This window comes from Malaclemys terrapin, chromosome 14 (genome assembly GCF_027887155.1).
Source record: "Malaclemys terrapin pileata isolate rMalTer1 chromosome 14, rMalTer1.hap1, whole genome shotgun sequence".
In the NCBI taxonomy this organism is placed as follows: domain Eukaryota; kingdom Metazoa; phylum Chordata; order Testudines; family Emydidae; genus Malaclemys; species Malaclemys terrapin.
Window position 1 is genome coordinate 33,005,241 of NC_071518.1, and position 144,179 is coordinate 33,149,419.

Genomic DNA, 144,179 nt, shown 5'->3' on the forward strand with positions numbered 1-144,179 from the left:
TTTTGCTACTAGCCACATTTCACCTGCCTGGATTAACTTTGAAAAGTCTAAATCTCTTATGTACTCATTATGTGCCTTTATCAGACTGTACTACAAGTTACACATCTAGATAATGAATTGTTTTACAAAATCCATGTATGCTTGATTCCAAGACTGCAAAATCTGAATTTGTTTTACAAAATATACATACACACAGTGTATTTAGAAAAATAATTTGTTGATGGCCTACACAACTTGAGTTAATGACATTTATTAAGAGGTAGATGCTAAACGTCTCACAACTGCATCAGAAGCTTCCTGCAACTCCAGTTACGGCAGTTATATGTTAGATATTTACAGTACAATTGCAATGAACTACTAATGAATGAGATACTGTCAAGCCACCTTTTTGCTTTGGGTTCTCTTTCAAAACACCATCTGAACACATGAAGGCTGAGATACAGCTGCACTGAGAGATACAACTCTCTGCATTGTTTATTTTACAGAAGACTGGGCCTGACTGTTTTGTATTACTTCTGAGCTAACTACTTGGATGAGTACTAGCCATGTTCTATGGCTTAGTTTAGAGATCCCAATTGTGCACTATGATTAGCTATTGTAGAATAAATAAACAAACAAGCTTACCTTTTATACACATGACTATTTCAGTATTCTCCATCAGCAAGATATCCTAAGCAACAGTCACACCACCAACACTTTAGTGGGGTCTACTTCACCTTGATGTGTTTGGATGAAGGAACAGAGGCACTTAAAAAGCCAACACACATTGTAAGCATCTCTTTTATTTGTTGTAATATAAAGAAGCATACATCATTCATTCTTTTCAGTACAACTCAAATTGTACACCAATAAAAAAAGATCAGTGTACACAGACATCCATGAGCCTGTAACAACAGGACTCACGACATTTTGCTCTGCTGGTATTGCACTTTGAATAGGCTTGAATTAAGGCACAGTAAAAACAAAATCATTTAGTGCTTCTACAGCAGATGTCTTCTTAAACACATGCTACATGACAAACTAGTTTTTTCTAGCTTATGTATATACACACAAAGAAAGGAAAAATGCATGCACTAGAAGGCTTAGATTTCAACAATTTTGTTGCTTCATAATATACAAATAAAGTAGTTTAAAGATGTAAACAAATTGCATGCACATAAACTAGAGCAAAATCTTTAATACAGTATCTGAAAGCTATTATGCTTAAATAAAAAATATAACTTACTAGTACTCAATGTTTATGTGCCATTTTTGTCCTGTAGAAATTAAAAATTTGGGGTTCTTTTTGCTTCACACATTGGCAGCATGTATGTTGATAGGAAAGACTGATATGGCTTTTGCATTACACAACACAATGACAAGAAGAAGCTTCTCCTATTCCATTTGGATGTGGCATCCTGGGTATTTTCCAGTTAAGGAAAGCAACAACAAAAAATCCAATAGGATTTATGCTACAATTTGGGAAAGCTGCAAGTTTCAGCAGCCCTTTCTGAAAACATTTTGCTGAGAGTAAATTCTTAAAACCTAAAACAAAAGATTCTGAACAAACCAAGTTTCACTTTCCACTTCAAACACTACAGAACAAAAATTAAGTCTCCCTCTCTCCCCCCCATGGCTGTGATAGCTGAAGTGCTCTTGGATTGCCTCACAGGTTAACTGGGTGGCAGCATTTCAACAAGTACCCTGAAATCAATCTTCCTTCTCTTTCTTAAGGAAATTAGTTATATCGTTTTTATTTCTCTTTTTGGTGTAGGGCAGGAGATTTTTCAAATTAAATACAGGAACAAGTATCACTCCCGCAACCTACCACATCAGGCTGAGAAGGCACATTTACTGCTGTGTGGCTAGCAAGGGAAGACTTTTTGTTTTATTAAAAGGCACAGTGTTTAGTATTACTTCCCTTCCCTCTCTTCTCCCTCCCCCCTCCCCCCAAGAGTCTTTTGGTTAGACCAGATAGAGTTCTATATAGCGACTTCCCAGGAGCCGTCCATTTTTCTCAGCCACTGCTTTCTTAGCCAGGTCCAGGCTTGGAAAAGTCACCAACGCTTCTCCACTGGGCTGGCCACTAAAGTTGTAAAGCACGAGAATGGAATCTGTGTGGAGCTGCGGGAATAAGAACACAAGGGAGGGGGGAGAGAAACTTAAAACCTAAGATCACAGATGTAGGCTCTGTCCCTAACACTAGGTACTCTTGCTGGTTTCTTTAATTGCTTTAGAAAAACAGAAAGGCAGTTCAGAGTTTTATACATTAAAAACACTTCAGCTGCCAAGCTTCAGATCATCGTGGCTACAAACAGCCAAGTCGGAGGAGAATAAAGGACGGAAGACTGAACTGAGAGCTGGTTTTTAGTTCACAGCAGAAGGAACTTGAATTCTGCTGATGTACGAATCAGAAAGATCCAGGAGGAGAGTCCAGTACAGAAGTACTGCAAATTACTTAGATTTAAGGTTAGCAAGGCTATGTGTCTACATTATGGGCACTACAGTGGCATAGCGACTGCGCTGTACCACATGGTATAGATGCAGACAGCAGTGACGGAAGGGGTTTTTCCATCGCTGTAGGAACTCCACCTCCTCAAGTGATGGTAGCTAGGTTGTCGGAAGCATTCTTCCATTGATCTAGTTGCATCTACACCGCGGGCTAGGTTGGCATAGCTACAGCACTCAGGGGTATGAATTTGTCATACCTCTGAGCGTTGTAGCTATGTTGACCTAAGTTTGAAGTGTAGACTAGCCCAAGACAGAAGAGGTATAAAATTTAGTAAATGATAGGCAAAGCAAGGAAGGAAACCTCAGCCTGCAGTGAAGTATGCTTGTGCTACCTGGCTTATTGGGTTTTAAAACAGACCCAACGTTTCTGCACCTACATCTGTGATTGCTAACCGCTGGCAGATTAAGTCACAGCTGCAGTATATTGGGGTCAGTCATGAGAGAGTTTTATTCTCCAGACCCAAAACCCAAAAGAAAATAAGGCAGACAGTGACACCAGAAAGGGAAGTATGGATAGAGCAGCATGAGAAGAGAAGATGCATGAGAATTAACAGAACTGAATTAGCCCCCAAAACCAGAGAAGTAAAAGTTGTAGTACTTCAATTGAATCAGAGGAACCTTTGTTAATATGGAGAGAAGAGGGCGGAAAGAGTGGTGAGAAATGAGACTGTTCTCTCAATGTAGTTAATATACTTGGGGTGACACATGGGCCCTGGTATGTTCAAGGATTTAACCTCAAAATATCGAGTATAAAATCCACTCAGCAGATGTGCCCCAGCTTGTCTGTGCCCCCATACCAGACATCCTGGAAGCCCTTGCAGGGTAAATTTGGAAATCTCATTTGTATATTTGATTTAATAAATCTGAACCAAGTTAAGAAATCAAAAGTTGAAGCAGCAAAAACTCTGAATACAAGAGATTCATTTGCTGGAAACTTAAGAGGGGGTCAACTCATTGCCAGAAAGAACACAAAACACTTGCTAAGTTAGAACACCACACAGTTTAAAAAAAAAAAAGAGATCAAGCTTAATACTTGCTTTGTGGAGTCTACATCCTTCAGATTTAAAGAGGAAAAACATTCACAGTCCCCCCCCCCCCCAAATGATGCTACCATATATGCTTGTTACAGTAAAAGAAATGGCAAAACGCTCACTTTTTGGTTACCTCCCATACTAGTTTCTGAGCAACTTTATATTCTGACATGTAGAAGTAAAGCCAGCACATACCAGAACTTCACTCACCCAAATGCTTGGTAGGCAATAAAAGCAGGCTTAAGTTATAAGCAACAAATCATGTTAGGAACTAGAGGTACTTAACGGGGCAGTGAGCACAGACATTATTAGATCCATATACTGATACATTTCTCCCTCCAGAAACAAGGTGAATTAGGAAAGCAGCATGCCGAAAAACATTCAGGAACCTTAAACAAAAATTCCTGTCAGAAGCCCAAATTAGGTTTAGAAATCTAGATTTTTTCATAGATTTCAGATCACTAATGCACTTAAAGAGGAAGCACTTCATTTGGGTAGAACCACTGACAAAATTATATTGGGTCTGTTTTAAAACAGATCCAACGTTTCTGCACCTACATCTGTGATTGCTAACCGCTGGCAGATTAAGTCACAGCTACAGTATATTGGGGTCAGTCATGAGTGAGTTTTATTCTCCAGACCCAAATGCAATGACAGCATACGGGAAGTATGGTTACACCACTGAGCACAGGCGACAGCAAAAAGCAGTTTCTGTAGCAGCTTTGGTTTTTAAATCAATGTATTAGATAGGATGTCCATAAGAAAAATAGTGTAGTTATGATAGTAGGACGTGTGCTCCCCCCCCTTTTTTTTTTTTAATTATTAAAGCAACAAGCAATATCAGTAGCAGGAAACTCGTTTAAAAAACTGTCTGGAAGGCTAACAGAACAGGCTGCAGGTACTGCAAGAGGCAGAGTTGCCTATGTTTGATTAACTCTTTTCAGAGCTCATTTGTGTTCACTTTAAGACACTAACCTATGGTTTTAATGTAGATGCCTTAAGTAAATGTATTCATTTGGGGAATTACAGCTGAAGATTCATTCAGAGGAGGAGAATGACACTCTCACACATCGTGGCAAATATTTATTCTCTCTGGATGGTTTGCACCAGAGATGTTCCTACCATGGTACCTGAGGCTGCATAAAAGTTTCACCACCGCTCATTTTGTAGTCTGTTAGTCTGAGAGAACTCAGCTCCCATCTGGCTGTAGCAAGGCCCAGTTACTAACCCCATTTTCCAGATGATATGAGTGAAACACGAGAGCGGGTGAATAACTTGGCCAGGACCACAGAGAGTGAGTGTCTATGTATCTGCTCAGAATGAACCAGAGATTCTCCTGTCCCCACTCATTTAAACACTACACCACACAGTCTTCAGATGACTTGCTCCCTAGCAGGTCTGATATTTTATAGTGAAATCACACACACACACACACACACACACACACGAATGCCTTGATACAAATGGCTTTACAGAAAAGCCACTCTTACCTAATGACCTATTAACTCAACTCTTTGTAAGTCATCTGTTTCCAAATGATATTATACCTATGGGGGGACCAGCTGGACTAATCAGTAGGATTTTTAAAAGGAAGAGACTTGATATTATTGAAGTCATTAATACTTTCTAGGTCATATTAGAATTATGCATTACAACCACACAAATGCCAAAATTCATTATTGTGAATACAATTAATATCAAGGCAGAGGCAAAGTTTTGTCACTTGTTACAGCGCTAAAAAACTTGGACATTAGCGGAATATTTAAATGCATAATTTAAAATACACCTCTACCCCGATATAACACGACCCAACATAACACGAATTCAGATATAACGCGGTAAAGCAGTGCTCCGGGGGGGCGGGGCTGCGCACTCCGGTGGATCAAAGCAAGTTCGATATAATGCGGTTTTCACCTACAACATGGTAAGATTTTTTGGCTCCCGAGGACAGCGTTATATCGAGGTAGAGGTGTAGTACCATTTGAGCTCTCAAATGAATGCTTTGGTTTCTCTTTCAAAAAGTATTAGAATAATTATTTTTAAAAATAAATCTAAGCATCTTTAGAAAAAAAAAGTTGGTTAACTTAGTATTTAAGATTCAGGAGCAAACTTTTTACATGGGAATGGAGCAATACATAACTTAGTGCTCTAGCATTCAACAGAGAACCTGTACAAAGCTTATGGACCTGAGGGCTTAAGAGGTACACATCTTGGGGTTGGCCCTGGGCAAGTGTGAATTTCATCCTGAAGTAGTAACCAAAGTTTCCAGGCTCCAGGGATAAACTGCCTCCCCTCTCCTACTTTGTTTTCTTTTAATTTCTGAAGTAGTTCCACTCATACTGTTAAATCAGAAGAATACTTTGAACCTACAGTATAATAATAAAGGTATCTTATCTTAATATTGTTTTGTGCCCTCAAATTGCACATTTTTTCCTATAACTATATGCTCTTTTTTTTTTAAATAGCTTAATTGAAGGATTTAGTAGTTTAATCTATATCCATTACACTTTTCAAATGTCTGTTACCTTTAGGCCTTGGCTACACTCGGGACTTCACAGCGCTGTGAAGTCCCGAGTGTAGTCGCGCTGCCAGCGCTGCGAGAAAGCTCTTGCAACACTGTATGTACTCCACCTCTCTGAGGGGAGTAGCTTGCAGCGCTGTGAGTGAGCGTGCAGCGCTGCAGGTGCTGATTACACTGGTGCTTTACAGCGCTGCACTCGCTGCGCTCAGGGGTGTGTTTTTTCACACCCCTGAGTGCAGCAAGTTGCAGCGTTGTACAGCGCCAGTGTAGCCAATTCTTACTATATGTGAATGATTCGTAAGAAGTCCCAGCTCAGAGGCCAAAGTGTAAGCATGTATTGGGGAAGCCGGTATCAGACTGTAATAGAGAACTGGGATAGTTCACCATTAGCAAGTTTATTCACACATATAAAGAAAACAAACACCTTTATTGACAGAGCAACATTCCAGACCCATTCCAAGGAACAGGGAACTCATTGGTGCAAAGTGAGCAGGAGATATCAGAGAAGCATTCATTTCTAGACAACTTTACAGTGTAAGGAAGATGGAGAAAGGCGGGAAGAGGGTTTAAAAAAAAAAAAAAAAAAAAAAAAAAAAAGGAGTGTCTTCCTATTTTTTTTTTTTTTTTTTTTTTAAAGTCAAGGTTAGAAGAAGTTTTCTTGCTATGTTCAAACAAACAAGAATAAAAGCCCTGGGCTAAAAGCCTCAGATGGAGCACTCAGCAAATGATAATAAACCACTGTGAAAGTTTAACAGAAATTTCTTTGCACAAAGCCAAGCTGTCACATAACCTCCACCATTTCCCACTGCTGTCCCATCAGCCACAGATCACAGGAGTAGCCTCAGTTTCACCAGATTAGTTGATTTTATTTATTTATTGTAAATAGTCAGGAGTAGGGAAGGTTAGAGCAAGGTTCCCAAACACAAGCTAGGAAGGAAAAACAATCTCCACATCACCAAGCCCTTCATTTCCCTTCCCATTCACCATTGGAGACCCAGCTTCTGCCAGTCGCATCTTACCTTCTTTGGAAGTTACAAACAGTTACAAACAGACCCACTCTTTCGGTGCTTGTAACACACTCCTTGCTTGATCGTTCAGCTGAATAAGGCCATTGTAGTCATCAGGTGCATACTACAGTACAAGTGTGATACACGATAATCAGCAATAGAAGGAACAGTTCTTGTACAGCAAGCCACACAGACTACATTTGCAACCTTAATTAAGAGCATCAGCTACAGTAACTGGCAGGAGACAAAGAATTTGACACACACAGCTTATATGCAATCAGTAAAATACGTTACTTGAAGAGTTGGTTGGAGGTAGGTTTATGCAAGAAATATGGGGGAGATTATATACTGCATATAGTAGCTTTTTGTAATGCAAGTCTTCCTTAATAAGGAAATTTAAAAAACCAAATACCCTTTTTTCCTTAATATTCATAGAACAGCAACAAGTAGATATTGAGAATTATGTGCCAGGTAACAAATGACAAAGTCTAAGTATCAGAGAGAGCTATACTATGTTACAGCAGAGAATCTCATGGGGACTGGAGCGCATGCTTTCTAGACTGCACAAATTGACATGAGAGGGGAAGGATTAGGAGAGACCAAGATCCGAATTCTGATCTTACTTACAGGAGTGTAAATAAGAAGTTAACTCCACTGAAGTAGAGTAAGTTACACTGGTGAAAAGCCAGCGTGAGGCATTGTCCACACACAAAAACCAAAGTTGTACCTCTGTGCCTAACACCAGCATAGCTAAAGCCATACAACTCCCAAGTGTGGATGCATTTATACGGGTATAAAAGTGCTTGTATAGGTGAAGCTTACCCCTATATAGGAAGGAGAATAAGCAATACCAGTATAAAGCACTTTTATTACTGATATAACTGAGTCCACATTGGGGTTGTGCCAGTATAACCATTTTGGTAAAAAGAAAAATCACATCACTAACCAATAAAGTTATACCAGTACAAAATAGGGTTGCCAACCCTCTGGGATTGTCCTGGAGTCTCCAGAAAATGAAAGATCATGTCAAATGATGAAATCTCCAGGAACACGTCAAACCAAAATTGGCAACCCTAGTACAAAAGCTGTGTATAGACTAGGCCTAAGAGAGAAGAATCAGGTCAAAGATCTTAACCATGCATGAGAAGGGCGTGTTGTTATAGGGGATGGTGCAAGTCTGTGTCTAAAGTCAGAAAACAGATCTTGGTTGATGAGCCCAAATGCTGGTTTATACAGAATCTCTCCAGAAGCGCACATACTGGAAAGAAACGAATCCCAGAGAACACCTGACTAGGTTGTGGAGACTACTGGAATGCTACTTTGCAGCAAAGAGATACACAATACCCAGTTTATATTATGTCCTTTCTGCAGTAAGAAGCAGAATTTTCTGTTTTGAAATGGCTTCCTTTACATGCATTGGTAGATTACGGTATCCCCAAACACACAAGGTTCTATTGCTATGCTGCCCTTTGTTTCTTTTGATACAGAAAGTGTCTCCTGCCAGTTTATAGGGAAGAATAAATATATTTATAAAAGAAAATAAAAGAGACACTTTATAGCCACCTATAGTGAAATTTAAAGAACAAGTAATACACCTACCACACAGAGCAACATCCAAGAGCCCAAACACCATCAGAGAAAGAACCCCCACAATCTTCACTACAGATTTCTAGCCACCTTCACATCTAGACCCACTCCATTAAGTACAAACAAACGTAAGAAGTTTTTTCTAGATAGTCTCTACCAGGGCAACCAGGCTGTGCAAATATTAATTATCAGCTACCAGACCTGCCCTTGAAACCAATCTACAAAAAGTAAGTTTGTTCTTTGGAAGGAATGTCTCAATATAGTACATACTTTAGATACTAGATTATCAGCAGATTTACAATAGGTAAAGCCATGTAGCCTCTAGTGAGAGTATTTTTTTTAAAAAAAGGTACTTGATATGCATAAGCAACAAGAAAAATGAGGAATGGAAAAATTACAGTGTATCAGAAATGGCAAGAAGAGAGATTGGTATAAAGCAGGAGCTCAAGTGTGCAGGAAACTTGAATAAAAAAAAAAAAAAAACCACCACAATAGTTAAAGAGTTTTTTATTTAGAGGACAGACATGTAAAAGGAGAGATTGTATTAAGTTACGGTAATTAAACAGAGGTTATGGAGTAGTAAGTGCTTCTTAACAGCTCCAGCTCAAAAAAAAAAAATTACAAAAAGGCATTATTGTAAATCAAGTTAGGGAAATAATGCAATAGGATGAGGTCATACAAGAAACTATGTCTCTAGTGAGAAAATGACAGCTACTCCAAAATACTTGAGATAGAGCATTAAATGAGCATTTCAGATGTTGCCTATATTTCAGAAGCCTCCTAAACCAGCAAGGCCAAGGTACACTACTATTGGACTGGATGACCAAAAGTGGAAGAACCTGAGGTGGAATATCAGTGTTGCTAGCTTTGAATGCAGGGACATGTAATTAGCATTAAGCCTCTTAATTTAGGCTCATTACTTCTTCTTTACCAGTCCCTACCAATCTGAGATTGTGAAATAATTATACAATAATGTAAAAATACACTATTATGGATTTGCCAGAAGTCATCCAATGCTACGTATGGTACAGATGACAAAAAGCAACATTGCATAGGTCAAACTCAGAAGCAGATAGCTTAAAAACTGCTGTCGTGTACAATAGCATGTTCTTTGCCTTTGTTCATTCATATAGGCAAAAGGTGAAATTTTCAAATAATTGAAAAATTCTGCTTCCATTGCAATCAATGGCAGATAAGCCAGTCTGAAAATCCCAGATAAGATAATCAGCTGTGAACTCATAGAACTGGAAGTCATTTCGAAAAGCTTTATAAATCCAGTGACATATCAAATTTGGCCTCAACACATCTAACCTGAATATAGATATTGCACTTTCAAAGACATTCTCTTCAGTGGGCATTTTTAACTCACTCCGAAAACTGGAAGTTTCTGAGGAGAACTTATTCTCAACTGCCTGGCAGTAGCAGCTGACCCCTGTTATCCAATTATTCATCAACAAACCAAGCATCTATTGAAAATGTTTTTCCATCAACCAGTGTCTCTTTTTCCTCTATTTGACAGAACAGTCTTGTTTATTGATACAGATGAAGCGGAGGGAGCGGCTTCTTAGATAGATTGATTTTTCCTTTACATTTTCCTTTGGTCAGTGACAAAATGATTCCTTTTTCACCCTGAGGTGGCTATCAAGTCCAACTGCAGTTAGTGGGGAGAGGCACATGAAAAGAGCCAAGAAGAGGCTGCACACACATCACCACCGTGGGGTTTCTTTAAAGGATTCCTCATTTGACCCTGATCTCAAGGGCAGCAGGAAATGGTACTCAGTGTGCCCACCTGTACTATGGGTCTTCCAGTGGGTAGGTAGGATTGGAGCCAGGTATGGAGTAAAGTTCGCACCAAGAGGGTAGCTTGGAAGCAGAAAGTAATGCAAAGTAATAGCAAGTGGTGGATCTTTACAGGCTAGAAAAAAAATGGCAAGATACACTGCAGAGTGGCCACAAACAAAAGACTGAGAACAGGTGAAAAATGCATCTGGTAGGAATAGAGTACTGGTACCAAAGGGAGTGGATGCTCGGAGCAAAGCCGGTTTGAATAGGGGGAACAAGTCGATCCTTTTAGCAAGCAAAAGTAAGGCTGAATCATTTTATAAGGGACAGGATCAATCTCTTATTGACTAATGAGACTGATAGTAGGATTTTCACATTGAGAAATCGCCATCAGAAATCTAGATTTATGAAGGCTGAGGGAGGAGGTAGAAGCAACCCTATTTATCAAATCAAGAGGATTTCCAGACTCAGTAGGTCTTTTCTGGTGTCCTAATATGAATTGGCAAAAATGTAAATGTAAAAGAGAGAAAAAAAGTTAATCCATCCCTTGGTTGTCAAAGGTTGTTATGTTCTGTATCTCAGGTGCATACTGTTAAATAAGTAGAGTTCTACAATTACTTGATCCTGCACTCTACATTTAAAGACATTCTTGTATCATTGTTTCCTTCTTTCTACTCCATGTTTGTCTTCTTTTCTTGCAGTTCCTCAGTACGAGGATTCTATGGCTTTTGAGTGGCAAGTTACAGCACTGTAAGTAGTACTTCGTGTTCCAAGGGAAAGTTGAACCAAGAGTTGCAAACCCATGTGCCATCTAGGTGGACTCACCTCTCCCTCACTAGAAGTAACCAAGGGGCTATTACATTTCCTGCTTTACCTCAGTCCATCCCAAGAGTCACATTCTCTGGCTGAAAAATACTCCCTCTACTGTTTCGAAGGTTAGTTTGATACACGTGATATATAAGCAATACTACAAGCATCCTTCACGCAGCTCTTCCAACATTTACTAATTTCTGACCCACAATACTTCTGCTATGCTAGCCTATCATCTTATGCAGAGATCACCTGTTCTGCTTCATGAGGAGATCATGCTGCTTTTCCACTCCTTTCCTAAAAAATTAATTTGAACCTAAATCTTTAGAAGCAAAAAAGTTAATGCTCTACTCTCACTGCATTACTAGCCCTACTGAATTCCATTTTCCCCTCACCCTATGTTAGTGCCTCTGCAAGTATCTGCCACCTAAACAGGAATAAGGGCTTGGCTACACACCATTTGTGCACTGATTTAACTAAATGGTTTAGAAACGGATTTTAGATAAGACCTAAGGAAATAGGGAAATGAAGGTGAAACATAATAGGAGCTAAGAATAGTTTCCAGCTAGAAAGGAGGTGCAACTTGCAGTCGTTAGAGGCAAAATGGCCACTTCAGAGATGCAGCTGTAGCAATTCTATTCTGGATTTACAGGGCGAGTCACCAGAAGAGTTTGCTAGGAAAGTCTCCTCTGAAAAGGTGACCCCACACCAGAGAATAGGTCCTAGGGAGGGGAGGAATCCCTAAATGTCTGAGACTCTGATTCAGTCTAGATATATTTGGTATTGAAGCAAAGTGCCATAATACAGCAGCAGAGACCAGCTTAAATGTTTGGTGGAAGAGGTAGTAAAGGAGAGACCTGTACCATTCCAATTACCCACCACAATAGTGGTGCCATTAACTGTATTGCTTAAAGTGTGACAAGCAGCTAGTTGACAGCAATGGTAAACAGCAAAATTTACTATCCCAATTTTTAGAGAGGCTCTCTACTTGCAGGCAGTGCTTCCAACTGAAAGATCAATCTAAATTCAGAACCAAAGCAGTATATGTCTGTGAGCTACAGCTGTGTTCCATTTTAGATGGGGAAAGCCAAACAATATTGTCTACTGCTTGCTAGCTTGCCTGCAAAGCTATGCTAAGCTAAGCAAGACTATTCCCCCACCACCACTACTCCCTCCCACCCGCACCCCAAAGGTGTTGTGACTAGAATTGGCAGCTAGAGGATGCAACAGACATGGATGAAGAAGCTATCCCCCTAGGACTGTGAAAGGCATCAGATTTCAAAAAGGACCCATAGGAAACAGAGAATACTTTCTTTGTTCAAAAACATACATGTCAGGCAAACCTTAATCCAGGGGAAGTCAGCAACAGTGAAGTCTGCTGTCCTGATATTAGAGATAGATGAGTTGGAATTTTGTCATTCATCCATTTCTCCCACCTCCTCATTGACGCTTTTTTTTTTAAAAAAAAGCAATTAGCCTTGAATTCTGTGTCTATGAAGAGTCAGAGGATTAATACGTTGCAAAACCCTCTATAGCTTCAGATGAGGAATGGTATACATAAACCCAGTATAGGTTTAAAGGATATTCATTTTATTTTAAGCCTATCCTATATAAAAAAAACAGGCACCAGGTTTCCAACCTGGCCCTGTTTCAGCAAGTAGGGACTAAAACTCTCACAAGCTTTAAGCAAGTCTCAGATGTTAACTATGATCCCTCAAAGTCAGTCTTCCCAGCTCATATCATTTCTGACTCTAGTTCTGAATGAAACACAATGCTCTAGTGAACAGGACTACACTGACATCCAGCCTAACTGGGTTGATAAATCTACTTTCAATTCCAGAGTATCACAATTCTATTAAAGGCACATACACTCCTATGAAAGCAGCAAGCATCAGAAGCTTAGATTATTCTTGGAGTCTAGAAGATTCCCCTTAATCTCAGTGGTTCAGTTAGTAAGCATGGGAAGACTAATTAACCAATAAGCAAATGTAAGGCTAAAGTGTACAATACACAGCAGATTTAGCAAATATATGTTACATAAATAACTAAAGATAGAGGCAAAAATTACCTTTGCTTACTTGGTATGTATTTACCCTTGCATAAAAACATCACTGTGTTTCTACAAGTGCTAATGGCTGTTCTCCAATCATTCACTTACCATTTACTTAATTCCTCTCAACTTTAATGACAGCTGTTTAGAGTGTTGTGCTGCAGTGACCTAACTGTACAGTTTACTAGTGCTGAATATCATCAACCACCCAGGTTTCCCCCATTCCTTCTCCCTGAGGCCTTGGCTACACTCGGGACTTCCGAGCGCTGCTGCGGCAGCGCTGTGAAGTGCGAGTGTAGTTGTGCCGCTAGCGCTGCGAGAGAGCACTATATGTACTCCATATAGCACTGTATGTACTCCACCTCTCCGAGGGGAATAGCTTGCAGTGCTGCGAGCGAGCGTGCAGCGCTGCAGGCTCTGATTACACTGGTGCTTTACAGCGCTGCACTCGCTGCGCTCGGGGGGGGGGGGGGCGTTTTCACACCCCTGAGCGCAGCAAGTTGCAGCGCTGTACAACGCCAGTGTAGCCAAGGCCTTATAGACACACAGTTTCAGGAGCTGAAGAGTGGATTTTTATTTTTTAAAATAAATTCCAGAAATCCAGTTCTCCTTGAAGTAGAAGATTTTCAAGTTATGATAGGAGCTCGCAGTAAATATCCAGACTGACTCATAGTCCTCCTCCAAATCCCTCCAAAAATTTTAACAAATGATTAGGGAGCTGACGTGCTGAGACCACTGCCAATCATGCTGACCAGTATGGTCTCATTATTTACTTGTGTTTCCCCATCTGTCTATCTAGATCCTCCGATTGTCTCTTGTCTTATACTTAGGCTATGTCTAAACTACAGACCTTGCAGCGGCGTCGCTGTAAGGTCTCCTGTGTAGTGCTCTTTGCAGACAGGAAAAAGCTCTCTCACTGGCATAATCAAACCACCCCCAATTGGCAGTGGCAGCCACATTGGGAGAGCCTCTCCCGCCAACGTAGCGCTGTCCACACCAGCGCATGTGTCGGTGAAACTTATGTTGGTCAGAGGGGTTTTTTTTTTTTTTTTTTTTTTACACCTCTCACCAACGAAAGTTTTGCCAACTAAAGTGCTAGAGTAGACATAGTCTTAGACTGTAGCTATCTGTGGCAAAGACCATCTTTTTGTTAACTGTACAATGCTCAGCACAGTGGCATCGTGGGCCATGATGGGATCTCCCAGGATTCACTGCAATACAATAATAATTATAAGCTACATCGTGAATTATTGGATGGTAACATGCTAGCATTAAATGTTTAAATTCAGAAGCGTATTGCACATTGCAATACAATAGAGAGGGTTTTTTCAATCATCTCCAAAAACAATTATATTAACTGCTCTGTAGATTTTTGTGAGGTTAACTGGAAGCATCATGTATGTTTAACTGTGATGGAGGAATTTTTAACTTAATTTAAAAAATCATAGGAGTATCTGATGGTGCTATAAGGATGAAACCAATTTACTGGGCTAATAAAAGACGCCAATAACTGATGAAAATATTGAATTATAATTTTAACACTATCTACTATTGGAAGCATGTACTGATGTTGAGACCAGCTTGTTCAAGCACATGGTAAGCCACGAATATCTCCGTTACGAGGCAGGTCTGGTGTGAAAGCTGCTTTCAGTTAAGTAGCAACGTGTGCATACATGCAGTACATGAAGCCCTTGAAGACCAAAAGAGATTCAGACAAGGAAACAGCAGAAAAATAAATAAAACTTAACTCATCCCTTTCAGACAGGAATACACAAAAGATAAAAATCACCCTTTGTTCTCAGCATCTCAGATCCAATTTCCGTGTCCACTGAAAATCAACTTCAATTATTTTCACAAAGGGATTAAGATCATACCCATGCCAATGGTGGTTAACAGGGGCTCACTTTATAAAGGACCAGAAGCATCGTTCAATACATCCTCTGGGTAGCAGTAGAAAGAGAAGAAATGGGGGAGTGGGAGAGGGAGGGAGGAGAGAATGTTAGATTTTCTTACCAGAGACAAAACACTGTCCCAACACAATAAATTATCAGACCTTTTACTTACAAAAGTACTTTTCCAGATTACTGCAGGAGTGAGTGTGTGCATGGGTGTGTGTAAATAAAAAAACCTGGACAAGCACATGTATCATGTAGTGATTTCTCAGCTCCTTCACAAGATTCTGATCCCTGATCTACTCAGGGCAGCATTTTCTAAAGACTTAATTCAATCAGTCACTCTCTTTGATCAGCAGTAGGGGACAATAGTAAAATGTGTAAACTTTTAAATATCTTGCTGTGTTCCTCACCTCATAAACTCTAGAAAGATAATTCAACTGGACAAGTGATGAAAGACACACCCAAACCCAGCTTCTTAAATGTCATAATGAATAAGCTTCACTTTTAAAATTATTTTTGGGTGGAGTAGGGTAGGGATTTATTTCTTGTGACTAGGGAACAGGTTAAAGTAGGAGTATACATCTAGTTCTGATTTATAAACACATTCCTATACATTTAAAATTTTTAAATATACTACACACACACTTTAAGCTACCTTCCATTTAAGGAGATGGAAGGGACAAATTAAGCAACAGAACTAAAACCTGTAATCTATAAATATCAGATTTAGTTAACACCCAGCTATCAGAAATGGAAAGTTCACTGATCCACAAACAATTGCCTGATCAGTCCCATCCACGGATGGAGGCAGATCTAATTTCACATATTTTCTTATTAGTTACTTTTCCACCTGAGGTTTTGATGCAGGACATAATTCTACATTCTCAAAATAAAATCTCATGTTAAAAGCTAGCAGGGAACAAATGAAAATAAAAATAAACGTAGTTTTAAAAAGTTAATTAAAATCAATATAAATGAATACGTAGTAGCTGAAGAGTCACTGTCATATCTGAAAAAACAGGTACACATTACTTTGGTTTGAACTTCTTCTTAGAAGAAAATTTCTGAGACAAAACGAAAAACACAGCTGATTAGAAAAACAGTAAGATGAATTTCTTAGCAGAATTCAAGAGGTTGTGCTTGATTTACACAAGAGCTTTGTGGTTTTGAAGCCATTAATTCCCAAAACTGTGTAAAATCTGCAAAATTCTTTCTGAATTAGCAAGACCAGAGCAATATGATTTCAATAATACCAAAAAGAGACCATCTCCACTGTTTAAGCAACACTAATTCTGGAGAAGACTTGGTTTTCTTCCCACCCTAATTATCAGAGAGTTAGCTCCTAAGATATATAGATAAGTGTTTTCTCTGGCCCAAACAAGATCACATGGCTGATACCATGAATTACAAAAAACAGTCTACTATAGACTTAGAAGAATCTTGGAGAAATTAACGTACAATGATTGTCTCCTTATTCTGAGTGTTTTCCTTGCCTGAAGTTTTCCACTACCCAACAAGAAAAAACAACAACCACCCATCTGCATTGCAGTCTCTAAAGGAGAGTAAAAGTCAGAAACAGGGCTGGTAGGGCTGGACAGTGTATTTATAAGCACACAGATGGTATTTTGAGACCTAATGTAACCTACATCTAATTTTTCATTTTTCCAGTGTTTCAGTACAATTTAATCCCTACTATCAAAGGTTTGGAATCTGTTCCATTTATTGCTATTCACAGACATTAAATTATCTCCTGAATAATTTTATTTTTGCCTTTGCAAGTGTTCAGTTACAGAAGAGAGATTTAGATAGCAGATTTAGATAGTCATCTGACATGTGCAGGAAGATGTAGGGAATACTAATCTACACATTCAAATCTGTGGATATCCCATGGATGCAGCTCAGATTTTTCATCTTTAAAAAAAAATATGGTAGATTGATGCTCACTTGCCCATTAACTGGAATTCAGTTCACCTAATAATTATTTATTTAACTACTGATGGTGCATAGAGCATTTACTCAAGGCAAATCATGGTTTGGAGGATATATTTCGCTGTTGACTGGAATTAGTTAGGCCTTGTAAAATGCCTCTGAAGTAGGTAGATAGATTGGTATCACCCTCATTTTACAGATACATCTCAATTCCTCCCCACCCAGGTCATAGAAGGAGCCTTTCAATGCTGAAATTATCATTCACACCTGTGCTCCGACCACCAGGTCATGCGTCGGACATTTGAAGAGAAAAAAATCAGAATTGCTATAATTAACAAAAATGAAATGTCCATGAATATATTGTGGGACGTGCTGATTGTAAAACTTGCCTTACTCACGATACAACACACCACCATTGGCTGACCATGGGTACGTCTACTCTGCACACTCCTTACAGCGGTGTGTAAGTACATACCCTGCACGCCCCCCCAGCCTGGGGATAAACAGCAGTGTAGATGGTGAGGCACTGCTTAGGCAAGTAAAGACACACCTAAAGCCTCTGCGTAAGTACACTACATGGCTCTCTATGCACCCAAGCAGTGCCTCCCCACCATCTACACTGCTATTTTTTAGTAGTGTCGTGTGCTGCTATTTCTCTACTGCAGGGAAAGACTACGGTGGTGGGTAAAGGCTCTGGCAGGGGGGGAGGCAGTGGGGAAAGTTTCCAGCAGCTCCTGGTTGCCTCCCCCCTGCCAGAGCCTTTTATTGACACAAGTAACTAATTACACACCGCAGTGTGGACTCAGCAGGCTTTTCACTGCAGCGTGTAACTACATGCACCCTCCCCCCGTCACCAGTGGTGTGCAGTGCAGACGAGGCCCATATGACAACGAATGCATAGCCAGCAGGTCCCTTCCTCTTTTTCCCCAAAGCCAAGATTTACTAAGATTGACACAGAACAATAGCTATCACAAGTCCAAGTCACAGAAAGGTAGATGTTGATGAGAGGGACTGGATACTAACCTGGTATCCCTGGAAGAAACTGAGAATTTCCTTCATTCCTGTGTTATAAGGCAAGCCCTGCATACGAACTAAAGCTCCAGGCTGGGGCAGCATTGGAGTGTGTGTGGCTGAGGCAGCAGCTGCTACAGCGGCAGGAGGAGCTGCAATGTACCCCACCGTGGTAGGCGATACCGGAGGACTGAAAAGGAAAGAGTGAAGCAGGATGGTTATCAGTGACCAATGGGTGGCTTTAGGGCTTGGGGTAGGAGAAAGGTTTGAGATGGGTCAATTTCACTGAAGTTTCAATATAAGGTTTGGGGAGAAGAGCTCCTGAATGCTCTTCATTCCCAACCCTACCGCAAACGAAGTGCTACATCAGAGTAAATACAAAAATCAATAGTTCTAAACCACCAGGCAAGCGGATAATGGCTCTTCCCAGTACAATCAGCTGGCTATTTAAAAAACTGGCAACAGGTAGGTCTACACTGCAACTGGAGATGGGATTGCAGCTTGCGCAGGCATACCCCTAGCAGACACGGCTAAAAATAGCCACGAAGGTGAATGTCATGGACACCGGCAGGGGCTATGAATGCGAGTATGTACCCATGGTTCTGGATAGGCTTGTATAGCCCATGCTGAAGGCTCTGCCAGCATATGTTCAATGCTATTTTTAGCCACGCTAGATGAAAGCTAGCGCCGGTATGACTACTGAGTTGCAATCACATCTCACATAGAATTGTAGACGTACCTAGTGTCTAAAACATCTTTGCTTGCCTGAAGGAGGCTTGATCCCCTCCGGCAAAGGCTAAACCCCACTAAGAGGCCTAGATGAAGCCACCTAGGCAGTCACTGCCCTTGTTGGTAAACATCAGCCACTCTCAGGACTGTCAAGATCAGAACTACAAATTAAAGGTATGCACAGGTGACCCAATAGTTTCCTTCCTATAAAGAAATGGATCCCGAGATCAAGTAGCAGAAGGGAACCAAGTCCCACCGTACCTGGGATAGTAAGCGGTGTAGTTCATATAAAGCTGAGCTGCCTGAGCCGGGTAGTAGGTAACAGTTGGAGGGGCAGCAGCAGAAGCCTGGGGAGTCCTGGTTGTTGACAACAGGGCTTGTGGCTGGTAAAGTGCTGCTTCTGCTGGGATCACTGCTGCGGCTGTTTGGAAAGCAGCATACGCTGGTGGAGAAAGACCTAAACAAACAAACCAGAAAAACAGACCAATCAAAAGAGGAATCGGCCTGGGGTGGGAACAAGATGGGAGAAGAATTATTTATTCCGTGATTACGATCCATGCTAAGAGCATCTGACCCCAATGAACTAAAGCTCCCACAACGTCTGCTCTAAACCCTCTCTCAATGGAAACACCTATCATGTCAACACAAATGACAGGATTTCTGGGATACTTGGAATAAACAATACCTACCAAGTGCATGAAGATGAGTAGCCTCAGCCATATTAAAATGGATACTAGGAAGCTGCACAGTTAGTCAAAGAAAGTATGAAGCCTCGTGAATAGATAATGCAGGGCATTGGACGCACATGTGCGCACACTTATATTCTGTTCCTTCTAGCAGAAGTTGCTCTCTGTGGGACAGATTTTCAAAGAAGCTAGGTACACAAGTGTACCTTCAATTCTCAACCGACAGCCTGCATGCAACTACTGCAGCCTGACAAGCATATCAGGATATTGTAAATACAAATGGCTAATTAAATTCATTTGCATGCACAGATACCTGTTTTTCATATAAAGATTAAGCATGTGACTGCAGATCTCATTTTTTTTGAAAAATTTGGCCATCTATAGATTAATGTTTTGAAAATATCCGCATTGTGATTGGGTAATCAAACAAGTTGGAATGGAAGTCATCAGCCCCAAATGTTAAATTATAATCATTGTAGTATTTGTATATTCTTAAGAAACAGACAAATTATTGTTATACGCTGGAAGTGTTCAGTACATAGTAGGGATAGTAATACTGTTCACAGATGACAGCCAGTAAAATCCATCCAATTTCACCACCCCCACTCCATTAGAAATATATCCCAATGGATGTTTCCTTCAAAAACAAGCTATCCCCAAGAGTAGCACCTTCTCAATGCTCAGAGGCAGAATAGCAAGAACATTCACTGGCAGCTATAGTAAAGAATTTCTTCCAATTTGAAAACAAAATAATCCAATTCCAAACAGGTTTTGCTACAGGCAAGTCTACTGCAGAGCTCAGAAGAACAGTACACCCGTAAAAGCAAAAGTGCGCAACATATTCACTGGCAAGGCATCTCTGACATCTATTCACCACCGAAAACATAATAAAAATGCTTCAATCACTCCCATTATTTGCCCAAGGGAACAACTTCCAATCTCAGCTATATACAGATGGATGATTATTGATCACGGCAAAACCCAAGTCAAAAAGGTGAAAGGCCACAGAGCTTGAGCACCTACCACATATCAGCCTTTAGCAGCAGAGAGCAGAAGAATTGGAGACTTACATGGTAACTTACATGGCGGTGGGGATAAGCCACTACGATTTAAAGTGCCACCCATTAAAACAAAGTTCATCTCCTCTCCTGAACACTGGAACACTTCTACGTAGCGGTCCTTCATCATTTTCTTGTGACACTTCTGGGCCACCAAAAAGGCTCTATCAGAAGATTTCATTTGGATAAAAGCATCACCTGATGGTCGTCCCTGTGGAATCGGGAACAGATCATGCTAAGAGTCACTCGACTTTCCAGAGCTTAAGTAGGGTTGCCCTGCCCCATCCTGGTGAAAGTGAGTGAGGGTGGAGAAAAGCGAGCGATGGAGGGAGGGGAGATGGAGATGGAGCCCCAGGGAAGGGGTGGGGCAGACAGTTGGCAACCCTAAGCATAAGGTATGCCTGAATTTCAGACAAATGTTAAGACCAAGTGTTTATTGAAATCCTGCAGCATAATAATTTCAAGGGGTGAATGGCCAAACTTACTTCATTAAACCGTTGGTTGTATTTAGTAATGGAGGCAAAACACCATACTACCAATTTCTTTGCCAATAAAAATACAGTTAAAGCCTTACTTCAGTAAACTATAAAGCCATGTTACAAATTGATTCCCAGGTTTGTGGTGCTCTGGAGCACAGAACACCATGGCTGTTCTCAGAGACAGGAAAAAAAACCCAGATGAAAAATGGCTTTTCAAACAAACGATCATTTGTTTTGATTAAAAAAAAAAGTGTTTTAAACAAAATAAAAGTTTGTTCAATTTTGATTTTTAGGGGGTGTATGTCTCTCTCTCACTCCCCTTTAGTAGAAAAGAAGGGGGGGAGGAAGTAAGACACCCATTTAAAAAATATTCTCCCAGTTTTCTGCTCGTACAAAAAAAATGGAAGAAGCTGGAGGGGAAGAAAAACGTAAACCTCTAAAATGAACTCCAAAAACAAACAAAACTTTTAAATTAGAAATGAACACTTCCATTTTGAATTTTTCATCAAAACCCTCCAAAATCTTGAGACTTTTCAAACCAAACTACAAAATGTTCTCTTTCTTCCAAAATGTTTCACAAAAGCTAAGATTTAATCTTCAAACCAGTCCCAATTTAGCTGCTCTACAAAAGCGAGGGCTTCCTGTGGACCACACCCAAAAGTAGGGATATTATAATAACTCCCTGGAACAGGGAAAAGCTGCTTGCAGTTCCATCTTGTGCTGCTGCTGCTCAGGCAGCCAGACCAGGCTCAATGTTCCCATTGCAGTTCAGTGAACCCAGTAGCTAAGCAGGGATGCTATTTAAAGAGACTCATTCCTACCCTCTATGTTTCCCACAGCATTGGACCTACTTGTGGGAGAAGATTTAAAGATAGCCACCAGTGCAGAGTAGAGATGACTGATCACAGTTCCATCCCCTACCAATCCTGGAAGGGGTAGAGCTCAGAATCATTGATTGAATTTAACCCTCTCCCCTGCCATCCTTATGTCTGACTCCATGCAGCAGGAATCAGTGGTCACTATTAAAAGCATCATAGAATATCAGGGTTGGAAGGGACCTTAGGAGATCATCTAGTCCAAGCCCCTGCTCAAAGCAGGAGCAATCCCCAACTAATTTTTTTGCCTCAGATCCCTAAATGGCCCCCTCAAGGATTGAACTCACAACCCTGAGTTTAGCAGACTAATGCTCAAACCACTGAACCATTCCTCCGCACTACCCCTGTTTTATTAAAGAGAAGAAGCTACTTTTGCAAGGTCACATAAGATCTGAGGCAGAGCAGGAAGAGAGATCAGGTTTGACTCCCAGGCCTGGTCTTTAATCAGAAGGCTAGCCATCCTCCCTGCAAAGTTCTGTTACCTGTTGATTAAGGACCATGTGGACTCCATGTGGTTTGATATCTGCTGTCGCGTCTCCCATGAATTCCAGGATGTCATCAATGCCAGCTGTGTAAGGAAGGCCTCGGAGCCGGACACAGTCACGGATGCTGCCAGCAGCAATGGTGTAAGGCGGGGGGATGACCGGAATGATGGGAGTTGGAAGAGTGGGGATGAGAGGTGTTGACAAGTATCTGTTAAGCACCTAATGGCAAAAAACATAAGTGGATGGATAAGAGTTAAAATCCCATGTGGGGTGCAAATAGGTCTTCAGCGTACACTGAAACATAACCAACTGTTTTAGAACAGACAAAAAAAAAAAAAATGTTGTATATATAAAATAGTCCCAGCTTTTTTGGAGGAGGGAGGGCGGGGGGGGGGGGGGGGCGCTGTTTTGGCACTTTTCAGTTTCAAATAGGGGGAAGATTTAAATAGAGCCATTGACAAATTGAATTTAGAAGGGTCCATTTAGGTTTCTACCACTCTCATTAAATAAAAGACTAAAGTAGATTATAGTTACTTATTTTACAGGATCCCAAAATGCAGGATTTGAAAACATTAGGCTCACTGATAAACCCAAATTGGTACAATTACCAGTTACAGATACTTCATTAAATTAAGGTAGTTCACATACAGCTATGGATCTTTAAAAAAAAAAAAAAAAAGTTTTTTTAAATAAAGAAAAGTTCTACTCTCCTGCTTTCCATAGTAAAGCACTTTGTAAGAGCTAAATATTACTACTACTTAGTCAACGCTCCCATAGCTACCATGTAGAGTTCTTGAATAAAGAACAGTAAAAGCAGTGGATGACCCCTCTTTCTCAGTCCCCCATTGTTAACATTTTATTTGCTCTCTGATCTCTCCCAAAGGACAAATATAGAGAGGGAGAGAAAGAGATAATTGGAAACACGTGGCTCTGCCAGAAGATGCTGTTGGGACTTATTGTTCAAAAGCTAATTACAGCGTATGAGTAATAAAATAAGTTAGGACAGACAAACAAGTTACACTGGTAGGTGCAGCAAATAAGAGGCAAACTTCAGTAGCAGGCTTTAATTTTGTCAGCAGTGATTCAACTTGGACTGTTGTGCTTCATTAGAAACAGTAGGAGCAATCTAATGCTCTAAATAGACATTACTAAAGGGAAGATTTCTCAACTATCAGACGGTTATTGTTTTGACTACTGCAATTTTGTCTATTTTAACACTAGCCAGTGAGCTGGTTCTATGGTTAGGGCTCCCCGTTGCCATGTGAACAACCGGGCTCCAATTCCCAGTACTGGACTATTGCTGCTTGGATCAGCATGATGTATGAGTGCCTCACTTCAGAGACCCCCTCTGGTAAAGCAAGCAGCAGCATATTCATCTAGTATGAATGCAGCCCTATGAAGTTCTCCTTAGTCAAGGAGACTGTAGTAGTAGGACTTGAGTTTTTAGGCACTCAATGGAATTATCCTCCCTCAAGGACACAACATCCAGAAGTAAACAATCAACACCACAAGCCAATGCCATTTCATTTACAAAATGAGTTTTACTATCGCTGTGTCAGATTTAATAGACTATTCTATGTCTATGGGCACAGTGGTGTTGATAAACACCTGCAACTAACATGTAGCACAGATATTCTTCCAATTGCCTCACTGCTTACTTGGACAAGAGTATACGATATGATATAGCGCAAACAGGAAAAAAATGCAGAAATTACTGGATGAAATTCTATGCCCTGTGTTATGCAGGAGGCCAGACTAGATGATCACAATGGTCTCTTTTGGCCTTAAAGTCTATGAATACAGTATCCCAAAACAGGTAGTCTGCCAAATCTAGAAGTGCTGTCTCCTTAAATGTGGTAATTTCAAAGGCTCAGCTTGCTGGTGACAAGATATGTTGTTACTTTCTGAAGTGATGTTTAATTGAAGTGGGCCAGGGTTAATTTTTTACAAATATTACTGGATATCTATGAATACAGTCAGAGAGAAAAAGTAAGTGGAGTAGGGAAGGGATGGAAAGTCAGGTTGGGGGGGGTTGGGGGGGGTTATTCCTTGGGAAATTGAGAATTTAATTTTTATTCTTCAAAAATCTATTAGGCACTTTTCAAAAACTCTAGGTGTCCCTAAAATGACCGAATTTTAACCAGATCCTTGACTGTACCTGAGTTTTAATCACACACCATGTTACAGTTCTATTATAGCTCTTTAAAAACCAGGCGTGGGCAAACTTTTTGGCCCGAGGGCCACATCTAGGTATGGAAATTGTATGACAGGCCATACATGCTCACGAAATTGGGGGTTAGGGTGCAGGAGGGGATGAGGGCTCCAGCTGGGGGTGCGGGCTGTGGGATGGGGCCAGAAATGAGGTGTTCAGGGTTCAGGAGGGGGCTCCAGGCTGGGGCAGGGGTGCAGGTGGGGGAGGTAAGTGCTCCTACGCGGAGGTGGAGCCAGGCGACTCTGCTCCCTGCCCCGTCTGCAGGCGCCGCCTCTGCAGCTCTCATCAGCCGCGGTTCCTGGAAAATGGGAGCTGCGGGAGTGGCACTTGGGGCAGGGACAGTGTGCAGAGCACCCTGGCTGCCCCTGCGTGTAGGAGCTGGAGGGGGGACATGCTGCTGCTTCCGGGAGCCACTTGAAGCAGGGCAAGCCCTGGAGCCCGCTCCCTGGCAGGAGCTTGAGGGCAGGATTAAAACAGCTGAAGGGCCGGATGCGGCTCCCAGGCCGTAGTTGCCCACCCTGTTATAAACCATTTACAAATGGAGGTTACAAACATGTTACAGATATGAGCAGTATGTATTATATATGGGTTATAAGTAGAGGGAGTTATAAATGGTTATAAACAACTTGTTGGATTCTAATGATTGATTAACCATGTAGTAAAACATCAATAATTTATCAACCCTTATAATCTATTTATAAAAGTAAACATAATAGAACGTGTTTGGAAGAATTCTGTGGTTAGGCACATGAATTTTTGAAAAATGCTGCAGATTTTCAAGCACCCCAACCCCTGTTGAATATAAAAATACAAATTAAAAAATTAAGTCAGTCTCAAACTTGCTAGGCAAGTGGAGGAAAAGAAATGTATCTGATGATCTCTATTTAATGATATGGGCAGTGTTAAAGAAAGAAAAAAAATCAATGAAACAAAAGTGTGGAAAACTATGTAATCAATAATCAAAATGACTTCTTTGATATTTGATTTATGTAATAGAAAAGCTGCTCCCACTATACTGTTTTTGCAAGACCTAAAGTGAAGGTCAGCATTTACAAGTACAGGATAACATTAGAAGATGCCTGGAAAAGGTAAGTTTTCTGGATTTCATAGCCAGTAGTTACAACCTGCTGGACTTCTGCTGCTGTGCTCCTGAAGAGTTCAATGTAACGTTTTCCAAGGATCTCCTTGTGCTTTTTAAGTGCATTCTGTGCATATTCTTCACAGGAAAACAACACAAATGCATCTCCCGTGGGTCTGCCATCTGGGTACTTGACAAAGAGAAGTCCCTCTTTCCCTCCTGTGACTGGACACTCAGGCCCCAAGAACCCCAAGACATCCTCCAGAGTGGCTGTGAAAGGAAGGCCCCTCATCCGGATGATGACTTGATTCTCCTTGGACAAGAATTGGGCTACTTCATTGGAGGTGCCTGGCAGGACAGGAAATAAAAGTGTGTCCATTTAGTTCGGAAACAGTGAGGAACCAGCACAAATAGACTTAGCAACACAAGGTGCGTGGAAACATCTCCTGATAAACTACCAGTTCTGTACAGCCCACGGTACCAGAGACTTGCTCAGTAACCACATCTTGATGTGAAGCTACCCCTAAGTACATTGACTGGCTGCTTAGAGCTGGGGAACAACATAAAGCCATTCAAGAACGAGACAGGAGGATTAGTAGCTGGCACTAAGCAACAAAACAACTGACAAGCATGGAGACTTCTCTCCCCTCCCCCCTTCATGCTCCTGGGTATACAACTTTAAAAGTGCCCCATTTTAAAACAAAAGGTGTATGAGAGTATTTCACATAAATCTATTGGCATTAGCGAGACCCAAGAGCTTATACAAGATACAGGGAATCTCCCACAGCAGAAACAACCTAGGCTTCTCTTCTCCCTCTAAGGGTGTGTATACAGCACTGGGAGTGAGAGAGACACACTAGCTCTGCTAAAGCGAGCGCACTAAAAATAGCAGAGTAACTACGTCAGCTGAGGCTAGCCACCCAACTACAAACTCCAGAGGTTGGGTGGGTTTGTACTTGTGTGACTGGCCTGAGCAGCCACCTGAGCGTCTATGGCCATGCTGCTACGTTTAGTGCACCAGCTCAAGCAGAGCTATAGCATGTCTGTCTACTTGTGCTGGGAAGCACCTGGTATTTGACCCTATGAACTTCTGAAGTGCAAACGGAAAAAGTCCCTTATTAGTCCTTTATGTTCTCACCCACCTGAAGAGTAGAAGTAAACATTACACTTTAGTAAATAGGTTTATCTTAAAATTACCCACCTCCAGCAATCTTTAAAAATTCTTCTCCCGTTGCTTTGTAAACCTAAAACCAAGAAAATGGTTATATTTAAACAAACAGAAAAATGTTCAATTGTCAGTACTAAATTGAAAAGTAACATTTCCCAGAGCTCTGTAAAACTTCAGAATGTCTCATTTTTTAAACCACCACAAAAAGTAACTTTTAAAACTCAAATGAAGGATAGGATTTCCAGAAACAGCTAGTGAGGGCAGAGGTTCAGTTCCCAGTGACTGTCAATGGGAGTTGGGTGCCTAACTCCCTTAGTCTCCTTTGAATGGACAAATTGGAGAAATGGTCTGAGTTAAACAGGATGAAGTTTAACAAAGACAAATGCAAAGTGCTCCACTTAGGAAGGAAAAATCAATTTCACACATACAGAATGGGAAAAGACTGTCTAGGAAGAAGTACGGCAGAAAGGGATCTAGGGGTTATAGTGGACCACAAGCTAAATATGAGTCAACAGTGTGATGCTGTTGCAAAAAAAAGCAAACATGATTCTGGGATGCATTAACAGGTGTGTTGTGAGCAAGACACGAGAAGTCATTCTTCCGCTCTACTCTGCTCTGGTTAGGCCTCAGCTGGAGTATTGTGTCCAGTTCTGGGCGCCGCATTTTAAAAAAGATGTGGAGAAACTGGAAAGGGTCCAAAGAAGAGCAACAAGAATGATTAAAGGTCTTGAGAACATGACCTATGAAGGAAGGCTGAAAGAATTGGGTTTGTTTAGTTTGGAAAAGAGAAGACTGAGAGGGGACATGATAGCAGTTTTCAGGTATATAAAAGGGTGTCATAAGGAGGAGGGAGAGAACTTGTTCATCTTAGCCTCTAAGGATAGAACCAGAAACAATGGGTTTAAACTGCAGCAAGGGAGGTCGAGATTGGACATTAGGAAAAAGTTCCTAACTGTCAGGGTGGTTAAACACTGGAACAAATTGCCTAGGGAGGTTGTGGAATCTCCGTCTCTGGAGATATTTAAGAGTAGGTTAGATAAATGTCTATTAGGGATGGTCTAGGCAGTATTTGGTCCTGCCATGCGGGCAGGGGACTGGACTCGATGACCTCTCGAGGTCCCTTCCAGTCCTAGAATCTATGAATCTATGAATCTATGAATATCCCACCCAAAGTTAATGAAAGATAATTCCCCCCTAGTTATGTAATAAGTCTGTAGAGCACAGTATTGCACTGGGGAATAACCATCTGCACTAGTTTAAAACTGGCTGCATTCCCAGCATAGTAGTGCTGATATGTTGTCATGCTGTAGTTCTTTACCTCAATGTATCTGCTACCCATGTGATGCTTATGTCTTTCCAATGCCAAATCTCTCTGTTCCGGGTTGACAAATCGCACTAGGGCTTCCCCATTTCGCCTTCCTTGAGCATTCAGGCAAAGGGCAACACCGCCTCTGAAAAAGCAAGAACCAAAGTAAAAGGTAAGCTTGAATCATCAATGCCTTACAATACATCATTGACATAATTCCGCACTCTTTTATTCAGCAGGAAAATACAGAGGCCAGGCTTTAAGAAAGAGCCTGTACTTTCAAAGTTTTTCCACCAACAACATTTATTGACCCAAAAATCATTTAAACAAACAAACAAAATGGCTTTGCTATATAATCCACTTCTTTGGTAGATTAGTGATGTAAGTGTTTTACCACACCATACCATCAATACTTTACAATTGTTCCCACAGGGAACAATGCTTGATGTACAGTTAAGAAGTGAAGTAAATTCAAAAAGAACTGAATAGGTGGATTTAGAATTGTAAATTCATATTGGTAACTTAGGAAAAATCTTTGAAAGAATATGAAAGTTAAAAAGCCCCAAAATTTCAAGTTAAACAAATAAACTTGCAAAATTTAGAGAATAATATATAAATATAGAGATACGGTACACCCAAACAACTTCAATTCGGATCCCGGTAGCGATAGCCCAGGAACAACCAATCAGAACATTATCAATCAACTTGACTTGGCCCCCTTCATGTGTTTTAAAAACAAAAACCAAACCAAAAAACCCACAACGTATTTGGGCAATTACTCTGTACTGTTCCCCAAAGGCATGTTCTTCTCAATTGAGAAATATCGTTAAATACACAGCTGTGTTATCTATGTATAAGCCTCCTAACAGAAATCTCACGTACAGTACTGTAGGGCATTCTAATGACTGCCACAGTGCATTAAATTACACATTCAATCTCTATTAAACCTATGTATCAAACTAATACTGTACGTTTACTATCTTTCATATTCAAGCTGTAGAAATAGAATAGGTTTCCCAAATGTAAAAAGATTTCAGAATCTTTAGGAAAACTTATTCAGAGCTTTGTTAACTTATTAATGGAAAAAAATCACATCTTACAAACTAGGTAAGAGTATACCAACTGGAAGATGAAAGTAAGGAGGTGCTGCAGAACCAAAGGAAAGGTTATTCTGGGTACCTGGCTCTGCATTTGTAGACTTTTCCAATTTTCCCCCTTCTTAAATTATGTTTTAATTTATCACTTCCTGGCTTTCTAGTCTTTATCATCATTAATAAAAAGGTTCAAAAATTTTTTGCCTTCTAATTGATATATATTTACAACTAACTCCCTCCTCCTGTGTTGTGTCTGGGAATTTCCCTCACTTTTTCAAATGGAAATATTTGGTACCCCTGCATAATGAAGTATATATATATTCATCTCTAAATATGTAAATTAGATATCAGTTGTAAGCTATGCTAAAATTATACAAACATTTCTTCCAAACAATACTTGTGGGCTTCTGAGCCCATTCTTCTTAAGAGCTAGACTAGAATCCTGAAACATTAGCCCCAAATGAATTCCTCCCCAATTAGCTCATATTAATCTTTGACTGAATCCTGACTACTGCACTCAGAACTTGTACCTGTAGTGATAGCAACAAGTGAATTTATGGTGCATGTTTTAATGAAAGAAGTCTCCCCTCTTCATTTACTTGTTCAAGAAATGCTTCGTTTGCTTCACAGTCCTGTGAGGAGGGTGAAGATGGGTATTTTGGTTAAAGGCTAAACCCTAAGAATGGGAGACAGGAAACCTAGATCGGTTCCTCACTCTACCACAAGTCCTGTGTGAGGAATAATCTATTTCATCGATGACAAAACCGGACACAGAGGGATTGTGTCTTGCCTAATGTGATGGCTGGTAATAGCTCCAAGTTTGTACTCATTAGTGCACACTAGAAAGAACAAATTAGTAAAGGTGGGGAAAAATCTTTTGTTGGAACCTTTCCTGAATTTTGTGAACTGCATGGATGGGGAAGACCACACAACGCTAGGACTTCCTTTACAAGATAAAGGCTGATGATAAAAACAAAGTAACACAGCATTAGACCAGATGTAGCACTCTTACTTGGCAATATTGAGTCCTTTGAAAAAACGGGCAATATCTTGATCTGAAGACTGCCAGGGCAAACCTCTAGCACGTATTACTGTTTCACTGTCTACTGCTTCAGATTTACTACTGCAGAAAAAGAGAATAGTAAAATTCAAGGTACTTAATCCAAATTTTCTTTTACACTATTACTACCAAATTTCATTGTAAGTACCAATTCAGCACATGGATCACAGAGAATGTCTTAATATGCTGGGATATTTGCTGTTGGGATTTTTCTAATCATTCCCTTTCTTGACTGAAATGAGAAGCAAACTACTATGAATAATACCTATATACTACCCTGAAATATGCTCTGAGGCCATCCCATCACTCAAAAAGGTGTTTTGTTTTTGTTTTCAATAGTCAGAATGCACAGTAACAAGTCTGCAGGGAGTTGAATTTGATTCATGGGATTATTAGAGATGATTTAGTGTCAACAATCCATTGGAAGATGGTTTGCACACCATCACTAACGATAAGTTTGACAAACAGGTTTTAGACAGCAGAACTCCTGGTTACTGCAATTTCTTTCAAAAGCAAACACACATTTTAGATCTCCACCTTTTCTCCCCCCAAGCCACAATTTAGAATAGCACAGAGACAAAAGCCAATATAACTTGAGACATTTCATAGTACAGTTACAAAGGGCAAGCTCATCTTAATTGCCACTTTTGATTGGAAGGGGGTAGATTTTCCTTACCCCTATCCCTTCCAGTCTCTTCCTTTCTATAACTTGACTGGAAAATTCCAGCAGAGAGAGAGAGAGAGAGAAAAAAATAATTCCCTGGTCACCTGTGAATTATCCACACCAGATGCTGAATACCCATTCATTAATATACACAGTACACCACACAATAGGGCGTTATATGAACCTAAATGCACAATACTAGGGATACCAGCAACTAAAGGGAGAAAGAGCCACGGTGCAATTTATGTCAGCACTAATCAACAACTTTTGTTTAAAAGTTTGAGTGAAAGCAGCAATCCACAGAGGTCAGAGAATCTGTAGGAGACGTCTCAATAGGCTCTGACTGGACAGCAAATAATGAGCATTTACATATCACGCAGCTCTCTCACTCTTTTGGCCGTAAGAGTGCAAAGGCTCCCTTCTACTAAGGTCCCAGAATCCCTCAAACTATCTTCTGTTCCTTACATTAGCTTCTACTGCAGTTTGTAAGACAGTTTGCAAGGCAGTGTACAGTACAATTGCTCCCTTTGACCATCCCTCTGTACTGAAAGAAAGAAAATGGTATACAGCATGAGAGAGTACACTGGTTTAGTGTGTACAAGATACTATCCCTGTCTATGCTAGAGAAAGTTTCTAAATATTTATCTTCTACTGACTAAATGGTTTCAGCTCCACTGATGTTAGTCTAGTCCATCACTAGTGTATGTGGACCACCAGCCTTTTATTCACTATAACAATTGCACATACTCAGAGCAGGGCTAGATGACAGTGCTTCAGATACCAGTGGCACCCTGTTTACACTGTGGCTTCCCAACATTACTACCACCAGTGGGGCTGAACTGGTTAGCTAAGAACTGTCGCAACAAAGGCACTTACCAGGGACCTGTTTCATACTTGTATTTCACAGTTTCAGGGTCAGTAAATCTGCAATCTGTAACTAATAAGAGATTAAGTTAAAATATAGTCCTGAACAACAGCTATTTCAGCAGCAGTGAAAATGCCCTTGATAATTTATTAAGATATTTTGCCTCTTCCCAAGAGCATCCCATACAAATATCCCACTTACTGCAGGTTTCAGAAAGCATGCTGAAAATAATAGCCACCATCGTTTTCACTTGCCATACACCAAAGTCCTCCTCTGTTTCATCTGTCTCTAAGCCTATATCTATACAGCGAGTCAAGGAAAATAAAAAGGATTTCACAATCATTTATCAACAAGTTATAAGGCTTTGCTATTGTCAACACAAAACTGACAATCCAATTGGATCAACTTTAACAGCGACATGTGACCGCTGCATGTGTGTCACTCTGCTCTTAAACTGGTTAATATTCACTTTACTGGTCAACATTCTGAAAACTACTGATAGCTGACATCATCTCAGCCTAAGAGTTTACAAAAGCGGGAGTCGTTCCTACTATCCCTGGTGTAAACACCTGATCTTTTGCTGTATTCATCTGGACCACAAAATTCCTCCCTCGGAGTAAAGATTTTTTTTTTTTTACATTAGCCTCCCTCTGGGTCAGACACTCAGAACTATTACCAACTGCAAGTACTAATGCACTTGGATGCGTAGCTTCAGGTGCTCAATTCTAGAGGAGATCATTTTACTCAAGTGCTAGATAAGCATTTTCTTATAAGGCGAAGAATTTAAAAACCCTATAAGTGTACTGAACCCATTCTAAATCTCATTATGAGACAGAAGACTAAATGTGAAAAAATATGTTAACAGCTGAAGATTACAACAGTATCTTCAGGGTTATGTTAAAAACTCCTTCAGCTCTATGTAGAGATGAATTTTTAAAACCAGCTTCTGATTAATTTAGTGGGATGAAAACTATAAACAATTGCACAGAAAATTATGGTTTAGAAGTGACATCAAAAGGATACACTCTGCCATGGATTTGATAGTTTGATCTTTCACGGGGGCTGAATTGGGGTAGCACGTGTGAAACTCCTTGCGTAGATCATAAAACGAATAAAAGCAGTCTGACAGCAGGAAGTTCTACAAGGAAGGAAGGGAGAAAATAAATTAACATTATGAATGCCACATCCCAGCAAAGGACAATTAGGTTTTTTTGGGGGATTGAACAAGGATCTTACCTGGCCAGAGTTATATATTTATATCATAAATTTTTATTTTATACCATATCTACTCTTTCCCTTTCTGATTACAGAGCTGCATGTCACTCATTTGACCAAGACCAGCCAATTTAATTCTCTTATCACCAACTTCAATAGTTGGTGTCACTGACTGCAAGGATATACGCTCCTACAGTAGCAAATCAGGAAAGCTTCCCAGATGTAAATCCATGCAAAACAGTTACTAGTTTTAAAAACTGAGTGGCTGTGTTATATTAAGGTTCCCATTTAGGATATTGTATCTTTTTTTTCTGTGCTCTTGCCAAAAGCAAGAGGACTCCAAAAGGTAAGCACCACAGGTTGAAATATTTAAAAATAAAATTATTTAAAAAAAGAAAAAGGAAAATTGTAATAGTATAGAAAATACTTTCCAATCACTTTGTCCAATATAGGATAAAACAGATTTCTGGAAATAAGTGCTGCATTAAATATTATTCCTCCCTTCCTACAAATAAACAAGCTAAGTGGACAGGTGGTAATCCAGATCTATTTCAGCAGTCTCTCTCTCTCTCTGCTAGTGCTTTATGAAGTTTGATTTTAATCCAAGCAAAATAGCACTCACCTTTGTTAGGATTGAATCATTAAGAAAAGTCATGAGAACCCTACTGGGAAGTTACAAAAGCCAGGGTCTGAGGATTGTAAAGAGCTTTTAATAATGTTTGAAGATGATGCAAAAATATGTTGGGGAGCAGGGGGGGGAAGAAACCTCACAACTGAGTGAGACCCATCCCTCAATCTGGTAGAAACAGTTGTTCTGTCTCCAGTATTTTTTGGGGGGGAAGGAGACAGAAATAGGTAGAAGGGATGAAGAGTCCTTTTAATCTACTGCCTTTCCATATTTTTTCTGCTTTGCACTCCAACTCTTTGGTGCCCCATTATTATAGCCACCATCCCCCCAGCCAAGAAGCAGACTTTTCCTAGAGTCAGTCAACGCCACTATTTTATTAGCTGCAGGGGCCACCAATAAATATTACTGAAACATCTTACTTCCCGGAGTAGGATTATGTGTCTCAGGTGTATGAGTAACATGCAGGATATTTTCTTGTTGATTTGAAATAAAGGACTACCTTTCTTCCACACCAATCTCATACCTTTTTGGATGCTTCTGGGTGGAGGACCTGCCGAATGAGCAACTGGCCATCTGTGCAGAGTGTGTAAGAGCTTCTTCCCAATAACTTCAAATCACTGGCGACCAGCTGGCTAAACTAAAAATAAAGTGGTAAAGTTCATTTTTATTGATGGTTCAGCTTGTCAGTCCATCTTACTGCTTTACAATTTTATTTACCAAATGCATTTCCAAAAGATAAAAAGGAAATTAAACACAATGATAATCTCTGAAAGACCACAACTGATAGAAGAGAATGGGGCTCCCGTTATCTGAAGGGCAGACAGACAGCTATTAGGCAATTACAGGACAGATTTATACCACAAGGACAAATCCCCCCCCAAAACCAGCAAGCGGGCATTTCAGCAGAGTTAAAATTGTTGGAAGCTGTAATTGTAACAGTAAGGTTCAAACATTTGGACTCCTTACTATCAGTTTTCTATTGAAAGCAAGAGACTATTAGACCGAGCAGAACACTGATTTTGCAACACCACTTCTAGAACTAAATTGGACCCAAGTTTTATTTTCTTTTTTAAGCTTAATCGAAAAAAACATGAAGAGCTAGGATGCTACTCTTTAGGGTTTATTGGCATTTTAACAACAGCATGCTAATCAAAACCAAACAAATTGAGTTCTGATGTCTTGAGTAATGAATTTGTAAGAGTCTGTGCAAAGGCAAAAGAATGTTAGTCAGAGATATGGTACAATAAACATTAACACAAAGCTATCCCATCTTTTCAGGCTTCTAACAGCGTTGAGCCTCACTAGGAAAAGGATTGTTTGCCCCTAATTTCTGGATTGTTAAATGTTATTTTCCATCCTTGTACATAAATTTCTGTCCTTTTGATCAATCTATATCAGTGCTAGAGGCCCTGATATAGGTATTACCATAACTAACAAGCTATTTACTGATTTGATAAGCAAAGATAATTTTCAAGGGGACAAACATAATTAGTTTAAATTTCCCCCTGATGCATACATTCTTGCAGGGAGGGGGTTGCATTGTACCATAAACAAAGCAATAATTAATAGCGTGAGTCATCATCCACACGTTTCTTTCAGTAATGGCTTTTCCTTGCAGTTTGCTTTGTAGAATAGTGGTCATCTTTGCACTATGGCTTCACCTATTCATTTAGGCAAGCATACATGGCATTATACAGATCCACAATTCGTCTCTGCTCTTCAGACATTACAGTTTAAAGGCTTGATTCTGCAGCTATCACACAAGCAATTAGTCATATAAGATCAACTTTGTGAGCAAATGTTGCAGTATCAGGCTGTAAGACGTAACAAGGAGAGACAAGGCCAGAGGATATGAGTGGTTAAGGCAGAGTACTTTTTGTAGCACCCTCATTAGGTCTAATTTTTGGTAATAAACTTTTTTTTTTTTTTAAATGTTGATTAATTTGAGTCAGGTGAGCTTTGCAGACAATGTTGAAAGTGAACTTGGAGGAGGAGGCAGGTTGTCAATATAAAGGGTGTTACAGATTAACATGAGGGCTACTTCTGTGCACAGATTAGAGGTTCAGGTTTGAATGGGTGCAACTTCCATCAATTTCAACGAGCGTTTCATCAGCTTATGTCAGGCCTGAATTTTGCTCTATTCACCTCTACCCCGATATAACGTGACCCAATATAACACAAATTCGGATATAACACGGAAAAGCGGCGCTCCGAAGGGACGGCTGCGCGCTCCGGCAGATCAAAGCAAGTTCGATATAACGTGGTTTCACCTATAACACGGTAAGAGTTTTTGGCTCCCAAGGACAGCGTTATATCGGGGTAGAGGTGCATGTTGGAATGTGTTCTGCCTAGAGACTATCTGAAAAGAGAGAGACAGGCACTTCTCCTCCAAGTGCCCAGCACAGGGCAAAGTCAGAGCCACTGAGCCTTGTCGAAGGAAGGGGTAATAGGGTTACCATATTTCAGGTTCCTGAAAAGAGGACACTGTGGGGAATGGGGAGCTAGAGGGGAGGTAAGGCTGGGGGAGGTAAAGGGGGTACCTGCAGTGGGGTTACTCACTGGAGGTGGGGGGCAATATCACTCACTGTCACAGTGGTAGGGCAGCTGGCGTAAGCCCAGGACACAGCGACAGCTGTCAATCAGTGCTTCCCTGCGGGACCCCCTCCCCAGGGCTGGGAGCCTGCAGCTGTAGCTGCAGGTGAATGGACCAATCCAGCTGCCGATGCAGGGGAGGGAACGATCGGGAAGCTGAGCAATTGGGGCTATTTCTGGAGCTGCAGCCTTTGCTCTGCAAAAACCCTGGACATTTCCTGGTATTTGAAAAATCCGCCCAGAGAGAGGATGGAGGTTCAAGAGTGAGGCAATATCCTGGAAAACCCAGATGAATGGTAACCTTAACTGGTATAAGTCAGCCATAGGAAAAGCTTTTCATCCCCTACGCTGGCTTTCATAGACTTCCTCTTCCCCAGAGCTGCGCACTTCACCAACAAGTCACACTTGGCTTTTTTTCCCCGGAGGCTGCTGCTGCTGCAGAGCACCTCTCCTAATCCACACCTCTCCTCTGGAGAAGGAATAGGAGGGACACAGGAAGATAGGGTTACCATATGTCCTCTTTTTCCCCGGACATGTCCAGCTTTTCGGCAGTCAAACCCCCGTCCGGGGGGAATTGCCAAAAAGCCGAACACGTCCAGGAAAATGGCGGCTCTGCTTCTCCCCTGACTCTTCGGCTCTGTTTAAGAGCCAGGCTGCCCGAAGCCGGCAGTGCTCGGGCAGCCCGGCTCTTAAACAGAGCCGAAGAGTCGGGGAGGAGCAGAGCCGCCACGGCTGGAGGCTCTGCTCCTCTTGGGCAGCCCGGCTCTTAAACAGAGCCGAAGAGGAGCAGAGCCTCCAGCCGTGGCGGCTCTGCTCCTCCCCGACTCTTCGGCTCTGTTTAAGAGCCGGGCTGCCCAAGCGCTACCGGCTTCGGGCAGCCCCCATGCCTCCGGACCCTGCGCCGCCGGAGCCCAGGAGGGGAAGTGCCCGGCTGGGGGCGCAGGGTCCGGAGGCATAGGGGCTGCCCAAAGCCCGAGCGCTACCGGCTTCACGGTTTGCCGGGCAGCCTCCAGACCCTGCGCCCCCAGCTGGGCGCTTCCCCTCCCGGGCGCCAGCTGCGCTGGGGAAGCGCCGGCCGGGGGCGCAAGGTCTGGGGACTGCCCGGCAAACAGTGAAGCTGGTAGCGCTGGGGCAGCCCTTTCCCCGTGGCTGGGAGTGGGAGGGAGGAGGGGGCGGAGTTAGGGTGGAGAAGGGGCGGGGCTAGGGGTGGGGAAATGGGCAGGGCCAGGACCCGTGGAGGGTCCTCTTTTTTTATTTATTAGATATGGTAACCCTAAGGAAGAGGAGTTTGTGGAAGCCTCTAGTAATAACTAAAGTGTGCTGCATCCTTGGAGGAAGGAAGGAGACAAGTCTGCAAACATTCCTTTCTCTTATTTCCTTCACCCTACAGAAGCTATAGGCAGGCAAGCCTGCACCCTTCCCAGTCTCCTCTCAGTTCCCCCTACTCTCCAGCAGACTCAAGATTCCAGTATTCTACCCTGTCCAAGACTCTCTTGTACAGATGGATCATTAGAGGCAAAGGAAGAAGATTAAGTACTTCCACATGCCCACAAACTGTACAATGGCAGGTTCCTAGCAAAGCAGCCAGGTCACTAATGATGCTTTTCTCCCTCCTAGCACTCCGCTCATCCAGGATGCATTTGTGCTCATTTCTATAGTATCTAGGCACCATGTGGAGATGGAAGCTGGGAAACTCAAAATTGACTTACAACAACGACAACAACAACAAAATCACACCAATCCAACTGGGGGTTTGAGTCTGATGGGGATTTGGTACTCATGCCAAAAAAAAGTACAAGTTTCCATCTCTGACATGCTACTTTGACCTAAAATTGCTACTTCAGCAAGATAGCTGCCACAGTAGTAGCCTCAAATTACTTACCTTTCATGCACGCATACTACTGAAACGAGCAAAATGATAAACTTCCTCCCCTTTAACAAACAAATATGACTGGAGATGCTGTACTCGTCTACCGTTTGTTTTATAGGTGTGTAGCGTGGCACAACGAACATTTGATTCATTCTGTGACCAAAGAAAGAGATCCAGGGACAAGAGTTCATTGGGGCAAAAGCTACTGTAGAGCTAGAATAGCACAGAAGGCACGTACACACAATACAGTCTCGAGAAGACAAATTTCAAGACTAATACGAGTCCCCTCCCAAAATCTGAACTGATCTGCTTAGGAAGATTCTGTGTAGCAAACTGCACAGAATCTCTCAGCCTGTGAAACCTACTCAAGTCAACAAACATAATTGTTTCATGAACTGTTACAACTGTTTTGAGACATGTATCTTGGTGCCACTCTATACAAAGGCTATTCAGCATCAATACTCAGGTTTTCATTCCCACACAGCACATATCTATCTTAAGCATTTACTAATCCCTGGCAACTACTGGAAACTGCAGCTTAAAAGTTTTAGGGCCAGAGTTTCAGACATTTTACATGTGCAAGTGCATCTCTTAGTACCACAATTTTACACACAAACCAAGTACTTTGGTTTTTGAATTGTAATGCCCAAAGGCCCAATTAAAGATCAGGGTCCCATTTTGTTAGCTGTTGCTCACACACACATACACACACAGGAAGACATGGTCCTGTGAAAATGCATGTACTGAGCTCATTTTGCTTGCCACGATGGTAACTGCACAAGCAAATTGTGTGCAAAATTTGCACACATTTTGTACAAGGAATTGCATGCCTGAAGCTTCTAAAAACTCTGCTCTGCCCTGCCCTTCCGCCCTCCCAATATTCACTGGTGTTCAGTTGAATTCCACATTCAGGTAGGACTGAAGGAAATTTACACCAGGAAAGAAATTAATCAAAATCTTAAAATGGTTCTGTCACATTTTGCTCCAATAGCATAGTCTCACTATCCATTAAAGCAATCAAATCAACAACAGGTTAACCAGTTAAAAGCTTATGTTACAAAAGCAGGTTTAATTTTTTTCAAATGAAACAAACAAACAAAAAAGTTGGCCGAGCGGTTTTTCCACCAAAAAACATTTCATTTGATAAAAGGGAAAAAATTATTTTGAAAAACAATTTCCAATTTCTTTTGAAAAAAAATATTTTTTTAAACAGTAAGACACTTTCCCCATCTCTCAAAGAATTACACCCTCTTCCCCTCCAAGGAAAATAAATAAAGAAATAAATGGTGGAGTACACTGTTTTTTAAGATTAGAAAGTAAAAAAAAAATCACTCACCCACCCCCCCCACACACACACACACTTTTGCAGTGTAAAAAAGAGGAAGAAGGATGAGAAGGTAAGTTTGGGAAAGATACTATTAGATTTCTCTCACTTTTTTCCTGTGGGGGCTGGGGGCAAAGGGGAAAGAGTATTAGTAATTCTTTTTCCAGTGTAAAAAAAAAGGTAAGTGTTGCTTTTCTCCACACACACTTTTCAAGGGGTTTTTTTTTTGGGGGGGGGGGGGGGAGGGAGAGAAGCGGGGGGGGAATGTTATTTTCTTTCTTTCAATTTTCATATTTAAAAAAAAAATGTGAAAGGGAGAGAACATTTCCACACACACACACACACACACACACACACACACACACCCATCACTATTTTTTTTTCTTCACAGGAACAAAATAGAAATAACTCTCTCACAACAAAAACAACCACTACCACAAGAAGTGAGAGAAAGTAAAACAAAATGTTCAAAATTAAAGATTTTTCATTGTAAAAAGTGATATTTCTTCACTGTAAAATTTCAAACAAAACAAACATTTTCTTTTGAAGTTTCCACAATAGTCCCTCTGTCTACATTCATCCTCGTACAAAAATTTCACCAGCTCGATCCACTATGGGCTCAGAAGGATGGTCTTCTAAACTATTTAGCCTGTGGTTTAAGAATTCATGTTCAGAGCAGATGAGAGTCAAAGGTCTGAAGAACATGAAACAACACAGCAGGTTATTGTTTAAGGAAGACTTTCAGCCACTGCATAAAACCCAGAGATTAAGATCTAAGAGTGCTCAAAATACCTCAACTGCAATATAAACACCAGCAAGACAAGCAAATTCCAGAGGGGTGGAAGCCCCTCAGAGGTGCAGCTCTGGAGACTGCCAAATCCACATCCCAGAAGCAAATAATGGAAAGTGGGGAGCTGTCTGTTTTTTCATTAGATGCAGCACCTTACTGTTTTGCTGTAGCTATTTTCTGTGATTGATACAGTAAAGGAGAACAAATATTTGCACACACAAAAAAGGGGGGGAGGGGGACTAGAAATAGCTGAAGGGTTTAACTACAGATTCTCAATGAAAGGAAACCAACAGTGAGCTTTGTGCCTGATGCTTCCGAAGATGCATAGAGTTCATACAAAAGAAGTGCAAGCAGTAGATATTTTAAATTTAATGGAGAGTTGGTGAAGGAGACAGATGCAGGACAGCGATTTCATGTGGCAGGAGCCTTAAAGGAGAAGGGTCCACGACTAACAATGAGGAGTGGTTATATAGAGTGACAGATGAGCCCAATACTAGATGAGCAGAGGGGATAAGGGAGGGAGTAGAGGCAGTATTTGAAAAATGGGTTGAACCAAATCCGTGGAGGGTTGTTGTTTTTCTAAAACAATCATAGGATGTTTACACTGCATCTTTATAAATATTAACAGTGACATTTAGTGTAGCAGCACCTATGTCTACTGCTAGAGATATGTTGATAAAAATTAGGGTTACCATACGTCCGGATTTTCCCGGACATGTCCAGCTTTTTGGGCTTTCCCCGTCCGTGGGAAAATCCCAAAAAGCCGGACATGTCCGGGAAAATCGGGACGTGTGGGGCCGGCAGTGCCGGGACGGGGCCGGGCCGGCGGTGCTGAGCCGGGGGCTGGGGCCGGGCCGGGGGTGCTGGGCGGGGGGCTGGCCCAGGGCCGGCACCCCAGGGCCCAAGCTGACCCAGGCTGGAGATGCCGGGGGAGGGCCAGATTGGGCCGCGCCTCCTTCCCCCCACCCCCCTCCCTTACCTGCTTCAGGCTTCCCGCAAATCAAATGTTCACGGGAAGCAGGGGAGGGGGCAGAGTTGGGGGGGACTTTGGGGAAGGGGTGGAGTTGGGGTGGGGGTGTGGGCGGGGTTGGGGCCCCGTGGAGTGTCCTCTTTTTGGACACTCAAAATTAGGGTTACCATTCGTCCGGATTTACCCGGACATGTCCTCCTTTTTGTTCTAAAAATAGCGTCCGGGGGGAATTTGTAAAACACTCAAAATGTCCGGGATTCCCCCCCTCCCCCGGCAAAGCAGAGCGAGCAGCTGGGAGGGCTGCAGGAAAGTCCCGGGCTGGACTCTGGAGCAGCTGTAGAGGAGCCGGATCCGCCCTGCATTCTGAGCCGGCAGCTCTCCCCTGCAGCCCGGTCCAGCAGCACTGTGCAGGGCCAGGGACCGGGTTTTGTTGTGCTGGGGAGCGCAGCCATGTGTCCGGCTCGGCTTGCACAGAGCCCAACACCCTGTTCTGAGCAGCAGGGTAAGGGGGCCAGGGAGGTTCTGGAGGGGGCAGTCAAGAAACGGGGGGGGGCTTTTTGGGGGGAGTGGAGAAAGTTTTGGGCAGTCAGGGTACAGGTAGGGGGTAGGGTCCTGGGGGGCAGTTGGGGGGGGTCCCAGGAGGGGGCAGTTAGGGGACAAGGAACAGGGAGTCTTAGGTAGGGGGTGGGGTTCTGGAGGGCAGTTAGGAGCAGGGGTCCCAGGAGGGGGCAGTCAGGGGACAAGGAGCGGGGGGGTGGGGAGCTGGGAGTTCTGGGGGGGGGCTGTCAGGGGGCAGGAGTGGGGAGAGGGATCGGAGCAGTCAGGGGACAGGGAGCAGAGGGGTTTAGATGGGTTGGGAGTTCTGGGGGGGGGGGGCTGTCAGGGGGTGGGGAGTGGTTGGATGGGGCGTGGGAGTCCCAGGGGTCTGTCTGGGGGTGGGGGTGTGGATAAGGGTTGGGGCAGTCAGGGGACAAGAGGCAGGGAGGCTTAGATAGGGAGTGGAGTCCTGGGGGGCAGTTAGGGGCAGGGGTCCCAGGAGGGGACAGTCAGGGGACAAGGAACGGGGGGAGGGTTGGGGGTTCTGGGGGGACGGGAAGTGGGAGGGGCAGGGGCGGGGCTAGGGCGGGGCTCCTCCCGTCCTCTTTTTTGCTTGCTGAAATATGGTAACCCTACTCAAAATATGGTAACCCTATCAAAATCACCCACCCTAATTAACAGAGCAGGAGCGGATTTGCCATGAAACAAACCGTGTGGTGACCCAACGACAGGGAGGCCCCCAAAATGCAGGACAAATCTCATCTGACAACCTGCCCCTGAGTCCCGGCCGGCGGCACAGCAGGGCTCAGGCAGGCTTGCTGCCTGCATGCCAGAGCCAGTGGCCCCACGCCGTTCCCAGAAGCGGCCGGCTGCTGGTACATCTCTGTGCGCCCCTGGTGAGGGATAGGCATCTCTGCGCGCTGCCCCCCGCCCTGGGCAGCGCTCGGAGACCCGCTGCCACCCACCCCCCTTTAATGAAGGCATTAAGCAACTGTTAGAGGAATAGCAAAAAGTAGTAAAGCCTTATCCTCCACCCATAACAATCCCAACAGTCACCAAGGTCTGGGAAGTTTGAATATGAACTGCATAGCTCAATCTAGAGTGACCAGATAGCAAGTGTGAAAAATCGGGACAGGGGGTGGGAGGTTTATTGGTGACTATATAAGAAAAAGCCCCAAATATCAGGACTGTCCCTATAAAATCAGGACATCTGGTCACCCTAGCTCAATCCCAACTCTTGTTACCACAGACTCATGTAGGGAACGACACGGCTTTAAGGAAACAGTTATGGACAAGTCTTTTCAGATGGAGTTGGAGCACATCAATGTAGAAATGGTTATCAAACCACACTGAAATAAAGGCCAAGAAGTTCAGGCTTCCAGTTAAAATGCTGGACTTCTGCTTCTCTTACCACTTTCACCCTGTGCCCTTGGCTCCAGTAATGAAAACCACCTCACCTCTATCTCCTCTCACTCATCTTTACACTTTATTTCATGATGCCCCATATAGCTGGCATGCCTTCATTTTAACTGAGAGGGTATGTGCCTTGCATGCCAAGATCCCTCCTTGAAACTCACTTCTTCCTCGAATCTCACAAACACTAGTGTCTGTTGGCAACATGCTGACACCCATAGGTGCTGGAACAAGGGTTTCTGGGGGTGTGGCAGCACCCTCTGGCTTGAAGTAGGGTTTACAGTTTGGTTCAAGGGCTCTCAGCACCCCCTCTATACAAATTGTTCCAGCACCCCACTATTATAAAACGACTCTGATTACATCATCATCTGGGTCTCTCAGTGTGTTTTCACAGCCAATCTTTGTCTTTTTAGATTGTAAACTGCTCAGAGCATGGAGAGCATCTTTGTAGTGTCTATTGTGCAGGGCCAGTCACTTTGGTGGGAAATAAATCATTTCATGCATTGGGAAATCATTTAGTGGTTCAACTTTGAAAGAAAAGTTGAACAAAAATAAGTTCTGTGGCAAACAAGCTGCTTTGTACTTAACTTCTCTGAAGCCAAGACTGTTCTTAGAGGAGGAGGGAGAGTGTTTGAATGCAAGATTGAAAAACTGGCTGAACAGGATTCTGGTCAATCAGCTGAGAGTAGAAAGAGAGAGAAGCAGAGAGACATGTTTAGCCAGCAGCATGCTGGATGCGAGCCAGCACAGACTGCTATGTTTTCTGCAAACCAATCCTAAGGGGCTGAAATGACATAGCCCCCTTCCTGTCTTAATTATAACTGAACAAACGAGCTGTGGATCTTAGAGAAACGTGAGGATTCTTCAACAGGCCCCTTTCCATAGTTATGATTTATAAAGCGCTAATATAAGAAACTGGCTGTTTGGATTTCCCTTCTCCCCCGCCCCCCAAAATACTCATCCTTGAAAGGCCACCAGACATCTGCATCGGTTTCATGCAGCATCTACAGTTAGCGTAGAAGTGCTGCAAGGACATAGTTCATCTGCATCCAGATCAGCCTGATAGAGTGAACCATATCTAGCCGTAAGACACTATCCCAATAGTGCACATGTGGTTCCATTCTAAGGAATGGCAGGAAATACATCAGCTTCTCACTCACCAGATCTGCTCCTTGCACATATTCAGAGTTAGATCTACTTGCTTGAATGTCTATAGCAAGGGCATTTCTTCACTACCCGCCGGATCGGCAGGTAGCGATCAATCTATTGATCCCCGATCGCTCTGCCATCGACTCCGGAACTCCACCGCAGCGAGAGGTGGAAGCGGAGTTGACGGGGGAGCGGCAGCGGTCAACTCGCCGCCGTCCTCACAGCCAGGTAAGTCGACCTAAAATACGCAACTTCAGCTACGCTATTCGCGTAGCTGAAGTTGCATATCTCAGGTCGCCTCCCCGTAGTGTAGACCTAGCCTGAGTGTTTGGTTTCATGCCTGTTAGCCCTACAGCCAACACAACTAAAGCAGAGCAAGCTGTGTCCTATTCCAGATCACACAAACAAAACTGCTAACAAAGTTCCAGGCCGAGTTCTGTGCTCTTGGTGTAACCCAGAGTGGAATGGGGCTGTAGAACCTTTTACCGTCATGAGACACAAGGTATTGAAACCCAAGTTGTGTTCTAAATTTCAGCTATGTCATGACTATCCGTGTGTAAGTGCACCCAGGGTGTAAAAAAAAAAAAAAAAAACCTTCCCAGCACCCTTTGTTCCCCTGCACTCTGAGCGCATGAACCTAGCTATGACAATGGTGAGGGTCAAAGATAGGACATGGCCATGGCTCTGCTTGCACCAACCAGTGCAGTTGGGCAGCAGAATCGCAGTTGCACCCTGCGAAAGAGTGTAAGCAGGGGCTATTCTGGCCTACATCTTGCTAGGGGAACAATGTAGGGTTACCATATGTCCGGATTTTCCCGGACATGTCCGGCTTTCTGGGCCTCAAATCCCCGTCCAGGGGGAAATCCCAAAAAGCCGAACACGTCCGGGAAAATAGGGAGGGGCCGGTGCTGCTGGGTGCTGGGCTGGGGCCGGCGATGCTCGGCCGGGGGCTGCAGGGCCGGGGGCCAGGCTGGGCCCGGCGGTGCTGGGGTCGGGGGTGCTGGGGTCGGGGCCGGTACCCCAGGAGATGAGCCAGGCTGGAGACGCTGGGGCCGGGGCCGCCGGAGGGAGCCGCTCGGTTGGGGGGGCCAGACTGGGCCGCGCCTCCTCCCCCCACCCCACCCCAGCTTACCTGCTGCCTGCTTCAGGCTTCCCGCGAATCAAATGTTCGCAGGAAGCAGGGGAGGGGCGGAGACTTTGGGGAAGGGGTGGAGTTGGGGCGGGGCCCCGTGGAGTGTCCTCTTTTTGGAGGCTCAAAATATGGTAACCCTAGAACAATGCCTCCACGAGTTGCTGTCAAGCACGTTGCCTCTGGGAGCTGCAGTGACATGCTTCTGCACCTCACTGCATATATATCATTGACAGTAGCTGATATGCCACAAGTGTCCTTGGCTGGCAGTTGAAGGGTAGGGGAATTCAAATTAAATAAATTCACTCTGGAGGCAGACATGGAACCCAGGGTTTTACATGTACACGCACAATAACTGTTCAACTTTACCCTTAATGCAGTAATATATAGGACCTTGAACAGGGATGAATGTCACACACACTGAATAATTTAAATAATCATATATTTAAGATAACCATGTGATTATATCCACCTACATTCAAGTTAATTTAAAAGCATGTACATTTATCCTTTAATGTGCATGTTAGTAATTTTGATTTTGTCTCACTTCAGCGTGGGTCACTTTTTGCTTGTAGCATCTCATGTATTGTCTGCTTTTGCAATAATAAGAAGTGTGAAAGAACAGAATTAAATTGTTAAAATATGTCAGCCATAAGACAGGCCTATTTTGATGATGTCATTAAGTACTAGGTTGTATTCTGTAATAAATCGCACGGTGTGTGCATTTTAACGTGAAAACTCTGAGATAAGAAAGTCATTGCAATCCTACAGCTTCTGCTTGGATGGGCAAACTATCACAGCCCGTGCACTATAGCAGGGATGGGCAAACGTTTTGGCCCGAGGGCAACATCTGGGTATGGAAATTGTATGGCGGGCCATGAATGCTCACGAAATTGGGGGTTGGGGTATGGGAATTGGGCTCTGCGATGGGGCTAGGGATGAGGGGTTGGGGGTGCAGGAGGGTGCTCGGGGTTGGGATCGAGGGATTCAGAGGGCAAAAGGGGGAATCAGGGCTGGGGCAGGGGCACGGGAGGGGGTCATGGGTGCAGGCTCTGGAGGCGCTTACCTCAAGCAACTCCCAGAGCCAGCACCATGTCCCACCTCCAGCTCCTATGCAGAGGCGCGGCCAGGCAGTGTGCGCCACGTCATTGGTTGGGGTGGGGGCAGTGTGCAGAGCCCCCTGGCTGCCCCTACGTGTAGGAGCTGGAGGGGGGACATGCCGCTGCTTCCAGGAGTTGCGTGCTGTGGGGCAACCTCCCAACCCAGCTCCCCAGCAGGAGCTCAAGGACCAGATTAAACGCCTGGAGGGCTGGATGCGGCCCCCGGGCCGTAGTTTGCCCAGCCCTGCGCCAGAGCCTAATCTTGAGAGAGACCAAATAACCAAAACTCCTATTGCTAAAAAATCAATGTTTATGGAGTCACAGGTACTGAGGTCCTAAGAAGAGACCTCCTTTGCTCCCTCCATTGTGCATTTTGCTCATGCTCCAGCTGGGACACGGGTCCATTCTTGGATGCCAGCAGCACTTAAAGACTTAAAAACAAACAAACAACCCACTACACTATGAGAACCTCAAAGAGTCTTCCACTGCTTCTCACCAATACAAGACCTGATGTTTCCAACAGGACAGCAGCAACAGCTCAAATTCCAGTGGCCCTTAAAGGAGTCAATTAGCATTACAGGCAATGCCTAAGCACTCTATGTGCAATTCATCAACTTGCTATTAGACAGAGGTATGAATATATTCTACATTCCAACATTCCTTGACTTCAGGAACATTCCCATTTGGACGGTGTATGTTGGGCCCCCTCTTTATGAGTGATCCATGTTTCAGATACAATCTGAACCAATAGTTTTCTGCTCCTTTACTCTTCAGATGTTAACTACCTCTGCCTTATCCCTGCCATAAGGAATTTAAAGCGTGTCAATACTATAAAGAGGTGTGTAGCTAGTGTTTCAATAGTATTGGCAGGCATGATAAACCTTTATTATGTTAGGTAACTTTTTAAACAGAATCTATAGTAAGCCTTTTCTTTTGTTCATCTGTTAACGGTTATTCCATGCAGCTGACAAAGGGTACATAGTGACCTTGTATTGAAATCACCATGTGCAAAAAGTGTAATCCATCAAGCTGTGACTAAATTTCTTTCTGCTTCTGGAATAAAGAAGAGCTACTGTATCTGTATACTACTCTGGGCCTCCCTGGCACAAGAAGAAATGTTCTAGTGGTTACAGTCCTCCACAAGGGGGAAACTTCATGTTAACATAATTATATGGAGAAAACACACCCATCAAACCCTCCCACTTGAAATTTTCCTTCTCAGAGCTAAAAAGCAATTCTGCATATGGAAATGCCCTGCTTTTGCCCTATTGCACAGAAATATGGGAAGCACTGTCCAGAGGGATAGGGTGCTAGCCTAGGAACTAGGAGATGAGGGTTCAATTTTCTGTTCTGCCATAGATTTCCTGTGTAATTTTGGGCAATTATTTAATCACTCTGTGCCTCAATTCCCATTCTACCTCACAGAGGTGTTGTGGGAAATACAGAAAGACTGTGATGCGTTCAGATAATACAGTAATAGTAGCCATAAACATGCATACAATAGGTTGATATCAGAATTAATAAGTTTAACTAGAGTAAAATATTACCCTCATCTCAGATAGTGCTCAATTTTGCTTCTGAGTTTCCAGCCATTATAAACATCATCTTCCTTGAAAAATATTATGTCACTTTCTAATAGATATTAACCTGATCTCTTATTACTGTTCCAGCTGCATTTGCATTTGCTGCCACTCCAATGCCAGTAAAATAGCTAGCGTATAGTGGAGTTTCTGCTCTCCTTCCAAGTCAATTTCATCTACATCCAGGGTTCATATGAAAGACAAAATGATTAACGCAGGGGTAGGCAATCTATGGCACATGTGCCAAAGGCAGCATGTGAGCTGATTATCAGTGGCACTCACACTGCCTGGGTCCTGGCCACCGGTTCAGGGGGCTCTGCATTTTAGTTTAATTGTCAATGAAGCTTCTTAAACATTTTAAAAACCTTATTTACTTTACATACAATAGTTTTGTTATATATTATAGACTTCTAGAAAGAGAGGACCTAAAAACATTAAAATGTATTACTGGCACACGAAACCTTAAATTAGAGTGAATAAATGAAGATTCGGCACACCACTTCTGAAAGGTTGCCAACCCCTGGATTAACGTATCATGGTATCAGTTATTTGTGAAAACCCATTTCATCTTCCTTTATAATTGGCACATGCTTAGGGATAATAAACAGCTTAACATTGTTCTTATAAAAATTAGAGTAGGCTTTGAGCTCTGATGTTATAGACTCTAACAAACAGCAGCAAACTTTCTTCAGTGAAAAGAAGAATTGTTTGGGTTGTTTTTGTTTTTTAAATACAGGACAAATTAAAAAAATTCTGTTTATGGATATTTTTCTCAAAGTCAGTTTTTAAAAAAGTGATTCTTTCTCCCCTTTAAATTTTCCACCCTTTCCTCATGCTCAGGTGCCAAGAAACCCACATTTCAGGAGTTGATATGATTAACATCACAATGCCTTACTACTGGGGAAAGTGTAACTGTGAAGTCTTGGGAAAAATAAAATAAATAAAAAGCACATGTAGCTCTTACAATGGTGGGACAAAGTCCAAGGAAAAAGCTATTAAGGGCATTACCCAGAATAAAGTTTCGTCAGATCCTTTCAGTTAACAACAGAAGGTAGACAAATGTAGAATTATGAAGGGAAACTTATTTGAAAAGTGTTGGAAGGTTATTTGAATTGTGCAGGGACTAATGTAAAACTAGTTTGCTGGGTATAGATAGGCAAGGGGGAGAAGTAGGGTAGCCCAAAGAGGAGACTGGTGTAAAATGTGGGAGATGTGGGAAGTTCATACAAAATGGCTCATTTGAACTAATTGGTTACCTGCTGCTGTAAAAATCGACTGTGACTCAAACAGCATAAGGCAACAAGATTACCAGAGGAGCTTCCATTGTGTATACCTTTCTTGCTTCATTTGAACAGTTTGGGGTTTTATATGGTTCTTGAAAGTAAACAGCAGCTGGTTGCTTAGCTTTTAATTCTTTCTGGGAAAGAGTGTCGATCTAGCTTTTAAGTTACTACCTAAGAGAAAAAACTCTCTGAGTCCTGCCCCTCTAGAATATTTATGGCCAATTTTGATTTAAGTATTTCTTAGGTGGAAGTTTGCAAGAGCCAGAATATTTTCATGCCTGTCAGCTACAGGCATCCATCCAGCTCAGGGGACATAGTAAAGCACAGAAGACAAAATTATGATTCAGCCCACTGGAACTTCATGGTAATCAAAATTCAAAATACAAAATCAGGTTATTTTAATATCTAATGTTGAAAAAAATATATATGGAAAAGGCCGAAGATGAGTCATTTGATGTGGTACTTCTGTAAGACAAACACATTCCAAGGGTTTATAAAACAACAGGGATATGTTTCATTATTGTTAGTCTTGTTTTGCTACTGTACTATCATGATGGGCAGCAACTGAGAATTACTGAAATGTTTGCTTATTGAGAGGTGGGAAAAAAATCCCTCCCACCTTCAAACTAATTCTCTCTCTCTTGTTGGATCAGGTAATGGAAGCTAAACAAGCTACTGCACAAATTTGCTAGAGAAGTTAGGCTCAACACCAAAGTTTCAGAGAAGTTTTGTGTATTCTAGTCTTAGTGATACACGCAATGGAAGGCTTTTGTTGGGACAGAAATTAAAAAAGAGTGAGAAAGGGTAACCCCTTAGGAAGGAAATGAAGCTCATAAACTTTGTATAAAAGGAGTGAGGGTGAAACAAATTGTGTGGGAAGAAGAGAAAACTGTGTAGTGCATATCTTTCTGGACTTGCCTTTACCCCCCCAAAAAATTTAAAAAAAACCTACACACTCTAGTAAAACACCATGTGCTGAAAGTGAGGTTAGTTTCCTGGTTAACATGGAAGTTGATGGAGGGAAGGGTTCTCTCTCTCTCTCTCTTTGCCCCTATCCCCCACCCCACAGGAACAAGATAATTCCGCCTCCCATGGCTGCGAATATTTGGAAGATCACCACTGTAGAGCTACACATAGTATCAAAATACTAATTCCTTTCCCCTTCATGGGCCAAAGTTTAAACGTGGATAAGGTTATATTTCTGCCCTTAAGAACATATTTTAAGAATGTTTAAGGTTAGGAAGTGAAGCAGGATGGGTTAGTGCATTTGAAGCTCTTTAACAGTGGCCACAAGGACCTTCTCCATAAAAGTTCTAAAAGTTTCCTCCAGTTTCATGATGATACATGCTCTACTGCAGGGGTCCCCAACGCAGTGCCCCATGGCGCCCGCCGGGACGTCTAAGTGTGCCCGCGATGAGCATCCGCCGAAATGCCGCCGACAAGCAGCGTCATCCAGAGGCGGCATTTCGGCGGATGCAATTGGCGGCATTTCGGCGGCGGCGACGCCTCTGGATGACGCTGCTTGTCGGCGGCATTTTGGCAGCGACGCCTATTGACATTGCCGCTTGTCGGCGGCATTTCGGCGGATGCTCGTCCGCCGCCACGGTCCTCCGTGGCTCATTGTCTGGCGCCTGCCAGACGAAAAAGGTTGGGGACCCCTGCTCTGCTGAATACTACCCTCTAGCATGAACACAGCTAGCTGTTGAAGACTGCATGCAGATTACACAGGGACACACACACACACACACACCCACCCTTTTAATGGAGTTCCCAATAAAAAGCAATGGGAAACAGTAACATTTTATGGCACTTCATGCTCGATCGTTTTCTTATGCAATCTATCCATCCACACACACAGAAACCTAAACTAAGAACCACATTCAATAGCCTGCTCCCCGGTCATCTCTTTATTGAAGAGGAGACCTGAATGGTCTAAGAGTGTACAAAAGAACCCCCTCCCCCCCGATAACACACCTTTAAAAATCTAAGGATTAGTGTGCATTTTGAAAGTTTTACTGGCGTAACTATGTTGCTACGGCTATGTCTACACTGCGCAACTTACAACGGTGCGGCTGTGCCGCTGCAACCATGCTGTTGTAAGGTGCACTGTGTGGCCACTCTATCGCCAGGAGAGAGCTCTCCCGGCGAAAAATAAAACCACCTCCAATGAGGAGTGATAGCTTCGTCACTGGGAGTGCGGCTCCTGCCTCATTCGGAGTGTGTGAGTGTGTGTGTGTGTGTGTGTGTGTGTGTGTTGGGGGGGGTGTTGGTGTTTTCACACCCCCGAGCGACAAAAGTTTTAGCGACAAAAGTGCCAGTGTAGACATTGCCTAAGTGATGTGATTTTTCCCCCCAACATAGTTATACCATTAAAAGCCTTACAGTACATGCAGTTATATCAGTGTACATGTGCCTTACCAGAATAAGCTATATGGACATAAGCACTTTTATACTGTGCCCTCACTAGGGGAGCTTTGCTAGGGTTACCATATTTCAGCGAGCAAAAAAGAGGACGGGAGGAGCCCCACCCTAGCCCCGCCCCTGCCCCTCCCACTTCCCGCCCCCCCTGACCTCCCAAGCCTCCCCCCGTTCCTTGTCCCCTGACTACCCCCTCCTGGGACCCCTGCCCCTAACTGCCCCCCAGGACTATCTAAGCCTCCCTGCCTCTTGTCCCCTGACTGCCCCAACCTTTATCCACACCCCCAGCCCCAGACAGACCCCTGGGACTCCCACGCCCCATCCAACCACTCCCCACCCCCTGACAGCCCCCCCCCAGAACTCCCAACCCATCTAAACCCCTCTGCTCCCTGTCCCCTGACTGCTCCGATCCCTCTCCCCACCCCTGCCCCCTGACAGCTCCCCCCCAGAACTCCCAACCCATCTAAACCCCTCTGCTCCCTGTCCCCTGACTGCTCCGATCCCTCTCCCCACCCCTGCCCCCTGACAGCTCCCCCCCAGAACTCCCAGCCCCCCACCCCCCCCGCTCCTTGTCCCCTGACTGCCCCCTCCTGGGACCCCTGCTCCTAACTGCCCTCCAGAACCCCACCCCCTACCTAAGACTCCCTGTTCCTTGTCCCCTAACTGCCCCCTCCTAAGACCCCCCCCCAACTGCCCACCAGGACCCTACCCCCTACCTGTACCCTGACTGCCCAAAACTTTCTCCACTCCCCCCAAAAAGCCCCCCCCCCGTTTCTTGACTGCCCCCTCCAGAACCTCCCTGCCCCTTCTCCTGCCCCCCCTTACCCTGCTGCTCAGAACAGGGTGTTGGGCTCTGTGGGAGCCGGACACGTGGCTAAGCTCCCCAGCACAACAAAACCCGGTCCCTGGCCCTGCACAACAAAACCCGGTCCTAGGTCCGGACCGGGTTGCAGGGGAGAGCTGCCCTTGTATCAGCACAAAGTGCTCTCGCTCCCGTTTTGCTACCCTGCATGGCAGAAACCGCTCCAAGTTGCAAAAGGGGAGGGCTGCACTTTGTGCTGAGACACTTGCTCAGAATGCAGGGCGGAGCTCCTCTCCAGCTGCTCCGGAGTCCAGCCCGGGACTTTCCTGCAGCCCTCCCAGCCGCTCGCTCTGCTGTGCCGGGGGAGGGGGAAATCCCGGACATTGTGAGTGCTTTACAAATTCCCCCCGGACGCGATTTTTAGCACAAAAAGGAGGACATGTCCGGGTAAATCCGGACGAATGGTAACCCTAAGCTTTGCGGCTTTAACTATGCTGACATTCTAAAAACAAGGCCTAAAAAAAGTTAATCAATCCAAAAAACTCAGCTACGTAAACTACTCCTAGCAGGGAAAAACCAGTAACCAGGAGGCAAGCTACCCACTACAAAAGGGATAAAATCCCCATTGGTATAAGGCGTGAGCAGAAGTAATAGCAGATGAAAATTCTAAAAAACCATAGAGCTGAAAAGTGTGTCAAGAATAAGACCATGAAAAAAAAAGGGGGGGGGGGGAGGTGAGGGGTGTCTTCCAGACCTCAAAGTCTTCTAGTGTGGGGACTCTTAAATACTGTCAGTGTTCCCAATATAAATCTTTGTTTATCCTTAAAGACACCTCTCCCAGGGAACGTATTTTCTCTTTTTTTTAGTACTAGTCCCTTAGCTGCAAAACCTATGTAGTATTTCCAATCTTTAACCTATTTCTAGGAGCACTATAATAGTGTCTCATTGCTCTCAGTGGCTCGTGGCATTATCAGTAGTACTCACTGAACACGTTATTTCAGCCTGAAAGACAAGATTTAACACAGTCCCCAAATTCTGTGTATTAGTTAATATATTCTGGTTGTTATACACTAAAGTCAAGTCTTGGGCTAAGTACAACTGTGCTCATATGGTATTCAGTATTCCCTCTCCTCACCCATCTGTGTTTCAAGGACAAACTTTCATTAGCAATGTGATCTTTAGCACTGGGTCTATTGATTGCAATGCATAGTGGTACTGCTGTGTTTACTCAACACTGTCTCATTGTTTGTAGTGCAAGCCTAACCAGTTGGAGGACGACAGCCAATACCTGTAATGAGGGAGAACGCAAGTATGTTTTTCTCACAGTAGTTTTTAAAGGATCTCTCTACCCTTCTTCCCTCCTCCCCCCATTCTTTTCTAAAATCAGAAGATAAAAAAGAATGGCTCTTTTCAACTCCCTTCACACACTGACCCCACATACTTTCATCTTCTCAGGGATTCTCTCATGCTTCTGCCTTCTGCTGCCCCTTACCTCTTGCCAAAGAAACTAAAGCACTCATGAGCAGAAGGGGGCTCCTGGGTACACACCCAGCCTTTGGGTTCATGACAGAACATAGCTTTCCAAAAAAAGATTTTTTCCCTATTCTTTGTGACGAGCACTGGAAACGTAAACCTGTGTAAACTCGCTGAGGGTTAGAATGTAGCTGGGCTCGGCTATGGCAGCAGCAGATTTCCCTTCCCCGGAGCTCAATACACTTTTAAAAAACAAAATGGTTCAGTTAAGTTCCGGTTGCATCCCAAAGAATCATCCTACTATCACTCTCCGGAATTCTCAGCCCAGATCTGGGCTTGGCAGTGTGATCTTGGGGGACAGGAATTGGTTGTATCACAGGGAGAGAGCAAAATAAGTTTCAGAAACAAAAATAGTAAGGCTGGCTTTACTTGCTAAATGTTCTGCTTTCTCTGGGAGCTCTTGTGTTGTCCCTCCCCCAAGTGCTCCAAAGAGATATGCATCACATATCATTGCACCTCTCCTCAATACAGAAGGGGACAGAAAGAGGGGGCAAGCTTCTGTTCCCCTGATTGCCAGCCCTATAGGATAGCCCCACTGGTGGCCTTCCTGTACAGTCCCAGCTTGAAGCCTAGGAAACTGGTACCAGGGGAAAACTGGAGCACTGTTCCCCTGAACTAGCCAGAGACCCAACTCCCTCTCACTCACCAGTCAGGAGCATCCCAAACACTTCAAAAATCAAACAACAACCTTCCCCATCCAGCCACTCCAGTCCAACTTGTTATGGCCAGACACCACTGGACAACCCACCAGCCACCACCATTTGTTGTTCCTAGAGAAGGGCAAAATTTAATTCACAAATATGTAAAAGACCAGATATCAAGTACCATATTGTTGCAATATGTAGTAAGTCATGCAGCTCCTCAGAGGTCTACTCTCAGCTGTTACAAATAAATTTAAGTACACACTGACGGCTGTTGCCTTTCTTTTCCCAGTCTTCCTACCTCCTCCTTAAAAGCCTGGTGGCCTTTCGCAAGTTCCTCAGTAAGCAAGAGTTCATCCTCTAACAATTCTGATTTGCTATAAGAAATAACACTCCAGTTGCTACAATGGGGGTGAAAATCTTACTTCCTGCAATCCTTCAGAGTCCTGTTCTTACTACCGCGCCACGACCCAGCCTCACAAAACACACACTCTCCTCCCTCCCAACCAACACAGAACACGTCCTCTCCCAGGATCCTGAAGCGTCAGACATCCAAGAAAAAGCATAAGGTTTTTTCCTCAGCTGCAGAAGACGCTGCGAGGTCAATATCTTTAGAACCAATCCCAATATTTAGGCCCTGGAAACACATATATAAAGATTTACACTAGGAGGAAAGCCTCCCTACACTGTTTTCCATGTTTCTTTAATCAGTGGTCTCCACATTTGATTGCTATTGCTCTATTATAGCATTATATGGTTGTACCCTGAATATCAATGTAGTGGAATGTCTCATTATGATCCCATTCCTGCAAAGTCTTATGTGTGTGCTTAACTTTAGATGTTGTGCTTGCAGTGATTAAAGTTCAGCACATGCATAAATCTTCACAGGATCATGGCCTTAGCCTGGTCATGAAAGATTAAGAGCCATATTACTGACAGCTAACAGAAGTTCTCCTTGAGCTCACGTGGTAGTGTGTGTGTTTAGTCAAAAGATCCAGAACTTTTATGGGAGCCAGACAGACTCTAGAACTCACTCCCATGAGAGATAAGACTAACTGCTAATCTCATGGCTTTCCAAACTAAGTACAAAGCTAATTTCTTCAGCTTCTCTTCCTCATTAGCTCTTCACATACGTGGACCGGAGGCGGAAAGGGGGGGGGGGAACCCTTTTGTTATCTTTCTATCTACTGCAAGAGCTAACGTGGGGGAAATTTTGTTTGTTCTTTTATTAAATTATAAAGTGCTCATATACTAAGTATTTAGGCTTCTATTCCCAGTATTTTATGTATACTGTTTAGTACGTTACTAATGTCTATGTTTGCAGCACATGGATACACTGGGATGAAGAGCAGCTTGGCAAAGCAGCTATTCCATTTCTGGATCAATAAAAGACATTACCTCACCCACCTTGTGTCTCTTTTACAAAGCAAGACATTTGCTAAAAGAGTGGAACGATCATCCTGTAAAACTAGGAAACTAGAGTAGAGTATGGAACTAATTCAAGATCATCAACCCAAGGAGACAAATGTATCAGAGAGGTGAGGCAAATAGACTACCAGAGAGAGGGTACCAAGGAAAGCATCTTTCTAATCCAGTGTCTGCCAATGATAGATACATGAAATTGCTTTCAAACAATCCAGTCCCCACCTTTTGTACTGAAGCGAGGAGGTAATTGCAATAAAAGGAATAAGAAAAACTGGTCATGCCCAATAGAAATGGTGGTCCAGGTGTGGCTCTGGGATTTTATGCAGGGCAGCAATTATAAGGAAAGAAGCTTTTCCAGGAATATATGGGAGGAAGAGGGCCACTATTTGCAACAAAAACATAGCGTTTATGAAATCCAAATTATTTTTCCAGTGACTTAATGGGGAGGAGAAGATAGAAAATTCTGATCCTCCTGGGACGTTTTAGAAAGAACACTAGGTGAGTTTAGCAAACACCTGTTAGTCAAGATTTATCTTTGATGATGATGTGTCAGGACCGAAAATCCCACATAACTGATATACCAGTAAACCCTAATCCTTCCAATCATAATTCCTTCCCAAATCCTTCTACCAGTGACCGACTGCAGCAGCAAGTTTTTATTGTTGTGACGCTGGCAGACCAGGTGTGAACTCATGCTGAAGCCCCAGGCCAATTCACTTGTGTATAGTATAGAGCAAAGTGATTGTTAAATGTATAAGAATGTATTTGATGTTTAAACTTCATGAAAACTAAAGGGATGCTACTTGCATGGCTTTGGATTCTTCGACCATGGGATGGTGTTCCAAGAAGAAGGAGTGCTAGGCAGAGACGGGCTCCACCTAACGAAGAGAGGGAAGAGCATCTTCGCCAGCAGGCTGGCTAACCTAGTGAGGAGGGCTTTAAACTAGGTTCACCGGGGGAAGGAGACCAAAGCCCTGAGGTAAGTGGGGAAATGGGATCCTGGGAGGAAGCACAAGCAGGAGAGCGCAAGAGGGGAGGACTCCTGTCTCATGCTGAGAAAGAGGGACGATCATTGAGTTATCTTAAGTGCCTATACACAAATGCAAGAAGCCTGGGAAACAAGCAGGGAGAACTGGAAGTCCTGGCACAGTCAGGGAACTATGATGTGATTGGAATAACAGAGACTTGGTGGGATAACTCACATGACTGGAGTACTGTCATGGATGGATATAAACTATTCAGGAAGGACAGGCAGGGCAGAAAAGGTGGGGGAGTTGCGTTGTATGTAAGAGAGGAGTATGACTGCTCAGAGCTCCGGTATGATACTGCAGAAAAACCTGAGAGTCTCTGGATAAAGTTGAGAAGTGGGAGCAACAAGGGTGATGTCGTGGTTGGAGTCAGCTATAGACCACCAGACCAGGGGGATGAGGTGGACGAGGCTTTCTTCTGGCAACTAGCAGAAGTTGCTAGATCGCAGGCCCTGGTTCTCATGGGAGACTTTAATCACCCTGATATCTGCTGGGAGAGCAATACAGCGGTGCACAGGCAATCCAGGAAATTTTTGGAAAGCGTAGGGGACAATTTCCTGGTGCAAGTGCTGGAGGAACCAACTAGGGGCAAAGCTTTTCTTGACCTGCTGCTCACAAACCGGGAAGAACTAGTAGGGGAAGCAAAAGTGGATGGGAACCTGGGAGGCAGTGACCATGAGATGGTCGAGTTCAGGATCCTGACACAAGGAAGAAAGGAGAGCAGCAGAATATGGACCCTGGACTTCAGAAAAGCAGACTTTGACTCCCTCAGGGAACAGATGGGCAGGATCCCCTGGGAGAATAACATGAAGGGCAAAGGGGTCCAGGAGAGCTGGCTGTATTTTAAAGAATCCTTATTGAGGTTGCAGGAACAAACCATCCCGATGTGTAGAAAGAATAGTAAATATGGCAGGCGACCAGCTTGGCTAAACAGTGAAATCCTTGCTGATCTTAAACGCAAAAAAGAGGCTTATAAGAAGTGGAAGATTGGACAAATGACCAGGGAGGAGTATAAAAATATTGCTCAGGCGTGCAGGAGTGAAATCAGGAAGGCCAAATCACACTTGGAGTTGCAGTTAGCAAGAGATGTTAAGAGTAACAAGAAGAGTTTCTTCAGGTATGTTAGCAACAAGAAGAAAATCAAGGAAAGTGTGGGCCCCTTACTGAACGAGGGAGGCAACCTAGTGACCGAGGATGTGGAAAAAGCTAATGTACTCAATGATTTTTTTGCCTCTGTCTTCACGCACAAGGTCAGCTCCCAGATTGCTGCACTGGGCAGTACAGCATGGGGAGAAGGTGACCAGCCCTCTGTGGAGAAAGAAGTGGTTCGGGACTATTTAGAAAAACTGGACGTGCACAAGTCCATGGGGCCGGATGCGCTGCATCCGAGGGTGCTAAAGGAGTTGGCGGGTGAGATTGCAGAGCCATTAGCCATTATTTTTGAAAACTCATGGCGATCGGGGGAGGTCCCAGATGACTGGAAAAAGGCTAATGTAGTGCCCATCTTTAAAAAAGGGAAGAAGGAGGATCCGGGGAACTACAGGCCAGTCAGCCTCACCTCAGTCCCTGGAAAAATTATGGAGCAGGTCCTCAAGGAATCAATTATGAAACATTTAGAGGAAAGGAAAGTGATCAGGAACAGTCAGCATGGATTCACGAAGGGGAAGTCGTGCCTGACTAACCTAATTGCCTTCTATGATGAGATAACTGGCTCCGTGGATGAGGGGAAAGCAGTGGATGTGTTATTTCTTGACTTTAGCAAAGCTTTTGATACTGTCTCCCACAGTATTCTTGCCACCAAGTTAAAGAAGTATGGGCTGGATGAATGGACTGTAAGGTGGATAGAAAGCTGGCTAGATCGTCGGGCTCAACGGGTAGTGATCAATGGCTCCATGTCTAGTTGGCAGCCGGTTTCAAGTGGAGTGCCCCAAGGGTCGGTCCTGGGGCCGGTTTTGTTTAATATCTTTATTAATGATCTGGAGGATGGTGTGGACTGCACTCTCAGCAAGTTTGCAGATGACACTAAACTAGGAGGCGTGGTAGATACACTAGAGGGTAGGGATCGGATACAGAGAGACCTAGACAAATTAGAGGATTGGGCAGAAAAAAACCTGATGAGGTTCAACAAGGACAAGTGCAGAGTCCTGCACTTAGGACGGAAGAATCCCATGCACTGCTACAGACTAGGGACCGAATGGCTAGGTAGCAGTTCTGCTGAAAAGGACCTAGGGGTCACAGTGGACGAGAAGCTGGATATGAGTCAACAGTGTGCCCTTGTTGCCAAGAAGGCTAACGGCATTTTGGGCTGTATAAGTAGGGGCATTGCCAGCAGATCGAGGAACGTGATCGTTCCCCTTTATTCGACATTGGTGAGGCCTCATCTGGAATACTGTGTCCAGTTTTGGGCCCCACACTACAAGAAGGATGTGGAAAAATTGGAAAGAGTCCAGCGGAGGGCAACAAAAATGATTAGGGGTCTGGAGCACATGACTTATGAGGAGAGGCTGAGAGAACTGGGATTGTTTAGTCTCCAGAAGAGAAGAATGAGGGGGGATTTGATAGCAGCCTTCAACTACCTGAAGGGGGGTTCCAAAGAGGATGGAGCTCGGCTGTTCTCAGTGGTGGCAGATGACAGAACAAGGAGCAATGGTCTCAAGTTGCGGTGGGGGAGGTCCAGGTTGGATATCAGGAAAAACTATTTCACTAGGAGGGTGGTGAAACACTGGAATGCGTTACCTAGGGAGGTGGTGGAGTCTCCTTCCTTGGAGGTTTTTAAGGCCCGGCTTGACAAAGCCCTGGCTGGGATGATTTAGCTGGGAATTGGTCCTGCTTTGAGCAGGGGGTTGGACTAGATGACCTCTTGAGGTCCCTTCCAACTCTGATATTCTATGATTCTATGATTCTATGTTATACACAATTTAAATGTTTCCTACTACGTTATATCCATGTAATGAAATATCCCATCAAAGGAGAAAGAAGCCTTGTAGAATGCAGATGAAGAACTCTAATAGAGAAGAGCCAATTTCAAAGCAAGTGGTCAACATATGTGATGATTGAAGGTCAAAGATTCAAAATGCATCCCTTACACTGTCATCAAAGGAAAAGCCCACATGGGTAGTGACCAGGGTTACCAGATAGCAACTGAAAAAAACGTGAAAGGGGTGTGGGGTGATATGCGCCTATATAAGAAAAAGTCCCCAAAAAGGAACTGTCCCTTTAAAAAGGGGACATCTGGTCACCCTAGTAGTGACACTGTCAGCTTGTTTTCTGTGAGAAGAAGTATGGATTCAAGAAAAGATCCTGGAGCTCTGGACTGTTTGGACTCTTACAGGGAAGTGAACCTGATGCAAAGCGGAGATACCCGGAGAGAATCCAGGTACCCTGACAAGACTTTTGGGAAACTGGCAGTTTAGTATATCACTGCCATCATTTGGAATGACAGACTGTGACTCACCTGTACATATATTTTATGCAACTTAACCGCTCAATGACTCTCACATCCTTTAGTTAGTTTACTATAGAATTAGCTGCCAACATTATCTTTGGTGTAAGATCTAGAGTGCCAATTGATCTGGGGTAAGTGACTGATCTCTGGGGACTGAGAGCAACCTGATGTGGTGTGATTTTTGGTTTAAGTGACTTTTTAATCACAAACTCCAGTTTGTCTGGGTGGCAAGATACACTGGAGAGACTAAGGGGACTGTCTGTGACTCCATGATAAGACTGGTACCATGATCCAGGAGTTCACATTTGTTACTGGCTTAGGCTTGGTCTACACTACCCCCCCTAATTCGAACTAAGGTACGCAACTTCAGCTACGTGAATAACGTAGCTGAAGTCGAAGTACCTTAGTTCGAACTTACCTTGGTCCACACGCGGCAGGCAGGCTCCCCCGTCGACTCCGCGGTACTCCTCTCGCCGAGCTGGAGTACCGCAGTCGACGGCAAGCACTTCCGGGTTCGACTTATCGCGTCCAGACTAGACGCGATAAGTCGAACCCAGAACTTCGATTTCCAGCCGTCGAACTAGCTGGTAAGTGTAGCCAAGGCCTTAGTGAAATCTAATTATACAACACACCAACAGCCTGGGGTGTCTGCCCTGTTTTCTTACAGTCTGCCCTGAGGTATGCACTCACGGTCAGGAGCCACTTCAGACAGCATGACAATTGTCAAAGAATTATGTCACATTAAGACTATGCAGAGTTCCAGAGAAGTAGGGAGTCGCACATCAGGTACTTTGTCCGCATTTGTGGATTATCAAAATATTTGTAGGTTGCTAAAAACTCTCTCCTGGTAATCAGACCTCCAGATCAGGATGTGATTTAGGATAAATTTTAGATAGCAAGTTCCTCGCCCATTCGTGTGCATTAAGATTCCATGGCACTTTTTTCAAATAAACCACAAGGTTCCTCTTAAATTAAATAAAGTTACATTTTGTAGTTACATTCTGCCCATTTAAATACTCTCTGCAATGTCAGTTACATAGAGTATTCTATGCTTTTCATCCTAAACGTCCGTGCAGTGTTATTAGAGTCAGAGTTCAAGAACAGACGAGACCATCGGATCATCTAGTCTCACCTCCTACCCACACACTAAACCCAGCAATTTATTGCTGCTCTCAATCCCTGAAATGGTGGACTTGATAAGATAGATAGAGGAAATCACTAAAGTTTGGAATCTTTGTATGAAAGGAGTCTGTCAGTGAGACACACCAATATCCATGTAATTACAGGCATGCAATAGAGAGAGAATTAGAGGTTTCATTTCTATAAAGGGAGTTTTGTAGCTTAAAAAAAGAAAAGGAAAGATATGAACCAAAGGACTAAGATTAGTCTTTGAAAAATAAATGGAACTATCCCTACATTAAACATACAAAGTATTAAATGTAATGGTTTTGCATAAAGCAAGCGTTATGAGGGCAGTTACTCTAAAACCAAACTCCAATTAGCCTTTTTATAGCTCTCCATAATCAGGGCCGGCTCCAGGGTTTTGGCCGCCCCAAGCAGCAAAAAAAAAAAAAAGCCGCGATCGTGATCTGCGGCGGCAATTCGGCGGGAGGTCCTTCGCTCCGAGAGGGAGTGAGGGACCATCCGCCGAATTGCCGCCGAACACCTGGACATGCCGCCCCAAGCACCTGCTTGCCAGGCTGGTGCCAGCCCTGTCCATAATACTGCCTTGCTACCTCTGCCAATAGCCAGAGTCAGCATCTATATGCTTTTCTCTTAGACTGACTATTTAACCTAGATGTGCCACAACATGCTGAGTAAGGTGTTGTCTTCATCTAGCAGCAGTTAGCTACCCAATGTTCACATGCATGAGGCTTAGAAACTCTTAAACAGTGCTGAGTAGAGCAACATGCAGAAGTGAGAACTGTGCAATCCTCTGGACAGCTGCCACAAGAGCCAGATTGTAGGATCATAGGAGAGCGGTGAAAAACAGAAGCTCTAGAGATTTACAAGATCCACAAAAACAGTTTCTCAAGCTGATGGAATCATTTCTCATACAGCTTGTGTGTCCCCCCCCCTTTTTTTTTTTTTTTTTTTAAATGGTAGACCCAGGATTTTTTATTATGAATGGAAATTTTCAAAAGCATGTAAGGAGTTATTCAGACAATAGCATGACGACTCATTACTGTAATAAGGTAAAGGAAGGAAGTCAAATAATCCCTTAGGATCATGTGCTCCTCACCCAGCAGTCTTCATTTTCATACATATTCCAATGCTATTTTTAAAAAAGGAAGTAAATATTGTCTCAAGTTCTGCCTGACACAATATAAGCATGTCAGACTACATTAGTGGCATATGCCAGTGAAAAGCTACTTGGCTTCCAAGCATATCCATCTATCCCATGTGAAGATATGAATTGTTTGGGTGACTCTATACAGCAGGTATCAGAGGGGTAGCCGTGTTAGTCTGAATCTGTAAAAAGCAACAGAGGGTCCTGTGGCACCTTTAAGACTAACAGACATATTGGAGCATAAGCTTGCGTCTGATGAAGTGGGCATTCACCCACGAAAGCTTATGCTCCAATACTTCTGTTAGTCTTAAAGATGCCACAGGACCCTCTGTTGCTCTATACAGCAGGGATCAGCAACCTTTGGCACGCGGCCCGTCAGGAAAATCCGCTGGCGGGATGGGACGGTTTGTTTACCTGCAGTGTCCGCAGGTTCGGCCGATCGCAGCTCCGACTGGCCGCAGTTCGCCGTTCCAGGCCAATGGGGGCTGCAGGAAGCAGCGGCCAGCACATCCCTTGGCCAGCGCCGCTTCCAGCAGCCCCCATTGGCCTGGAATGGCAAACCGCGGCCAGTGGGAGCTGCAATCGGCCGAACCTGCAGACGCGTCAGGTAAACAAACCATCTAGGCCCGCCAGTGGATTTCCCTAATGGGCCACGTGCCAAAGGTTGCCAATCCCTGCTATACAGGTTGTTGCACTGGTTTGCTATTTTATAGCTGCTACTCCACCCCAATCTGATAAGAAGCTTAAAGTTACTATTTAACGTTACCAGAAGTAGGCAGCAGCATCAGGAGAGAATGTCCAAATTCTCCCTCCCTGTATTAGAATGAAGCAATTATGAACACTCACCAACAGTGACTAATATGGTCCAGTGGTTAAAGAATGACAGCACTGGTACCCAGCACTACGGAGTTTTATTTCCTTGTCTGCACATCACTCATGATGCAGCTCAAAGCAAGTCATTTAAGCTACCTAGGTCTCAATTTACTCAGGTGTAAAATGGATCTAAATATACTTCTTGGGGGTATACAAGGCTTAATATTTGTACAGCACTTGAATCACTCAGATGAAAATATTATGATTTTTAGTCATGCGAAAAATATTACTATGCCCCAAGCCTCTGTGGAAGATAAACCTTGCCAAGACTGCACACTGACATGTGACACGATGGTGCTTTCGAAGAAACCATCTTAGGTCTGAGCTGTCATCTGGCCTAACTGACTGTAAAGCAGAAAGTGTTCCAAATGCGACCTGTAGGGACTTGGACAGCCCAGAGGATTAGCAATGAAAAAAACCCATCAGATTCCACCTACAGCATCAAACAGAATCACGGCTAGATTTGGGGAAACTACGTTTAACCATCCATCTCCACTGCTAATCATAGGAAATCCCATTATATAAACAAAAGCCTGGAACCAGGCAAAAAGCATAAAGATCTGGAGGAGCTATAGATAATCACTTTATAGACTGCTGAAGCCCCAAGATTAGGTGCAAGACTTCACCTAAACTAGCTCTATTTGAATTTAGCAATGAACTGCCAATAGAAAAGACAAGATGCAGGACCAGAGTACTGCACAAAACTATATCCTGTAGATATGCCAGTAGTAATGTTCAGTTTAGCAGACCATCCCAACAAGCTCTTAGCAAACACAACCAGTACTTTAAAAATAAAAATGGCATATCTATAGTGCTAGGTAAGCCTCGAGGAAAAGACAACCCACAACAATGTATCTGTTTGGATAGCAGCATTGATACTAGCAAGCATTCAAGAGTCAGATCCCCAAAATCAAGAGATTGGCATAAAAGTGAGATTTGTCAATATAAGTTGTTTGGGGTTCTTTTTATTTGTCTTCTGGCCTCTGAGGCTTTACAGTAAAAATCAGTTCATGTTTTCAGGTTTTTCCTCTGTGAACATATGGATTAGAAAAACTCATTTCTTAAAAATGAAAGCTTTAACACAGATACCAAATATCACCAGAGTCGAAAACAATGAAATAGGAACAACCTTTACCACCACACTATGGAGAAGAGGCTGCAGAATAAGTTTCCCTTTAAGTTTAATCAGTTGGAACTAATCAGGCTGCAGGAATCCACTGGTTCTACCACCCCTTGTCCTTTAAAGGCTCAAACAACTAGTTTGTTTCCTGCCAACTTGGTTGATATTTGGCAAAATATACCAACCCTTTGATTCTACTGCTTGATCAACAAGAATTTTTAAAAAAAATATGGAAGTGTAAAAGGAGCAATTTGTTTTCATGGCCACTTAACTTAATGGCAAAGCCCACAGTATTTTCAACTTATGCTCAACGTAAGAGAAAAAGAAATTGGCATGTTGCTTGATTCCAAGTTCTTTAGGCCAGAGAAGACAAAGTAAATTTATCCCTGGTCTATTTGCTGCAATATATAATATGATGAAAGGCCAGCAAGTTTAGGGCAGTCCAGCAGGCAAGTATTTGAGTGGAACTAAAAGATGATTTCATATCGTTCCATAACTGAATTTTGGGGGAACATTTTCAAAAGGAGTCACGCACACAACTCCCACTGAAAACTCATGCTTTATGACTACTGCTCAAAAGGAAATCAGTAACTGGGAATGGAAGCCACCAAGTGTCTTCATATCGCAGGCATTTCTCCACCATAATTACTAATTTTTCTTCAGCTTTTTCCTCTCTCAGGATGACAAGCAATAAGGCTTAAGCAAAGTGAATAAAGTTGACTCAGGTCATGCCTTTGGTAGGGTGTGGAGGAGTTAAGATATTTGCAGAGTCGCCAATTCTCACAATAGCTGGTTTTCCTCAAAGCCCCAGCTGCTGGAATTAGGACACTGCATGAGAATCTCAGCTTTCATTTAAAAGCAAAAGTAGACACCTAGCTCTCCTGGTTGCAAAAAAAAGCTTGAAAATATGAAGTACGTACACCTCAAAGGCTCAGAAACCAGAAGGGAAATAAAATGATTCAAAAATGTATTATTTAAAGAAAGTCTCATGATTCATAAGCCACTCATGATGGGGGGGGGCAATTCACGAATTTTGAACTTTTGAGGTTGGAAATATGGCATGAGAATGACAAAGAAAAAGTCCACAGCTGGCCATACTTTCCTTTTAATGTCTAGACCAGGTACTTAGGATGCTTTCCTCTTTGTAAGAGAGCTACGGCTATTTTTCACTTGATTAGATTTCAAAATGTACTTGATGGGGCATTTCTTTATAGGCAATGATTGCTTTAAAAGCTTACTTCACTGGATCTAGTGCATATAATTTGTGATGAGAAGCATTGTGCAAAGAGCTTCCAATCTGTTTTGTCTTTTGAGATGTTCAATTCCACTATACCATGTGACTGCCTAAAACTGTAACTACTTTAGGTCAGACTGTGCAATATGATTCTAGTATGGAAGATAAAAATTCCTACAGTGCAAGACATTTTTAGTTAAAAATAAAATCAGTCTGATTTTATATGGCCTGGAAATTAATCTCTATATGCACTCAACTTACTGAGATATTTATTATTTTAGAAGAGTTTGAATTGCATTGAATATGAAAGGAAACTCTGAAGCTAGGACAATGAATCCGAACCAGTAAGGAGCAGATCATAGGCTTTCCAAAACTGTAAGGATGTCGTACTTGAAAGATACGTCTTGGAATCATTTCCATTTTGAATTCACTGAATACACAAAGCAAACTGACTAAAAGGGTGCAGATTTAGGATTTTGGAATCCCTAACAGAATTTTCTCCACTAAGACAAAAAGATACTTGTACACACAATGTTACTGTGCACTGTGCATCATCGAATGCAACCTAGCCCTTGGATCGACAGGCGCTGGAGTTTGTTACTATGAGCAAGGACAAGTAAGTTAGAGACACACAGTGTAAATTGATCATATCATGCACACTCAAAATATCCGTTATTTGAAGATTCCCTTTGATCTTCAAATACTGTTTTTAAAATAATAAAACAAAACGTTGTGGAATAATATAACTACACCTCTACTCTGATATCATGCGACCCGATATAACATGAATTCGGATATAACGCGGTAAAGAGGGGAGGGGGGGCCTGCACACTCCAGCGGATCAAAGCAAGTTCGATATAATGGGGTAAGATTTTTGGCTCCAAAGGACAGTGTTATATCCGGGTAGAGGTGTAGTTTATTCATGACCATACAAATACAAAATTTTCCCTGTACTACCACCACAACAGGTAAGTGCATAAAAAAATAAAGCCCAATTTTGATTTAAAGACATCTCCTTAAATTGTTAAAGCCTAGTCCACTAGTAATATATAACTTGAACCACAACACATGCATTTTAATGGACCATGTGCCAGTGCTGGAAGGATAAACATGCAGTACTAGTATATTATATTGTATTTCTGCAAGCAGGGCATTCGGGATCTGGTCTAAAGAAGTGGTGTGTAGGGTGACCAGATGTCCCGATTTTATAGGGACAGTCCCAATTTTTGGATCTTTTTCTTATATAGGCTCATATTACCCCCCACCCCCATCCCGATTTTTCACATTTGCTGTCTGGTCACCCTACGCGTACCCATTGAAGCCAGTAGGAGTTGAGGGCACTCAGATGAGGCTCATTCATAATGCAAACTGCTACTGTGCAAGCTTCCCATTCCCAGTGATGCCAATGCTCCTGACTAGAAACAACAACGCTGGGCTACTTTTCAGCAACAAATGCCAGTCATTATAAGTTGTGTGGGGGCTTCAGAGGGACCAGATGAAGACGACTAGCTTTGTGATCTCACCCTCCCTCTGCAGAGTTTGCAAGTGTCTCCAGAGGTGAATAACGTTTAGTAGACTGATCAACTGATCTACAACGTGGCCTCCAATCTAGGTATAATTTGTTTTTTTAAAATAACCACTTTGTCTAATTGCACTTTTAATAATCTAAATTTAAAAAAAAAAATCTGCATTCATTGACAATACAATAGAATCTTGAATTTACAAACACCAATCATATAAATATCAAGTTACACAAACCATTTTTCTTCATAGGGGTTGGAAAGACAACAAACAAAAAAACACCTGCACACAACAAAATGTTGATGAAGAGCAGGTTGATATCCTTTCACATTCCGATTCCTTGAACACATTGAAAAATCACTTCCCAGTGGTTTGAAGGACAAGAAGAAAGCAATGCAGTGCACCCAACTGCAATTTATGTACCATACTTACTATAATTTTGAGATGTTCAGTTTAATGAACTACTTAATCCCCAATTATTCCAGGCAATAAGGGTTCTAGTGTACCTGAAAGCATCAAGTAATTTTTAAGAACCTAACAGAATATCAGCTCCTATAATTGTACTATAGATTCTACTTTTGCTACCATAGTACATGACTATCTCAAAAACATGAATATATCCTCACAACATGTATCTGACTTCATTGTATTGTCATTCTCTTTTTACAGGTGGGGACACTGAGGTGCTGAGATTAAGTGAAGTGCCTAAAGTCACACAGGAAGACAGTGACAGAGCCAGCAGTTGCACTCCAATGCTTTAATCACAAAAACATTCTTCCCTAATTGCCAAGATATGCCACCCAAAATGAAAAAAATACTTTGCAAGAGTCTCCTCCACACCCATACACAAAAGCTAATATTTCTCTTTATATGCTGGAGTAGACCTACCTACAGCGCAGTTTACAGCAGTAAGATACAATCGCTCATAAAAGTATCGAGTATAATTAAAGGGTGTGCTATAAAGGTAAACAGCGTGTACTTTGCTAAGCTGTTCCAGATGCCTTTAGTGCAAGATCTGGGACAAGCTCAAACCTGCAGCTTTACATTTTCTCAGAGTTATTTTGAAGCTATACAAATCACTTTGCACTCTCAGCTGGATTCTTGTGAAACTTGTTATCATAGAAAAACCAAAGAGTGTAATCTACATCTAATTTTGAAAAATAAATGGATGTTGAATGCACAAGGGTTGTGTATTTATATTTAAGAAATTATTTAGTCCAGGTACAGTGAATTGTTAACCATTCAGTATCAAGTAAGGTTAGTTCCTATTCTGCCAAGTTATGTGTGTGTCACCAGAAGTTACAACATGAACCTGTCCTACTGCCTAAGCAAGTTTCTCTTTCAAAACACACCCACAATGATTCAAGTAAGGTGTGGAAAGACAGCTTTCATATACCCCATAAAAATGCACTATTGTATTTTTCCAGTCAAGTTCAGTTTACTAAGCTATCACATTTTAACGAGACAAAAAAGCCATGTGTATATACACTAATTAAAGTAACTAGCTGCCTCTTTAAACCATAAGGATTATAAGAATTTTCAGGTTATCATATTGCCTGAAATTAAGGTGACGCAGAATGTTTCATGGAGCAAAATGCAACAATAGCAGAAACAACCTTATAAACAGAAGGCATGGATGTTTGTATTATGCATTTGGACATCCAAACTCAACTTCTGTCTAACTATAATTAAGCACTTCACTATCTATTAATTTAAGATCATTCAGTTCAACTTTCTAGAGAAATCATGCACACTCTGCATGTGTGGTATTTTACAGAAATTATAATTTGGTATGTGCAACTAATTACTTTTAATAGTGAAGTGGGCTGTTGTCCACGAAAGCTTATGCTCTAATAAATTTGTTAGTCTCTAAGGTGCCACAAGTACTCCTGTTCTTTTTAATAGTGAATTATTTTTCTTCACAACACGAGAAAGACAAGGTCTTATATTAACATGGATAATCTTAGGAATCTGTATCTTTAGTATAATGGTATTTCTTTGATCAAACTTCTCTGAAAAATTTTTGTTAGTACCCTAATAATTTCTGATGTGTTAATTATCCTGCTACATCCTGTTAAGCCTTGAATAAGAGAACTTTAGGGTAAAAAATGGACATGGGCCTATTCAGAATAATTTGAAAACATAGGTCAAAACTCTCAAAACAAGAACACTGTCTCAAAAGTTTTGCCACAATGTACTTGAGCTATTCCCATTTTTCTCCAAGAATCCAATTTCACATAGCTCAAGATCTCTCTGTGGGGCAAACCTTGACTGAGGTATTGCTAGTTTTGAAACAGTTAGCTAGGGATTTCAAATTGAAAGGCAAAACCAAGTCTATTTGCTTTATTGCATCAGTTCAATCCTGCTCCCAGAGTTAACACTCAAATGCCCTTGCTGGTCCTCACCTGTTGGAGAACTCGGTCCAGAGGCTCAGCTTTGCTCAGTCCCTCTGGTGCTAAGCCACTCACTTCTCGACATTGGTCACTTAGCTCCAAATTGTCTGCTTTTACCAGGGATTTGTGCAATGTCCCTACCTGAAAACATGTAAGTGAGGGAGAAAAATGAGGAGCAATGGAATGAGTTCATTATTACAATGCATTCAATAGCTTAGCAGAAACGTCAGAGAGGTCCAGTATCACTTTCCAAAAAATGTATTTGTCAATTTCACAAATCAAAAGCCCTCCTTAACTTTTCCTTCTCTCCTGCACCAACACTGGGTACTTGCTATGGGTGCTCATGCATTCATGGGGAGAACATGTTTTCCACTCAGCATTGGTTCGTTCTGTAGTTGTTAGTTTTGGTGGGAAAATCATATAGCTTTACACTATTTGAAGACTCTGCTCAACAAAATGGACAATTGTGTATATTTGTGCGTGTAGGGATTAAAAACAAAACTTTACGTCGAGCAGCTTCTGAGTCATTTACATTGCAGTAATTAAAAATAAAAAAAATTACCTTTAGAATGGCCTAAAATAAGATACATATTTTAAAAAATAGCTTGATCATAAGAAAAAACAAACAAAAAAAACAAGGCCATTCAGGATCTGTTTTCCTTATGGAGATAGTTTCCATTAAACCATGCACGTTTGGTGTACCAAGCGTGCATGCGGAGACAGGGAAAGAGGATTAGAAGCCTCCAAAAATGAGGAGAAATCTAACATTAAAAGAACAAACGTTTAAAAAAAAAAACAAATTACCTAATTTAAAAAAAATCTTGGGGGAAAAAATAAAATAAAGCAAAAGGCCTTTGTAGACTTAACCTCTCCCCACCCCCTCCCTTTTGGTGCATTTGTGAAATGAACAAACAGCCCCAGCTGAGGTGGATATGTGATACTGACCATAATGCCTGCACCCGGCCAGCCCTGGGCTAGGGGGTTGCTTCGCTTGCAGTGTACGTACATAACACAACCTTGTATCAAGACTTTGAAGCCATACCTTCTTGCTGTGTAGATCCACAACTTGCCACACCAAGAGAATTAGTTCCCTCTCATCCGAACCCAGTTTAGCCCCATATGCACCAGCTGTTGCCCCAAACAACACCACCAAAGAGTCACTGTGCGAAGCCGTCATGACCACAGGGGGAAACAACTACAATCAAAAGCAGAGGTCAAAAAAAAAAAAAAAAAAGACAAAGGAAAATAAAATAAATCCCACAGAGACTCACCCCTTCTTCCAAGTGATCAAAGGGGAAATAAAAGGACAAGGAGTAATAATATCAAGAGAAGAGAGCGCGCTATTGGGGAAGGAGGGCTGAGACAAAAATGGAGAAAACTTCTTACAGCTCTACCTGTTCCCAGTGATCTCCTTCTCCCCGGGTCTGATTGGGAGGTGAAATTAACAAGCTGTGGGTTTCTCTCCCTCTAACATCATGGCAGGAACCCAGCCCGGGCTTAGGTTTTTTTTTTTTTTTTTTCCTCCTCTCCTAAGTTACCTGCCCTTGATTCAGACCATGTGATTGAAGTCAATCTCCCAAAGAGACAAAGCCATTGGGTCTTTGGAAAAGGTGTAGGAGGGACGTGGGGAGAATCAACGCCTGGCTGACCCTGCCTGATTGGTTTTTCAGAGAGATCAGAGGAAAACTCCCATTCTCTATTTAATTCTGCCTCCAGGAAGTGCCTTTACCTGCCTGCTTTCAGTTTTACAGGATTCCTTTATCAGCAACCAGCGAGTGGAATGTAACATACAGCTGAATGTTAAAGAGACATGAGGCCTCTCTGGTTTGTTCACTCAGTTCTAAAGGTGTTTGGCTACACAATTTTGTTGGTTTAAGTTTGTCTAGAGATCTTTTTCACTTGGGCTGAATCTACCTATGTGGAAGTTTTAAGTATTTATTAATATAGCTGCTTTAACATGGTACACTGTTTGATCTCTGAAGCATTTCTTTCAACTTAAATCTAGATTTCAGAGTAGTAGCCTGTTAGTCTGTATCCACAAAAAGAACAGGAGTACTTGTGGCACCTTAGAGACTAACAAATTTATTAGAGCATAAGCTTTCGTGGACTACAGCCCACTTCTTCAGATGCATATCTAGATGTTTTTTCAATCAGTGTACCAGTGGGTGTGTATTCAAATCGCCAAGGACCGCTAACAAAAATAAATACAAATTTCATACTGTAATATTATAAGGGAAAGATGTTTAATGGGTGCAACATTGTAGCCAGGAAATATCATGCATTTAGGTCCTGATCTTAAATATTGTTCCACAAAAGCAGATCCCAATTTAGTCAACAGAATTCTGTATTGACATAGGGGTATGCATGGAACAATTTGATGTATGCCTGAAATGTAAGGCACTCTGGAAATCTTTTAACGTATTGCCACACTATATGAGCAGTTCTTTAGCTATTACTTGCAGCCTGATTACAATATAGTTAAGTTTTTCTTCTCTGTGTAGCCATATGTCACTTTATTTTTTCTGCTTTACCAAAAACAAACTGGGAAAAATTCTTTTTAAACTGAGGGAAACACACCAAAAATGAGAATTGAGGAACTTTACCACTTTTCCATTAACTGTGTCTACTCTGGCTAAAATTGGATGCACAATTCTCTACCAGTAGTAGCAGTTGGGGAATTTGTAGTGTGGAGGACTCAGATGATTTGAGCATCCTGTTGCTTAACCCTGCTCTGGTTTTAAAATAATAAACAAACCCTTATATCTCTCTTTAGCAACATCTTCAGCTATTGCTACCACTGCTGGAAATGTATTCATGGTGAATTATGTGTCTAACTGGATATTAGGAAAAACTTCCTAACTGTCAGGTGGTTAAGCACTGGAATAAATTGCCCAGGGAGGTTGTGGAATCTCCATCGTTGGAGATTTTTTAAGAGCAGGTTAGACAAGCACCTGTCAGGGATGGTCAGAATACTTAGTCCTGCCATGAGTGCAGAGGATTGGACTAGATGATCTCTCAAGGGGCATTCCAGTCCTACAATTCTGTGGTTCTCTGATCATTTTTGTAGTGCAAAGACAGTGGTGTAGCTATAATGATAATTGATCTCTTTCATTATGGGAAAAGGCAGAGTTGTACATTTATTCATGGTTGTCTGATTGTTAAAGTATAGAGAAATTTTAACTTTAAAAATCTAAACCAATCTATTATTTTTTAGGCTTTAAAAGACTTGGAAACATCCTACAAACACTTAAGCTTGTATTTAACTTTACTCCAATTGATTAAAATTGAACGGACCATGATGAAGTTAAATTAAGCACCTGCTTAAGTGTTTGCAGGATTGGGGCCTATGTATATAATTTAGTTTGCAAGTATTTACATAGTAAAAGCCAGGCAGCGAAATCTCACAGTGCACAGGACTAACTCCTTGGAATTACAAAATACACCAGTTAGAGCAAGTAGCTAACTGCCCTTCAGCCTCTGCCATTACTGCTTCTGCTAATCAAGTATGCTGCTATTTGAGAAGCAGTCTTAAGGACATGTATCCACCACATCAAAGAAAATAAATACCCACAAACCTTTGGACAAACAGGCTAAAAACCTTACTGCATCCATAATATATGAATTTAGAAAAAAGCATATCTTCACTATCATGTTCTGGGGTTGTGCTTGTCTTTGTCTCTACTTTAGTACATGACAAGAACGCAATAGAATTATAATTCCATAATTTCATCAGGTGGTCAGATATTATGGTGATAAGATGGCAAACTCCTCTAGATGAGTGGTTTTCAACCTGTGGTCCATGGACTCCTCTGCAGACAATGCCTAAGATTTCCAAAGGGGTCCACACCTCCATTTAGGGTGACCAGATGTCCCGATTTTATAGGGACAGTCCCGATTTTTGTGCCTTTCTCTTATATAGGCTCTTATTTAGGGGTCTGCAAGTGAAAAAAGGTTGAAAACAACTGCTTTAGACAGATGTAATAGAAGCCTATCGTTTACTCTGTATGCAATATATGAACACAGTTACAGGCTGAATCGCTTTCCTGCGAGTGTGTGGGTATGTACATGTGGGGATCATCCTGTTCTCACTGAAATCAATAATCAAAACTATAAACTCTATTGTCTTCAATGGTAGTAGCAGTAGGCCATCTGTGTCCAATTATACACAAAGAGTGTACATTATGAAGTGAGACATCTGATTGGGAAAGATTCCAGTCGTGCAGATATTCAGTAAGTACCCAATCAACCTGACCATCCCTTTAATTCCAACATTGTTGTTATAAACAAAGGATATACCAGCAAGTAATAGGGTAGTCTGAAATGTTTGCATGAAATGCCCCATCCTGTTAGCAGGTGTTGGTCCTGCTGTGGTGGATAAGTGAGAATTTCTTGGATGTGGGCTAAAGAACCCTGTGGAAAGAACTCTAGTAATAGCCATGCCCGCTGAGAAGTTTTGAGCTGAACTTTGCTGCATTATTTTTAATTTCTGTTTAGCAAAACCAACTCCAGAAAAGGAGTGAGCCTACAGTCTAGGCTGTGGACTGCATTTGAAACCAGATTGGGAAAGGCAGCAACTCACACAACCCTTCAGCAAAACCTCTTGTACAAAATTCCTCTTCAGCATCTGTCTGTTGTTTCTACTCTAACTGAGTTGCTACAGGTAATCTTAAAGTTGATATTGTTATAATCAGAATAGATTTTCCAGAAAGACACTTCAAAAGAGCCATCTGCCTAGTATTCAGTGTAGTTTCTTCTAGAATACTCACTTTTTTTATGTTTGGGTTTCCTCTTTTTGTGCATCATATGCACAAATCTGTTACACATAGTCCGAGCTGGGGTTAGAGTTTTGAGTGTGTCTACACTGCAATAAAAGACTTGTGGCATGGCTGTGGCTGGCCCAGGTCAGCTGACTTGGATTGTGGAGCAATAAAACTGTAGCATGGATGTTTGGGCTCGGGCTGGAGCTTGGGCTCTGAGACTGTGCTGCAGGGTTTTTATCGCAGTGTACATACCTTATCTGTCTAATAACCTAATTAATTAGGTTATTTCTGATTTACAACAATGTAAATGAGAGCCCCTCAACTCCAGCCTTCATATAGCTTATGGCGATGTTGGAACAGGGAATAAAATCATTAGAAGATTATAGGTAAAACTTTCAAAGGTGCCTAAATGACTTAGGCAACTAACCTCCATTTTCAAAGTGACTTAGGTTGCTTATGGACTTAAAGGAAATCTTCTACATTTTAAGGCCAGATGAGACACAACTCACAGAGAAAACATTCTCTACACTTCTCTCCTTCCAGTTAATTTTATGTCAAACAAGTCTTCCAAAAAGCATCTAAACAACACTGATTTCCATAGCATTTCAGATGTTTTCAAAATATCAGATTATGCAGGTAGTTTCCCATTTCCCTTCGACACACCATCTCCACACACAACTCAAAATAATAATCTATAAAATATTATCTATTTTAAAAACTCAGAGGAACGCGATAGTCTGTTCCCAGAAAACAGCGACAGGATCCACTTCCTGAAGCAACACATGTGCTAAGCCCTTGTGCATTTAGTGCCTGCAAAGTTAATTTGTAACCAAGATCTGGCTGAAATAAAGAGTGACTGCTCACCTTTAGCTTTAATTCTGGTAGTCATATTTACAAAGGTTCTTGTTGGCAGGCTACACGTAAGGATAATGTCCCGCAAGTTTTACTGACTGCAGAAAACGTTTTAAAGATAGCCCATAACTGTTGTCCAAGTTTAGTGCTCCTGCTGTTTTCGATCAATCGGAATGAAACAGTCCTGGAAAATGGAGATGTTTTACAGTTTTATCACATGAGTTTATAATGAGAGAGATTTATTAGATGGTTTATGATTGTACTAGACAAATCTTCACTGAAAACTTCAATTCTTACAGTATGAACTCTACATTCCCTTGAATGTTTAAAACATTTCTTTAAAATTACACTGCTTTTGAAAAGTACTGAATTGAGAGCCCAAGACATTGAACTCCTGTATCTATGGTCTAGTTGAGAGAGCATGAGGCTAGGAGACGAGATCAAGGATGAAATCCTGGCCCCTTGAAATTCATATAAAAACTCCCACTGACAAGAGGTGCTGGAATTAGGAGTGCTGGGGGTGCAGTAGCACCCTCTGGTTTGAAGTAGTAATAGCCAATACGCAGTTTCCGTTTTCAGCACGCCCACTATAAAAATTAAGCCAGTAACCCTGCTACTGACTTAAATGAAGTCCAAGTTTTCAAATCTGTCCTCTATTCCCAATTTGTGTGACACTGGGCAAATTGCTTCTTTATGCCCCATTTTACTTATCTGTGAAAAGGGACATGATGATACTACCTCATAAAACACTTTGAAGACTAACAATAAAATGTGCTAAACTCATTAAGTACAAAGTCTTGTTTTTTATCTAAAACAAGGATAACGTGGGCAGTAACAATATTGTATTGCCATTAGGATGAGCCTTTCTGTGCTGGTGAGGTTTGTTTTTTTTGTTTTTCAAACACTTGGTTTAATTCTTAGTGGACAAGTCAACATGATCAGGATTTTCCTGACATCTCTCTTTTGACAAGGAACTATCCTAAGAAAGCATGGGAACAAATCCTTAACTGTATTCCCTGAGTGACTGTCTCAGATGTTTTGAGACATCAGTTTTTCCCTGTGCTATCTAGCTCTGCCATGATTATAATGCAGGTAGAGACCTCCCAAATGCTTGCACTAAGACCTTTACAAAAGTATATGAATACCTGGAAATCCTCTAGAACCATGACTTCCTGATGAGAATGGCACTGGGTGCTTTTGCTCTCTATCAAACACTACTGCAGGCACTCACTATGTACACATTCTCTAACTGTATGCTGCATATGCTTACTCAATGTATGACTTGCATGCTAATGTTACAGTAATAAAAACAAAATGGTTGACTAGCATTGTAAAAAAAAAAAAAAAAAAAAAAAAAAACCTAAAATATTTCCTGCATTATTTTACACAGCTCCTTTCCCTTCTCATGTGTGGGGAGACTAACAATGTAATGCCCTGATCCTGGAAACACTTCCTCATGTTAACTTTATGCACATACATAGCTCCCTTGGCTACCTTTGGAGTGCACTGTCTGACTATCAAATACACTGAGCACATTATTTTCTGTATCAGTCCAGTGGAAATGAAAAAAGGCATCAGGGTTGAACATCAGACAGATTTGAATCTTCACTTTTTATCGGAAGTTTATCAAAGAAAGCATGCATACATCCCAGCAACAAGCTGTTTTTCTGAAGTAAATCCTTTACTTAAGATTCTTATAGGAACATAATTGAGCTAAATAAATAGTTTGCAATGAATACTTTATCCAGTGAATTTAGACTTTTCCCTTTCCTTTTGCAATGTCTGTGAGTAGATCAGAATTTCCTCTAAATCATTTATGATTCAAATATTTTCAGCACAGTTTTCTGGGTGGTTTTACTCTGTAGCTTGATTGCAAATAGTTCACAAACTGTTCCATATTTGAACTTTGGTCAGGCAAGTCACTTTGTATTGTTTCTGTTACATGATTGGATAAATGTATAAGTACTTCCTGTATAATTACTCTTATGATTTTGAAATAATGAAATAATCAATCAGTCGTTTGATTTTGAAAATTCACTTTCTCTGAACATTCATGCCAGTAAAGTTTGATTAAATAAATGTTTGTGGAAAGCAAAATCAAATGGAGGCCAGCATAGCAAAAGCAAATACACTTATACAATTGAACAGATATTTATGATTTGGTTTTTTGCAGTGTTAGCTCAGTTGTCTTCCAGCCTTCATCTACAAATTTGTGGGAACTAGATGGCAGAGGAAAATGAAAACCTGAAATTGAGCCTTTCATCTCTAAGTCACAGGTTCAAATGTGGCCTAGGCTGGCCAAAGTCCTAATCAGTGACCCATGTGAACAAGTGATGGTGTGTAGTCCCATTCTTAGCGGCTGGGCCTTAAAGAGATTACAACTTGTGATGATAGTTTTGTGAGATCCCTCATTTGGTAACCTCTTTGATGGTCTCAGGTGAGACATGGAAAATTTAATTCATTTGAAGATGTTAATTCCATAACAGGATTGAAGCTCATTAGTGGGGAATTGTTGGGGAAAGCTCTTTCTTTCCCTGGATAAATGGAGGACATCAGCCTCTAGGCCTGTGAATCTGATACCAGATTCACCAGAAACAAATTTGCTTTGCTTCTTTGTAAATTAGACTTAACGTCAGTTCCCCACATCTGCCCCCCACCCCACATGCTTCCACCAGTACCCCCAACTATTACACTTTAATGAAAAACTCAAGTACAAACTTGGACAGTGCATTTTTGACTACTTAAACTTTTTGGAGAAGAGTAAATTTTCTTCAAAAGGCAGAAAGAACGTTCACTTTCATTTGCTAACATAATGTGCATCATCCCATTGCTCTATTAACAGTACAATTTAAATGGACTTCAGTGGTATACATTTTACATCCTCTTGCTGAGAGACCAGCTGGATCAATATCCCTTCTAATAGCACCTGAAAATCAGATTGACCTGAACAGGTGATGTCCCTATGATGAACAACTTGGGTTGTGCAGTTTCAGACCCCGTGTTTAATAGACAGACTTAGAACTTTTAATCACATGGATAAACAAGTGAGAAGTTACTATCTTTGTCCAGCAAGCCTTTCACTTTTGCATATGTTCTCGCACATTTTAGCATACCCTTACACTGATCACATCCTACCCCTATGGAAGTGTAAAGGTTTCAACAGTTTGGGTCCTTTTGCAAACAACAGAATGCTGAGATATTCAAAGCCTTCAACAATTTGGATACCCAATTCCCATTACTTCTAATGGGTGTTCAAATCTCTTAAGCAGTTTGAAAAAAATCTCTCAATATCTTCCTGAAAGCTGTGTGTAATATACCCCTTTCATCCAAGGAGGGCTAAGAACAAGCTCTGCAGTGTGCTGGTGATGGGAGAATAAAGGCCCCCAGTGAATAAATAACTCCATGCAGTGGAAGTCAAGATTGCCCAAAGAACAAGTACCACACCCAAATAGCAATTTAGCACTTCTCAGGCTTCCTTGACAATTAGGTGATGATGAGAGACAGTCTTGACATGGATCAGTCAAATAAAGCTTTATCTTTTGATCCAAGTGGTGCCACACACCTCTTTCAGGCCTTGATTTCCTGATAAATCCTGAGGGGTGTGTGTATGATTGTTGTTGTTTCATTCCCATTTGATTTAACTGTTCAGAGGTGAATAGCTTTTCAGGTTCCCCCTCATGTATCCCTTTCTTATAATTCAGTGTACTCTAAATATGGACAAAAATAGGCGGACCCAGGTTGAAAACCATTGTTCTATGATAACGACAACCTTGAACCTTTCACAGACCCCTTAGACATAATCTGCAGACCTCCAGGGGTCTGCAGACCATAGGTTTAAAACGACTGCTGTAAACTCTTAGTCTGGAGCCATTCCTGCACTTCCTCGGCTGTCTGACTATGCCAGTGGAGCTTTCCCAGTTTGTCTGATGGCCTAGGCAGATGATATCTTAGTTTTCATCATGTCCAACAGGGATGTGCAGGAACTTTGAGCTTGTCTGAACAAGCATCTTCTGTCTCCACTAACTGGGCTAAAAGCAATTTGATCTTACTGGACTCTTGCAGTGTTGCAGTCCCCCTTTGTTGCCCCAACAATTTCAATGGGGCATCTCCATGACTAAGGTGTGGGGGAGGAGAGGTGTCTTTTTTTTTTTCGATCTTAGCATATATTGTTCAGGCAGTGGTTCCCAGACTTGTTCCGCCGCTTGTTCAGGGAAAACCCCTGGCAGTCCAGGCCGGTTTGTTTACCTGCTGTGTCCACAGGTTCGGCTGATTGCGACTCCCACTGGCCGCGGTTCGCTGCTCCAGGCCAATGGGAGCTGCTGGAAGCAGCACGGGCCGAGGGATGTGCTGGCCACGGCTTCCCATTGGCCTGGAGCAGTGAACCACGGCCACTGGGAGTCGCGATCGGCCGAACCTGCGGACGCGGCAGATAAACAAACCGGCCTCGCCCGCCAGGGGCTTTCCCTGCACAAATGGCGGAACGAGTTTGGGAACCACTGTGCTAAGGAACTGGGATCAGTCTGAGGAGGAGGTGTAAGGCCACGTGCAAAAATGGTGCTGGCTCCTTCCTGAACTTCTTTTTCAGGGATGGGTTTTCATTGCCAATTATCTTGTGGTCTCAATGTTGTGGCACCAGCTAGTGTGTCTGGACCCTCCACTGGACCATTTGGACCAGATTCAAAAAAATATGGTTAGTATATCTCTGAAGTCTTACCACTGGTTGCACCCTGCTTTGCTGTTCCTGCCATTAGATAATGGGGGGCCAGGCTCACTGATTTACTCAGCAGGGTGGTGGCCTTTTGCCTCCAGTCTGTTCAGCATTTGATATGCTCCGACTCCACACTGGCCGGAAAGTCCCTTGCTTTTTCTTTCCTTCTTCATGATGGGGGGATGTGCTTTGACTCTCACTTATTTTTGTTGGTGCCTGGTCAATTACAGAGTGTAAATTTGCCTCCATTCTATAATTTATTTATTTATTTATTATGTCTGGTTGTTAATGCAATGTGTGCAGCCAGACCAGGTGTTTTCCAGCTTGTGGCTCTTGGGAGAGTTGCTTTATTTTAACCCATGTTTCTCCTCTGGGAGCCTGTTTCCTGCCTTTACTCAGGCTGGGTTGACTAAGATGTCCCATCTGATTGTTCCTAGCTGGACAGTGACAGCTCTTGCTGTTCAGACCAGAATCTGATCCATGTGGGGTTTTTTTGGTTTTGTTTTGTTTTTGGTTAAGGTCCTCTCTGAATTCCAGGCAGCGCTCCTTCAGTGGGCTGGTCGGTATTTGCAGAAAAATTTTGCAGGGATTGTTTTTCCAGGAGGGAAACCTGTGTTCCATTAGCTGTCCCCTCTTCTGTGGGTGAGATCTTTGTGCAACCAGGCAGATGGTTGGCCTGGAAGGGTTTGATGAATCTTCCTTTTTCAGTCATGACCAAGAAGCAGCTCTATGGTATAAATGTCAAGGTGCGACACTATGCCACCTTCTCTGAACTCCCTGATTCAGGTGGGAGGATGCCTGTGTCCCCAGTTTGGAAGACATTGTACAAACCTTCTCTTCCTAAGCACTTCAGTGACTTTCAGTGGAGGTTCCTGAATAGCATTGTAGCAACCAATTGTTTTGTGTACCATATTGCCCTTGGGGTGTCTGCATGGGGCCCCTTTTGTTTGGCTTCAGACATGGTGTTTCATTTTTTCCTCTTCTGTGTTTTTTTGCAGCAGCTTTTGGGGTTTGAGACTTGTTTTCTCCAAGCTCCTGTTAATTCTCGGAGTGAGATACCATGCTCATTATTCATCCAGCTTCCTGTCTGATTAACTTTTTGCTGAGTCAAGCAAAATTAGCCATTTAGAAATCTCATTAGAACAGAGTGGCTGGAGACGAGCAAGGCAATCTGCTAGGGCTGTTCTGAACACTGATTGTGGCCTGGCTGTGGACTGATTACACCCTTTATACATTGATTTGTAACTTGGACATTTTTAGGTTGAATTAGTGTGTTAACAATATTTTGAGTGAATTTGGTGATGATGATGTTTTAATGATCCATGTTTATTGTTTGCTGAAGACATGTTTTTGCTTTATTTTATTCATATCATTTTTTATAAAATCACATTAAAAACTATTAAAATAAATAAATAGTTTTTAATGTGATTTTATGTGAATAAAGTATTTTTCATTTTTTCTCTCTCTCTCTCTCTCTCTCTCTCTCTCTCGGAGTAGCACAAATATAAATGTAACTTAATCCTAATATTAAGTTGTTAGGCTTTGGTGAACTTCCTTTTCAGAATGTGCTAAGGAGTGAAACTTTGGGCAACCCCAATAGACATGAATAAAATGTTTACCTGAGGAAGGTGCCTATCATTCAGTAGTTTCCCCCTACTCACTGACCGTCCATCCTCAGTATGTTAATTTCATTCCTTTCCACCCCCAGAAGCTGCTCCATGATTTGGGTCTCAAACCTGAGATTCAGACTGTCAGACATGCCTGGTGCCCTCTGCACTGGTTTCTACCTGGTTGGGAATGGGGGAAAACTTGTCACACTGCTTCAGGCTGCTGCTCTATGTGCAACAATCTGTTTTTGTTTTTACTACCTCTGGGCTAAAAGAAGTACTGGGGTCCTGAAAGTGTTAGGTGACATTCTCACCAGACTGGTTACCAGCAGACCCTGAGAATGGGTCTAAATCCATCTCTGGAAGCCTATAGAAACTTATTTTCTATTGTACCATCTGCATGAGTAGAACATGCAAGAGTGTCCGGGGCACATATAGTTCTCATAGTGGGCATCTGACTTTCATCCATTATGGCATACTAGTCCAGGTGCAATTTAGTAACTGCCACTTGTGGGCTGATATTACCTGGTGATGTGAATTGCTCACAAGCAATGGATGATATATTGAATAGTGAGTAAATGTAGCAAGGTAAGGGTGCCTATGCAGATCCCTCACATTGTGCAGTACAGGAATTTGAAACTTAAGAAGTCAGATGATGCAATTCAGTGCATTTTATCCCTTTTATAACCACCAGAATTGCTCTGTAAACATTGATAATAACTCACCGCATGGCGAACAGGTGCTGGGAGTTCTACCCTTCTTGTCCCTAGTGAACTGGAGCTGTGCTAAGGAGATACCATGACAAAAGCCTTCTATGTGGCTTCACCTGCCAATGCCAGCCTACCTCTTTTCTTTGCTACCCTGCTAGCCTGGCATACCCTTGTTTGACAGGAAATACAATATAGGCTAGGTTGTTTCTCTGTTTTGTTTTGTTTTTTTAAGTGTTTTAACTACAATGTGAAATATTCATAAACTACAACATGTCTGTTTCATAAAAACCTAAAGATTTTGCCCTTATCACATAGAAGCTGTCTGATTCTTGCACTTTCTTCACAGTGGGTCCCTTTTGGGATAGGCATGTAGGCATGACTGAGGAAAGCCTGAAGTATGTAAAAGTGAAGGAGGGGATGCTCCACACACCCCAGGCTGCTGCCTGGTTTACTCTTCCTAGGGAGGCTCTGGCTCCTACAGGCAAGTGCTGGGAGCGCTCTATACACACAGCCCAGTCTGCCGGGTGTTGGTGCAGAGGATCAGTGGAAGATGGTAGACAGAAGGAGTGCCAGGGGAATGCTTGCATGGTGGGCAGGGTATGTGTGCCTGGCAATGCTAGGGGTGGGGTGGGGGGGAGTGCCTGGGCTGCAGAGGCCTCTCTTCTCCATGTTTCATCCTGCATTCATTGCTGGCCTTTCGCTAGCTGCTCCTCTCTGCAGCTGGAGCTGTAAGTAGGGAGGTGGAAGCCACCTGGTTGCTTGCAAAATATGAACCAGAGGCATCTGGATGCCAGAACAGAAGGGATTGCTACAGTAGCTATTCCAGTCTGTCCTAGATCATGGCTGAGTTCTGCCCTGCACCAGGGGAAGGAAAAGGAGATGCCTTTGCATTTACTAAAAGTAACCCCTGATATTACAAAGCCTATCACTGAATGACAAACATAGATCTGTGGAAAGTGTTGGCAGGCAAACTGCCCACAACATGAAACTTGCCCAGCTTCATGTCAGATTGAAAACTCAGACTCTCAGCCCAGGTTTGCTGAATGGTTCAATACAGTATTCAGATTTTTCAGGTAACCCTGGCCCAGTTTGGAGCCCGCATGGACTTCATGTTGAACACAGGCACAACGTAGCAGGTTTGGCCAAAACTCATTTTGATTTTTTTTTTTTGCTTCATTCAAAACAAAATTTGGGATTTGAAGCTCTGCAGCCCAGAATCAGGGGTGGCTCCAGGCACCAGCACAGCAAGCGCGTGCCTGGGGCAGCAAGCTGTGGGGGGCGGCCTGCCAGTCACTGTGAGGGCAGCAGTCAGGCGGCTTTCAGCGGCATGCCTGCAGGAGGTCCGCCAGTCCCACGGCTTCGGTGGCAATTCGGTGGTGGGGACACCGAAGGTGCGGGACCAGCGGACCTCCCGCAGGCATGCCACCGAATCCACGTGACCGCAGACTGCCCGCAGGCACACCGCCGAAAGCCGCCTGCCTGCCGTGCTTGGGCGGCAAAAAACATAGAGCCGCCCCTGGCCAGAATAACTCTGGAAAAAACCCTGCCATCCAAAATCACCAGGCTTCTTAGAGCTTTAGTAACAAGCTTTTAAAACAGCACACAAGACTATGGGTTCCACATCAACCCATTTGAAGACTGGTGTATGCTGCAAATACCCTACGGGTTCACTAACATTAAACCCATTTGTGATGGGGCGCATCATGTGGTTCAGAGGGCTGCTTTCGATAAACAATAAAGAATGTGGAGGTGCCCCAAAACCCCGCTCTGCAAAATTGGAAATGCAAGATCATGAGAACATTCTCTTGTGAGATTTTTATTCCTTCCTGTTTCTGGTGGGGCTAGCAATAGTATGAGAACAGTGGCTCAGGTTGTATTTTGATATTTCTACTTCTGGTGCCAACTATAAATGAGAAGGCAGAGTAAGGTGACCAGACAGCAAATGTGAAAAATCAGGACGGGGGTGGGGGTAATAGGAGCCTATATAAGAAAAAGACCCCAAAATTGGGACTCTCCCTATAAAATCGGGACATCTGGTCACCCTAAGGCAGAGGCTTGTGACTTTTTTTTTTTTTTTTAAAGGAGGGGAAATAATTTAAAATTTGGGCATCAAATAGGTTCATCCCAAGTGTTCAAAGGATAGGGATGGCCATGGCATTGGGGTAGGTTCTTATTCTCTCTTAGCAAGTTTGTCCATCTCTATGTAGCATCTGATCTGTAACTTAATCTATAAGCAGCTCCAGTGAGATTCAAGAGCCTGAAGCCACCAAACACATGGTGACATAGCTACATACTTTCTGCCATACCTGCCCTTCCTGAAAAGCCTGCCAGTGTTGTTATATTATATACCTCACCCACCTTATCTGGCTAATGTTGTTATATTGTTAAGTGACATTTTAAGTAATATTGGGAAGCCTAACACTTTCATTGCCTTTATTTTTTTTCCCCTTTTATCTGATGGCAAAAATATTTTTTTATTGAGTAAAATTCATTTTTGGTGTATATCCACTGAGTCCAAAGATAAATGTGGACCTATATGTATTTTTTTTTTTTTTTTCAAAATAAAATGTTTGTGACCTATAGTCTTCAAAAAATCAAAACTCCAAGATAACCACCCATTTTTTATGAGTAACCCGCATGTAACGAGTCTATATTACTAAATTGCTCTTCTAAAAGATGGTGGGAAATGTGTTTTGTTATAGAAAAAGATGTTTCAAGTTTCCAAGCGATTATTACAAACAAGTCTGATCTAAAATTTTTTTAACACTTTTAAAATAGTGAAATATTATTTGATAAAGTCCTACAACCCTAGAAGGAGAAAACAGTTTGTAGGTTTTTAAACATGCTAGCAGTAAACTAGAAACTGAATTGTCTTCATCTGGATTTTACAGTGTGTTAGTTACCACATGGTGAGAACCATACCTTTTTTCCTTGTGAAGACAAGGCCAATGATATTAGTACAAAAAGAGGGGTGGGAAAAGGTAGGGTTTTATCTTGTAACTCCGCCACTTGTGGTGTGCCATTAACTATGGGACAGTGGGTTTACTGAGTAAGGACTGTAGATCTGTTCCCCTGATTTAACTTAGTTTTTTATGATGATTTAATTCTGAAATTATTTCCTTAATAAGGTATCCTGTAAAAATGATTGATTGCATAGAGCACTGGTTTTTTTAACATTGCCTTGCACTGCATCCCAATGCACAGGACTTAAAACATTCAAATCTGATGCATTTGTTGGGGGTAGAGAGATGAGGTGGAGCCTACTTTCTTCAAGAATAGCTGCTTTAATCAAAGAGATGTGAACAGCTTGCATTCTCTGCTTTTTGACTTCCACAAAGCCTGTTTGTTTTACTTAAGGCTATATTGCTACGCCCCTGTTTCCATGGAATTGCTAGGGAGCTAAGCCACACCTTTATGAACACCAGGAGAGGTTTCCTGAGTAGAGCAGCTTTATGAGTATAGGAGACTCTGCTCCTAAGAGTAATTGGAGGTTTTTAAAAAAGGCATAAATAAACAACTAGATCTTAAGACTTTGGCCTGCAGATGATCTGCCAGCGCATGTCACCTGTCTTTGTGTATATACTGCTGTGGCCAATGGTATTTACGCTGAGATTCTGACCTGTGTGGAATTTGATGTGTAGCAGCATTTAATAACACTTCTTGGAGGGTTACTGATAGTTCAGGGAAATGTTAATGAGAGAGGGGGCATTTTTTGCAACCCATTTACAGGTTCAAACCCAGCTCCTCTGCTCACCCCTAGTAATAATGATCCCGCCTGGTAAGGTTCGAGGTATATTCGCAGGGCAGCATGAGGGCGCCTGTAAAGCTGCTGGGCTGCTCATTTTATTGGCTCCTGTCCTGTTCATTTATGAATTAACTTCTTATCTTTGTCTAACACAGTTGTCAGTCCTGAAAGATAGGAAGATGCCTAACTTCTGGAATTTTTATGAATATTGCAGTTACTGTTGCATAGTAAAATTGAAAGAGAACCTTTTTTCAAACATGTGGCGACACTATAAAAACCAAGCACAGAAATCCTTAGTCGTGAAACTTAAGCTGTGCAAATATTCCACAAGCATGCTAAGTATGGATATTAAAAAGCTTCTCCTGTTGGTGAATCATTGCGGAGTTTGTGCAACCATTAGACTTACCACTCCCTGTGATTCAAGGCGTAAAATCATGGTTGGTTGCTTTGTAGCCATTCCCTATTGTGATGGGCTAGTAAGGGAGTTTAAGTGAAAGCAAAGAGGTAATGGTTGTTACTATTCCGTGAGTCCTATAAAGATCCAGGACTTTAGGTTATTGCTTGGTATTTGTAAGTGATTTCATGATATGTTTTACAAATTACAGCAGTGTCTAAGGCCTCTGGATAGTAAAGACATTTCATTTTGAGATACACTTTTTAAACTGGGAGTAAGGTGGAGTAGCTATGAGTAATTGTTTTCGGTGGGAACTTATCCAGCATTCTCTTTAATTGATGAGGGTGAAAGTATTTTGTAATTGCTGCAATTAAAAATTGTGAAGCATATTTATGCTGCCTATAAGAGTTTTTTGGTTTGTTTTTTTAAACAATGGAATATTTAAAAATTGGCATCTTAGAATACTGAGAACTTTGGTAAGCTTGATCTTCGCTAGGAACTTATATCACTATAACTACGTCGTGCAGGGTTTTCCACTCCCCGAGCGACATAGTTATTCCAATTTAGCCCCCAGTGTACACAGTGCTATGTTGATGGGAGGGCATAAGTAGCATCTTCGCTAATTGCTGCAGCTGCACTTCTGTAAGTATAGACAAGTCCCTACTCTTAGGCTACATGCTACACACTCAAAGAACATTTGTTCACTCAGACTTTCCAGAGAGATCTGCTTTAGGTGTGTCACTAAATAACATCATCTCAAGAAGTTATACAGCATCTTTGAATCCAATGGGCAAAATGCTGGCGCATCCTTTCTAGACACATAAGCCCAAATGCAGTGGAAAATGTTCCATGTTTTTAAAGTGTCACTTGTTAGTCACAGAGGGGTAAAAGCAGCAGAAGCAAATCTACACAGGATATCTTAAATGCCCCAGGGTATCAGAGATACACATAGCGGATAGCCACAGCTCATCACTAAGCAGGGTGGGGGAATCCTGGTCAGTGGATCTATACACATTGTAGATCTACTGGGCCAAAACCAGAGGGTGGGGGAAAGCACCCAGCAGCATTTACTTATGTGCTATAGCTATACCCTGTAAAAGGGGCTATGGCCTGGCTGTGCAAAGAGCCTGGATAGTTGAGGTGGAGAAATCACTTTCCCAGGTCTGCAAAGCAACACCTTTTTGTGGGGATTAGCTCTCTCTTTCCCAAGATCATACTCAAAGGGATTTACATAACCACTATACACTCACAATCAGTCAGACAGCCACTTCTCTGCTGCCTGTCAAACAACACACTACACAACAGTGGGAGGGGAAACTTTTTGTCCTAGCACACGGGAGAAAATCCCTATTCTTAGAAAAGTTCCCTGGGATCTTTAATGTTTGTGCAAGACTGATAGGATTATACAGTGACAAGGAGGCTGAGGTAAAATCTTTTATTGGACCAACTTCAGTTGTGGAGAGAGACAAGCTTTCAACTCAAACTTACATAGAGCTCTTGTTCAGCACTCTATAAGCTTGATTGCTTGTCTCTCCCGTCAACTGAAGTTGGTCCAATAAAACATATACCTCACCCACTTTGTCTCTCTAGTATCCTGGGATCAACATGGCTAGAACAACACTGCATACAGAAATTGTTTTGTTTTTTTCAGATAAGACTTTTTATAATCTGCCTCGGGAGGGGAAAGCCAACCCGTCTGTAAGTCAAATCCATGGGTCTGGGTATTTCACACCTAATGATTGAACCACAATGCCATCCACTGTGACAGGAGTTGCTATTTATTACAGATTTTGAGTCTTCATTTTTCTTTCCCACAATACATACTGCGGTAGGAAATCAAGGTCAGATAACCGCACTGTCATATTCCATACAATGCTACAATTTAGTTTGTGACATTTTATGTTTTAAAAAAAAAATCCTATAATGTTTGATAGATTTGCTATAAATAACAGGACTGCAGCATTTAATACATTATAGCAGAGAGAAATTACAGGCAAGGGAAAATATATTCTCTGGCAGGATTTGGAAATGGACAGTTGATGAGGCAGAGGTACAGAAGGGCTGTTCTAGATAGCAAGAGCTGCATGGGAGAAGGGTCTCAAACCTACAGCGCCCCTCTTTACACTCTTGATTACAATATGAAACTTACATCTTTGACTTTAGCAGGAGTTTTGCATACATAGAATAAAATGTACGACTGTATTTGGCCCAGTGTCTTTGAAGATCTACAAATGGGTTGTGACTTTAAAATCGTGGTTTATGTAGGAAGATAATGGGAGGAAAAAACCTAAAACTTGGATCTCTGGAAAAATTTCTAAAACACACATACTAAACTGCTCTAAATTACGTTTCAACTATTGCAACGGCTTCATTGTCAAATTGTTAGGAGTCAAAAAAGAGGCTGGAAAATGGAACTGATGTTGTCGTCTAAATAAAAGCCGGACATTTCATCTAACAGATTTTTTTTTATGCCATATCTATAAAAATAAAAGCTGATCTAAAATGAACTTGCGTACACAATTCACTCATACTATGTTCCTATATTACACAGTGGGCTAGGTTTATACGTCGTCTTCTTAAATATCCAATACAGGCCACTAGTGGAAACTAGATGGACCATTGGTCTGTTCTGGTATGGACACTTCTGTGTTTCTACGTAGTTATTATTCATTTGTGCTCCCTCTCAAGTACCTGAAAATAGGAGATATAAATAGACCACTGTTTTGAGATAACAACTGCTATTTAAAACAGCCACCTCAGGGAATACAGTGATTAGTGCTCAAAACCAAGCAAAAGGAAATGTTACTCAATCATAAACACACCTAATGGGTCAAATTCATCTCTGCTGTAATACATTAAAGTCAACACATTTACTCTAGGGTTGAATTTGGTTTATTCACTCTTCACCAGCTTTCTTAGGAGAAGTACCTATTCCAACATCACTTTCTCCAAGGAAGACACTCCCTCTACATACAGCACCTGATTACAATACCCTTCCCCCTAAGACTAATGTTCCTACATTTAAACAGCTTCTATCTGGGGAAATAATACAAAGGCACCTGCTATTCATTGTCCAGCCCTTAACAGACTAGATTAGACTATTGCAATGGGCTGTGTGTGGGACTACATCTTAAAACCATTTGGAAAATAAAGCGGGTGTAGTACACAGCAGCTTGCTTACTGACCAAGGGATTTCACTGGCAGTATATGCAGTACTGCCAACCCCGAATGTTCAAAAATCATGAGTCAAGGTCACCAAAAATCATGAAATTGGCTTTAAAATCATGAGATTATATTAAAATAATAGATTTGGTGTTCTTTGTATTCGCCTTCTACTTTTGTGAGCCTTTAGGGTGCACTGGTCTTGAAACTTATTTTTTTCTTTAAGAATGAAGGCTGAAATCATCACACATCCACTTGACTCCAGGAGCTGGGGCTTTAAGGGAAACAATAATTATCATGAGACTAATGAGAGTTGGCAACACGGTTTGTGACACCACAGTGGGATCTGCATTGGCTGACCGTGAGTCTCGAATGAAGTTTAAGGTATTGGATATGATCTTTAAAGCCATAAACAGGCTAACTCAGGGGTGGCCTCTTTCTCCAGGCTGTGTTTGTCACAGCTGCAGCCAGTAAAGGCACTCACCTCGATCCCAATTTATAAAAAAGGGGATAGGTAGCAGAACATTCTTTGAGAGGGCTCTAGAATGTACTATGAGCTGAGGGGTGAAAACATTATCCCTTGATGTGAAATAGCCCTGAATTTGATGACGTTCTGGGCATGCGGCGAAAGACCTTTGTCTAAGGGGTTTTGGAGAGGGCTCAGGATACAGTTCCCACAATGATGAAGTGTAGAAAGGAGTTTCTGTAAGTGACTGGGATTGTCTAGACATACAGCATTGCTGCGCCATGGTAGCGCTTAGTGACGATGCTACCTACGCCAATGGGAGTAGGTGGCTACTTTATCTCCCTAAAAGGTGGAAGCTACATCGACAGGAGAAGTCCTCCAGTCAACATAGAGCTGTCTACACAAGGAGTTAAGTAAGTATAACTGCATTTCTCAGGGATGTGGATTTTTCACACCCTGAGCAAAATATTTGTAGTGACACAAGTCTGTAGTGTAGACCAAGTTCTTGAGTTCTTCTGGAAATTATCACTTACGTAGGGCTGGGATTTTATTGTTATGTTAGAGCACATAGGAGCACTGGATAGGCATCTTTTTAATTATTTTAAATCTAATTAATAAAATAGTGTCCTACCTCCATTATCCAGATAAGCAATAGCTATGCTATGACTCTACCCATATACTTTCTGCATCCTAGATACTTTCTGCCACTGGGCAGATATTGCAAAGGTGAGTGCATGCTATTCATTTTTCCTTTTCATTTTATTTTGCAGTGTCCGTTCTTGCCACTAAGCGCATATCTTTGGCGATCCCTCGAGGTCGAGGATGATCTCTTTCACAGATATTTATTTTTTATGAGACCTTTGGTGACTGAGAAGTCCAATGTTTGAGCGATAGGCTCACCGGCAGATGTTCCATGTGTTGTTGAAAGTTAGGGTTGGGCTGTGATTGCTGTGTTACAGTTGTCTGTCTCTTCTTTTCTGGTGGTTCTTTTTGTTTAGTTTTTTTTGTTTTGTTTTGTTTTGTTTTTTGTTTTTTAAATTAAGCATCATATCAGAAACTTACACTTCACAATTGCATAAGGGCTGTCAACTGGAGTTTCACTTTCCCTTGTTATTTCATTCGATTCATCCTCAAGCTCTTGGAAGAAGATGGTCGAATTATTTTTAGGTTTTCAGGTACCCAGAGCTTTTTGTGGGTGGGTGGGGGGGCAAAGGTACTAAAACAAGTAATTTCCCTAAAAAATACAAGGATAGTGTTCAAATGACTGTGTTAAACTTCATATGCACTACAAAGGATACCCTTCATAATAGCAGGCACATCCAATTACATATCTGTATGTTTAGGAAAGATATGAAGAATAGGAAGATGCCACTATGGCTCTATCAAGAGCTCTTTAATGACCTGAAAATCAAAAATGAATTCTACAAAAAGTGGAAACATGGACAAATTACTAAGAAGGAGTACAAAAGAATAGCACAAGCATGTAGTAACAAAATCAGAAAGGCTCAGGCACAAATGAGTTACACCTAGCAAGGGACGTAAAAGGCAAGAAAACGGATGGGTTTAATGCCTATTTTGCTTCAGTCTTCACTAAAAAGGTAAATACTCAGTACAATTAATATTAACAACAAGGGGGAAAGAACAGAACCTAAAACAGGGTTCAGGTTAAAGAATATTTAGATGAGTTAGATGTATTCAAATCAGCAGGGCCTGATGATATTCATCCTAGGGTACCTAAGGAACTAGCTGAAGCAATTTTTGAACCGTTAGCAATTATCTGGAGGAGAACTGGAGGACAGGTGAGGTCCCAGAAGACTGGAGAAGGGCAAACATAGTATCTATCTTTAATAAGGGAACAAAGAAGTCCCAGGGAATTGTAGACCAGTTAGCCTAACTTTGATACCTGGAAAGATAGTGGAACAAATTATTAAACAATTTGTACGCACCTGGAGGTTAATAAGATTGTAAGAAATAGCCAGCATGGATTTGTCTGGAACAAATAATGCCAAACCAACCTAATTTCCTTCTTTAACAGGTTTACTGGCCTAGTGGACAGGGGGAAGCAGAAGAAGTGATATAGCTGGATTTTAGTAAGGCTTTTGACACAGTCCCACATGACATTTTCATGAGCAAACTAGGGAAATGTGATTTAGATTAAATTACTATGAGGTGGGTGCACAACTTGCTGAAAGACCATACTCAAAGAGTATTTATCAATGATTCGCTGTCAAACTGGTAGGGTATATTTTATGGGGTCTTGCAGGGGTTAGTCCTGCATCCAGTACTAATCAATATTTTCATTAATGTCTTGGGTAAGGGAGTGGAGACTGTGCTTATAAAATTTGCAGATGACTCCAAACTGGGAAGAGTTGCAAAACAATTTAAAACAACCTTGACAAATTGGAGAATTGGTCTGAGTTCAACAAGGTGAAAATCAGTAAATACATGTGCAAAGCACTTCACTTAAGGAGGAAAAATCAAATGTACAGCTACAAAATAGGGAATAACTGGATAGGTGATAGTACTGCTGAAAGTTGATCACAAACTATATAAGTCAAAAATATGATGCAGCTGCGAAAAAGACTAGTATTCTGAGGTGTATTAACAGGAATGTCATATGTAAGACACAGAAGGTAACTGTCCCACTCTACTTGCACTGGTGATGCCTCAGCTGGAGTACCGTGTCCAATTCTGGGTGCCACGCTTTATGAAAGATGTGGGTAAAACTGGGGAGAGTCTAGAGAAGAGCAACACAAATGATAAAAGGTTTAGAAAACCTGACCTATGAGGAAATGTTAAAAAAACTGGACATGTTTAATCTTGAGGAAAGAAGATTGAGGGGGGGAATCTGTTAACAATCTTCAAATATGTTAAGGGCTATTATAAAGAGGACTGTGACCAATTGCTCTCCAGGTCCACTGAAGGAGGTAGGACCAAAAGTAAGGGCTTAATCTGCAGCAAGGGAGATTCAGGAAACCCTTTCTAACTATAAGGGTAGATAAACTCTGGAACAGGCTTCCAAGGGAGATTGTGGAATCCCCATCATTGGAGGTTTTTAAGAACAGGTTGGACAAACCTGTCTGGGACGGTCTGGGTTTATTTGTTCCTGCCAGAGAGCAGGGGACTGGACTTGATGAGTTCTCGACAGGGCCAGCTCTAGGCACCAGCAAAGCAAGCAGGTGCTTGGGGCGGCAAATTTGCAGGGGTGCAAAAATCCAGCATGAGAGCTGAGAACCAACAGGAAGCCCTGGGAGCTGTAGTTCCTTGGTTAGCTCCCTGCCTATAGAGCCAGCCCTGGAGCAGGGAAAGAACTACATTTCCCAGCATTCCCTCGGCCGCAATTAACAGGAAAGGGAGGGGGGAGGAGTGTAGACCTGAAACCTCATGCTGCAGCTTGCTGTGAATGGTAGGGACAGAGCCAGCTCTAGGCTTTTTGCCGCCCCCCACCTCAGCCCTGGGCTCCCCCGGCACCCCAGCCTTGGACTCTTCCCCGCCTGCACCCCCTGTTGCCCAGCTGTGGCCCCCACCTCCTGCCGTCCCAGCCCTGGGCTCCTCTTCCCCCCCCCACCCCCCCAGCACCTCCTGCCGCCCCAGCCCTGGGCTCTTCTCCCTCCTCCCTGCACCTCCTGCCATCCCAGCCCTGGGCTCTCCCTCCACCCGCATCTCCTGCTGCCCCAGCCCTGGGCTCTTCTCCCCCTCCCCCCCACACCCGCACTCCCTGCTGCCCCACCTCTGGCCCCCACCTGCACCTCCTGCTGCCCCAGCCTGGACTCTCCCCCAAAGAAAGAATTGGGTGGACTAAATGGACAGTGCCCCTCTCTATCTGAAGCCTAGCAAGGCAGGTACGTGGATCCCACTAGAATTTAAAATGAAAAGTAAGGGAGGGGAGGCTCTACTAGACTGGGCAGCTTTAGATACAGTACCAGGCACGTAGGATTTACCCTTCTGAGCCATGGAAGCAGAAATTGACTTTTCTTTTCCAGATTTAGCTAATATTCAGAAAGGGAATCCAGCACCTGCCTTCCAGATTTGAACACCCTCAAAATTCAGGAATGCTCAAGCTCAATTTGGGCAACTGTTGCTTCATTTCTCCCAAATCAAATATACTGATCCACTGTAACTTGCTGTAGGAAAAAGGAGAATAAATTGAGCAAGAAATGCTTCCCAGTGGTTATTAGGACTGGAATTGCTATTTTCAACAGCTATTGCTTTTTTATTATTATTATTATTATTTTATTATTATTTTTAAGTTTTATTTATTTAAAAGGAAGACAGTGATATTGCATTGGCAAATTCCCCATAGAAACAAAGAATGGAACAAAAGAATAATAAAGGCACCTCAACTTTTCCTCATTTATGTAGGACAGTCTTATAATATGCATCCAGATATCCTCCAGTTACACAAGCTGAAAATTGTTCCACTTTACTGCAGTTCTGTAACCATATGGGAACCAAACCTGTCTGTGTTCTGTAAACATCCAAAATTCCTGCTGAATGACCCGCCCTGGGAGCGAGTTACCAGTGACCCAGGGCTGGGGCGGCAGGAGGGTGCGGGGGTGGGGAGGCAGCCAAATTTTTTTTTTGCTTGGGGCAGCAAAAAACCTAGAGCTGGCCCTGGTTTTCAAGGTCCCTTCCAGTCCTACATTTCTCTGTTTCTGTGTTTACATATAGAATAATAATGGCTTGAGACATTTATATACATGGGGGATGATAGATTGACAATCCTGAGGATGCCAAAGGAGGACTCTGGGGGATTCTCTCTCTTTCCACCTTCCCATTCAGTAGTCAGTTGTGGTTTATAGCAAACCTAATACTAGGGTATTATAGCTGCCTTTGAATTTGGTCTTCGCTTAACATGATAAAGGAACTTGTGCACCTGATACACCTGATACAAGAGGCCACATGTACTTCTCCTACTGCCCATGTACAGTATGTTAGCTGATTTAAAATTATATTGTAAGTTTTTGGAGAGAACCTGGATCTGTTTTATGCTTTGAGTCTGTGGTTTTGGGAACAGTAAATGGAGAGTTAGCAATCTGTACAACTATTGAACAGTAGAAAGTATTTTCTAATAAAAATACTCCATGTACGTGGATGAATATTTGCACAGCTTAATTTTCACCACTAATAGACTAGTAACTTCTTTGGCTGTCCTATATAGTAATCTGTGCATGTACTTTATATGCTGTTTAAATCAAAAATAAAAACACCTGCTTTAATATTATAGTAAACGACTCCATTCATTCCTCCCTCCCTCCCTTTCCATGTTAATAGGTTCAGTAAAATTAGGGTAAGAATCATAGATTATTAGGGTTGGAAGGGACCTTAGGAGATCATCTAGTCCAACCCCCTGCTCAAAGCAGGATCAATCCCCAAATGGCCCCTTAAGGATTGAACTCACAAACCTGGGTTTAGCAGGCCAATGCTCAAACCACTGAGCTATCCCTCCCCTTGGCAGGTTCAGTTTCAGGTATTTTTCTGTCTATTTTGTTTGATTTCATGATGGAAATTAAGGGAATTTGGATAATGTTAGCTGTTCTCTGAAATTAATCTGCTACTTCAAGGGTGGGTAGTGAAACGAAAGGAAGGCTTACATAGACCCCTGTGAAATGGAACTGCTGAATTCTGCACTGCTTAAGATACTACCCAGAAAAAAAAGGTGGCAGAGTATTATTACTCATATTGCATCTCACTATATCTAAAACACGAAAGGTAGATTACACATGTGGAATTGGGAGTCTGTTAGGTAGCTATGATTTTAGCTATCTTAGAGGGACCTCCAACTGATCATATTAGAAAAAGCCTGCCACTTTCCCCCATATTGAGCTCTACAGAAACCTAATATAAATATTGACTAAGAATGATATCAGAATTCAGGTTGACACCTAGAACAGACCTCATGCAAGTTTCATAACTAAAATATTATGACACATTTTCCATTCAGCCCACTCCAGGCCCAGGCCCAGTACTAGTCTAAAGATATCAATTATTCATTCCACGGAAATCTGTCACAGCAACAGACGAAGCAGCTATATGAGATTAAACAGAAGGTAGCCAATTTTCCATTAGCAAATGGGTTGTATGTTCATTGCTATTTAAGAATATTTTTATTCTAAATATTTACAGTAAATATATGAACCCATATGATGTCCTGGTGACAAATATTCATAGATCTCTTTATAATCACTCTTAGAATTGTACATTTTCAAAGCACCTTGCAGGCACTAACTAATAGTGATGACATGTGCAACAGTTAAGTGACATTGGGCGCGAATTATGTAACCAAATTAAAGCAAGAAGTCTGCAGTAAAATATTATCCTGTTTAAGCCAGCAGGGCTAACTGTGTGTATAAGAGTTGATGGAACATGTCCTTGATAGCCCAAAAGGAAACAAACTGAGCCTTAATACAGGAGTAGGTGGGTGAGATTCTTTGGCCTGCGTTGTGCAGGAGGTCAGACTAGACAATCATAACAGTCCCTTCTGACCTTACAGTCTATGACTCTGAGTGTCCATTGCCAAGTAAATCACAAACTGTCCTGGATAGAGGGCAATCATTTGCAGCTGGACAGGAAACAGGCTCTACGTATCAGAGGGGTAGCTGTGTTAGTCTGAATCTGTAAAAAGCAACAGAGGGTCCTGTGGCACCTTTAAGACTAACAGACGTATTGGGAGCATAAGCTTTTGTGGGTGAATGCCCACTTCATCAGACGCAAGTAATGGAAATTTGCGTCTGATGAAGTGGGCATTCACCCACGAAAGCTTATGCTCCAATACGTCTGTTAGTCTTAAAGGTGCCACAGGCTCTACATATTTAGCTGTGCCTTTGGACTGAACACACTTGCCTTTTCTTTGTATATAGATAGCGGTGAAAATAACTCCTAATAACTTGACTTCCTGATTTATTACCTGGATCAGCACCATGAAACAGGTACCACTTCCATATTCCATCTCCTCATTATATGGAATCAGCCTGGTCATCATAAATTGACTGATATCTTTAGTGAAAATTCCAGATTTTCAGTGTCTAAGGCATTTTGAGACCGTGCTGCGTACAGTGGTCAAACAATGTTTTGTTTCTATTTTGAAAGGTTCTACTGATTGGTCTGAGAGAGATTACCTATCATTAAAATGGGGAACATCTGTTTTACCTCTCAAACTCATTTGCTATCACTCTGTTGGTACCTTCCTTCCTCAGTGCCCCATTCTTTATACCAGTAGGGAATTAATCCCATTAATCCTGATGGCTACTGAATTTGCCTTTGTGACAGGTGTGTTTAGTGTAGCTTGGATTTCGCATCTAGCTGGACAGTCCTCCTTTTAGCGTTTTGTCTGTTTTTGACATGTGCCTTTGGGCTTGTCTAGGCACATTTTTTTGTATTGCTATAGCAGTATCTCTATTTCTAAATGGACACTTATACCAGTACAAAAACTGTGTATTGACAAGCCCTTAGATATTGATTTCTTTAAAGTGCGCTTCTAGACTTCTTGAAAATCCACTCAATTTTAAAACAGTGATACAGGCAGCCAGACTGCCTAATAGCCAGAGTATTAATTCTAAAAATGCTCTTCACCTGCCAGTTGAATGAGTGCTACTCATGAATAAAATTCCACAGACCCTATTTTTGTTTGTTTGTTTGTTTGTTTAATCTCCATCTTTTAATAGCAAAAGCAGCCTCAGGCCATCAGTCCCTCTCTATCAGTTGTTAATCTCCAGAAAATGGCCTGCTCCTCAGTTATTGTTGTTGTGTAAATAATAATAATGTGACATTAACACCTGCATGGATCAGCACTGTGCTGCTACTAGCTGTAGCTCACTTTGTTTTCAACAGCCTGATAATAAGAATGTGAGCCTGGAAATTTCAGGGCTCTCAGATGTCCAACAAAACAGTCATTAAATTTGTGAAAAATTCTGCCTTTGGTTACATTCATGTAATCCCATTCAAGTCAGCAGGATGATGTGGATGTAACTAAGAACATAATTTAGTCCTTGCTAGAATTTTTGGTTGTTTTTAGTCTTTGACTTCCACTGTAGCACAGTTATCTGCATTTCCAAAGTTCCTGTTGCTGTAATATCTACATACTGTGAATGGAGTATAAAAAACCCAGAACTGTGCAGAACAGTAGTCACTTATCTGTCCTACACTAGGTATGAAGCTGGGTTGCTACCTTCGAATATGATGTTTGCTTTTCTTCTGATCTGGTTCTTTGGAGAATGTTGTGATGTGTCTTGCAGTCTGACCTGAACCGAACATAAGGCTTTCAATCTGTGTTTCTCAATGACCGGTCTGTGGACTGGCACTGGTCCGTGAGATCTCCCTGACACAGTTTAGGAAGGCAGCAAGCTGGTCCTTGGTATCAAAAAGATTGAGAAACGCTGCTCTAAATGATCTATTTCGTGTGGATGTTTAAGAGCCCAGGGAGGCCCCTGGTTCACTCTCTTGTCTGCTGCACCTTTGAATCTGTATCTGGGCTCTGCTAAAGATTACTCACTTAAACATAGAGTTTGAATCCAGCTACCAAAGGTAAAGACACCTACTTAATGTTGGCATGTCCCAACAGGAGAGGACTCAAGTAGTGTTCTGGCACAATCCCTACACCGCTTTTACAATATGTCCTGCACCAAGCACCAAATATTACAATGATAGAGAGTGTTCTGCAAATGCCTAAAGATACATTGAGGAGCTACAAGTGCTAAAATATGAGTGGGGAATTACTTTTCTTTCTGATCTGAGTTGCTTAATAGGAGATTGGCAAGGACAATAAAACTGGAATGGAGGAAAAACTGATCAATAGATTTGCTAGGACCTTTTTTACACAAGTGTATCGTTTCAAATAAAATCTTTAAGTGAATGGCTGAGTTCCCTTGGTCTCTGCCATTTTGGAATTCTAATTCATTCCTGTTTACATCCTCTAAGTTCTCTTACGTGTCTAAGTGGGTGGAATGATCTTGTAAAATAGCAACAGCTGCAACCGGCACATTCTTATCCCCAATTCTTATAGCAAGAAAGTAAATTAGGCTAGCACATAGAAGAAACACCCCTTCTTCTCCCCTCAGGCCTCTCCTTCCTGGCTGGGGAGTGTGACCTACCTAAACATGTTTTCTCCCAACCACCCACTCTAGTAGTGTTTTTCTTTACCTGTAGATGCTCTACTTAGGGTCTCACCCACTGTCCCCAAGAGGAAGATTATAGTCTGGGTTCTTGAGCAGTCCCTAGTGGATGGCCACAGGCGCTGCCTTAGGGTATGTCTATACTTTGAGCTTGGAGTTGTGATTCCCATATCGAGGAGACTATCCGCACTAGATCTAATCAAGCAATGCACTAAACATAAGGCATGCCGACAGTGCAGCTGGGAGGTGTCATTCCCAGCTTGGGCAGATATACAGCTTGAGCTATCGCCTAAAAAGAGCAGCGTGACTACGGTACCACGGTCTAGTTTCCTTGAGTCCAATCCCACGTAAGGTACTTTTCTGGGTCTGCTAGTCCCTTCCACTGCTCATGCCACTGTGGCAACACTCCCTTTGGCAACTACCGCAATTGCTTACATGGAAGAGTGACATGAGGAAAGGATCAAATATATTACTTCTTAATGCAGTTTATCAGCTGGAACTACAGAGATGCCAACATCATGAGACTAGCCATCTGATCCATGGACCATAATTTGAAACCTCAGAGAGGCTAAGTAAAGAGATGGGCTTTATGCAATGTCTTGAGGGTTATGTCCCAGATTCAGGTTGTCCCACAAAAGTGCAGAGCTTCTTGCACTGACGATATCAAGGCTGCACCTAGATGCGAATAGGGAGCAAGCACAGTCTATGCAGATCTGATATTAACAATTACTCCAGAAACAGAAGGCAACAATACACCATGTCAGCAGTAGAAGAAAAGGGCCAAAATCAAAGTATGACATGCACCAAGGAAGCAAAGGCTTAGAGAAAGCTTGTATATAGAGAGAGCAGGGCGGCATTTGCCTTTGTGTGCCAACTTTTATGATCCTGATAGGGAAAAATAAACAAGGCTGGTTTGAGATTGTCGAAGAAAAATGCCAAACACCACAGTCTTCTGCCAGTTTGGTGTTCGTTTAAACTTACATATGGAGGGAAAAGGAGGAGCCCATCTCACATGCTTTTGTTGCTGCCTAACCATTTTGTTTTGTGTTTCAGCTGCTGTTGGCTTTGGGAACAGTGGCAGCCTTGTCTCAGTGCCTGATTCATGTACATTCAGTTCTTTTCCACACTGCTGTGCCTGCCAATAAAATGGCTAGTTACCCTAATAAAAGAGCACTACAGTCATAGATTGAAATGATAGTAATGATTCTGCAATATCATAGTAATGATACTGCAATATTTGGGTAGTTATTGGAGTACTCTTCTTTCACAAATAAGATCAGTGCTACATGTGTTGGTGGTGTTGTGGATAACTATCCACTGAGAAGTTGAGTGAGTACCATTAATGCATTTCACAAGCTACTGAATAGCCACTGTGATAACCACTATCAGTCACCATGCCAACTTGGACTGGAAGCGGGGGCTCTCTCCTAGCTGATCCACAGTAGTTCTGTGTTGCCAGACAATCATCAACAACTCAAAGGGTCCAGAGGTTCAGTTTGGATAAGCACCCACACATTCAGAGGCTGCTCCAAATATCGAGTTTCAAGACAGGTTTTGGACTCAGTTCTGTCCACTCTTTCTGATGAAGTTTCAATAAACTCTTAAACTTTATCCAAACCTGTTTGCCCAACCCTAGTAGAATTAGAAAGGTAGCAACTCTGCCCACTCAGCTTCCTGTGTCCGAGTCCCATGGCTCTGTCAAACCGTGGCTTTGGATGCTAGTGTAACTGGTCCCCTCACCGCGTTGTCAGAGTCTCTTCCCTATTACAGTTTTGAAAGATTTGTTGCGTGAGCTCACTGCCTCCTTCTTGTGGGTTAGCACAAGCAAGCAGTGTCTCTGGAATGACGACAGTGGCGTGAGCTCAGTGACAACAGAACATGTATTTATACTGGCAGAGAGGTCAGAGGCATCTCTCTTCCTGATGCTGACTCCTACCAGTGGTTCTCAACCAGGGTACACGTACCCCGGTGCTGCTCAGGGGGTACATCAACTCATCTAGATATTTGCCTAGTTTTACAACAAGCTACGTAAAATGCGCTAGCCAAGTCAGTACAATCTAAAATTTCATACAGACAATGCCGTGTTTATACTGCTCTATATACTATACACTGAAATGTAAGTACAATATTTATATTCCAATTGATTTATTTTTTAATTATATGGTAAAAATGAGACAGTAAGCAGTTTTTCAATAATTGTGTGCTGTGACACTTTTGTATGCTTATGTCTGATTTTGTAAGCAAGTAGTTTTTAAGTGAGGTGAAACTTGGGGGTACACAAGACAAATCAGACTCCTGAAAGTGGTACAGTAGTCTGGAATGGTTGAGAGCCACTGTCCTAGACAACTGTCCCACAGCCTCAGGCAGAAAGGACCCCCACCCCTCTTAGGGTTACTTCCTGGACTAGGGGGAGAAGCCACACCTTTTAGGGGGCTGTGTGTGGATGTGTCACAAAGAGCCAGCCACCACAGCAACTCTATTAGAGATTTTCAGCATCAGTTGCTATTATCTCTGGACAACATAGCTGACATCTTCAGGAAGGAGATAGAGCCGGTGTTGGGGAAGGTAGTATGTTCTCAAAGGAAGTGAAATCTTCAAGATCAGAACACTGGTTCCTGCTTCTTAGTGGGATTTAAAACATGGTGTTTGTTTTGTTTCTAAAAGGCTGTGTACAGGGAAAATTGTGCTGGAGAGAAGATTGTATTTTATATGACTCGGTGAAGAAGCCAGTTACCAAGTAAAACAAGAAAACCATGCTGGGCTAGATTCTGAGCACAGTGACGCTATCTGGAGTAATACTATTGCTATCAGTAGTGTTACTCCACTGACAATAGATCTGAATCTAGCTCACTTTCGCAGAAATAAGTGATTAAGATGCTGCAAATAATAGCTGTCCAGAAGAGCACACGGTAGAGACATATACTGTAACTCATTATAATTAGATTTGCAAGATACAAGAACCTGACAGCTTGCTTAGTTACATTCAGGATCCTTATTCAAAGACAATGAAGAATGGGGAAAGCAAAAGACCGCGTGTCACAAAGGAACAGTATAGTGCTGCCAAAGTTGAGGGCATGTTGCTATTTCCATTATATTTTTAAATACTATTTCTGAGATCTTATACTGGTACTCAGCTGTTTGATAATATGAGGGCCAGACAGGTTCTTTTCTGACAGTTCCATGTTCCTTTTTTCTGCTTTATAAAAGAGGATTAATGTGGTCCAGGATGGCTCTCTAATGAACTGCGTGTGGCAAATAATCAGACACATAAATCCAGTTTTTATCATGTAGACTTGGCCTAAGTTACCAGTTTGAGATCCACCTACACTTTGGTGCTACCAGGTCACGGTTGAGGTATGCTGGGCAAGGCCCTGTGGGGAAGCTTGTATAGCTGCTGCCTGTGCTGTTTTCATTCTGTAGGTAAATGCCGTGGGTAAATATCTTCACTCTCAGGGGTGACAACTTTCACCGGCAGAAAAAAAGCTTTACATTAGAGTTAATAAATTCTAATCAAACATTTATAAAAAATGGTATTAAACAGAAATGAGTTTTGATATTAAAAAAATTAAATCCCAGTTATAGTCCAAAGGTGCCTCAGCTATTTTAAACATTCATCTTATGACAGTGAACTGTTTAACTTTGGAAAGTGACCAGTGAGCATGCTTTCTATGCTTTTCATTCTACATATGCTAAGTATGCAGTAATATATGCAGTGTGTATTAACAGTCCTGTGGGGATTTTGCACCATAAATTATTTGCATTGAATTGTTGCTTTCACATATACTGCACTGGTCTACAGAGCAGACAGTGTACAGCATCATCAGTTCAATAGAAAAATTATACACGTCTCCATGAGTGCCAATGGGGAGCTTATTACTATTGGTACCAGTATCTTTACAAGTGGTGAAGAACAAACACTAACATTTCTATAGGACAGACTCGGTGTTTTGTAGAAAGCTAAACCAACCATGGAATTGCAGGATGTAGCTAACCAGACATCTCCTCTGAGCAGCATGGCAGGCTGGAAACGGTATCATTTTTGGATGAAGTCAGCACTCAACACAATTGTACACTAATTACTTAAATGAGCCACAGGGTTTGGGACCTAAATTTGCATGAGTAGAGAGACCTTTTCTCTTAAGCTGTTTGGATGTTGGATTTTTTGTAAACAGTTTTTACTACAATTTAACTAGAATATTCAAAAGGTAAATAAAAGTCAAACAGTAGATCCCGTGATTTGCTTTTAATATGATTTCCCTAAGCCTTATAAGAGCCATTATATACAATTGTCTCCAAGGTTTGTGGCTCATCTGGCACCTCACTCAGAGGAATTTAATATGCATAGGTTTTCCCAAATGTTTGATGCCATCTCTCTGTTACGGAGGAGGATAATCCTCAGCTCAGGAAGGAAAATGCAAAACATGAGTTTACTTGGTTTAAAAAAAAAATCTTCAGGTGAATGATTGGTTCTGAGGAGATTGTGCCCTCATAAGGCTGAAAAATAAGAGCACTCATCCATTGGTTCATGGGTGCAATATAAATTGGAGCACCCAGGATGTCTGTGATGAGGTTCTTATGTGACACCTATCAGTTTTTTCAGGTATCTTCCAAAGTTACAAGTAACAATCTTTCCAGTAGTTTGATGTGACTAGATTCACTTGAGTTTGTCAAACTTCTCTCTCAGGCATGCGCTTGCAAAGATTAATTTTTCATTTAGTTCTCCAAACTATAAGATTAGTAGTCAGTCCTCTTATCCAGAAATGAATTAGTCTCAATTTAGCTTCTGTAAAAGTTCTATCCCAGGCACCCATGAGTGTCCCCCTACTGGTGGACAGTTTCCTTTTTCTTGCAGAGTGTAGCTGTTGAGAGATTCTTTTCTGTAAGTTCAGTGTTTTATATAAATAAAAATATAATAAAGAATAAAAAAGCCAAGAGTTTGCCAGGGCAGGCGTTTGATTAGAGAGGTCCCAACTAAGGAAGGCAATCCATGGTTTCTTGAGCTCTAGGTCTCCTCTTCTGCTGATGATATTAGAAAGGATATTTGTTACTGAGGCTACTTTTGAACCCCTAAAATATAGGGCATCAAAAGAAGTCACTGATCTTGCTAATAGTTAAGGTCAGCCCTGGAGCTTTAAGGAGTAGATAGTATTATCACCAGCAAGTCATTAACTTTCCTTCTCCTATGAAACTTTTGAAATCTTGTTTGTACATTGTAGCAATTCAAAATGTAAATTCAGAATAAGAGCGCAGCAAATGTTTAAAAAGTAGAACAAACATGGGAACCGTATTACAAAGGGTGTCACTTGTTTCAGTCTCAAATTTACTTCTGTCCCACCCACACCTGCTGGCAGGATTCCCATTTTAGCACTATATGCAGTATCAGTAGTGCCAAATGAGTCATGAAACAGCCAATGCCATTTACGGCACAGAGATTAATCCTCACACTCAAAGCCTCCTGCAATTACTACCTGTTATAACATATCCAGGCTGTGTGGTGTAAGGGTTAGCCCTGGAGGGCGTGGGGAGGAAGTGGGAAAAGACACATTTTCCATCAAAGACCTCATGTTCTGCATCTGAGTTAAGGCTCCTTTAGACTTCAGTAAATTTACTACAAAGGCTTAGTAGAACTCCCCTGCCTATCTGGGAAAGGGAACAAAACCATATAAGCCCCTATGCGATCCATACACCTCCAATCTCACAGATAAGCAGAATAGGAATTATTCAGTTTTCATTCCTGGGGGGGGGGGGGGGGGGGGAGACATTTGTGCTTATTATACCAGCACTGCCTCCCAGCTTCTTGCCTATGCCTTTCTTCCTAGCTGATCCCTTTCTTTCTTTCCCCCCGGTTCTCCCCCAACAAGGGCAGCTCTCTTCCTTCATGTCTTCTCTAATTCAGTAGAGGGATAGTTATTTACTGTAGTGCTGATGGGTGAGTGAGCTCTCCTAGTGCCCAAGCTGCTGACGGTGCAGTGGTGTAAGATGAGCCAATTCACTGGAAACCACTGCAACTCAGTATTTTGGTGACTGCAGTCCTCATTTCACAGTGACCTATTTCAGCTAAACCCTAAGTCTTAACTCATTTTTTCCAGGGAGACGTTCCCTTCCTCACCCCATGCCTGTGGTCAAACAAATCCCAGGGCAACAAATTAGGCTATTGCGTAGACATAGCCTATGTCGGCAAAACTTATGTCGCTTGGGGGGTGGAATATTCACACCTCTGAGTGACATAAGTTTCACAGCATTATGTCAGTGGGAGAGCTCCTGTCAACATAATAGAGCCTCTTCACCAGATGTGCTGCAGTGATGCTGTTCTTCTAGACATACCCTAACAGATAAAGCAGAAAATTTCAGAGAGATTCATGCAGTCAGGTATTCACAACTACCTCCATTCTGAATTGGCCTAATAACCCGAAACACTATAATAACATTAGTATAAACTAGACTGTTTAGTGACATTGCTGTAGCTAGCTCTTGTAGTAAAAAGGAATTGGATACCTTCCCTTTAAATGATCTGTGAGCCCTTTCCTGGCTCACTATCTGTTTCAGAAGCCACTGGAACCCTGCCAGAGCAGCAGCAAATACTGTAACTAAACCTTGTCTGTTGATTATAGTTAGAAAATACAGTTATTGGGATGCACTGTATGCCTGTGGTTCTTCCATAGTGTGTGTGTGTGTAAAGAGCACAAGACAACAATTCTTTTTTAATTGCCTTGAGGTTTTTAAGAAGAGAGTGTACAATGAAGCATTATACAAATTACCTCCCCAAATGTTCCACAGCCAGTTTCTGTCATCATCCAAGCCTAAACAAAGATCAAAAACCTTACTGTTCTAGTTTATCACTTAAGCTTTGCGTTTTCATCTCCCTAAAAAAATGCTTAAGTAATTCTCCATTTTATCAAAAGTCATTGCTAGCCTCCTATGAAGCTTTTGAAAGAAGTAAAATCTAGACATATACAAAAGTTTATTTGACAACTTGTCTTTGATGCCAGGAAATTAAAAGCTAAATATTAAATACTTTAGCAAAGAATAAAAGTGCGCATGCAACCCTGCTATTTTTCATCACAGGTTTTCATGTAAACATTTTGATATGGAAACTTAGAGTACAGATGAGAGTTTTAAATTTGACCAAATGATGGTGCTGGAAATGTTTCCCCATGCACCTGCTCAGAGTATCTGCCATGTCCCTTGTCCCCTGAGGCCTTTACTCATTAGCAGCCTCTTTTTGATTCAGTGCATTGTTAAGGGACACAAAACTCCCCAACCTCACTAGAGAGATCAGATGACTGGAATCAATTCTGGAAGTCTGACAAAGGGATTGAGAAAGAATGGACTATTTAGCCACTAATTCATTATGTTGCTTTTAAGTGTCAATTATTCTGCACACTGCAATATTTACAGATTTTCTTTTGTGAATCAAGAGAGCTGGGTTTCATTTCCTCTGCCACAGATTTCCTGTCTATGACCGTGGTGAGCCACTCAACATTTCTCCCCTGATACATAGGGATTTTTGTTCCCTAGCTAGCCAGGAGTTCAGTAAGTTATTTTACTGATATTTTTTGAGGTGCTCAGATATGGGGATAAGCACCACAGAACTGTCAGTAAAATGAAACAAACAGATAAGTGGCACAGGGGAGGATGAAGTGGGGCAGTGCAGTTCCTGGGATGAAAGATTGGAGACGGAGAGGGAAGGAAGCAGAAGCAGTACAGGCAGTGGGGCTGTGAGAGCTGGCTTATGTGGTTACCAGCTACAGCTCTACGAGCCAGCCTATTCCAGAAACAATAGCTGTATGCCGGCAATCAAGGTGTGCAGCTGCATGCCATTCTCCAGCGGGTTTTGTGTGCGAAAGAGAAGAGAAAAGTCTAGGGGAAGAAGAAAGGTGGTCTAAGCAGCTAGCACATAGGAGTGCTGCAAATGCTGGTCCAAAAGCTGTCTGGGAGACAGACCAATCCTCACTTACAGACAGCCCCTGAAGCAAATACTCACCAGCAACCACACAACAAAAACACTAACCCAGGAACCTATCCTTACAACAAAGCTCGAAGCCAACTCTGTCCACATATTTATTCAAATGACACCATCATAGGACCTAATCACATTAGCCACGCCATCAGGGGCTCGTTCACCTGCACATCTACCAATGTGATATATGCCATCATGTGCCATCAATGCCTCTCTGCCATGTTCATTGGCCAAACTGGACAGTCTCTATGCAAAAGAATAAATGGACACAAATCTGACATCAGGAATCATAATATTCAAAAACCAGTAGGAGACCACTTCAACCTCTCTGGTCACTCAGTAACAGACTTAAAGGTGGCAATTTTGCAACAGAAAAGGTTCAAAAACAGACTCCAACAAGAAACTGCTAAGCTTGAATTAATATGCAAACTAGATACCATTAACTTGGGTTTGAATAGAGACTGGGAGTGGCTGCGTCATTACACGTATTGAATGTATTTCCCCATGTTAAGTATCCTCACACCTTCTTGTCAACTGTCTAAAATGGGCCATCTTGATTATCACTGCTGATAATATCTCATCTTAATTAATTAGCCTCTTACAGTTGGTATGGCTACTTCCACCTTTTCATGTTCTCTGTATGTATATATATTTCTTACTATATGTTCCATTCTATGCGTCTAATGAAGTGGGCTGTAGCCCACGAAAGCTTATGCTCAAATAAAATTGTTAGTCTCTAAGGTGCCACAAGTACTCCTGTTCTTTTTGCGGATACAGACTAACACGGCTGCTACTCTGAAACCTGTCACGTTGGGAAACTAAAATTCTCTTTATCCACAGACGGGATACTTCATGGGCATTGGCAATATAAGCTTCCTTAAATTGCCCCATTAATGTTGTTCTCCTCCTGCTAGCGGTGACAGGTTTGTTCAGTCTCCAGGTACACACAATTTATGGCTGTTGTAGCATCCCCTTCTGTGCAGGGGATAGGGTTTGCAAATGAATCTGTTGATTTGCCATAGGCATTGTAAATCCAGATCAATAACAGCAAGTTCTGCATTGACTGTGATAGTTGAGAACAGTCTAAGGCTATGTCTACACTACCACTTATGTTGCTCGGGGTGTGATTAATTCATCCCGCTGAGCGACATAAGTTACGCAGGTATAAGCACTAGAGTGCACAGCGCTATGTCAACAGGAGAGCTCTCTCCCATGGCATAGAGCAGGTACTCGAGAGATCTTACAGCTGTCTCATCCACCAAGCCTAGTTCTTAAGATCCCTTACTAGCAGCAACTGCAGAATATGCGACGTGCAACACAAGGGGGAAGTGCAGAACATATCTGAAAGTCGCTGTGCTAACCATAGTATGCAACAACTGACATTCATACACTATAAAAAATCCATTCCTGTTTTGTTCTCCTCAGTGATTATTTAGGACAGTGCCCTTCTTCATGTGTATTACAGTTTGGGAAAGTAGGTGAATGGCTTGTTTGTGCAGGAAGAGGAGAGCTCCATAGAAATCCTTAGCCAGATTCCGATCTCAAGTTGGATTTACACCCAAGTAAGTAAGAGCAGAAGTTAGCCCCTGGGCTTCAGCAAAATGGATCAAGGTTATTCGTGGTGTAACTCCCCTGGTTCCACATGGAGTTACATCAAGAGTAAATGTGGTGCTTTGTTTTCTGTCAAAGGCTTGTGAGTCCCAGCAATTTGGTAACTGCTGACATTTCCCACCAGCATATAAGCCCTCAGGCAGAGGCAGATAAGACTCAGCTCGTTCACATTTGATTTTATTACCTCCTCCTCCCTGCATTCATCTAGCTCACTAGTCAAAACATGTCCATGTTGATTTTAGTTCTTGATGGTCAGCCTCATACAAATTGAGGTGTTTCCCTATTTGCTTCTAATTATGATTTTAATCACTTTCAAATTTGAACTTTTCAGTTTTCTTGTCACACATTGAATACACACAGTATGGGTAGAGGTTAAGGAGCTTGCTGGATGTTTTGATTAAGACACTGAGCAAAAATATAGATAAGATTACATGGACCTGTATATTGTGAAACTGTGCCCTAGACAAGTGACTCCACCCCAGCGTTACTGTCTGTACATTATGGAATGATCTTACTTTTACATAATGCTTGTCATCTATATAGCCCAGACACAAAGATTTACAAAGCAATTACAAAGTACATACAATATACAGGGACTAATGCAATGCAAGGACTCCTACGTGAAAGACCACAGCCTTCAGAGAGGGCCAATAACACTAAATATCTTAGGATAGGAAGTGAAAAATACCTTGTCTAATTGAAATTAGAGGGAAGACTTTAGGTAGGCAAAATGTAATTATCTAACTGGAGTTTGGCCAGGACACCGGTTTAACTCTCTTCTTACAAAGGGTGTCAGGGAATCTTTAATGATCACATGCAAAGAGCACCTTTGTTTTGAATCTTCTCTGAAAGATAGCTCCTCCAGCAGCACATGGACACCTGACACCATCCTGGGTAGAGCACGTCAGAAGATTGTTTTTGCCAGTCACAGAAAATTTAGATGAAAAATGAAAACTGTTTTTATCAAAGAACCCTAAACAGAAAATTTTTGAACAAAACCTTTGTTCAAAAGCCAAAAACCTTTATTTTGTTTACTCTTCTTACAAAGTCAGAATTTTCTACCAAAAAAAGCAGACCCTTTCTGTGAAAAGTTTACTTTAGTCAAAAATCCACTTTTCATCAAAAACAGTTTCAATGGAGAATTTTTGACCAGCCCTAATATTGGTGAATTGTTTAATTCTAGTTCAGAGGGAGGAGAGCCACCTAGTGATTCACCAGCACCATTTCCTACAGCATACAGATTTTTTTTTCTTGGCAGATTCACATCCACTTCCCTACCAGCCAGTTTTATGATAGAGAATTGCCCCAACAACATAGCCTGTAAGACATCATTCTTTACTTCCAGAGAGAGAATGGTATTTAAAAAGGTAATTTTGATACCTATGAAGAGTACAGTTAAGTGACCAGTAAAAACGTAAGAAAATTATCTTTTTGGTTCCTTCTTCCCCATCCCGAGGCCCCTGTTCTCCAATGCCTTGTGCAGTCATTTACACTCTGCAAAGGGGTATAAAACACATCCGAGCCAGATCAGTGTAAAGTCACTACGCAAAGCAGTGGAGAATCAGGCTCCATATCTGACTTTGACAAAAACTTTCTGTGCAGGGAGATACAAGTTGAGGGAAACATAGACTTCGCCGCTTTCGAGGAAAGAGGCTCAAACGGTCAGTACAGACACTGGTTAGACCAAGTTAAAAATGGCATCAGTACTACCCCTTAGAATAAAATGACTGTTTCCTTCAGCCAACCTGAGACTCACATAAGCCCAACTGCAGCTACCCAAAAAAATAAAGCTCCCTGCGATTCAGAGACAAAGGTGAAAATGTCTAATCTCTCCAAACTGCCAGCAAAGCCTCTCAAATGAATTTATGTCCACACGGTCATGGGGACTCAAGTGTCTGCTGGCAGTTAGCCTTGATAACCCAACAGGAGCTTCCTGCAGGTGAGGTGAGGATGCTGATAAACTTAATCTCTGGTAGCTGTGAGGTCACCGGCTGCCTGTAATGGCTGTATCAGGCCATTTGAGGCCCCCTGCTGGAGGCCTCAGGGTCCTACTACACCCTATCCCAGGAAAGAGAAGTAGAGGTGGGCCCACCAGGCTGCATAGAGAGGCTACAGGGAAGCAGCTAATCAGAACCCAGGATACTCTTATAAAAGGAGCTGCTGGACCGATCAGTTCTTGGCTGGAGCCAGAGAAACAAGGAAGATGCTCCTGGTTGATGATTGGGACTTAGGCAAGACTTTGGCCTTGAGATAAGGGTGCAGCTGAAAGTGCTGGGACTAAGAAGGGAAATTGCCCAGGGAAATGCAGCAGCAAGCAGTTAAAGGGTAGCAGCTGGCAACTGCTATTTATAGGGTCCCTGGGTTGGGACCTGGAATAGTGGGTGGGTCTGTGTCTCCCCACCACAGACCAAGCAGGGATCTTAACTGTGCCCAGATAAGGGGGCAGAAGACCCTGAAGAGGGTCAGCATTTAATTGAACGGTGTTAACTCTGGAAGGGAATCAAACTGAACTAGTGACTCAGCAGGGGTCAGGAAGGCTTGTTACAGAGCGAAGAGTCATCAGGGAAGGGCCCTGGGGCACTGCTCCATAACAGAGTAGGTACCACTGGAAACTAGCCCGGGGGAGCTGAGGCTAATCAGGGTACTGTGATAGGTCCTGTTAGACTAACTGAGAACCGAGCCTGGAGACAGGGCTATGGACTGAGACATTACAGAGGGCACCATGAGAGGCCCTGTTGGACTTGTACCCCGGAAGAGGTCTGTTTTGTTGTACACCTACAGACTGTGTGTGACTCAGCTGGAGGGCTGAGTCACTGAAAACCTGCTCAATAAATTTAACTATCAAGGGATCATAGCAAGCAGAGCAAAGTTGAGAGTGCAGATGCAGAAACCCCCAGCCAGCAGGGGTGCTCACATGAGGTGAGTGGCCCCGTCACACTGCCCAAGACAAGGTTTAAACAAGTAGTTGCCCAGTAGCAGCATGCTAGGGTCACATAGTCCATAAATTAAAGAGAAACCTTTAAATTTTAAAAAATTATTTATTCCCTGTGTATTTTATTACATTCTCTGAAGAAATATATAGCACTGTATTCGGCCTGGATCATGCAAACACTTGTGCACTTAGGGAGGAAGGATGGTCTGTTTATTAAGTTGATGGCCAGGGACTCTGAAAACCCTGATTCAATCCCTAGTTCTACCTGTATGACGTTGGTCAAGTCACTTAATCTACCTGCTGCCTAAATTCTCCCATCTGTACAACTGGAAGCACTGTGAAGAAGAGCTCTGTGTAAGTCTGAAAGTTTGTCTCTCCCACCAACAGAAGTTGGTCCAGTAAAAGATATTCCCTCACCCACCTTTTCTCTCCAATTGGAACAGTACTTCTCTACCTCAAGGGGTGTTGTGAGGATAAAAATGCACTAATAATTGGGGTACTTAAGATGGTGATGAGAACAATATAAGTACCTAGAAAGATACTCATGCTTAACTTCAAGTATATGACTTCTAGATATACAACCTCAGTGTATAGTAGCTACACAAGGTGGAAGGCAGTGAAGAGTCAGACCCATTCAGTGAATTTACAGTTTTCTTTTCAATGGAGGCATTTCCCTGGATTCATATTTGGTAAGGTTGCTGAAATAAAAGGTTCACCAACCCCTGTGCCACACTTATTTTGGTATTGCTGGAAACCATCATGTAGGCCAGTTGCCTGAAGTTGAATATCTTTAAATCACACACAAATCAATCCAAAGCGGTTTAATGGTGTGACAGGTATAATATGTGCTTGCTGGACAGACCTCACCCATTTGAAAGACATGCATATTCCTGGCAGTTAAGCCATTTTCTACCACTTGGAAAAATATAAGTGTAAGTCACCTTCATTGGCTCTACAACTGATCTTGTGCCATGGTCTAGGAATTCTCCCCTGGCTCTTAGTGGCTTCTTAGCAATCTATAGGGGCAAAGCCGGGGGGAGTTGGGAGTTTTGTCGTCTCATTGTTTGACAAAAGAAAGGATATTGTCATTATATGCTAGCAAGCAACTGCTTTGTTTTATGAGAAATTACAGCATTTCACAAAGTTCAATGAAGAACCTTTCCATCCCCTATACTGCAATGAGTACTGTGCAAATGGATCTCTGTACCCATACAGGACATGACAAGGCAAGAGCCTCTGCAAGAATAAAATGTAAAACAGGTTTTTGTTGCATTGCTATGCCACCATTCTTTTATCTACTTATCTGCAGCGCTAACATTTAGCTATTCTTTAATTCTCTCCTTGGCTAGGCAGCCTAACATTATAGCACTGTAAGTACAAGAGTAATAAGAGGAAAACTGCTTGGAAAGCAGATAGTCTTGTACTTGCGCCTTCATTTAATACGTTTTTATATTCTCCCGATATACGATTCTGGGGGAGAACACTGGTATAGCGTCTGATTCTGCACCCATTGGAATCAATGGCAAAGCTTCCATTGACTTCAGTGGGCACAAGATTGGGGCTATACGGTCCTAAAGATAGAAATGCTGTAGGATAATATTTTGATAGTATTTAGTAAATTAAAGAGAATCAGCATAGGCCTCAAACCCACAAACTCTTGTGAATAAAAAAATCATATTTAAAACATCTACTCAATACTCCTTTTAAAGTGTGACTTCACCCTTGATCCCTTTTATCATTAAACTCTCTATAGGCTTAATCACGCTAATTCGGTGATTTTTTTTTTTTTCCTTCCTGGAGCTCTAGTTGAAGATTTTGTTTTCAGTTGATCCTAAATAAAAGAGGAAGAGGTGATTTCTTTGCAAACCTTGCCAAACCCATGGTTGAATCAAGTTTTTCCCTGCAGCAATTACTCAATGCAACAAACATGTTTTTACCCTCAACTGCTGATCCATCCTCCCAGCCCCAAGGCAAGAATGCTGCCCCACCTGTCAGCATGCAAATATGTTAGGTATGCTCAGTTGCACTCACTGGGGGAAAAAGCAACATCCCAGACAGCAACAGACCTGGATGTTTCCTTAATCTGAGTTTGCTTAAGGCTTCTCATTACACATGTTTCCAAGAGAACAAAAAAGTGGTCCGGATAGATGTTTTGGAACCAGAGAAACTCATCTTGCAAGACTCTTGACACTCCCCTGACATACAGTTATCCCTGAAAAAAAGCTACAAGAAATCCATAAAGAAACTACCCCGTGAGTTTCTGAAACCCAGATGTAAAACAGCCTACGGGCTTTTCTGTTAACTGTCCCTCATCTGAAATGCAAATTTTTTCTTCTGCCCACATGAGCCTAGCATTCTCTAACTTACCATTGAAAACCATTTCTCATAAATCCAGAATCACTAAACAGATCACGAAGCATTAGTTGTGCTAAATAAGCTAAAGTCACAATATCTGTTTTTCTTGTCATTTTATGTAATATTTTGTCCCACATTTATACACAGACACTGAGAGGCAGTGTGTCCTAGTGGTTAGGGCTTTGGACAGGCACTTCCAGCTTTGCCACTGTTTTGCTGGGTGACCTTGAGTAAGTAATTTATTTCCCCGTGCCTCCATTTCCCTATCTGTAAAATTGGGATAATATTCCTGACCTTCTTTATGCAAGAGCTAGATATCATTTACAGAGGTGCTGGTGGAATCTTCCATACTGGAATTCAAGAAATTAACAGAATGAATTATCAAGATACTAGTGGGATATAAATAGGATCATAGAAATTTGAATTGGAAGAGACTTTTTAGAACTTTTCCCACAAGTGCAGGATGTCACCTCCATTTCTCCATTATTCTCTCTCCCACCCCCTGCCACAAGGTGGTGTCATATCAAACTGATTTAAATTTTTTATTAAAGTTAATGTTTACAGTTAAATATACACAAGTTAAGAGGGAAGGTACTGTACATCTGGAGTCAGGCTTGAGTTATGAGGGATTACAGGTATTGGTTACCAGGATCATGAGATACATACATATCACATAACCAGCATAGACCCAGATTGGGGTGCAGGAGTTTTTAAAGCATCAGTGGATAAGTGGACTTGGGTACGCCACCCATGGAATGTATTAAGAGCATAGGCGCCAACTTCCTCCAGCGCCAGTAGGTGCCCGCGCCCCCCCGCCCCTTTCACTGCCTCTGACCCCGCCCTGACTCCACCCTTTCCCCGTCCATGGCCCCGCCCCCATTCCAACCCCATCCCCAAAGTCCCGTCCTAACTCCGCTCCCTCCCTGCCCCTATTGGATCCCTTCCCCAAATCCCCGCCCTGGCCCTACCTCTTCCCCCAGCACGCCGAATTCCCCCTCCTTCCCATCCCTCCCTGCTCCATGAATCAGCTGTTTCGCGGCGCAAGCACTGGGAGGGAGGGGGGAGAAGCAGGACGCAGAGGCGCACTCGCAGAAGAGGCAGAGATAAGCTGAAGTGGGGGCGCGGGTTGCTGCCGGTGGGTGCTGAGCACCCACCAATTTTTTTCCATGGGTGCTCCAGCCCCAGAGCACCCATGGAGTCGGCGCCTATGATTAAGAGTCCAAGTCAGTATCAGTGTAGCAATACTGCACTTCATCCTAGTCAAGAAAGTAGATAATTGATCGTGTGCATGTGAGCACACAGATGACCATAATTAAACTAGTCCCCAAACCTGGGGTCAGGAAGGAATCTTCCATCCGAGAATACTGAGAGGAATCTTGGTCTGGAACATTGGTTATGTGCTAGAATCAGATGAGACTACCCCACATGACCAGTTTCCTATGTTCACTAAGGGAATGGAAAAATGAGAGTGCTTGCTCTTTATCTTCTTTTTAAGAGAAAGTGATATATCACCTTACTGGTAATGGAAGCGTAGTCCTCTCTCATTTCAGAGAATTTACACTGGATTCATACTGGCAGAACTGAGATCTGAATCCGGCCCTTAAACTTAAAAAAAAACAGAGAGAGACAGGCAGTTAGAGCTAGGTTGAAGGCACTAAGTTCAGATCCAAATTTGAACTTTCAAAAAAGTAAGGGATGTTTGGAACTACGTTTTATAAATTTGCTGTACATTTGTACATTATTATTGTTTAACAGTGCGATTAATTGTGATTAATTTTTTTAATCGCTTGACAGCCCTAATATATATAAAATTGTCTTGAAGCCTGTTAACTATGCAAATAATTAGTCATGTGTTCCTAATACTATTGTTTTCATTCTCCATTCCCTCTGTTAAACCTGTTTACTGCATCTTAACCAGCAAAATGAGCCTCCAGTCTTTATTGCGGCCTCTGAAGAACTACCATAATACAAATAACATAAGGGAGGATTTGACCCCTGAAGACCATACATCATTTTTCTGGTACTGTGCTTGTAAGTGCTAGTGTCTTCAGGGTAGAGCTGTTTGGCAAAATCACCTAATGTACTGAACAGTCACTTACGCTCATGGCACTGTATAAAATTTGCCACTGTTTTTCATGCATGCTGGTTTGTAATTAAATTTGGAAACAAACTTCTTTTCTCCTTCACTTTGTTAGTGGCATATAACAGAATTTACTTTTATGTGGCAACCTTACAAACCAGGCTAGCCCTCACTTCACTCCCTCCTGTGCATCCCAAGGAAAAACCTCAGTGATCTGTTTGATTGGACAGGCAAAATAATGAGGCAAAGAAAAATAAACGTACTAGATACTTTATGGTGTGACTTAATATAGACCACCCGTGAGAAAAACAAACTAACAGAACTAGTCACTATATGATGGTATCACTGTGCTTGTACAACCTCTGCAGTAGTTCTCAAACTTTGTTGCACCGCAACTCCTTTCTGACAACAAAAATTGTCAGACCAGTAGGGAGGACCAAAGCCTAAGCCCCCCTGAGACCCGCTACCCCATGGGGTGGGAGGGTGGGGGAAGAGGCAAAGCCAAAGCCTGAGACCCACTGGCCCGTGCAGTGGGGACTCGGGCTTTTGCTTCATCTCCGGGCACCAGCAACTCTAATGCCAGCCCTAGTGACCCGGTCACAATCCACTTTGTGGTCCTGACCCACAGTTTGAGAACTGCTGCCAGCACAATAGGGTCCTATTGTGGTTTACACAGTGTAAACTAACCAGTGAGTACACAAGGCTGGGGCTCCTAGAGCTCCAATAATATAAATAAATGAAGAAGAAGAAGAAGAAGAAGAAGAAGTTAGAGATGGATGCAATAAACCTATTAATAACACTGCCTCCACACACACAAACTGGTGAAGGACCACTCCTTGCCTTGTGAATATATGAAATCTTATTGCACATAGACAGAGGATTTTATAAAATTACATTGTAACCTTTTAAAATACAGTATTAAAACTCTCTTAGACACCAGCAGATCAAAACAGCTGCTTTGGGGCCATCTAACATGTTAATGCTTAGCAAATGAAGGACTCCCTAGATATGCACTGGCCCAGAAAACAGGGTAATTCGTTATGGTCTATTATGTCAATAATCCATGGATAATAGGTCATTGGGAGATTCCTTTGAATCCCTGCTTCAATGTGTCAAGGATGTAGCAAGGTATGTAGAGGGTCAATACACCTCAAAGCATCCACAAAATACCTAGCCTAAAATCACATTTACTAGGGCCCTGTCAGCACTGGTAGGAGAGTCACGCTCTGCAATTGACAAGCTGTTTTTAAACAGAGTTCTTGGTTTCAGCACAGCTTCAAGGTCGAATTACCAGCCAATCTCAAAGCAGACTGATTATGTGAACACAGTGTAAACTAACCAGTGAGTACACAAATCTGACAACTAACTGCCAGTTTGTACATGACGTTACACTTACAAACACAAATTGTAAGCAAGGGGAGGCACACAAAATATTGTAACTGCAGAATTAGTCTCCATCTGAAAATTCAGCCCTCTGTGTGTTAACAGGCTCTCTCTCTCTTTTTTTTTTAAACAGTCTTGTTGGTAGAAATGGTGACCCAGAGTGGCCTCTATCAAGCATAGTGTGTGAACCTAAAGTAGCTTACAGGTCTGTCAATTATGGAGACAAATCATGTTATCAACATGTGAAGACTGTTTTTTTTTTTTTTTTTTTTTTAATAAACACTTTTTTACAAGGCTTTACACCAAGACTGTATTTGGCTCACAAAGAAAACTACAATAATCCCAGTGACATAGAATTTCAATTCATCACAGCTATGTTTTCACCCTCTCCCCATATTTTGACAAAAATCCACAAAATCCTATAGGATCCTGAGAAGCAATATTAAAACTGACTGAGCAGACAGCAGGCAAAATTTAATACTTATTTTAATATTAGTGTGTGCACCCCCCAGAAGTGAGTTAAATGCTCTGATAGCTATTGATTAGACATGCTCCGGGGAGGGACTGTCTAGATCTAGAAAAGACATATACATTTGAGGCTGATATAGAAGTAGGATTAAGATTCAATAGCACAAAATGGCAGGCGGCCTGAATTATTTGTACACAAAACATTAGAAGAATATTGCATAGCTCTGCTGGACACAGAAATAGAGTAAGGCAGTGAGACAGAAGTGTCCCTCAGACAAGAATACTAGACTAGTGGGCCAGCCCAGAGTTTAAGCTGTGCCTGAACTATACTTTATTGTTCAGGAAGTGGAGACAAAAGTTGAGTTTAAGCCAGCTTTGTAGCCTCCAGATTCTGGGGCAGGCCAGAAACCCATCTGGTCCCTGGGATAAATTAGAATACCCCAAATGCTACTGTTATGTTTGGTTGCCCATAGCCCTAAAGAGATAGCCCAGCAGCTGGAACTAGCCAGAGGCACCCTAGGGATGTCCTGTAATTGGGTAGCTACATAAGCCTGCTTTCCAGATGCTTTGCGCTGCTGAAGCGGGGGCCAAATTGTGACCTGTAGATTCGAGTGGGTAGTCTAGATGTTATGTTCTGGATGGAAGAATAGTGAGTATTAAAATTCTGTGCAAGGAAGGCTCAAAGTCAAATGGAGAATAAAGTGAGGAGAATGAGAAATGGTAATAGTGACAATAAAGATAAGAAAGCACACTAGGTTACAGGAAGAAATTGCTGCTTCTCTGCCCCTGGATACTAGCTGCGGTGCAAACATGTTCTACTCTCTGTCTGTAGATTATTAATTTTATCACTACTCTTTCCTAGGGACTAAATTCAGCAAAATCTTGCTCATGCAAACAACCCCATTCATGTCCACAGAGCTTCTCCGGTAAGAGCTACACATGTGCAAAGATGGTAGGACTATGTCTGTGGTGTTTTACCAGCAACCTTGCTCAGTAAATTAGATAAGGAAAAATAAATTTCTTAGTCTGTTCCCTTTTTTCCGTCTCCTGAATTTGGTCTATTTGGTAACTTTGAGGAAAAGTAGAAGTTCTGATCTAGCCTTTTTAAAGTGCCCAAACAAAATAGGTAGAACAAGTTCAACTTGTTTAAAAAGCATGGTCTTTTTTTTTCCTGAGGCTTTTTCCTAATTCCTAGTAATTGCTTATTCTGTCACAATTTCCAACATCTCTTGCTGAAAAAGCAAGACTGAAAAGAGAAAGGGTGGAGCAAAATAAACATGTACAGAAAGTGAACAAACAGAGAGAACAAGATTAGCAAATAGCAAACAAGATACCTACTGGAAAACTCAATCATACACAGTCAAAATAGGTACAGGAAAGCACAAATAGTGAAAAAACTGAAAAATTCTCAGAGAACAAAAAACTGAAAAATTCTCAGAGAACAAAAACCAATACTGAGAACAAAAGATACTCTAAATGTCAGTGAATCATGGGGGTAAGAAGAATTGGAAACAAAAGTAGATACTGGGGGAAAAAAGTAAAGAAATATTGAATGCATGAGATAAATAAGAAAAAAACAACCACCACCAACCAGGAAACTTGAGCAAGGAAAGTACTGAGAAAACATCACCATCTTCAAGATAACAGAGAAGATATCAAATGGAAGAAATTATCCATTTAAAAAATATTTACTGAGAGCAGGATACTACTTGTCAGCTTGCTCTGCACATTGGATCAGGACTTTTGCCATTGTGTCTGTGCTTTAACAACCTGACAGTCATCTGCATATATACTGGATGCTCTGCTAGTATTCTCCTGGGCTTTGCAGAGGCAGGATCTTCAGATTCATATGCCTTCTGCATTTGTGTTAGTAAAGCCACCCCAAAGGAGTTTGAGTAAAGTGCAATGTCTTGAGTCTCTGACTCCTGGCCTTCCACCCCCCACATGCTTACTTTCGTATGACACCACCTGAAATATTATAGGTGCTTAAGTGAAAGCTAAGATTAGAGTTGTACGCTTGTGATTTTAATGTGAGTCTCCTGAGGTTTGGTGTTTTTATTAAAGCCCTGAAATCATGTGAATACATCAGAATCTCAGTTTTCATTTAAAAAAAAAGTTTCTAGTCCTCTTTGTTGCAGAGACAAGCCTTAAAACACGAACGCTAAAGGCTACAAGCCATCAGGTAGATAAAAAGAACTCTAGATGTATTTTAAAAATCTCATTATTTTTAAGGCATGATGTTTGGGGCCTTACTCATGATTTTTAAACACTTGAGGCTGGCAGTTCTGAGACCTGGGTGATAACTGATCAATCAAGTGTTCTTGGTATATAGCCAAAGGCTTTGCTTCTGACTGCACAAAGATTTAAAAAAAAAAAGATGAATTCTGTAAGCAGTAGCTAATATTGCAGTCATGCTACTATACCGTTGGAGCAAGCTTTGCCTAGTACAAAAAAGCAGTGTAAAGTGGGATTCATCCTAAATGGCATTTTGCCTACAAGGGTCCATGTATCCTTTTTTAGAACTACTTTTCCCCCTTGTTTGTAAGATGAAAGGAACAAAAGCCAAAACCACCTGCATGCTCATTTTCACTCAGAGGAGGTTCTCCCCCCACACTCCAATAACTGCTGGGTTGTGGTGGTAGCAATGTGACTGCTAGTTTGAATGTTTGGCCTTTGAAAGTCACTTACCCTAATTGTGAGCTCAACTGTAAAAAAGTTTAATGTAAGTTCATAAGATGTCACAATTACCTAGACCAACAGATGTGGGTGGGGAAAGGTGCAGAAGTGAGACACAGTGAACTGGTCTAAACAAAGAGGCCTACTGATATAACTCAAAAGTGTGGAATAAGAAATCAATGGATCAAAATGGTGTGTTAGAAAGTAGGCCTACTTGGGGGACACAGTAATGAGGGGATGGGTTATACCTCCCACTGCTCTCGTTTTGGGTCCTTAAAGAAACAAACTTTGGAGAGAAAAATTTGGCTACTGGAGTAAGCATCATAGTCATGGCTGCCATCCCACTGTCTCCTGAGACCCCCTGCCTTTGTCATTCTGATCCTAAGAGATGTCCTGACCAAACCAGGCTAGAAAAGAGGGACCCAGATGACATTGCCACCTCTGGTGGCTTCAGTTGAATCCCAAATGCCACCTGGGATGTGAGACTTTGTCTCTCTCTTCCCCTGTCTCTCTCTCCCCCCTCTACCCCCATATGTCCTTTTCCTTCCCTATCTTTCTCTTTTCCATCATTCACCTTTTTCCTTCTATCTAATAGGAGTTGGCTTAGCTGGCCAAGATTGGCTATTTTGCAACACTGCTGTAAGCCTGTGATCAAAGAGGTAGTTAAAGGCAATGCCCTAAACAGACCAGTGCTGGTACAAGTTTGCCAGGTCTCAGAGAGCCTTATAAGACTATGTGCTGGTTCTGTGTTTTCCAGCAGTGAGGCTGCAAGTGAGAGCCAAGATCAGACACAGAAGATGCATTTCTATCTTTGCTGTTCTTCTCTCACACTTTAGTGTGTGTGTGTCTTGTTTTATCTGCTATGAAACGGGATTGGACTTTAACAAGAGCTTCAGCCCATCTTAACTAATTCTTCTTTCCCCAAAAAGGACAGTTATTACCATCTAAGAGACAGAAAAGAGGTTTTTTTTACCAGACGAGGTTTTTTACTCTTCTTACCAGACAAGAGGTTTTTTCCTTCTAAAGACTCTCCAACAAAAGGGAATAAAGGATGTTGTTAAATGAATGTTCTCTTTAATACTTTACATTTCCAATGCTTTAACTGTTTTTCCTTCTTTTTCTGTATCTTTAGTAAAAGGTTAAAAGGATTCTTAATGGTGTGAGTGTCATGGTGCTAAACAGGCTGAGATCTGTACACAAAACCCCAAATCTTGTTTCAACTATTTAATGTTGAACAGTGACTAGGTTATGTTAACATCTTTGACTCTTTGGGCCCATATATTCCATCTGAATTAATACAACAGGTCCCTTGCAGCCTCAGTTTAGAATTTCTCTCTCCTTTTGGTGTTTACAACCTTTAGGTACTTTCGGATAGTTGATTCCAACCCCCCTTTTTTTTGGCCTTCATTTGGTCAAACTATACATAGTTAGCTCTTTTTAATCTTTCCATCAACCTCTTAAGCAATTTTGTTATTAGTTTCAGAATTTTCCCCTGTTTCCCAGAATCTCTCTAGTGGCAAGGTATTCAGAACTTATCACAATATTCTAGGTACAGCCTCACCTGTTTCAAATACAGATGAATCTGTCAATTGACTACTATCTGTGAAGAAAACCTTATTGTAGACAAGATATCAAAAAGAAAAATGGGCTAATCACACACTGAACATATTTTATGGACCTTCTGCAAAAAAAAGTCCTTAGTGCTAAACTTCTACCCTCTTTAAGCCCAGGAATTATCAGTTTTAATTACACTGTTGTGAACAGTTATATTTTGTTTCTACTCCATATCCAAACATAGGGGCCCATTTCTGCAGACTTAAGCAACTGCCTTGTTTTAAACATCTGAGCAAAATTATTAAAGACAATGTGACTAATTTATGAATGCAGAGTTATGCAGGAACTAAGTCTGTGTAGGCTTAGGACATTATTTTTAAGGAATGAAACATATATATTTGACTGGACTATAATTTTACTAAAAACAATATGGTTGTCCTATGAACTATGAAAAATGAAATGGATTGCGGTACTGCATGTACTGTGCTAGTACAGTATACTGCCTGGTTCCTTGTACTTGTTAAATGCTGTTTGAGCAAAAGGTGAAACAAGGATTCATTAAATCTGAAACCTTTGCATAATCTGCTCCAAAAAGCATTAAAAAAAGGTTATGAAAGAAATAAATGCCTTGGGCCACCTGATAGTTGTGAGCATATAAATGCAAGGGAGGGAAGAATACAATGTGCTCTCTGCACTATACCTGCCTGGTTCAGCGTGGGGCGCATCAGACTGAATAATGGAGAGCTGTCAAGTTAAGACATGAAGAATGTGTGGCAGCCAAACTAGTTTCACATCATATTTTTTTTTTCTTGTAAATGTAATAGTTCATGTTAGAAAGTTCAACTTGGAGTGAATGTGTAAACACTCAAAGAGAGCTGTGAGAGATAACCACCTGAGATGGTAGGCCAAATTCAGCGGGAAGTCTCATTATATCTGGTAATATATAAGAAGGAGTCTAAATTGATGCAACTTACATTGTCTTTTTGGCTTCCTCAATGTACAAATTACACCAGCTTAGATTTACTGTACAGGAGTTTAACTTGCTCACTACCTCTAAATGTGGTTCTCAGACATAGCTTTAAAACATTTCCTCCATTTGTAGAGCATGACGTGACAAAATCATGATACAGCATAAAACAAAATACATTTTCATAACTTAGTGAGCTATAGAGGATGATAAATTAAATTGGGGTGCTGATTGCATTGGTCATTTTAAAACTGAAAGCTTGTACTGCAAATGAAAAGATCTAAAATATCACTGAATATTTTCCATTTGTTTTTAGTTGTAGTAATATATTGTGTGTGTGTGTGTGTCTCCTCCTCCTTTTGTTCTGTGGCCTTCTGAGATATCTTAAGGAAGTCTCTAGACCCCCCCCTCTGAAAAATAGGATTATATCTGATGGAAATAAATAGCCTTTTTGTATAATCTTCTCTGTAAATGTAATAGGTAATAACTTGGAATTCATGGCTGAGTTCTGGGATGTATTAAAATCAAAAGCCTAAAGGGCGTTTTAATGGGGACGACAGAAAAACACTCACTCTGGAGACTTTTTTTTTAAATGACATAAAATAAAACACAACAGTCATAAAATTAGTCTTAGCTAATTTACATTTCTTTGCTGTTTGTAAGATATTGTTTTGGTTATTGTCCTTGGATACAGTCTTAACGACTTTTTTCTTTCATTCTTTTTCCAATAAGGAGTTTTTATGTATGCCTTCTGTATTCCTTGCTTTTGCTGATGATCCTCTTCATTAAATAATTGTTTTAGATTAAATAAGAGTTCTCGGTTGAGAAATGAGGAACTTTATTCTGAGAATCCATTAGGCCAGATAATAGTTAGTTGTTCATACTAGGTGTGACGTTGCACTCTGTATGATTTTATGAAAGTATGCTGATGAGTGTGAATATAATGTAACTAAAGTATGCTTCATGGAAAAGGTCTCTTGTAAGGTATCATTAGAAAGCTTATAATCTACTGAGTGTGGTCATCCTGTTGGTATAAATGTACCACTTTTGTATCTGAAACTAGAAATATGAAATATAACTCTGAGGGCCTACTGTAATTATGCAAAGTGTGGGCCATTAATGGTGGTTTGGAATCTTGATGGCTCCCATTAACCAGGACAATTGACTGTAGATGGCTCTGTCTTACTTGTAAGTCTTCCTGTATACCTGTGTGCTGGCAAGTGGTTAATGAAGTCTTACAGTGACATGTGATCATGTCACCTGAACCATCTTTAATCTGGTGCTTTTCCATTTAGAAGTGGGGTGGGGGGGACCCAGAGAGACAAAGGATTCCCGCCTTATGCAAAAGATATATAAGTGGGTGGAACAGAACAAAGGAGGCGGCCATCATGAGAAATCCCCTAGCTACCACCTGAGCTGGAACAAGGGCTGTACCAGGGGAAAGGATTGTGCCCAGACTAGGAAGGCGTCCAGTCTGTGAAAGAAACTTATTGAAACATCTCTGAGGGTGAGATTTTATCTGCATTCAGTTTTATTATTGTACTAGGCTTAGACTTGCATGTTTTATTTTGTTTTACTTGGTAATTCACTTTGTTCTGTCTGATATTACTTGGAACCACTTAAATCCTACTTTCTGTATTTAATAAAATCACTTTTTACTTATTAATTAACCCAGAGTATGTATTAATACTGGGGGGGGAGGGGGAAACAGCTGTGCATATCTCTCTATCAGTGTTATAGAGGGCGAACAATTTATGAGTTTACCCTGTATAAGCTTTATAAAGTGTAAAATGGATTTATTTGGGGTTTGAACCCCATTGGGAGTTGGGCATCTGAGTGTTAAAGACAGGAACACGTCTGTAAGTTACTTTCAGGTAAGTCTGCAGTTTTGGGACACGTGGTTCAGACCCTGGGTCGGTGTTGGAGCAGACTGGCATGTCTGGCTCAACAACACAGGGTGCTGAAGTCCCGAGCTGGCAGGGAAAGCAGGGGCAGAAGTAGTCTTGGCACATCAGTTGGCAGTTCCCAAGGCGATTTCTGTGATCCACCCCGTCACACTAGGTCTCCCTTGCTGAGTTTTAATTAATGCTACTTTCTCCATTATCATTAAGTCCCAAGCCCATTTTGAGCTTAATGCAGGCACACCCATGTGGAACCCTATTGATGTCAATGGTGCTCCATGCTGGCACAGCAGCTTATCCACCTGTGGCTAACTGCAGGATTGGAGCCTATGTGTTTTCTGAAGACCTTTACTACTAAGAACGTAAAAAGCATTGTGGATTATTGTGTTGTGCATAGGGGCCCTGAGTCAGCAAAACACATAAGCATGTGCTGAAAGCTTGAGGGTAGACAGGGCTTCAGAATAAGCAGGAAGAAAGGCCTTCCGATGTCACTGATCCATGAGATCCGTGTGGGAAGGGCAGCTCCAAATGTATGGTGGCAGGAGCCATTTTCCATGCTCCAATAAAAGCCATGCTGGCGTTGGCAGAGTCCTCCTGCGGCTGCTCAGCAGCAGCAATGAAAGGGGAGTCTCTATGATTTGTGGCTTCTTTATGCTGTATTAATTCCCTCCCACATTTCCTCGTGGAAATCTAGGAGTTGAGCATGGGACTGGTCCTGTACTCCAACACTGCCCGACTCTCAAAACCAGGTGGAGTGCCTGCATGGTCACAGAAAAGGAGGGGATGACGTTTCCATCTACATAGATCTACTCCAGCCATGTAAGTGGAAGGAATAATCCAGGCATAAATTTGGCTTCATTTTGACTAATGATGGAATTACTATAGTGTGTGTGACATGGACAGATGGATGTCCATACTTAATCTAATATTGGTCCATTTAGTCCAATATCTTGCAGCCATTATCTGATGTTTCTAGGAAGGAAAAACAAAACCTCCCTCACGAGTTGTGCAATGGTAGAGGTGATGAAGGGAAATTCCCTCCCGACCCTTACAGGTGATCAGCTTGCACCTTGAAGCAGGGGATTGAGTTACTTCATATCACTGCTTTAGCTTGCTTAACTGGTCATAAAATTATAGCCCTCTTAAAATTCCTGCCACACTATTTGTTTCCAGGACTACTTGCGGCTCTGAGTTCCATGGGACAACTATAATTTGAGTAAAGAAATGTTTCCTTAAATTCATTACCTTTCAGTTACATAGTGTCCCCTTGTTTTCATATTGACAAGATACAATGGAAAAAAGCATGTCCTCGGTTTTACCAGGTTAACCTTTACAGCACTGAAGGTGAGGTTCTTCAGTGACACTCCTCCGCCTACTGATAGTGAACCCCCAACCAACTAAGGATCCTCTTGCCTGTCTGAACCCAAATCCTGAAACCAGGCCACAGTCAAACTCCTCCATTCTGCCCTGCACCCAGCTCTGATTCTCTGCTGGTTTTCTCCCCTATCTCAGTAGACATGTACTCCCAGCTGACCTTCCACCCTGCATGTGGTTCCAGACCAGCTATTCTGTTAGGGACTGACAGCAGGGATATGGAGGGGTCACTTACAAAGAGATAAAGGTAAATGTCCAGCAATAGGGCACCACTTAAAGAAAGAGACTGAACCTGTCTAATTTTCCGCTGTTTGGTAACCTTCCTGACTCCGGCATATTACTCTTACTTATTGCACCCCCCTCTTCCACTCTTTCCTCTCCTGCCCCCCCTCAACAGCCAGTTTCCTGAGCATTTATAAAGAATTATATTGGTTATAATCAGTCTTCCTTTTTATTTTATTTTTTATCATATTACTCTTTACATCATCTTAGTTTATTTGCTATATTTAAACATTAATCAACACATACTGAGTTACTAGAGTTTGAAAGAGAGACTCTATAATTGAGATATGTAATCACACTGTTTAAAGCAGCTCATGGTGTTACAAGGTATGAGATAATCCTTAGGATTGTCTATTGTGTTAGATTCATTGGTAATTGCTATGAATTTATTTATATGTGCTGCTTTGAAAAATTAATAAACCCTAATTTTAAAAAAAAGGAGCGGGGAAGTGGATAGTTTAAGGGGCAGGTAATATGAAGCCTTTCCCTTCTAATTCCCTGGTTCAGTCCCAACCCAGTTTGGCTTTCCATCTGTTTGGTGACTTCCTTGACTTGAATCTGGTGGTTTCAGGTCAGTTCTCTGAGGATAAGTTTCCACATCACAAATTTCTCTTCTCAACTGTCAGCTGTTACAACTACCTACTCATCCCTAGACATGGGCATGGCTGTAAGCTACTATGGCAGGGCTGGGCAAACCTTTTGGCCCAAGGGCCTCATCGGGGTTCCGAAACTATATGTAGGGCCGGGTAGGGAAGGCTGTGCCCCCCACAAACAGCCTGGTCCCGCCCCCTATCCGCTCCCTCCCACTTCCCGCCCCCTGACTGCCCCCGTCCGAACCCCTGACCCATCCAACTCCCCCTTTCCTTGTCCCCTGACTGCCCCCTCCTGGGATCCCCCCCACCCCAACCGCCCCCCCCAGGACCCCACCAATTCCCCCCCTGCTCCCTGTCCCCTGACTGCCCCAACCCCTATCCACACCCCACCCCCAGACAGGCCCCCCTGCTCCCCATTCCCTCACCTCCCCCCGCCAGAACCTCCGCCCCATCCAACTGCCCCCTGCTCCCTGTCCCCTGACTGCCCCCCAGGAACCCCTGCCCCTTATTCAACCCCCCCACTTCCTGCCCCCTTACCATGCCGCTCAGAGCACCAGGAGTGGCAGCCGCACCGCCTTGCCAGAGCCAGCCACGCCGCCATGCTGCCTGGCAGGAGCTCGCAGCCCCGCCGCCCAGAGCGCTGGCTGCACAGCGAGCTGAGGGGGAGGGAGGACAGCATGGGAGGGGCCGGGGGCTAGCCTCCCCAGCTGGGAGCTCAACGCCTGGGCAGGACGGTCCCGCAGGCTGGATGTGGCCCGCAGGCCATAGTTTGCCCACCTCTGTACTATGGAGAGGAAGCTTGCCCATGCTGTACTTGACCTGAAGGTAGCAGGACTTCAGTATCCAAGGCTGTCAAGTCAGCACCTTATATGGATTTAGTTTGCCTGTAAACCTTAGAAAAGGAGTGTGGGGGCTTCCTGGAAAACTGAAGGTGATAGTAGCAGCTTGACTAGGGTGACCATTCGTCTCATTTTGACTGGGACAGTCCTTTTTTAAGCCCTGTCCTGGCCGACCCCACTTCACCAGCTGACAAGAGCAAATGGGACAAATGCCCATTTTGGCGTGTGGAGGAATGTGTATGGGGAGGAGGGGCAAGTGGCAATGCCAGCTCCATGCAAGGGGGGGAGGCAGGGCTCAGGTGAGCAGTGATGCCAGCCCCAGCCTCGTGCAGGGGGCCGGTAGGGCTCAGGCAATGCCAGCCCCAGCCTCGTGCGGCGAGAGGGGCTCAGGTGAGTGGCTCAGGCCAGCCTCGCACGGGGGGCATTCTCGGGTGTGCAGCTCGGGCCAGCCTCACGCGGGGGTGGGGGCTGGGACGAGTGGCATGGGCCAACCTCACCCCGTGTCCCGTTTTCCCTTTTGGGAAATATGGTCACCCTAAGCTTGACTCTCTCTCCTCACATTAATGTATATATCTATTCACCAGTATTTTGATGTCTCACTAATACACACTGAAAAAGTAAAAGTAAATTACTTGCATGCTCTGTAGCAAGTCAAAGATGGTTCCAAATAATAAAGAGTAATAAGAGGCTAAAGCCTAACTCACCGAAACAGGATAGTGCAGCATAGTAGTGAGGCCTAGCACGGGGCAAAGCAGCTCTGACCAGCTTCCTGAGAGGAAAAGCAGACCTGTCACTGTCAGGATGGTTGTTTCTTCAGAAATGATGTTTCAGATGTCACTTTGCAAATGTCTGCCTTAAAAAATGAGTTACAGAAAGCAGCCTTTGAAACACAGGGCGGGGGAGGGGTGAATGTCTTACCTGAGTCATCCCCTGAGTGTGTGCGAAGACAAAGCAGGTAACCTGCAAAGCAGGCCAAGAATAAACAGTCTTTGTATACTGTTGGGTTGGAAGGTAAAGATACCATCATTACCCTTCAGAAAATGCTCCCACATCACCACAGGTTAGAGGCACAGTTCCCTCCTTAAGACAATGTGCACTGAGTTGGTGGAAAAAGGCGGGAAAATGATAAACCCAGGACTGTGGTATTTAAGCTGCTGAAATGTAGTGCTGAACTCCCAGTTAATGTGGCTGGGAATGTGGGCGCACTAAAACACAATGGGGTCAGGATTTCCTTTTCCACACTTTTCAGCGGAGCTTTACCACAAGAGAGCAGCATTTAATGGGCTAAAGCACCCTTCCGGCAGCACTGATGTCCAGAGTGGCCTCAGATATCCAGCTATCTTCACTATGGATTTGGCTGGGTCAGCCAGATTCTTCAAGATTTCATCTGTATAATGGTAAATGCTCCAGGGATATAGGCCTGAACTGGATAAAAACAAAAGAATGATCATCTGATTTAAAGCTGTCAAACAGTAAGCATTACAGGGATGCGCTCTTTTTTTTCTTTAATGTTACTGGTAGCAAGGCTCTGATCCCGCAAGCTGCTCTTCACAGGCAGACTATATTGACTTCAATAATCCAGAATCCAAAGCTAGAATGTTCCTTCAGAACTTCAACATATCTAGTCCTTATATACTGATATATAGCAGCAGTAATATTTGCAGTATATACTTTGGGCCAAATTCTGCCACTTATTCACATTGAGCAATCCCAGTTTCTTCAAAAGGCCTATTTATGGAGTAAGGTACCACTGAAAGCAAGGAAGGAAGGAAGACAGAATCTGGCCCTATGTAAGCTTGCCAGACTACCTTCTTTGTTCCGCCAAATCCACACACAGTTCTGAGGCAGGAAAATACCATTATATGTACAGTAGAACTTCAGAGTTATGAACACCTTGGGAATGGAGGTTGTTTGTAACTCTGAAACGTTTGTAACTCTGAACAAAATGTTATGGTTGTTCTTCCAAAAGTTTACAACTGAACATTGACTTAATACAGCTTTGAAACTTTACTATGCAGAAGAAAAATGCTGCTTTTCCTTTATTTTTTTAGTAGTTTATGTTTAACATAGCACTGTACTATATTTGCTTTGTGTGTGTGTGTGTGTGTGTGTGTGTGTGTGTGTGTGTGTGTGTATCTGCTGCTGCCTGATTGTGTACTTCCAGTTCCAAATGAGGTGCGTGGTTGACCGATGATCGTAACTCTGAGGTTCTACTGTATTTCAAACATGGAGAAACTAAGGTACAAAGAGTATACATTTAGACCAAAACTCTGGTGTTCTTATATTAAAATGTTTAGATAGATAACTAAATACTTAAAAATAACAGATATTTTAAAATAACAAATATTGATAAGGAAATGTGTGGAAGTTTAACCTTTACTGTCTGATCTGATTGCTTGGAGGCTGCCATATTCATCTCCTTTCCTCACTAAAATAGGCTGTCCTGACCATACCTCATCTTCCATGTAATCTACTACATCCTTCATTCCTTCCTGGCACAGGCCTCATTAAACATCATCCTTTCAGTTTGACCACACAGCCCAAATAGTTTGCATCCTAACTGACCTCACCACTGGATCCTGTTAAGTTTTCAGGCCTGCTGGAGCCAAGCATTCAGGTTTTCCTGCTTAGCTCCCTTCTTAAATCACTTTTCCCGGCTGTTTTTGACAGGTATTCTAGTCAATTCTCAGGGCAGACTTGGCTTCACCTCTCTCCGCCTGCAACTGGACTTTCAGGAAGTTTTGGAGGGAGATGTTTACTGGGGCCTGGCTGGTGGAAGGCAAGTTATTTTTATTAATGCTGGGAAGGAAGGTGGTAGTAGCAGCCAAAGGAGTCCAGTGGAAGGGAAGGGAGATGAGACATGACACTCTGGTAAATACTAAGCAATCAGCAGTATCTGTCATCTGAACAGAATGTACACCAGTTAACCACCTTAATATCAAAGACAATATTTTCTATATTCAGTAATCTTCTCTGAATTGAAAGATATCTCTTCTAACATACACAGACATAGGTAGATATATTGGTTTCTTTCCTTTAAGGGCTCCTTCATTCTGACAACCTCAGAATTAAGTACCAGAAGTGAAATGGAAGAGGAAATGCAGTCCAGTGTTTCAACTTTGTCCTTAGGAGCATACTTAAAATATATAGGGTCAGATTTTTCAGAAGAGCTCATTTTCCTTTTAGGTACCAGAATAAAAGCTTAGACTTTAAAAGAACTCTCAGTAGGTTGGGGGCAAGGCGCTCTTGAAAACCTGACCATAAGTGTCTTACTGGGAAATGCTGGGTTCTGAGTTTTGACATAAATCTGACCCTTATTTATGAGCCTAAATGGGAGCTGAGCTCTTCAAAATGTGGCCCATACTATAATTAGCTGTATCTAAGATATAAGTGATAAGCAGTATTGACTGTGAGAAGTCAGGAACCACTTTCATTTAGTTTTACATCACCAAACACAGGGGGCTTCTTCGGCTATAGAGATTCCGGCATGATATAATTCCATCCCTGACAGTGAGGCAGGTATTAAGAGTTTAATACATTCTACACTTTCAATATGACAGTGGCATGGTGGTTGTTGTTTTTGCACGGTGGTTTTTAACAAGGATGTTATGGACCCAACCATAGATGACTAGCTCAAACTGCTTCAACTATGGGCAGTTTGCATCTATTGTTTCTTTACCCAGGGAAGCTAATGTTCTCACAAGCATAAACTCTCCTAATTCCAATTCACTTTAAATATATATTTTATTATTTATGTGATGTGCATGGCACTTTTTAAATCAAACATAAAATACATCCTTTAGGACAATGCGAGAGCCCAATCCTGCAAACTCTTGCCCATGTGAGTAGTTCTACTGAAGCTAATAATTCATACAAGACCTAATATAATAGGTCCATAGGACCATTATTTGAGCTGAATTTTGCTATTTATGGACAAGAATTCTGGCCATAATTATTAAGCTTGGTGCTGGATGCTCGCACGTGTACACTGAAGTCTATGTGAGAATTCATTATTCCCTTTCTTGAGGTGGTATTCCAGTTTTCCCGAGGCATAAATTAAAATTAAATATAGGTTGTGAGGGACAGCCTGTAGAATGGCATGTCTTTTTGCTTGAAAATCCTCCTATTTTACACGTGATGCTCAGTTAGGGCCACATGTTTGTTTAAGACAGATCACATCTGTTGATGCTTATGAGCATTCTTTTTTAAAACTGCATTTCTGTCTTGGTCTCTCCTTAATGGTGGAAATTTTGCAAACAGACAATGAATAGATTAAGTACCTTGTTAACTCCGGACAGTCACAGATCTCCAACTTTAGTGTTCCCTTGATGGCCAACTTCAGAGAAGCTTAAGACATAAATTTAAAAAGTATCATAATGTTGCTTCACTCCTTACTCAAACCAAGACAACCCTGGGAGTAAATCATCCTTTGGGAATGACACAAATGGAGGCAGGCTATCGGTTCATGTGTTTATCCTCCTACAATTGCTTTTTGAGAAGCTGGTTGGTCAAATAGGTTTCTACTGATACTGAATTTCAAAGTGGAGGGGCTACTCAAATAAAAAGATACTGCTCAATGTGATTACAAGTGGGAGAATTAGACACAGTGTGTGCTCATAAAGTAGTTGGAAAATATTAAGGCATAACAAAAGTAATACATAACGATAGAGGAAGAAGAAAAGGAACTTGGTACCAGGACTCCTTGGTTCAATTTGCTGCTCTATCACTGACTAGTGGGATCTTTGGAAAGTCATTTAAAATGGGATTTTCAAATGAGACTAAAGGAATTACAGCCATTCACATCCCACTGAATTTGAATGGGATTTGGACATTTAATAGTAAGCTCAGACCCTGAATTAGCAAAATGAAATGGCCACATGGGGGCAGGAGAGAAAAAGACATGTAAGTAAAAGGAATGCTCTACTTTATAGCTTATACTGAGAACTGCTCTAAGTTTAACCAGAGACAAGGTGGTAAGGTAACATTTCGCTCACCAACAGAAGTTAGTCAAAAAAAGGTATTACCTCACCCATCTTGTCTCTCTAAAATCCTGGAACTGACCCAGTTACAACTACTCTGCATACTAAATTTAACCATGCATTTTTGTGCTAGCATAATTAAAGATTCACTGCAATATTAAAAAAATTGCTTAATAATAGTATTTAAGAAACAGCTAAGATTTCTAGCACCTGGTATTGCTCAAACAAAGTCAAGAGGGGCCAAACCCACACAGATATTGAGGCTCCTAACATCCATTGATTTCAATGGAAATTCAGAGCCTTAATACCTTTGGGGATCTGCACCTAGGTGTTTTGCAAATAACTTCAAAGGGAGCAGGAGTAGACTATGTTTTTGCAGCATAGACAATGTGTGGAATTTGCTGCAGCAGAAGATCTGTCTTAGGGTTTTATACTTGTCACAATACATACAAAATGTTTTACAGTGTTTAGGCAGCTTGTGTTCTAAGACCATTTCCTGGCGTGCTGACCAACATTGTCTCATTGTTCCCTTGTGCTGCCCATCTGAGAAGAAGCCCTATGACAAGACTAAGACTTGACCAGCTGATCCTCTGCTGGGATCAGAACTGACCGGGGTCTCAAACAAAACTAACAGTAGTGAGGAATTGCCAAGTGCAGAGAGAGTCTGACAGGAAGCTCTCATACAAAGGTGACTGAAGATCCCTGGGAGAGTTGCCAAGAGCAGAGTTCTAACTTTGTTATATTTGTTTCTGGAATCTGGACATCCTGGAAGGAGTGGAACTTTGGCATCACTGAGTGTGGAGGGCTAAGTCACCACAAAATCAAGCCAGCCATGTCTGAAGCATCTGCTGACCACTGACTACCTGGCAGGGTGAATCACGCTATGGTGGGCCACAAGGGGTGCTGTGGAGGTCAACCTTGCTACAGGCTCTGAGGTACTACCACAATACATATAATAAATGTATAATCTATTTTGAGTTGTGGGCATAGGCGGCGTGTGAGTCTTTTCTTTAGGGAGGCTACGAAATGCTGGAAGCCCCCTAGAAGTGTGTCTCCATCCCCCGCCTGGTCTTGCCCCCACTCGGCCTATTCCCCTGAAGCCCCGCCCCCACTCCACCTCTCCCCCCCAAGGCCCCGCCCTCACTCTGCTGCCTGGTCCCAGCCTTATGCTCTGCCATGGGGCTTTTCACTGTTCCCCCAGGCTCCTTACTGTCCCCTCCTACCCCCCATGGGCTCTTCACTGCCCTCTTATCCCCAGGCTCCTTACTGCCCCACCATGCCCCACAGGGTTCAGTCCCATCATTTCCCCCCTGCTCACACCTTGTGAGGCCCTTGGAGGAGAAGAGGAGAGGCCAGTGCTGTGGCCAGGGGAGGCAGGGCGGCTTGGGGGTGCAGCTGTCCGGGGAGCTTGGGTTAAGCCGGAACTAGCCCTCAGGAGGCAGGAGCTCCATGGCCGCCACCGCTTCCTGCTTGCAGTGCGGAGGGACAGCTCATTTGGTTCCCAGTTAGGGTTGCCAACCCTCCAGGATTGGCCTGGAGTCTCCAGGAATTAAAGATGCATCTTTAATTAAAGATTATGTCATGTGATTAAATCTTCAGAAATACGTCCAACCAAATATTGGAAACCCTATTCCCAATGCTGGGAGATGCCTGGCTCCAACTCAACCAGGTCAGTGCTGAGGGGAGCTAGGCACAGGCCCCCAGGCTCCAGCAGCAGCTGCTTTGACACCACCGCACCAGCATCCTGCCCTGGGCTCCCCGCCTGGCCAAATGCAGCCCCGCAGACAGCCCAGAGACGCGCCCGTGGGTGGGCACAGCCAGAGCACCGCGCCGGGAGCAGGCAGGTGGGAAGAGGCCAAGTGGGGAGTTGGGGCTCAGGAAGAGGCTGAGCGGAGATGGGAACTCGGGGCAGAGCATGGGCAGCGCGCGAGTGGAGCCACGGTCCAGGTGCCAGTGGCCCTTCCACTTCTAGGGAGTTTCCAGTGCTCTTGGTTGGCAGGCCGGCACTCCTCCAAAGGGTGGTGACCGCACTGCATCCGGCATTGGCCCCCTGCATGGCCAGCCTTTTTTATTTTGGGGGAGGCTAAGCCTTCCCAAGCCACTTATATTCAGTGCCCATGGTTGTGGGAGCATCATCTTGCATTCAACTCTCACCCAGAGATAGAAGCAGAAGTCATGACTGCTGTGGATAGGTACTGTAATTTAAGACAGAGGAATTAGGAAGAGAGAAAAAAGACAAAACAGGAACTTAAATACAGTTTCTAAGGCTATGTCTACATTTAACCAGCTACAGCAGCACAGCTGCAGATCTCTGTTGCTGTAACTAATCCATCTCCCCGAGAGGCTGTAGCTAGGTTGATGGAATAATTCTTCCGTCCACCTAGTGCTGTCTACGTGGGGGTTAGGTTGGTTTAACTATGTCATTCGGGTGTGTGGATTTTCACACCCCTGAGCTATGTAGCTGGGTCGACCCAACTTTTTAGTGTAGACCTGGCCTCAGATGTGGTGTCAGAGGGGGAGTTTATGCCTCTGGAGATTGTTAATGGGATATAACACCTTAATCTCAAAGATGCTGCTTTGAATCTGGCTCAGGTGAATGATGACCAGAAGTCATTACCATATGATTGTCCTCCCTGATGGCAATGTGATACAGTAACTCCTCGCTTAACCTTGTAGTTCTGTTCTTGAAAAATGCGACTTTAAGCGAAATGATGTTAAGCGAATCCAATTTCCCCATAAGAATTAATGTAAATTGGGGGTGAGGGTAGGTTCCAGGGAAATTTTTTTCACCAGACAAAAGACATTATATACATATACAGTATAAGTTTTAAACGAGTTCTAATCAGAGGATTATCTGGGGACCTGCTCATAAGCTCCCTGAGCTATCAGGTGGGACATTTCCCAGGGAATGCCTTGCTGCTAAATGATGAACTAGCACTCAGCTGAGCCCTCAAGGGTTAACACATTGTTGTTAATGTAGCCTCACACTCTACAAGGCAGCACTGAGGGAAGAGACACAATAGACACACACAGCAGCAGCTGCAAACGCTTCCCTGCGGAAACTGAACGTGATAATGAACCCACGCTATCCCGCTGGAGCGCACCACTCCCTCCTCCAGACGGTGTATGCACGGCTGCACAGGTGCCGATTTTCCAAAGTGCCGGAGGGTGAAGTGAGGGGGTGAAGTGGAAGTGAGTGGGTCTATTATTGAGGCACATAATGCATGCTATTCAGCAATGATCAGAGTATTTGGAACAGAAATGACCAATATACTCTTCAAGACTCTGGGCCAAACTTAGCCATGCTGAGACTGCTCCATGCTACAATAGCAACACTCTATTCACAGGACTGCAGGCAGAAAACTTCACTGCTTTATTTAACTGCATCACAAACTGAGTGGTGTGGGGGGAGGGGAAGGGGGAACCTTCCACTGACAACAGAAAGTAGGGTAGAGCATAGCTCCGTGCCCTATTGTTCTGGATAATCCAGTTAACTCCATTATCAGAATTTCTTGGAAATGGCAGAGTTGTGGTTAGCTTTGTTTCCTGGACTCAGCGCTACTGCTGACATGAAGTCATGCAGCTGATTGCTCGGATTCAAAGAACGGTTCATAAGCCTTTGCCGTGAATCTGACAGGGATTTCTTTGAAGTACTGTGGAAACTGGACATTGGTGCAAACTATTCTGGGGCACATCTCAGGAGGATGGGTTGTGACTGAGGAGTTCAAGGAAGAGACAAAGAGTTTCATTTCCTAGTTTCTGTAATAGATGTGGTATAGCGCTGTCTGGTATATCTTCCCATTAAAGAATAATCAAATGCATATAAAAGCAACAACTGCAAACTAATTCATCCGCTGCTCCTTGTGTTTTTAATTGTCAGTGGATAGGTGTTACTTCTGTCAGAATAGAAGCACTGTTGGTAGCATTCTGATGTCCTTGAGAAACACAGAGCCACTGTCTTTCTGGTCTTGCTTATGTATCTTCTGTTCCTCCTGCAAGTATGACCTTGTTGCAGATACCAGTCTCTTGTAGTAACTAATTCTGAATGTTGGGAGTAGAGGGTTCACAGGGTACTGCTTTTGTTATTTTCAGCTTTTCTTTGAAAATGCAAAATAAGGGAAGGGAGCTGTAGCAATCATCATGCCTACAAATTCTAGGAAACTGAAAGACATCCAGGCTGGACTCTTTAGTGTCATTCACAAATCTCCATCAGTGCAGAGGACAGATGAAGAGAAACCCTAGAGGGAAAAAAGGCTTTAACAGGATGCTGACAAAGCCGGAAGCTGTGTGATGAATGAAGGTAGTCTTAGCTAGTGATTTGGCAACCTTAAAAGGTTCAAAGTTTTGTCTTTGTTTCCAATAAATATTTGAATTTAGATGCTTAACAAGACCACAGCAGTATGCAAAACTGGGTAGGAAATTTCACAAGGACAAAATTGCAATGTAAAGGAAAGGAAATGCCTGCTTTATCTGCCTCATATTCTCACTATGTGGGTGCATGGAAGTTAAAAGTATGAATACTAAATAGTTACCCACATTTTTTCATACTACTAACATTGTTTTGCTTGAGACTTAAGTAAGTTCTTGTTAGAAACAAGCCTAATCAAAGCCCAGCGTTGGAATACCCCCAAAACTTTTGGTTCTGTCTTGATCCAAATCTTTCAACTTGCATCTAGCTCTAGTTCTTATTTTGACTGAGTTAGTTTGTCTATTTCTAGTTCTAAAGTAACAAATTGCAACCTACAAGTCCAATTTGAGAAATTTCCCAAGCCAAGAATGAATTATTAAGGGGAACTATATCTCCGCTCAAATTATGATAATCTAGTATAGTGCCTTGAAGCTGTTCACCCTGCAGACCATCAGTTAGAGCATGAAATTAGCTACAAAACTTTAACCATACCTTTCCCTTTGAAAAAGCTTTTTAGCTATACAGAAGCTTGCAAGACACTTTCACTTCTCCAAAGGAAATGTTCAGTATCTCAGATCAGAATAATTTCCTTGATTCTGAGGAACCATCCAGTCCTTGTGTAAATTTTTTAAACTATTTCACATATCCTCAATGTGTTTTCTGAACTTTGTCCATCTTTCTAATGGACTATCATAGAATCATAGAATCATAGAATATCAGAGTTGGAAGGGACCTCAAGAGGTCATCTAGTCCAACCCCCTGCTCAAAGCAGGACCAATTCCCAGCTAAATCATCCCAGCCAGGGCTTTGTCAAGCCGGGCCTTAAAAACCTCCAAGGAAGGAGACTCCACCACCTCCCTAGGTAACGCATTCCAGTGTTTCACCACCCTCCTAGTGAAATAGTTTTTCCTGATATCCAACCTGGACCTCCCCCACTGCAACTTGAGACCATTGCTCCTTGTTCTGTCATCTGCCACCACTGAGAACAGCCGAGCTCCATCCTTTTTGGAACCCCCCTTCAGGTAGTTGAAGGCTGCTATCAAATCCCCCCTCATTCTTCTCTTCTGGAGACTAAACAATCCCAGTTCTCTCAGCCGCTCCTCATAAGTCATGTGCTCCAGACCCCTAATCATTTTTGTTGCCCTCTGCTGGACTCTTTCCAATTTTTCCACATCCTTCTTGTAGTGTGGGGACCAAAACTGGACACAGTATTCCAGATGAGGCCTCACCAATGTCGAATAAAGGGGAACGATCACGTTCCTCGATCTGCTGGCAATGCCCCTACTTATACAGCCCAAAATGCCGTTAGCCTTCTTGGCAACAAGAGCACACTGTTGACTCATATCCAGCTTCTCGTCCACTGTGACCCCTAGGTCCTTTTCAGCAGAACTGCTACCTAGCCATTCGGTCCCTAGTCTGTAGCAGTGCATGGGATTCTTCCGTCCTAAGTGCAGGACTCTGCACTTGTCCTTGTTGAACCTCATCAGGTTTTTTTCTGCCCAATCCTCTAATTTGTCTAGGTCCCTCTGTATCCGATCCCTACCCTCTAGTGTATCTACCACGCCTCCTAGTTTAGTGTCTATCGTATCAGATCTAAAATCTTGGGATTGGCACAGTGTGACAGGATCCCCACAGGATGCAGCCTGGGACTGTGGGACCGCTGTGCCCCCTGGACTCACTCCAGCCTGGGCTGTCTCTCACCGTGCCTTGCTAGTGACCAGCAGCAAGCCCCTCCACATGCTATCACTCAGCACAACAGCATGTGGAGCCCCACACTCAGCTATATCGCATATATGCACCCAGAGCCACTCATGAATTACACACAGAAAGGCCCCAGAGCCAAATCCCTCCAGCTCCCAGCACTGTACCTCAGAATATACCATCTTGCACTGCTCAAGATGGGCAGTGCAAATTTATTAATTGGTTCAACACTTCAGCAATGGAAAATGGACATACACCTGCCTTTGTCAAACCTGAGCAGATTTGCCCCACACTTCATACAAACTCACTGGTAAAGATAAACAGTTCAACAAATTTATTGACTATAAAAGGTAGATTTTAAGTGATATTAAGTGACAGGCAAAAAGTCAGAGTTAGTTACAAAAAGAAATAAAATATAAACACACAGTCTAAACTCTCAACCCGATTAGACTGGACAGCAACTAGACGAAGCAGTTTTTCTCACCCCATTGGATATTGCAGTCCTTAATATACAGGTTTGGCCCAGGTTTAAGGAACAATCTCCTCTGTTGGAGTCTTGTCTTCTTCTCAGTGTCTTAGTTGCTTGCAGCGTAGGTTGGGGCAGGAGAAAAGGTCCAGTATGTGTCCACTCTGTCTGTTTTATACCCTCAGTCCATGTGCTTGGAAAACACAAGTGCAGGCATGTCTGGCTGAGCCTTGCTGAGGCTCCAGGCAAGGTTGAGAAATTCCCCCGACGTGGCCTCCTGCAGGTGAGGCATTGCATCATAGCTCCCTTGCTGGACAATGGTTGTTGATGGGTTGATTGATACCCCAGCCAGGGGTTGGATACTTTCCTGGCTGTTGCCTCTGGGGAACTAATGTCTGGCTGATTCCCCAACTTACAGCATGTTTTAGTGACCACCATACAACACAATTCTCATAACTTCATATGCATTAGTGATATACATATATGGATAGAGAAATGACTTTCAACAGGCCATAACCTTTCCCCTGATACAAAGCATGCTTTATATGTAAGATCACAATCATATCTAAATGAGGAATATGGGGGGTTACAGGGCGCTCCCCCAAGGTACAGAATGTCACACACAGGGGCAATCAGGTTCTCTCTGAAAGTTTTGTGAAATCCAGCAGTGTGCCACAACTTGCAGCAGTATTGGGAACCATGAGATGCATCCCCAGGAGTTACTGTGTTTAACATGATTGAATGCAGAGTCAGTGTGAACGTAGGGCATAACAGCAAACCTGCTGTACACACCTGTGCATTGTAAGTGTGGAAACACTTGCCCTGTGTTAGTTTGCACTGAGTTAAATTACCTGAGAGTCTCAACTAATTTCAGTCTTTAGTACAGATAAGATGTGTTTACATTAGAGAATGGTATCCATGCTAACTGAACCAGTGGAATTGCAATACTGAGCGTCCATGCTGGACATTCTGTTTCAGATGCGCACACACAATGCTTACCGCAAGCATTGCAGAGCCAGTGGATCCCTGTGCCTCTTACACAAAGCCCAGCTCACTAGAACAATTGCATAATGTCTGTGGTTTATAATAATGCCTCTTAGCACCTGTACTATGTTTGGTTTGTTCCATCACCTGTTTCTGGTGATTCTATTCCTGCACTCTACCAAGGAGCTGCATGTGCAATGTAATGGGGAAGGTGTTATGCCCTCATGTTGCAGATGCCATGGCAAGGAGTCACCAGCACTACCCCCTCCCTCCCAAACTGGTGATGATTAACCAAATCTGAGCCTGGCAGCCTACTTGAAAGAGCATCTGTGAAGTTAGGTGTCTGAAGAGATAAAGATCTTGATTTATTCTCTTCCTTAATTTGTCCAGTAATTTATTACTCTTAATTTTGCTGCACTGTCTTTTTCTTGCTTTGTGGTTGTTTCTGTTTAGTAGCTAACTTTCCTTTCTTGCATTTCCCTCTAGGATTTAGAGATGGGATTCATCCAGCCCTAGATGGGAATAACAGCACAGAACAGGTGTGTGAGGAGAGATGGCACACATGGGAGGGAGACAGGGAAGGTAAGTGGGGAAAATAGAGGGAGAATGAGAACCAGCAGGATTATCAATGATCACCCCAACCCTTCAAAAATGCAACTCTCCTTTTTCCTGCTGGTAGGCTGCTAAAGTTGCTGCTTTTAACCTGAAGAATTTCCAGAAACTTGAAAAGAATTCTTAAGATGCCTAACTCCTTACTGGTGTTACTGCTTTGGTACCATTTTGATTTACCTGCTGGTGACTATCAAGTGATGGATCAGTAGATATATCAGATGAAGCCTTACAGCAGAAAACCCTGTCTGTGGCTTTGTCTGTAGTTCCCCCTTATCTTAGGGAAGGAGTTGCATTGCTGTTCATTCGGATGTGCATGCCACTACTCCCAAGAGGAAAGTGGCTTATTTTGTAATTAAAAGGATAAGTGATTCCTGTGGCATATATAGACAAATATTTTACATTAACAGGTGGGAATCTTAATAGCTAATTTTCACAATGTTTATTTCAATTTATACCGATGAATAAATACACGTAAAATCTAATCACTGTCACATAAACATCTACCAGTAATTTTGCAGTTTCTTTGGAGAGATAAGTTACATATCATTATTGCCATCAGAACTTTATGGTAGGACTGACAACTTGCAGGATATTACAGTATATGTGTAAGTAACCAGTGTAAAATTTTAACCTGATAATTAGGAAACATTGATTGTAAAATAAATAAGAGACAAGCATAGAAAATGCTACAGTACAATTGCAATAAAACTGTTTCAAATGCTGCACAAACGTATTTGGGGCTTAGTTCCTTTTGTGGTCATGCAATTTTCATATGGTGTACTTATACACAGTGCAAAAGGTCAGGTGTACAGTATATGGCTTTTATAAACTCTATATTTGTTGGCTTTAATAAGCTAGTCTGCTTTCTCTCTTAGCTATGTTGATTTTTACTGTAGCATCTTCTTTACAAGCTCAAAAGTTCTCAAAAGGACAGGGCAATTGATACTGAGTACATCTATTTTTCTGAGTTTTACTTTTTTCTGATGGCCTGATCCAACTCCTGCTGAAGTTAATGAGCATCTGGGAAGCTTCATTGACTTCAGAGGCAGGTGGATCAGACCTTTCATGAGTCAGCCTGGATACTGGTAATACTGAGAGTATCATTTTTCTCCTAAATTCCACCAACTGTAGTTGAGGGCAAAATCAGACCCAATATGTCTTGTCCAAATGTATAAATACACTGTCACCTCAACTTTTCCTTATTAGGAGGAATGTCACTCATTTTACCCTTGCATTTGACTCATTCCTATTTCATGTAATATTTCATTGCTGCAGATAATTAGCATAGAAAATGTTACATCATGGAGCTGAGGTTATAGATTATAAAATAACACTTGCATACTTGGCTGCCTAAAATAAGGATCCTAAATAAAAATGGCCTGACTTTCAAAGGTGCTGATACCTGCAACTCTCTACTGACTTGAATGTGATTGGAGGGTACTCAACAGGTCTGAAAATCAAGCAACTTATATAGGCTGCCTAAAGTTAAGCTTCTGCTTTCAAACTTTTGACTACTGACTAATGTTTGGGTTTGGTTGAAAACTTTCTGTTGAACTTTCTTGATGGAAAATAGGGGTTTCTACTAATTTTTTCCCCACAATATCTTTAACTTTTTTGGCAAACCTGGTTAACAAGTCAGATTTTCAACAAAAATTTCAACTGACAATTTTTAGAAAATTATTTTTCCTGTTTTTGACAATTTTCCATGAAGGGGGTGCGGGAAGCACTTTCCAACCAGCTCTTCTAATGCCATTATGCTAAATAAATCTCACATTGCCTAAAGTTTCTGGTATTATGTTTTTTTATATCTTCAGTTTAGGGTATTGGCCCACATCTGGGCTTCTTCCTCAGGTTCAAAAGTATGGTAAAATCCATCACTTCACCTTGTAAATACAAAATATAATCCAACCCAGCTGTTGCTGTGAAGACAAATCTGAGAACCAGCAGAGAATAGTCCAAGTCTCATCTCCTTCCCCTTTCATTCTCCAAAATCCTAATGACATTCCCTTGAGTAATGCATTTTTCCTTTGCTTTTGCTGCTTTTCTTTTTCACCTTTCTTCTTAATCTTTTGACTTCTCCCTGAAAACAAACTTCAGAGTTCAGTTGAGACGTTGATCAAAATTCTGTGCAGTTACAGTGGTGTAAATCTGGAATAACTTCATTGTTTCAGTGGTGTCATTTCCAGAGCAACTGTAGTCCAATTGGAATTTGACCCTGTCTGGAGTGGCTGCGTGAAACTGCCATTTGCAGAATTCATGGCAGCTTCTTGCATGGCATTTGGCCTTACCATTAATAGCACTTTGTACAACAAATTCACAGACTTTTGAACTGATATTGTTATCCCAACTTCAAGACAGCTGGTAA

General features: G+C 42.3%; 1 protein-coding gene across 8 annotated transcripts; it reads right to left on the bottom strand.

The window, feature by feature from the left end:
- Positions 1 to 762: 762 nt before the first annotated feature.
- ESRP2 (epithelial splicing regulatory protein 2) lies at positions 763 to 71,675 on the bottom strand. Of its 8 annotated transcripts, none has more exons than XM_054048786.1 (17): positions 71,562 to 71,674; positions 71,218 to 71,370; positions 70,188 to 70,316; positions 34,239 to 34,352; positions 32,896 to 33,010; positions 32,074 to 32,172; positions 31,884 to 31,944; positions 30,296 to 30,406; positions 28,202 to 28,334; positions 26,917 to 26,959; positions 25,762 to 26,063; positions 22,423 to 22,644; positions 20,611 to 20,797; positions 19,104 to 19,299; positions 18,126 to 18,303; positions 7,062 to 7,173; positions 2,015 to 2,103 (listed from the first exon to the last, which is right to left on the bottom strand). In XM_054048786.1, exons 2-16 carry the CDS (start codon positions 71,350 to 71,352, stop codon positions 7,084 to 7,086), a joined length of 2,115 nt encoding a protein of 704 aa, XP_053904761.1. In that variant the 5' UTR covers positions 71,353 to 71,370; positions 71,562 to 71,674; the 3' UTR covers positions 2,015 to 2,103; positions 7,062 to 7,083. The 8 variants fall into 8 exon arrangements, 7 of the variants coding, with proteins under 7 accessions (XP_053904757.1, XP_053904759.1, XP_053904758.1 ...); XM_054048785.1 differs by having other exon boundaries at positions 20,599 to 20,797; positions 71,562 to 71,673; XR_008447101.1 differs by lacking the exon at positions 2,015 to 2,103 and adding an exon at positions 15,068 to 15,218 and having other exon boundaries at positions 7,095 to 7,173; positions 20,599 to 20,797; positions 71,562 to 71,675.
- Positions 71,676 to 144,179: the final 72,504 nt, after the last annotated feature.

Coding starts and splice junctions, on each gene's coding strand:
- ESRP2 (XM_054048782.1), bottom strand. CDS start 71,352: ATGACGGCTTCGCACAGTGACTCTTTGGTGGTGTTGTTTGGGGCAACA. Junction 70,317..71,217: donor TGGATCTACACAGCAAGAAG/GTATGGCTTCAA, acceptor ACATGTTTTCAG/GTAGGGACATTGCACAAATC. Junction 31,945..32,073: donor CATGCTTTCTGAAACCTGCA/GTAAGTGGGATA, acceptor ATCTCTTATTAG/TTACAGATTGCAGATTTACT.